General features: G+C 32.3%; 11 protein-coding genes across 11 annotated transcripts in view; 5 read left to right on the top strand and 6 right to left on the bottom strand.

Moving 5' to 3' along the window:
- Positions 1–12,343, bottom strand: part of LOC132748457 (tyrosine-protein kinase HTK16-like) — a 20,317-nt gene extending 7,974 nt beyond the window's left edge. Inside the window, exons 1-12 of the mRNA XM_060738082.1 lie at positions 12,033–12,343; positions 9,876–10,043; positions 8,800–8,943; positions 8,166–8,237; positions 7,220–7,335; positions 6,711–6,851; positions 5,427–5,532; positions 4,534–4,601; positions 3,474–3,611; positions 2,881–3,010; positions 1,690–1,761; positions 37–197 (exon numbers count right to left, since the gene is read on the bottom strand). Coding sequence (XP_060594065.1) covers positions 37–197; positions 1,690–1,761; positions 2,881–3,010; positions 3,474–3,611; positions 4,534–4,601; positions 5,427–5,532; positions 6,711–6,851; positions 7,220–7,335; positions 8,166–8,237; positions 8,800–8,943; positions 9,876–10,043; positions 12,033–12,246 — 1,530 coding nt within the window. The 5' untranslated portion in view covers positions 12,247–12,343. The remainder of the gene's footprint in view (positions 1–36; positions 198–1,689; positions 1,762–2,880; positions 3,011–3,473; positions 3,612–4,533; positions 4,602–5,426; positions 5,533–6,710; positions 6,852–7,219; positions 7,336–8,165; positions 8,238–8,799; positions 8,944–9,875; positions 10,044–12,032) is intronic.
- Positions 12,344–13,835: 1,492 nt separating this feature from the next.
- LOC132748402 (uncharacterized) lies at positions 13,836–18,390 on the top strand. Its single transcript, XM_060738009.1, has 3 exons — positions 13,836–15,123; positions 17,527–18,033; positions 18,284–18,390. The coding sequence occupies exons 1-3, from the start codon at positions 14,058–14,060 to the stop codon at positions 18,388–18,390; spliced, it is 1,680 nt and encodes a 559-aa protein (XP_060593992.1). The 5' UTR covers positions 13,836–14,057.
- Positions 18,391–22,128: 3,738 nt separating this feature from the next.
- Positions 22,129–25,398, top strand: LOC132748363 (uncharacterized). The gene is made up of 4 exons (XM_060737955.1): positions 22,129–22,494; positions 23,378–23,560; positions 24,400–24,714; positions 25,268–25,398. Exons 1-4 carry the CDS (start codon positions 22,164–22,166, stop codon positions 25,291–25,293), a joined length of 855 nt encoding a protein of 284 aa, XP_060593938.1. The 5' UTR covers positions 22,129–22,163; the 3' UTR covers positions 25,294–25,398.
- A 9,522-nt stretch (positions 25,399–34,920) lies between these two features.
- On the bottom strand, positions 34,921–36,859 carry LOC132748353 (uncharacterized). Its single transcript, XM_060737944.1, has 3 exons — positions 36,334–36,859; positions 35,958–36,023; positions 34,921–35,349 (listed from the first exon to the last, which is right to left on the bottom strand). Exons 1-3 carry the CDS (start codon positions 36,779–36,781, stop codon positions 34,961–34,963), a joined length of 903 nt encoding a protein of 300 aa, XP_060593927.1. The 5' UTR covers positions 36,782–36,859; the 3' UTR covers positions 34,921–34,960.
- A 2,293-nt stretch (positions 36,860–39,152) lies between these two features.
- On the bottom strand, positions 39,153–39,878 carry LOC132748394 (complement C1q-like protein 4). The gene is made up of 2 exons (XM_060738000.1): positions 39,869–39,878; positions 39,153–39,541 (listed from the first exon to the last, which is right to left on the bottom strand). Exons 1-2 carry the CDS (start codon positions 39,876–39,878, stop codon positions 39,153–39,155), a joined length of 399 nt encoding a protein of 132 aa, XP_060593983.1.
- A 220-nt stretch (positions 39,879–40,098) lies between these two features.
- LOC132748346 (nucleoprotein TPR-like) lies at positions 40,099–41,645 on the bottom strand. The gene is made up of 2 exons (XM_060737934.1): positions 40,707–41,645; positions 40,099–40,175 (listed from the first exon to the last, which is right to left on the bottom strand). Exons 1-2 carry the CDS (start codon positions 41,569–41,571, stop codon positions 40,099–40,101), a joined length of 942 nt encoding a protein of 313 aa, XP_060593917.1. The 5' UTR covers positions 41,572–41,645.
- An 11,169-nt stretch (positions 41,646–52,814) lies between these two features.
- On the bottom strand, positions 52,815–56,582 carry LOC132748451 (putative leucine-rich repeat-containing protein DDB_G0290503). Its single transcript, XM_060738071.1, has 3 exons — positions 55,712–56,582; positions 55,110–55,175; positions 52,815–54,538 (listed from the first exon to the last, which is right to left on the bottom strand). Exons 1-3 carry the CDS (start codon positions 56,499–56,501, stop codon positions 54,150–54,152), a joined length of 1,245 nt encoding a protein of 414 aa, XP_060594054.1. The 5' UTR covers positions 56,502–56,582; the 3' UTR covers positions 52,815–54,149.
- An 18,812-nt stretch (positions 56,583–75,394) lies between these two features.
- LOC132748392 (CUB and sushi domain-containing protein 2-like) lies at positions 75,395–79,098 on the top strand. Its single transcript, XM_060737986.1, has 3 exons — positions 75,395–76,047; positions 76,783–77,193; positions 78,734–79,098. Exons 1-3 carry the CDS (start codon positions 75,558–75,560, stop codon positions 79,096–79,098), a joined length of 1,266 nt encoding a protein of 421 aa, XP_060593969.1. The 5' UTR covers positions 75,395–75,557.
- A 4,770-nt stretch (positions 79,099–83,868) lies between these two features.
- LOC132748442 (uncharacterized) lies at positions 83,869–104,622 on the top strand. The gene is made up of 5 exons (XM_060738059.1): positions 83,869–84,022; positions 84,239–84,565; positions 84,974–85,309; positions 86,507–87,283; positions 100,091–104,622. The coding sequence occupies exons 1-4, from the start codon at positions 83,932–83,934 to the stop codon at positions 86,671–86,673; spliced, it is 921 nt and encodes a 306-aa protein (XP_060594042.1). The 5' UTR covers positions 83,869–83,931; the 3' UTR covers positions 86,674–87,283; positions 100,091–104,622.
- A 2,655-nt stretch (positions 104,623–107,277) lies between these two features.
- LOC132748383 (uncharacterized) lies at positions 107,278–110,458 on the bottom strand. The gene is made up of 3 exons (XM_060737971.1): positions 110,335–110,458; positions 108,223–108,408; positions 107,278–107,597 (listed from the first exon to the last, which is right to left on the bottom strand). The coding sequence occupies exons 1-3, from the start codon at positions 110,456–110,458 to the stop codon at positions 107,278–107,280; spliced, it is 630 nt and encodes a 209-aa protein (XP_060593954.1).
- An 18,939-nt stretch (positions 110,459–129,397) lies between these two features.
- Positions 129,398–139,474, top strand: LOC132748433 (uncharacterized). The gene is made up of 8 exons (XM_060738047.1): positions 129,398–130,160; positions 130,685–130,835; positions 132,833–133,231; positions 133,478–133,840; positions 134,378–134,546; positions 134,892–135,130; positions 135,374–135,559; positions 136,626–139,474. The coding sequence occupies exons 1-8, from the start codon at positions 129,519–129,521 to the stop codon at positions 136,949–136,951; spliced, it is 2,475 nt and encodes an 824-aa protein (XP_060594030.1). The 5' UTR covers positions 129,398–129,518; the 3' UTR covers positions 136,952–139,474.
- Positions 139,475–144,179: the final 4,705 nt, after the last annotated feature.

Genomic DNA, 144,179 nt, shown 5'->3' with positions numbered 1-144,179 from the left:
AAACATAGAACCTTACTTATGTACTTATATACATACATGGTTTGGTGGTGGCGGAGGACTAGACATGGGTGGTGTTGGAGACGGGGGCATTGGTGGGGCATGTTGATGGGCGTTGTTTGACACAGGGCCCGAGGCACTTTCCGTGTACGTCATGTCTAAAGACTCGGGTCGTGGTGGCAATGCTGGTGATACGTTTGCTGTAAAAGAAATCAACAGCAAATAAAGTAACATATGAGTTATCCTCAGATTAAAATTATTATTCTAAAATACAGACAAAAATGCAATAATTAGATAAGAATTCAGGTTTCTCTGAATATACATAGAAAAATAAAAAATTAAAGCTTTTAAAAAGATATCATTAGCAATTTTATAAAGCAAAATTTTTTTCAAGTACTATTAAAACTTAAGTGCTCTTTCTTACAATATTGCATATAAAATAAATTGTTATTAATTAACATTTTTACACACCCTCAACATTATTTCCTTATTACACAGTCATTCCGATGACTTATAACTTGGTAATGCATAAAATGAGGAAAGGAATGTTTTTCATGCCCTATGATGTCAGATGCATGTCAATAAGCCATAACGCATCAGGAAAATTTATCTCTGTGCACAATGTAGTCATACATAATCTATGATCAATTTCTTTTTCTATTACCATGTTAGCATGGATATAGATTCCAATTTCCTATTATATATTATGGTTTATCATTCAAATTCATTGCAATTATTCACTCATTCCTAAATGCCTCTGTGATTACACTTAACTGCCTTTCATAACTTAGACCATGCATTATTTATCATCTTTTTTTCTTTTTGGTTGGGTTTTATGTCGCATTAATGGAGGAAGAACTCAAGTGCATTATTTTATGAGTAAAACCACATATGTTATGTAAACTAGCTGGATAGCTCTCTCTCATGAAATAATCCAAAGTCCCTGGCGGGATTCGAACCTACAGCAGTGAAGGGCAAGTGGTTTGAAAACAACAACCTTAACAACTTGGCCACAGATGCCGCATTAATCTTCAAATATGCATTATTCCTCAAATATGCACTCAGAATTAATGTCTATTGCTTGATTATAAATTCAAGCGTTACATATACTTCAATGATATAAATTTCAATTTTAGCTCATAATTCTTAAAGATTTAACAAAGCACAACAAAGTCAACTAAGATTTGCTAAAACAAACAAATAACCTTAACTTTGCTGGGACTAAAAATCTTTGCTGCCAAGTTTTGTTTGTTTGTTTGATTGGGTTTTATGTCCCACAGTATAGGTCATATGGCGTCCTTCCAGCTTTAATGGTGGAGGAAGACTTCAGGTGCCCCTCCTTGCATTTTTTCAGGCACAAACGGGCACCTGAGTAGAATCACTGACATTCCGTTAGCTGGCTGGATAGCTTCTTCACATGAAAGAATCCAAAGTCCCTGTCAGGATTCGAGCCCACAGCGTTGAGGGGCAAGTGGTTTAACCACTAAGCCTCAGATGCCCCTTGCCGCCAAGTATAATTATAGCAAGGCCAGCCTGCGCATCCTTGCAGTCTATCTAGGTTCTATCCAGTTAGCAGCTCAATTTTATATTCGGACATTAAAAGCCCTAAAGCTTAGAATGGACTGTTCCATAATTAAAGCATGATGAATCCATTATACAAATTCAGGAGGTTAAGAGTTAAGACAGACTTACTTGGGTATCTGTTTGAAGTGTCTACCAAGTTGAAGTATTCATCGTCTTTTGATATTTGTACCAGTTCTCTAGCTGTAATCACAAACCAGACAAACAATTACACAAAGTTTCAAATATACACATAGTTTCAAATATACACATAGTAACAAATATACACATATTAACAAACACACACATATTAATAAATACCCGATGAAGTTCTGAGATACTATTTAGACATTTGGATAACAAATACAATCTATATTTAGTAACACAAGTTAGATTGTTCCGTTGGTTTTAAAGTCACACCATTACAGTAAAGGTTTCATGGTGAATTTCCATGAATGTGAATTTGTAGGACATGACATCATAAAAATCATTTCATTACATTGCTTGTTTTCGAAGTATTATAATCATCATTTATTTCCTTATATTGTATGTGTTATACTCATATAATATGTATATAGAAAAGCACTGGTAAAATATCTAAAAATTTCAATGTATTTAGTCATGTGATAAAAAAATTAATCTCACATTCATTGTCATATAAAATAATATTCTATTTAACATTTCCATGATAATGTTCTAAAGCTCACCAAAGACTTGCTTTGCAACAATTTTTTGAACTTGTTTAATAACTTTTTTTATTATATGGTAACTCATTTGAGATGCTATATATCTGATATTCTTTTTTTTTCTTTTCTATTTGTTTCAATGTTTATAATGGGAACAAAATTTCTTCTATATCTCACTCAGTTTCAAATGATGTGATATGACTTATATCTCATTGATATCATTCTATATCTCGGATCACAAAAGTAATCCACATTGAATTTACCAGAGCACAGTTCAGCCACCATATCGTTCCTGGACAAGCTGTCAAGCAGTTTACCAGTATTAGTGTAGCATCCACTTTGGCAAGGAACTGAAACTTCAGTACATGCCAGAGCAGAGGTACAGTGCGATTTCGTTATCAATCACAATGAAAATGACCTGCACAATCCGGGAATCGAACCCGGGTTACCTGATTCACAGTCTAACACTTTACCTATTGAGCTAACCCGACGGCTCATATCACATTGAAAACCATATCGAGGGTTGACTGCAAGACTGTTGTTAGCCCTTCTTTATTTCATATAATTTACTGCAATTTTGTGGTCAACCCTCCATATAATAAATACTAATATGGCACTTCAACTCCTCTATACTTACTTGTATTTACGGATACTGTTAAGGCACATGGCAGACCGTTGGCATGGTAACTATAGTACTGTATAAGATGTTCTAAACTTTTATAAAATGGTCCATCATCTATAAAGAACATGTGCCGATCTCTGTAATTCTGTAATATGTAAAAAAAAAACACATTTAAACACTAGTTTTCCATTTGTTTTTTCTGTTGTTTTTTTTAAAGGTGATTTAAACGCATTTTTTGGTCCGATCCCGGTGGTCGATTCACCAAACTCACTTTCCTGGATAACATATCAGTAATTCTACATCAGTTTATTATCAGTAGAGAGAGTCAAATGACTACAGACTCCATGCCGAAAGATGAATTGTCATGAAGAAATTAATCATCACCATTAAATAATTCTACCCATGTGACCAGTACCAACCCAGATCAGATCAGTACATCAGTGTTGTCTGATAATGTGTGCACTATTCACTATTCGGTCAGTACATATTTGGGATATTTCTCCTGAAAAATGATCAATAGTTTTGTCCAGACTGCAAAATGAACAAGTCCATTTAGACTACTACATAATGTGTGCACTGTTCACTATTAAAAGTGAAAGATAGCTTACCTTTGTTTTGATTTCATAGTTGAACACTTTTTGGTCATGGCATAACGTAAGCACATACCAATCTAGGTTTTTCTTGCTACCTCTTACAAGAAACAGCCCTTCTCTCAGACCTTTTAACTCTAACAACTTTTGGGCTCCCTGAAAATCACAGAAAAAAAACACCCTTTACACACCAGAAAAAAAAAATGTTTTAGAACAAATGATATTTTTGTTTCTTTTTCAAGGGAATGGCAACTTTATCCTTAAAGTAACATTATGTCCAGCCAAGAGTAAATGGTGGGTGCACAAGTCAAAATAACTTCAAATTTCGCCATAATTGTTTTCGATTTTATAGTCTAATTCATGTGCATAATCAATAATCCTCATAACACACAGGAAATTCTATAAATGAGCCGCGTCACGACAAAACCAACATAGTGCGTTTTCGACCAGCATGGATCCATACCAGCCTGCACATCCGCCCAGTCTGATCAGGATCCATGCTGTTCGCTATCAGTTTCTCTTCCTGTAAAAGAGTTGGTGAGCAAACAGCATGGATCCTGATCAGACTACTTGGATGCGCAGGCTGGTCTGGATTCATGCTGGTCGCAAACGCACTATGTTGGTTTTGTCATGACGCTGCTCAAATATTCTTTCAGAATGCATCCTTTCAGAATGTATAATAAATGTTCAATTGATAAAAAGAGTGGGACAGTCTTTATATTTTGGGCAGTTGTTATATTTTATTCTTAATATTTTTAATTATCAATAATTAGTAAATGACCATTTTAATAGTAAATCTTTTTAAACACGTATATATTCAATTCAGCTTGACTTGGGAACAATACAATGAGTATAATGTCACTTTAGGCTAGTATTTCAAACTTTATTTGATCATTTCAATCAAGTTTTGAAATACTATTATCAGCATACAAAACCAAAGAAATTGTAAATATGATGTTATTAGGATTACAGAAATAAAGGTCTGAAACTAAAACATTACTTTTTCAAACCTTTCACTGGAACTAATATTTGTCTAAGCCTAAAATTTAGCCAAGTATAAATAAATTAGAGATATTACCGGTCTATCTATCTCAGGATGAAACCAATCATACTTGTGGGTGATCACTTTTGGTTGTTCAAATTGATCTAAAAAGCAAATAACACAGAAATATAAGTCATTGTGGGTGATCACTTTTGATTAGTCAAATAGTTCCATTATATACACAGCAACTTAATTTAAGAAGAAATCTCTTTTTTTTTTTAAAAAAAAAAGGAAGTTTGCTGTATTATAAATTTGTTATAAATATTCCCGACATGTTATATGGCTGTATATAAATAGTTGTTTGCAATGTAAGCCTTGCCTAGCAGCTCTGGTTATATTTCCAAACAACCATTTATATAGGGTCATATAACCTGTAAAAAAATCGTTATAACTAATAATTTAACTACATCAGTGCAGTTCAACAATTCTGGTTTGTAGCTCATTTTTGTACTTTGATATTGAAATCCCTTAACATCAGAATGGACTGTTCCAAATTCAAAGCAGGGCTAATCCATTATAGAAATTCAGCAGGTTTTAGGGTTTAAGCTTGCATGCCTCCAGATGAGCCAAAATATTTCAATAAAATCAAACATGAGAAAAATGTGCTAAGATTTTAGGAAAAGTAAAATATTAAAGCTTCAAGTAATTATTGTCATGTTATGTGTGTTAAATAACTGGTTTTTCAGTATTTATATCTATATTTTTCTACTGCGTTACTATCACAGTAAGTGCTATTTTTTCCATATTTTGACCTCTTTTTGGTAATTAACGTGGGATGTAATTGCCATTGATAATGTGCAAAATGCTTCCTTATGGTTACTTCACAATTTTACACTTTAAAATCAATTTTCAAATTTTTCATGAAAATCAGCAAGCATTTGGAGACATGCTGCTTTAAATGTCATATTGAATCTAAAACAGTGTTATACCTATTTCTGTTACACAGTCGGAGTGTTCGTAGTTTTCAGCAAGATCGAGTGGCGTGGTATCGTCATCTGCTCGAGGCAGGTATGGAGAATGGTAATCTAGTAATATCTGAAATATACGCTCAAATGTAGGGCGATAACAAACCCAATAAATTTTAAGCCTTTTTACAAGGCAAGTTAATGAATGAAAAAATTATTAGGCTAATATGAAAAATATATCGTTACTAAAAGCGACGATTTGCACATGTATAATATGAAAGTAGGTGCTCCCTATGACACGGAAAGCCCCTTTAATTTCATAACAAGCACAAGCCCGCCCAGCTTACTAAGGACTTTTTTCAAACATGGTAGACTGACACATATATTTTTTATATTGATTTTAATGTGATTCTGATTAAGCCATACACGCCATACATGCTATCTTATAGAGCTACGGTCCTCGCAGAGTCTGTCACTGACTTTCCACATATTAACAAATACTCACAATAAATAAGTATTTTTAATACCAGATATTGACTTTGAAAATTATCTATGATCCCAAGATGACTTTAAATCTAAATGTTTCATCCTAATTTCAAAAAAACTGATAAAATGTGATAACGTTGATCAAGTAAGCTTTGTACAAGTTTATATTCTGTATAGATATATATACTTTTAGGACACACCAACACAGCTTAAGGTTATATTGAGTCTTTCCAACTTTACTTATGAGAGATCACAAATTGATATGATAATAAGATACTAAAAGTAAACTGGCTGGATAATTAATGTCATAAATAACCCAACCTAACAGACGCTATTAGTAAACTGGCTGGATAATTAATGTCATAAGTAAGCTTACTGGATAAATAACACCATAAGTTACCTAGAATAGAAAGGATATATGACATCATAAATTACATAGAAATATATATGACATCATGAGTTACCTAGGAGTGACATATGACATCATAAGTTACCTTGAATGATATATGGCATCATAAGTTATCTTGAGGGATATTTGACATCATAAGTTACCTATGAAGGATATATGACATCTTAAGTTACTTTGAAAGATATATGACATCATAAGTTACCTAGAAGGATTTACGACACCATAAGTTACCTAGGAATGATATATGACTTCATAAGTTACCTAGGAAGGATATATGACACCCTCATTTACCTTGAAGGATATATGTCATCATAAGTTACCTAGAAAGGTTAAATGACACCATAAGTTACCTTGAAGGATATATGTCATCTTAAGTTACCTAGGAAGGATATATGATATCATAAGTAAAATACCTTGATACAGTCTAGGTATCCTTTGAAGGCAGCCTGATGTATTGGTATCCAACCACTCTTTGGGTTCCTCTCATTCACATTGGCATTTCCTTCTTGTATCAGTATAGATATAATACCAGCCTTGTTACCTGTGCAACATCTCTGATATATAAAATAAAGGGAGATAATTTGATAAGTGTAGCAAGTACAATATTTCTAAACAAGTAAAATAAAGGGAGATAATTTAATAAGTGTGGCAAGTATAACATCTCTGAAACATGAAATTTAAAGGGAGATAATTTAATAAGTGTGGCACATACAACATCTTGAAACATAAAAATAAAGGGAGCTAATTTAATAAGTATTGCAAGTATAACCTCTCTGAAACATATTACATAAAGGGAGATAATTTAAGTGTTGCACATAATAACATCTCTGAAACGTATACGAAAATAACGGGAGATAATTTAATAGTTAAGAAGATAATTTAGGAAGATTGGGTCAAAGTTAAAAGAAAAAAATCTACGTACATGTAGAGGCGTTTGACCATCTTTATCAAAGCAATTAACATTGGCCCCATGTCGTATAAGTAAATCAGCTATATCTTCAAAACCATAGTAACAAGCATCATGTAACGCAGTCATACCTACAATGTACATTATAAGTTATTAAGCACTTTTACAGTTAAAGACATCATTTAAGAAGATCTGCTATATTTTTCTTACATTTATTATATAAGACAGCATACACTTCCTCTCAACAAATTTTTGTATGAAAATAATTTTAAGGAAAGTCATACAAATAATAATATTGCTAATAATCCAACATGTTCAAACTGATATTAAGGAAACAAAGTGATTTTTCTGTTCCTTTTCCCTATTATTCAGTCAAGTTTTTATTGTTGTTATTTCCTTGTAAAAAGAATGTGCACTGCTTTACATAACACAACAAATATTATAGGTTTTTTGGCTTGTTTGTGTGTTTTATGTTGCGATGACACAGTAGAGTCCTATGGCTACTTTCAAGCTCTGATGGTGGAGGAAGACATCAGATGCCCCTCAGGCACGAAAGGGCACCTGAAGAACATCCCATTAGCTACCTGGAAAGCTTCCTCACATAAAAGAATCCATTTTCCCTGGCAGGATTCGAGCCAACAGTGGTTTGATGTCAACAACCTTTACCATATTATGTAGTACAGACATACTTATGGTAGGGCCGGCAAAATCAATTGTCCCTATCACCCAGGTTGTCGGCAGCCTGTATGGACAAGTGAAAATTTTCAAGAATTAACTACCGGTATGTAAATAACATATGGACAAGTTTAATAATGCTTCACATGAAAACAGACAAGCAGGTCAAAATCAGATTTTGAGCAGATCCGCAGGCTGGTCTGGATTTATGCTGGTCACAAACGCACTATGTTGCTTTTGTCATGGCGCAGCTCAAATTTAACGGTATACAATGTTTGGTACTTACCCCATTCAGATTTGGCATTCACTGATGGACAGTATTTGCTATCTAAAATTTGCTTCACTACGTCCGGAATATCTGATATGAAACAAAGATTTTATGAAAATAATTATGATGATCTTAAATTTGCCTAATGTGTATTATAAAACGCATGAACATACATATTCTGTCATTTAAAAATACGATTTTAAGAGTCATTTTGTGTATGGGCAATTGAATTTCAATAAAATATACAAATAAATTTCTTTCACGTATTTTGGAATTATACCTTTTCGAAATTCAAATTATAATTTTATAAATTACTTGCAGCAGATATATAATCTGATAATACCAATCAATAAATCCAATAGGGGCTCATTGTTATACATCAGTTTTACACATATATATTAGATGAATCAAGATGATTTATTTTCTAGAACAGGTTTAAATCAAATATGTTCATCTAAATCCAATTGATCGATCAATCAATTGATCAATCAATCAATCAATCAAATGCAGATCATTCTTATATATCAGTTTTACATTAAAATCAAATATGTATGTCCAATTAAATCCAGCTGATCAATAAATCAATCAATCAATCAAGTACAGCTCATCTTTAAACATCAGTTTTACATTTATATGTAAGACAATGACTTACTTTCTAGAACCGCCCTGTGTAGAAGGTTGGTAAAGCCACTGTATCTCTGTTCGTCTGGCGGAGGCTTACATTTACAGAACTGTGTCAAATGTGTTGGTAGCCCTTGTGCTTGTTCTTGATAATTTTGTATCAACCTATCAAGTCCTATAAATATATATGAGCCGCGTTTTGACAAAACCAACATAATGGGTTTGCGACCAGCATGGATCCAGACCAGCCTGCGCATCCGCGCAGTCTGATCAGGATCCATGCTGTTTGCTATCAGTTTCTCTACTTGTAATAGGGTTTGTAAGCGAACAGCATGGATCCTGATCAGACTGAGCGGATGCTGGTCGCCAACCTAATATGTTGGTTTTGTCGTGACGCGGCTCATTTATGTGTCATAGAATGAACATTTAAACTTCATACTGAAATCAGAAAGAAATGATAATTTTTTTTTATCTTTATAGATTTCTATTTAATACTTTAATCATGTCATTGATTAGTAGGGTAGTCATGGATAGAAAATTTTGTATTGACATATCAAAAGCCAAATATTAATGACATACTGAATTTAATACATGTAGCTGGTACACTGGAAAACAGTGAGAGTATGTGTTGTTAACTGTCATCATCATGTCATGCATGCTTGTTTAGTTCATTACAAATACAGCATACCATGACAGAGAAAGTATGTTTCCTCGTTCATATTTCTAACTGACGTCTAAAAATTTAATTTACAGTTCAAGCTAACTCAGAAAAAGGGAGGAAAGTGAAAAAGAGAGATGTATGAGCAAAACAGGAAGAAATAAGTTTTCACATCACATTAATTTTCTAAACTATTAACTGATATTGAATAGGATACTGTTGAATATCAATGATGATAAAATATACTAATCCAAATGTACATACTAGATTTTAATGTTACAATTTGGTAAATATATCAATAACAACATGTTATTTATCAGACTAAATTGAACATGAATAATTCAATTGATATCTTAATTTACTTACGAAGAGCATGGCAAGTGAAAAGAAATTCAGAAAAACGTAAAAAACATTACACTAGTTATATGATTTTATCATTTACATCTTACCATGAACTGTGGGACCTTGATCAATGCTGAAGTGCGCTGATTTGACCTCATTAATTTGGAAGTGGAAGAAAATGCCTTTACTATATAAAGACAGCACAAAACTTGAGGAAGAGAAGGAGCTTTCTCGCACCAAAAACAAACCATCAAGATGTCCATGTTTTAAAAGTCCTGAAAATATATATTAGTATAATAACTAGTAGTTTGACGAAACTGTGTTGGGAAGAAACCTTAGTACAGTGGAACATGTCTAGTCCAAACTTGTTCGAACCAGATGAAAAGTTTGGGTTAAAGAGGTTTCCGGATTAGATGGTTTTTTGCATACATTGCATTTGTATATTTGAAGGGCAGAAAAGTTTAAGGAAAGAAAACGGAAATTCTTATGAAATTGCAACATAAATATCAATTTTTTTCAAACTTACACTCTTACCGTTCATTTTAATACACATGAATACAAAAAAAAATGTTATGTCCTTAAGGGTAAGTTCTACCTAACAATGTTAAGAAGGAGGCTGAGACATGATTAAATATTCGTACCGGCATGGTTGTTTTCTCACCTGATTCGGCAGTTATCTGAATTCACTGACAGTTTCTCTTAAGTGCCATTATTTAATCTCATGTCATTAAATTTATTACAAAAGATTAAAAGTTATGCGTATGCATAATAATATCAACATAACTACTGGATGTGCCGAAAATCAATCAATGAGGCAATTATAGTCATTATCAAAACAAGCTAAGGGTAATTTCACACATTTGCAAATCATATGTTTCACCCACTTATCAAGTGGCATTACTCTCATCAGTTTGATATGATTATGTTTACACGTGCAAGATGTGCGATATTTTCATTTTGAATGAAAGTAAAGGCTGTAGGTGTGACAATAGGCAAACAGTGTTCAGAATCGTTTCCAGGAGGTTAATTTTAGAGGAAAACAAGTACAAAATTTTAAAAAATCATATTGAATTCGGAGTAAACAGGTTCCAGATCTTAAAGGTATTTTACAGTTTTTACTATTTTAAATATAATGAATAAAATCGGGACTGGACATTTTGTTCGGGAAAGGAAGGATTCCGCATTAGAAGGGTTCGGATTAGCGAGGCTCCACTGTGTTTTGCTTTGGGTAAGAAACATCACTTAAATTGATCATTTCGAGAGTGAGTCAGGGCTCGAATTTAACTTTTTTGGCCACTAGCAATTTTTTGCTAGTGGATAAATTTTTAACTAGCAAAAACTGAATTCAACTAGCAGTTTTTATGACAATGATTTTTTAATTCCAAAATTGTTTGATTATTTGATGTGCTGAAAGACAAAGTTGTTGCTGGATATAGAGAATAAGAAAATTAAAATTGTAATGTTTTTGGACGAGTTCAAACTGCCCGGGGTACGAATCAGCAATGTAACTTTCTACTCAAAAACTTAATTTAGGGGACAGGGATTCTTATCAAATGTCAATCTACATGTAAAAAATAATAATGCAATAATGTCGCCAAACCGACGATGTCTGGTCTGGATTATGTGCACAACAATCGGCGCAAAATATTTTGGCAACATTTCCATCGTCATCGAGTTCGTACGTAAGACTGACGTGCAGTTCTTTCTCCCATTTTTTAACCGTTTTAACTGAAGGTCTGATTGTCGTTCTTTTGATAGACTGTGAATCATCTTCTGTACTCAAAGTATTGTTATCGGAAGACACATTTGCTTCAGTTAGAGGGAAGAAGTACGTTATTTTTCGTTTAGACATTTTATTCGGATCACACTTGATTTACACGGACAAAATGACATTTGGACTGGTTTAAATTTGTGTACTTTTTTAAGCAAGGTTAAGGTATGGAAAATGTAAACCAGACAGCAAGTGCGCGCATATATAGTTTATAACTCGGCTACCTGCGAATATTATGCTGCATTATATTACGGACGAGCGTATTCTGTTTGTTCTTCAACTCGCAAAAAATTGCGAGTAGTCATAAATCTAACTCGCAAAATCATTTTTCAACTAGCATTTTGCGAGTGTTAAATTCGAGCCCGGTGAGTTTGAAGTATTGCATGACTTTAAATAGTCTTTTTAGAATTTTTTTATGATTTAGGAAGAGGCCAAAACAAAACAAATAAAATAAATAAATAAAATGTTCCACAACTTATATACACATGTTTACCTTTTTTCAAAATTTCCTCTGCAACGTCTCGGGCTATTCGTCCATGATACCACTGTTTCTCTTTTTCCTTCTCTTTTATGTTATCACGATCTTCCTTGAGAAGCTCTTCAAGTGATTTTGATTTCAATAACTCCTGAACATTTAGCAGCTCTGATGTCAAGTCATTTGCGTATATGGAATCACCATGCTCATCGTCATCATAATAGTCACTCATTCTGAAGTTTCGAGCAAGTAGGAAGTAAAAACTCGACCAAGTTACTTTTACTTCCTTGTTTATTCGTCCATTTTGTGAACCGTAATATTTTGTGGCTCGTGAGTTTTAGAATAATTTTAGGTCGCAGAATACTATATTTGTGTCGTTATAAGGTTTTACACGGCAATTGTATTTTGTCACAGGGTCACCCTATTTTTCACTATTTAGAAGTAGTTTCGATTACAATAAAGGCCTCAACAGACGGTAGGGTTTTGAAGTACAACACCAATTAAAACTAAGATGTACAGACAAATCTTAATGTGTGAAGGCTACTATTTCTTGATTTCGGAAACCTTATGTCGAGATTTAAGGGATAGGACATGCATGTTCTATTTTGAAAATCTTGTCGTACCGATTTTTACAGACCTCCTACAATGACAAGTAACAGATAAGCAAATTATCTCCTGATAATGGATGTAATGAATGAAATTCCAGAACAATTAGGGCTAAAAGGTAAACAAAGTAGTAAGATGGGGTGAAAATGATGTTGAAAAACTCTTCAGGAGACCCAAAGTTGTGTTGTGTTCGAATCCCAAATTATTCCGAAAATGATTATGTCACGGTATTGAGTTGTTCTCTAATTACATGAATTTTGGGAGGGGAGGTATAGTTTGTAGGCGGCCATTAAATACAATCACTGGAAATCGGACGACAAGATAAAGAGAAAAAAACAATCACTGCTTGGGATATATTATTTCGATTCTAACATCACCAAATAAGTGCTTCCGTACCTGATATTAAGCTAAATTGTGCGTGACTTGTTTCCGTATTTATTTTCAGCGCGTCGAATCATTAATGGTAACATCAATTTCTAAAAATATATCGCCAATTCAGTGATTTAATTGCATATATATATTAACAAATACAATTTCGGATGCTCCATTTTCAATATGGAAAAATGCGGGTAGTGTTAGAATTAGGAAATATAATTATATCTATTTTGAGTCCATTGCTGTAAGATAATGCACTGTTCGAGTTAAAATGGAATAGAATCACGAAGGCCGATCACGAAGGCCGTCTTTTTAAGAGTTACCAATAAATTTTCATTTTATAATTTATAAATTCGTTTCACAAGTTGCTAACTGGATAAACGACAGAATATAATCATGTTGATCATATTTATATCATTCAAACTATATTCTCTCGTATATTTCACCTGCAACTAGTATTACTTAAAACAGAAACTGAACACGTTGTTAGCAAAAATATACGAAATTATCTGATATTTGTATTTCCATTGCTTAAATTCATAGGTCTTAAAAATAAACTTGTCATTCCTTCGCGGACTTCTTTATGTCGGAGTCATTTTTTACCCTCATTTGGTGTAAGTAATGCGTCGTAAGACAAAGGTCGATATTTGAGAGACCGGTGTGTATACAATGTTGCTTCAAATTTCATTAACTGATCAGTTTTGTGGGTTTACATTGTAGTGAGTATTAAGTTTCATAAACTCCCAGATATATATCAATAGAACATATTTTAAACGACATGCCCGTGATTGACCGTGACTGCATAACTTTATGTAAAAAAAGAAGAATTAAAAGGAAATTATACACTTGGTGATTTTCAAAAGACCATTAAAATTGTATGTATTGATTATTCCGTTTACATTAAAAAAAGATTGACAATAAGATTTTACTTACAGTCTCGATCAGTTGTTAAATTATAAAAAAAAGATAAATATCAAGTTATTCACTTTAAATAATCTGGATTTATATATAGAGTAGGAAGTTTTGATTTATAAATTGTCCCGCTTACTATAAAAAAAGATCATGGATACCCATGGACTTGGAAAAAAAGCTGAAACTAACCGTTCCACCGAATATGACAATCGGGTTAATATCCATGACAGTGGACAGGAACTCATAGTCACAGAAGGGTACATTCAACTTGAATTATTATCACAAGAATCTCCGTATTCATACGCAAAGGAATCAGATGTGAGTAACGGAACTGTTTCAAGTTATGTCGATGGTCGTGTAGGAGTTTTAAATAGTCATGATAGCAATAAAACAGTAGACCAAGATGCCAATACTGATTATAACCATACCTCTACGGAAACTGTGGCCAGTAATAAGCGTGCAGAAAACCATACATGTACGAAAACTGTGGATCAGAATGCGCGTGCAGAAAACCATACAAGTACGGGAAATGTGACCAGAAATAAACGTGCAGAAAACTATAACAGAACGGGAACAGTGGATAGAAATGCGCTTGCAGAAAAGCATACCAGATCGGGAACTGTGGACCGTAATGCGCTTGCAGAAAAGCATACCAGATCGGGAACTGTGGACCGTAATGCGCATGCAGAAAACAAAACCAGAGCGGGAACTGTGGACCGTAATGCGCATGCAGAAAACAAAACCAGAACGGGACCTGTGGACCGTAATGCGCATGCAGAAAACAAAACCAGAGCGGGAACTGTTGACCGTAATGCGCACACAGAAAGCCATATCAGATTAAAAACAGTAGACCGTGATGTACGAGAAATAAATAAAGTTATACGTGAAAGAGATGTGCGGACTGAAGAACGTACAGCCAGTTGCCTAGTTCCTATAGTTTCTTATCATTTACAAAGTGGAAGTCAACAAGTGAGCTTAGGACAAGATCCAGTCAATCTTAGTGATTCAACCAGAAGTTCAAGCACAACATACGATAAGATTTTAGATTCAAACGTAATTACACATGTACAAAATTCACGAAATAGTACTAGTACAAAGAAGAATGATATATGCTCGCCACAAAGATGTATTATTGCAACGATCTTTGTACTTATAATTCTGATAGCTGCAGGCGTTATTATTTATTTTGTGTTTGTCAAAGATGATCCACCTAACCGTATGTATATACTTTTACTTTGATATGTCCTTAGTGTTCCCGAAATGATTTTATTCTTATTTCATTTTTCCCGCTAATTTTTGTTGTCCTGCTATATTTGCAAAATATTTAAAGGCACATTATGCCACGGAAAGAAATGAGTAACTTTTTGAATACTATAAAAGTACACATAAAAAAGAGAAACAAGAGCCATGTTAACATGGCCATCCCCCGCCGAATGTGTTTACTCATTAGAAGAATGTATATGTAGTAGGGCAGAATAATTCAATTTCAAGAGGTATTTTGGTAATGAAAACTGATGGCTGAAATGAGTACAGATTTGAAACCTATATGAATACTGATGACTGAAAATAACAAAAGGCAATAACTGAAAAAATATGCAGGGTAGGTTATCATTCTTGTGTGCTGCCCTCCTCCTTAATGAGATCTATCCACCTATGAAGTAACTTTGTTTCAAGTTGATACCTCTAACATTTTTTGAGATAAGCTCCGGACAAATTGTATGAAAAATAACAAAGGGCAATAACTCAAAAATGATAAAGGGTAGAGTTATAATTCAGCATTCCTCCTCAATAAGATCTATCCACCTATGAAGTTTCATGTTGACATCTCAAAGACTTTTTGAGTTAATATGCTCCACTCAGGTGAAAAATTAAGTATGAAAAATAACAAAGGGCAATAACTCAAAAATTTTGAAGGGTAGAGTTATCACTCTTGTGCACTGCACACTTCCTGAGTAAGATCTATCCACCTATGAAGTTTCACGTTGATATCTCACAGGCTTTTTGAGTTATGTTCTGGACAAAAGGGAAATTTGACAAATAACAAAGGGCAATAACTGAAAAATTATGCAGGTAGAGTTTTCATTCTTGTGCACTGCACTCCTACTCAATATGATCTATCCACCTATGAAGTTTCAAGTTTATACCTCAAATACTTTTTGAGATATGCTCGGGCCAAAAATGTCGGACGGACGGACGGACGGACGGACGGAAGAACGGAGACTATTTCTATATCCCTCGGGGGATAATAAAAATAAAAGCATTTCCAAGGCATAATGGGCCTTCAACACCGGCCAATTAACTGAACCAAATTTTGCTTATGTTGATTTTTGAAAAATAGTATAGTATTTTGCATGGAAATCAAAATACTACTTTCTTTACATTTGCAACTTTTTATGGCGATATATTGTATACATTCATTGTTACTTTCTGCATGCCATAAGCATCTAACATGCTCTAAACATATATAAAATCATATTTGTCCTAAATAAATAAGGATTTTTTTTTGATTTTTTTACTGAGGCATAATGTGCTATTATAGTTATAACAAATGACAAAATAATATTATTTCTTATTTCTTAAGCATACAGTTAGTTATTTCAAATTTTCATCTTGCTATCCTCCAAAGTTATAATATAATTGGTAGTACTAGAAGTGGAAGCTTGACAAGTGCATTTCAGAAATGCGGCAGTTTAAAGGCACAGTATGTTTCAAAACGAATAGATTTTCTTCTTTAGATTGGTTTAAACATATTTATTGAAGCTCGATTGCGAAACAAGTTCTTGCAACTTGAGTCCGCTTCCTGGAACCAACCAGCACTGGTGTCATTTGAAGAAACATGGCCGTCACCCGATTAGGGCTCGATTAGGACCCGAACCCATGATATCTGGGTTGAAAGGGAGACACCTTAACCACTTTGCCACCGCTGCCCTTTTCCTTTAGAAAGGGCAAACATGAGTTATATAAGGTTTAAATGATGCTTTTAGAGCATATAAGATACTTTTTAACTGAGGTAGGTAGCTCTGAGTACGATTGTATGAAGCTATTTGTCATAAAAGTAGCAAAATGTAAACAAAGTAATATTTTGACTCTTAAGTGTACTGTAATTGCCAGAAGACAACAGAAACAAAGGCGGCAATGAGTTATTGTTTGGAAACTATAGCAGGGCACAAAAAATAAAAAAAGCTGTCAGAAATACAAAATGATAATGTTTCTGAGGCATAATAGACCTTTAAGTTCAAAATGTCATGCTGATTAACACAGTAAAATCGTCATGTGGGCAAAGATAGTTTACATGGTTGTCTTATTGCATAATTCCGAGTTTGTTGGTTACTTTAGCACGTTTTAATGATCATTGATAATAATTGTCATGACAACAGTTTTGTGAATTTTACAAACGTTGCCCAGAATTGTTTTTGGCTAAATTTTATTGAAAATAATTGGTTTTAAGACACTATCTCTATGAAATAAGTATGATGAAATAGTTTTTGAAATAATGATTAAAGGCAATAAACAACAAACATCCGATGACGCTAAAAGATATAATTTTTATTCATATTGTAATGAAGCGTTTTAGCAAATTTACTTCTTTATTAATTTCAAGTGAAAAAATCTTTTGTAGCTTGTGAAAGGTTACCCGAAGTAAAACACGCAGTGTTTAAGAGTCATGCATCAGGTCAAGCAGAAGTGACCTGTGACCGAGGGTTTGTACTGAACGGCAGCAGTACTATAACTTGCCAAAATGATGTCTGGAGCAAACTCCCATCTTGCAAGCCGATAGTATGTGGACCGTATCCGCAGATAGATAATGGCGTCGTAAATGGTTCTGGAAAATCGTTCGGGTTTAAAGCAAATATCATCTGCAATCCCGGCTTTTACGTGGTTGATAGCGTAACTACGGTAGCATGTTTCGCAGATGGAAACTGGACCCCTGCATCTGAATGTCGCGAACATCCTTGTGGAAACTACACACTGTTAGACGACATGGTGACCAATGACGAGCTGATGTATACAACCACGACGTTATGCTTGCAATGTAAAGCTGGTTTAGAATTTGTCCAAAATAGCGATAGATGTGTAACGTGCCAGAATGGAAGGTGGCAGGGGAGTCCAGAATGTGAAATACCAGGTTCAATTCTTTAATTATTTTGATATTGTTTCTTAAGTCTGTCATTCAACATCACATTGAGTTTTCCTTTCCAGTGTTTCAATGATTTACTTTTATGGCACCAGTTGACTTCAACTTTGCCTAACTATTTTAACCACTTTGCCTGTATCGGCTCGTACATGTAATGTTTGCGCTGTGAATGTATATATAATTTGCTATAAGCGAACATGTAACACGAATATCACAATGTCGATTTTTCTTTTCATTTTAGGAACCATTGACTTTGATCCTGTCGAGCCAATTTATAATGTTTCTGATCCGGTCTCTCTTAGATGTGTTGTACATAATTCATCAGAGTGGCAATCCACTACTTTCTAGCCAGGTCAGGTTTCCCAAAGTACATCCATTGAGCCATTGTTTGAAGTCACAAACAAGAAGGTAATAATTCAAGTCAATAACTTCAGCAAATCAAGTACTTTTACCGCGAGACCCGAGCGCTTGGACGATGGTGTTGCAATCGTTTTCGAGGTTGACAAAGTTCGTTGCAATGATTCAGGCGTCTATATTTGTGGAAACATCCTTGGGAATTATACATCGGCCTGTTAAAGTCAAAAGTACGAATTACGTCCGTGTATATAACAGGTTTGTATAAAGTTCATCTTCTTTGTTCTTTATTACTTCTTTACAAATACTTTTTTATACGCAATATTTCTTATTTCAATGTTGGGAGTTCTGCTTGAAACCGATGAGTTTTTGGGCATAGACGGGCACATTGAATTTTTACCATGACCGCCTATTTAACAGCGTCTAACCGAGTCTTGCAATATTTTTTTTTTTTTTTGCAGTGTTGGGACGCCAGCATCATTTCCATTTTGACCCAATTTGTAACCATTTTTACCATCCGTTGCCAAAGATCTTTAAAAACAGGGAAGGGCCCACGATAATGCTGTAAAACCTTTTGGCCCAACCCTTTTGTTAAGTGTGTAATTTTTGATGTAAATGAATTGATGTTTATCTTTATATGCTATAAAATATTATTAAACTAACCTTATCACTGTTAACCAAGACTTCCACGTACTATTTTATCTTATTAATATCTAACACATTACGATTGCTTCTGTATTGCTTTTAATTGCAAGATGAATTGACATTTGTTTACCATATTTGTTTTAAGATACCAAATCCAGTGTTCCCAATATAACCGTACCGGAAACATGTATGCCATATGGAAAATATTGAAAAACGGCTATAACATGTACTGGTGAACTTGGTAAAAGTGATAATGACACGGCACTTGGTGCTTGGTGATACAGATTAGATAAAGGTATATTATTTGTATGATACATTTAACTGAAAGGTTGAATTATAGTGTAAACCGGTGCAGGGGAGGGGGTCTGTGAAGGATGGTTTACAATTATGATTTTCCTATTCTGAATAATTTATTAACAAAGTTGTCCTGACCTATTTGGCGTCTGTTCATAGTTTGTTGCTGGTTCTCCTGTTTTGGGGTGCGTTTCATCGAATGCCACCCTTCCTTGTCGCCCTTGCTTATCAAGTTTTACAGTAACCATAGCCTGTACGGTTAAACGATATGCAACCTTTATGATTTTACTGTGTCAGGGCATTATTTAAGATTAACATATTAGCCATTTTTTTTCTAATACTTGTACATTTCAATTAAAAATGTTATTAGAGTTTTATTGGGCATAACGTTGATTGCATTGTACCCATATATAGATTCAGTGCCATGAAATTGATTTAGAATAGGTTATACAATTTCATGTCAGAAATGAGCATAATTGAACTAAACATATTAAATTAAGAATGTTTGAAAAAGTATTAATAAGTATATTTACATTATTTAGTTAAGAAAACTTTAAAAAAAGGTGTAAATAGTTTCAATTCCTTTGTTAAGAGTTACAAACTGTAAAATTGGTTTTAAACTGGCAAATTGTTTTAATTTTGAAATGTTTCAACATAACATTGCCTGTGGCAATTTTTTTATCTTTGGCCTTCTTGACGTCTTTTCTGTGATATGAAGGCTTCATAACCTCTGACCCCCTTTCAAAATTCCATTTTATTTAGTTTCGCTAATTGTTTTCTCGTTCAAGGCAAACGCTTTCTATTATTTGGGGATCTTACGCTGCTTTTCATGGAATGGCACCATGATAACCGTCGTATGGACACATATGCGGAAGGTTTATATTCAAAATTTTAACATTTCTATGTTGAATTCTTCTAAAGCCGGTGCTAGGGGTCGTTGACGGTAGTTTGCACTTGACAATGCCGTCCATGAAAATCGAGCCTACAACATTTTCAATATTGCAGTTTTGGATTTCTTTAGGAATTCTTATTTTCCATATTTTACAGGATGCCGCATCTTTTACCATCCTCCCGTCGATTAAAAATTACTCACTTGTTGAAAATTGTCGGATAAAAGAAAGTATCGTGTCATTAGTGATACCAGATATTTCCATGCAAGAGGCATTTTTACGATGTGTTATTCTCATGCATGATGAAACAGAAATATCTTCACCAGAGGAACAACTAAATATCGTGTCACCAATAGGTATATTGATTTATTTAGCTGTGAAAAAAATGACAATTATTTTTTGTACACATTGAGTTGAAAGATAAACTGTAGAAATAGGGATTGCATGAAATATCAACATTGTTTCTGAATTTGTATTTTGATTTAATTTCAAGATGGACAGTTCTAAAACGTTTTTTTAAACAGATATTTTTTATAATATTTTAAGAAATAGAGGACAAAAGAAAGATATTTATATATGCTTGTTTCTTCCGGAATCAGAGCTGAGAAGTTGGACTTTTTCTATTCTTTTATTACAGTCAGCATATCAACATTATCTTCCGCTTTTGATATCGGGAGAAACTGCCGCCATATCAGTTACACTGGATTTAATTACTGGCTGGAATTTGATAGAGGTTCGCAGAATGTGCAGAGATGGTGGCGAAGTTATTGCTGGAATCGACATAGATACACCTGATGAACATTTCTTTGTTGGTGAACATGTCCGTGTGATGCCAATACACATACAAACTACCTCAGTTAGTTTTGACCTGACATTTGAACCGGTGAACTGCAGCGACGCTTGTGTAGTGTTGGCGAAGTAGAATATATAGTTGCTGTGCGGATAAATAACGACACGTGGATACAGAATTCTTACTGACATCATGTTCCAGAGTAAGTTTCTTTCAAAACACAAACCTTCAAATGATAAGATATGCTGGCAAAAAGCTTGATATTAATGTAAATCATTCCAATTATTATTCAAGGGTGTTTGAATTTAATTTAGCATGTCATGAAATTCATGCTAATTTTTCGTGAAACATTAGAAAAATGTATCTGAAAGCTCGATGTAGATAAGTGAACACTTAAAGTAACACTTGCACTTACAATCCACGTAAATTACCAAAAAGAGACATTTTTGCGTTAATAATGCAGCCGAAATATAAAATGACAAATACTCGAAAAACAGTTTAATAAATCGCATAACAAAATTAATGTAAATTATTACTTTGATCTTCAACATGTTTGATTTACTTGATATATTGTAAGCTGATATGGAGGCATGCAGCTTTAAGAAAAGATCAAGATAAAATATGGCGAGTTTTGTATGCGGGAAATAACTAAATTTCGCTCATCTTTTGTTTCTAAATATTACTAATATACATTTTGTTTTGTTTTCTTACCAATTGTTAAATAATGTAGAGGCATTTATATATTATTGAATAGATTAATGACATATCTTAACATTGTAAAACAAAAACAGCCTTTCCTTATATAACACAAAAAAAGTAACGTGTATCTGTCAAAGGTTCCTCGTACGCTCCAGAGCTTAAGAAGAGTTTCCGAATGTACCTAACGGAACAGGCGTTACTTTAATAATATATTCACCTGTACAGCTTGTTTTCTAATATATACTTGATAGGCGTACTCTATAATACGTAAAATTTTCATAAGGGGTAAATAAGCAAGAAAAAGAAAAAAATCTCTCCCCCCCCCCAAAAAAAAAAACAATCTACAACGACAACAACAACACTGTGTCCAGGTATGATAAATATATACCATATTTCTTTATCTTGTAGGACAGCCTGGGATCCCAACACTGGAGATCATATATAATGGTATGAACGGATATGTTGCAAACTTCAAATGCACTGGAGAAATAGGAGCACCGAAAGGTTATCTTGAAATTGAAAGTAACTTCGAGGGCTCAAACTTTACAGTGTTTCTATCACAGAAAGACAATGAATATGACAAGAACGAAATTGGTTCAATAACAAGTATCACAGAAAACAATGGACAATGTAGTACTAGGAGAGTCATTGAATTTCGAATAAACACTGCGACGGCCAAATATCACAACAAACTTTTGAAATGTATATCTAAACCGTCACAAGCTCTGATGGATGGTAAGGCAGCCGAGTCTTCTAATCAAGTCATAGAGGTTATCCCAGGTTTGAACATTTAATATTTTTCCCTATTAAACATTTAAAAGTTAATTGTTTGGTTGTTTGGAATATATTTCCAAGTGATTATAGTTTATGGATAGATGCATGATAGCATGATAGCCCTGATCTAAAAAATATGTTAAAGATGCATTATACTCATCCCTGAGTAAACTATATGAATCACAGAAATTTATTGAAATCTATAAATGAATATGTCTAATTTGTTTAAAAAAAATAAATAAAATATGTATGGGTTGTTCCTTTACCTAAAATATGTTAAACAAGGAAAGGCGGCGTTCAATGAACGTAACTTCCATAGACACAGCAACATTTTTAATGACACTATATATTTATATTGTGACCACCAATAGTGTGTAGGATTTTAAACAAAATGTTATACTTTATGTGAAGTCTAAATAATTATGTTACTTGTTTATGTACAAAGAGACTGTGCAACAATTATCCATATTTTGTAATATCAAATTTGAGTATAGTATATTTTTAAGAAGAAAGATGCTGTAATAAGGGCTTAAACTTTGAGTTCTGCTTATGCCGGTGCTAGGGGGCGTGGATGGTAACTTGCACTTTCCAGTACCGTCTGTGAACAGGCTTATTCAAACCGAACCTGCAACATTTTCAATTTTGTCATGTTGCACTTTCTTTAGAGATTCTGTTTTTCTTAATTTTAACTTATTATGATATTTATATTATTTTTATTTTACATCTGTCCATTTATGCCCTTTCGTTGCCCAATTCCTTTTGCAGTGCCCCGCCGTGTGTCGTTACGCTGTGCCTTAGTAATTTGATGTTCTGTTAGGGTGTTGATATTGCATTTATTTAATGTTGATTCCCTTTGTTTATATTTACCTGTATATTAAATTTTCTTTAGAAAACTATTGCACTCAAAACCAGGTCTATACTGGAGTCCTAAGACACCCCTATCATTGTAATATGTTTGTCGGGTGCCACAGCGGGGATGTGTCGGGTGTGCCGGCAGGTTGTGGGCAAGGTAATTGCTTTCATGAGACGACGTGTTATCCTTGTAAAACGATAGGCGGATGTTCCGTGACAGGTAATTCTAGGAATTTAAAGACTTATATAATATGTGGCTTCAGTTTTCGTATAAAAAATTGATCATGTATATTTAAAGGATTATGTTACAAATTTATACAAAAGCTTCTTAAATGGACTCCACTGAGGTTTAAAAGCCTAAAAACATAACATTTGAATTTCTTACATAAATGAACTGGGGCACTTTAAACAGAAATATATGCAAAAATAGTTAAGAAATATACTAAGAAATAAATTGAAAATCGTATTTTTACGGTTTTGAGTGAAAAGTATTTAAACGCTTTTCATTTTGGGTCATTTTTTACAAGTTGAATAATTATCCTGGAAAAAACGAACTGCGCGAATGATCTGAAATTTTGCACAAAGGTTTGTGGTCTAAACCTGCAACAAATGGTAGAATTATCTGGAATAATATTTTCAGTCCCATCATGTCAAAAAACCTCAGTGGAGTCCCTTTAATACATTGAAGAGGTTAGTTATATAAGTGTTTTTATAACATTATCAAAGAAATATTGAAAAAGCAAGTTTATAATAATTGAATAAATTTTAACTGCAAACTTGAATTGTCCCAAACAGTAATCAAATTATTTTTTAAACTTTATTACTTGACACGTAATCACCATAATTATATAGTTGAAACAATTTATTTAAGTTGCGTATATACATGTACATGGGCGGCTTTCTTTGGGCGCGTCTTTACTTTTGTGGAATTTTACTCTCATTGTGATTATCTGTAAGAAGGTAGGTAATTTTATTTATAATTATTATTCGATTGAATAAGTACACGAAAATAAAGAGTTCAATCAGCACTAGGTGTCATTTTCTGAAATATATTTCCAGACATATACATTGACAACTTTGTTGATCAAATACAGATAGGAGATTCTGTAACCCTAATCTGTAAAGTTAAAGACTTTGATGGTTTGACAGATATCGTCATTTACAAGGATAACAGTACCATAATATCGAGCTTCCTGAACGGAGAGACTAACACCGGATTTAATAGAATAACGGAATTAAGCTATATTACCGGAAACAGTGGTCAACTGATGCTAGTTTTAGCATCAACGCAATGTGACAACGCCGGCACTTACCGCTGTGTTCCAGATGGCGCTGGTAAACATTCTGCAGATGAAACTAGTTTAGTCTTAAAAGGTATGGTGTGTCATTTCCTCTGATACAAGTCGAATTCCTCATTGAATTAATTACGGATATTTAATGTAGGTTTGTTTGTTTTATATTTGCATCTAAACTTTTTACGTTTTGGTGTTTGAAAAAAGAAATCATGAAATATTTGTTGATGAACCACAGCCATTTTTAGATAAGAACATACGTGTAGATCTGCGAAATTGATTTTGACATAAACATGTCCTTTTCTTCCTCTGATTATACTTTTCTATTATCAAGCAATCAAGACAATCGAACTCATTCTCCGTAGCAATGAATGACCAAGTTTATTAAAATATATCTACCTTTACTACTGGTATGACCAAGTGGTTATTTATAAAGAAAAACAAATTGTCCTTGCTACAAAGAAATATATTTTATGATTTTAACACTCTAGAACCCCGCATATGAACAAAACTCTAAGATTATCCCCAATTTAATTATCAAATCTATGTACATCTTTTTTGAAATGTTAGTTTTATTTATTTATCTCTGTTGAACATTTAAATTAAGCATTAATGTTAACTCCATTTTATTTCAGATGCGACTGGTAACACTATTTGCTGATTTGATACTAAAGCACATATTGGAGTGAGAAAAAAACTTGCAACGATATATATTTACGTTTCTGAGTAATGTTAACGACTATACAATTAAATCACAAATAATATATTTCTTACATTTTTTGTTTTGGCAATTTCAAAATAAAATGGTTTCTTGATTTGCTGACCTGAAGTTTCTTGGGCTCTTGGTCCAGTTCGGGGCAGGAGTTAGGAAGAAGTGATTAATTTTTATATGAAAGTCAACATATCACTTTATTTACATTTTGGTATACTTTTCTTTTGTGTTCTTCAAATTCAAAGCTATTTGTTTCTTTTGATAATCTTCTCACATGTTCTAGATCCTTTATTTTAACATTATAAAAGACATATTTGGCCTTTCTACAGAGAGAAATGAATGTTTATTTCTTAGGCATAATGTGTCAGCATTATTTATTATGACTATGAGGTTTTTATTGCCTAGCTACTTCAGTGTTCTTAGCTTGAGGAAGACTTCTTGTGACATCAGCGTCATGCCATAGTGAGTCAATTTTCGTTTTGGCTACATAAGCGTGTTTAAATAGCAGTTACCGACCTTGACATAACATTTGAATGATTGCAATATGCATGCAATCTATATTATGGGGAGCAGTACCATAGTGGTTAAGTTGTCTGCTTCTCAACCCAGGAATCATAGGTTCGAGCCTTAATCGGGTCACAACCATGTTTCTTCATAGGACACCAGTACTGGTTGGTTCCAGGACGCGGACTGGAAAGTGATTAATATAAGTTTCAAGAACTGACATTTTGAAATCAACGAAAAGTATACTTAGAAATATAAACTCAAGGGTAAACATTAAATTGATCCAGATGATTATATTATCACAATTGATAAAAAAATTAAATCTTCAAATTTGGTGGGAAATTCTAAATATTTTATTGCCATGAAATCTGATTAGACATGACTTTGTGCAATTTTCGTGCAAAATTTTGTGCAATTTTCGTTGTCTGTTATAGAATAAAATTGAATATACATTGCTCCATTTCGGTGCAGTCATAATTAAACATAATCAATATTCACATATTGTTTTACATTAAAACAAAGAAGAAAAAAAACACCACCACAATTTACATTGCAAATGGTTTCACTCAGTTGACAGATTTATAACAACTGAACAATATCTGAGACTTTTAGGGGCGTCCGTGACCGAGTGGTTAAGGTCGTTGACTTCAAATCACTTGCCCCTCACCGCTGTGGGTTCGAATCCCGACAGGGACATGGATTCTTTCATGTGAGGAAGCTATCCAGCTAGCTTACGGAACTTCGGTGGTTCTACTCAGGTGCCCGTTCGTGCCTGAAATAATGCACGGAAGGGCACCTGAGGTCTTCCTCCACCAGTAAAGCTGGAACGTCGCGATATGACCTATACTGTGTCGATGTGACGTAAAACCCAAAACAAACAAACTGAGACTTTTCTGTGCCAAATCAAATATTGTATCATGAACTATGTTGTCATATTGTAAAATTGCCATATGGCAGAAATCGTGTATGGTACTTCTTATTTGACATCATTACTTCAGACAATCAATATAAATGTTGTCCTGTAAGACCATATGTAATAAAAAATAAAGCAATCTCTTTACCCAAACCTTTTCACATATCCTAATATAACATATCCCTGAGTTTCAAACAATAATGTCGTAATCTTTTCTTGCAATAGCTCGAGTTGTGATACAACAATCTATCATTAATGACACCGGACTTTACTTGAACCTGCTGCTTCAAAATATAAACAAGTAAATTCCTAATTTTGGCGCTGTAAATATCACCGACGTATCATCTACCGTAACTATATAATATTATAACTTCATCAAACGCTATTTCTTTCGTTCTTTTACAATAGCTTTGTTTAGCTGAGAATGCAACCTTCTTTCTGAAATAAAAATGTTAATTTTGAATTATTAGACCAATGACAGGAAAAAAGAGAACATTTGATATTATAATACTTTGAAAAACAAATAACAACAAAACTACTTAAAAATTATATTTTACGACACGTACAAGTTATTATAATTATACATAGATGTCAACTTAATGTACTTAAATCAAGGCTAAGAACGTGTCTCTAAAAATGCGAAGATAAAATCAAGCAACGAATATTATGGTATAATTGGACTTTTAAAAAATACATCATGAGAAGCTTACGATTGTGCAAAGACTTCAAGATACATCCATCCTTGCCAACACAGGCTATTTACATGTTCTCAATCGGAACTAAATGTAGTGTATACGGAATGTTACAACGGCGCATGCACACACATCTTATAAATAATCATTCATTAAAAAATATTTTAAATACTTTTTTCGGATTATTAAGCGACAACGGTCCACATAAGTGGCATGTGTCGCTAGTCATGTATCCAAGTACGCACCGCTGCATGTCTATAAGTGCTGAAGTTAATGCATTATATTTCTTGAAAACTGATTAATTTTCTTTAAACTGGGCTGTCAAGGTTAATCTACGAAGTGCAAGCACTTATTTCCAGTAGGATCCTTACCTCAGCAAAATTCTGAGATAGCTATGAGATACAAGGTTGTCCGGGAAAAAGTCCCTAGCTCTTATTAAATAGACAACATGGTTCTTTTACATGTACCTATCTCTGTATACCATTGATACATGCGAGGATTACCTAGGTTTCTTAACAGTATACCTCTAGGTAGGTGGGAAACACTGAACAAATCCCAAAGATGTTACCCAGGATCGAAGCCGGAATCCCAGGAGTGACAGTCAGTTGTATAACCCCTTGAGCTATCGCGACAGTAGCCATAGTCAGACAGATTTGATTTATCTAGACATGGACTGCCAATGCTTATACATAATCATGTTATGTTATGTTATGTTAAAATATCGATACAAATTAAAGGATCGTTTCCGTTTTGCGATTTGAAAACAAATAAATACACTTGTAAAATAACAATTCCCTTCCGAACTTACCTTTTTTGTCTTCAATCCTTCTGTCTAGAGCACTGATCTAATCAATGAATAGAATTATCTTTCTATTTATACGCTTTATATCTATTACTACTACATTATAATATCACACATATCATACTCTTTTTATTATACAGTCATAGCACAACTTTCCAAATAAGAATTTCATTGAAATTTTGGTTAAAATGTCTACATAGGTGATGTTTTGTCTTTTGGAATGAACTTTTGTTTTTTTGTTATGTTAGTGTAAAATGGAGTGTGAAAAACAGAAGATATTTTCAAGTGTAAATAAACATCGGCGTTGAGTGATACACACGAGTACCATGGCTTTATCACAAAGTAATGCATGCAGAAGAAGAATATTTGATGTGAAGTTATTCAATGACTAACGGACACTGAGGATTTTTAACATTAAGGAATGAAAGCATCGTCCGGGATTTTATACCGTTTGATGTAGTCTGCAATTTTTCATGTAATTTTGTAGTGATAAATGCTTCCGAGGGATCACTTTGTTTCCAGATGTCTACACCAAAAGCTTGTGTACAAAATTTGTTCACTCTGATTATTTTTAAAAGTATTGTGTAAAATTACCCTATAATGAAAAAAAAAAAAACAACAAAAAAACGCAAACAAACAAACCATTTAAATACTGCAAAATATCGCACTTATTATTGATATTGTAAATCTAATTCAAAGTATTTTTTTTATTTATTTTTGTTCATATTTTCCCGTTTTAAATGTCCATGTTAATGTATTTACTAAAGTCCGTCTCTGTCACTCTTATTTGACAAAACCATGAAAATAAAAATACAATGAATGAATGACCCAAGTGGAATGACCCATGCGGTGTTTGTATCTTATACAAATTGTTCTGATCGCCACGAATAAATATATAGTGTACCTGAGTGACAATTAATGAACGTTTAATAATATTTTATTGCTCTTTGAATACAATTTAAGCGCATTATTTTCACAAAACAACATTTTAACAAAGCGCAAAAGTGTTGAACAACAAGTTCAAGCAATATTAGTAACTGTCATTCCCTTAACTATAATAAGATATAGAAACGAAAACATATTTAAACACTATACACTTGAGCAATTACAAATGTTAAGATGGATACAAAAGTAAAGTAGCAAAAAAAATTAGACATTAAATTTAAAAGAAAAAGCATTTGCAAATCAATTTTTTAAATATTAAAAAAAAATCATTTTCCTGCACTTGCAGTATGTGATGGTTTGTATGGCTGTCAAAATATGTCATTTAAAAGGGGAATTAGAAGAATTCAAATTTGAACAACGATTGATAATTTTACATGTAATTATTTGTTATTATTTAAATCTATGTGTATTTTGAACATAAACGTGATTTGTTATTTAAAACCATTCTTAGATCTTATGCTGTGGTATCTTTAGTTGTGTTACAAATTCGCTAAATGATGAACATATTTATTCTAACGTGGACGTTTTTCTGCATTGGTTAGTTAAGGCACGATATGAAGTAATGTGGTTTTCTTACGAACCTGAAAGAAGTTCTAAATTGGTGAAACTACATGGCTGAAGTTGAAATCAAATAGGTAGATATTAACATTATTTCTTGAAAACAATATCCAGTGTTGATACGTTTTTCTTATACATTACGATACGTAATAGATATATGGTTACTTACATTTGATTGGTTGGAAAAGACCTCAAGTCATCTCAGTAAAACGATACTGAGCGTGTGAGTTAAGCAGCCGTAAACTTTCTAGATTACCTCATCACGTTGCAGAATTCAAAGTCTTTGTAGGATTTTAAATTGAATATTCAAACCAACATTATTGTAGTGCTCACCGAGTGACTCATCCGCTATTCTATGAAAAAGTCTCCTCGAAATTATGCTTTCATGTTTCTTAGTATAGGTGTTCGTATTTGCTTTTATAGAGAACCAAAAATATTTCATACAAAAAAGGAATTTCCCTTGCTAAATGTCTCACTATATTCATTTCCTGTAATTTTCATTCGAATATACCATATCATCGCGTGTTTAACGGGCAAGTGTTCTTGGGGATGCGTTCATTGAATCTCGCCCCTCCTTAATTATATTGCTTTTCATAGTGTACTCTGAAACGTTGCTCTTTAAAAATGTCGAAAATTTGAAATCAGGCATTCACAACTGCTACAAAACTTTGAATATTTTCAGAACTCTCAATAATTGTACGTTGGTTAAATATTCTTTTTTAGAAAAATAAAGCGGCCTTCGGGATCACTTTTTTCCAGATATTTATATATTCCCAGTGTGATTTTTGTTTGATGGGAACATATACAATTTTCTTCCAGATTCATTTTATAGGACCAGTTAATGCAAAAATACTTTCATCAACGTCCGTCCTTTAATACTTGTGTAAAAGTATTGGTTCCAAATATTTAGAATTGACTTATCAACCCTCCCTCCTCGGTTTCCAGCCACACAAACACCAAAAATATAATACATGTATTTGTATATACCATGGACCAAAAGTGGTACTATAGATTTGATAATAACTTTACACGTTTTATCATTTGATGCTGATAAAAATGGAAATAATTTGGGGGATATTGACAACACAGACTCAGAAAATTGATCTCGTACAAGCTAATAGAAACACAGTTAAGTGTCTGAATGCAATATATAACCTCCAAATACTCAAGAACGTATGTTTTACTTTTATTATGCAAACCTTAAAGGAGGAGCTCTCCGATACTGAACAATGTCAGGGAAGACCCCCTATCCTACCTACCCTCACTCACAGCAACGCAGTTCCTGACTTCACTTTCTCTTAAACGGAAATCTTGGATCAGCCTCTAAAGTTTACCTTCATTGTAAATACTTATTTAAAGGTTATTTATATGTATAATGAAAATGAAAAGTGTAAACTGCTCTAGGTGTAATATTTCTTAAATTTCATATAAAATAGATATTCACAGACATTGAAAACATTTTGTGATACATATAATTAAGTTAAAGTCATGATTTAACATATAATCTATATACAAGAACAGCAATGCCATAATAATCGGTTATCCTAAATACTTTGATATTATTATGGCAAGAGCTAGTGGGGATTGATACTCTTATATTATCATGGCACCATCTAGTGATGGCTGATACTCAAATATTATTATGACAGGAGCTAGTGATGATTGATAAAAAATAAATAGTGCAAGCTGCAAAGTTGAAAATATACATCTTAACTTGTCAAAACTTCACATACGAGAAAAAACTCTTAAGTATTTTTCATGTCTTAATTATTGTTCCTTCGATAATTACAGTTTGATAAGTCAATTTTTGAAAAGTTTGTTTTATTGTCATATTTTTTCTGTAAAATATTCATTTTAATTTAATGTATAATCAATTTCATAAAGAAACATCAGTCTGATTTATACGTTTATGCGTAAATGTTAACATTTCGTTAATGCCAACTATACTAATAATTTAGTTCAAGTGACTTTAAAGATTTGAATAAATACTTTTTGCAGATGTGAATGGTTACATTATTTGCAGATAAGACAATACATTGGATATCGATAAAAATTCTTCATTTACTGCAGTATATATTCTTCATGAAATAAAAGGCGAAAACAAATAGAGTGACATTTAACATTTGAGTTCGTGAATTTCAACATTTTTATCATTTTTGTGATTAAGATAATTTCTTTCTAATTGGTGTAGCATTTTCGCGGTAGCCTAACAATCAGCACCCCCCAAACAATTAACAACAACAAAACGCACGAACACACGCACGAGCGCACATGCATTTACACAAACGCGCGCGCGTACGCGCGCACACACACAAAACGACAATTAAAACAAAACAATACATAACATAACCCAAAACAACAACAACAGTTAAACACGTTTTGTTTTATTTTTGTTAAACATGAAAAGAACAATAACCGATAGGGTCGTGTGGAACAAACCATGACAATGGTTCTTTCCCCTGATCAGAACAGTAAAGCATGCTTCGTGAGCCGGCATGTGATGTTGACTTGTTACACAATACTCTTTTATAAATTATATCAAATTACATCGAAATAGCTTCTTTAAGGCCGAAAATAAAAAACTATTAATTGACACGATTTTCATAACATTATATAAATAACACATGGGTTTGTTGGTAACAGTAAAAATATCATCCCGAGGAAAATACTGTTACCCGAGGCGTAGACGACGGTAACAGTATTTTTACGAGGGATGATATTTTTACTGTTACTCACAAACCCATGTGTTATTTATTTTATTACCCCGAACAAAAATACTGAGATGATCTGAAATTGTCAAATAAATCTAACTGTAACAAAAATAAACCAAGAGTAACAATAACAAAACTGTCCTTACCTTTTAAGTTTTAAGTGTACTTTACTGTAGGCCTACTTGAGAAGTTTTCTTTTTCTTTTATTCTTTAAGCAAGTGATGATATCTACAAATCATAAGCATACAATAAGCTAGGTTTTATTTAGGAAACAAAACACTAACCCATTTACACGGTTATGATCTGTGAAATATGTACCTTCTGTTTCCAGAATATTCTTAGCATGGTTTTTGACAAAATAACGTTGATATCCTATGTCCACCATATCTGTAACGTTTCACTGATTAAATTTGATAAATAATCCTTTGTTGCATGCTTAAATCGTCTGCATGTTCCAGTTTGACACATAATTATTTACTTTGCAATTACTTCCGTTGAAAACGGATGTTCACTTTTTGACTATTCAGCAAAAAGATATTTTATACGCGAAAAGCACACCAGGGTGCAAACAACTAAATTTTATGAGTGTCATAGGGACTCCAGAGGAGAAATTGATGTCCTATTGGGGTTTAACGTTGAAAATAAGAATGAATCGAGAACAAAATGGCGGCCATTTTATTTTATTTTATTTAGAAAATAGACCACGTGACCTCTTAAAAAATACTGTTACCTATGTAACAGTACAAAATTCTTAGTCACGTGGTACACTTGCATTAACAGTAAAAATAACTCCCAGAGGCCTATAGGAAATTAGCATTACGAAAAATGTGAGGGGTAATAAATACGAATAACAACAGTGTGTGCATTTTGCTTATTTTTAAAGCTCATTTACCACAGCGGGTCAAAGAGTTATAAAGCAATGACACATTACTGTAAAGCATTTTTTATTTATCATTTATCAAACAAAGACAATAAACTAAATGTCTAACGGAAGATCGGAGTGGAACATCTGACGCCATTGGGTATCAATAATTATTTGTTAAAAAATGGCCGGCGTCTGTGAAATAAGTGCACTATAAATCTACATGTGTTTTTATGGCGTCTACGCTAATTCGCCAGCCAGTGCTGGTATACGATTTTACAGATTATAACTCTCTGACGTCACATAAGGATATCACGTGAGGTATAATGCTACCTACCATATGAATATACCTCTTTCAAGAAAAGTCATCAATATTATAATGATGTCATTTTTGGTGGAGTTTATTTCATATAGAAGCTATGCAAATGAAAACAAAGACAAAATGTATGTGAAAATGTCATATTTTACTTAAATGTAGCTAAAATAATGCAAATCGAATTATAAAAAAGCATACACAATAGAGATAGATAGATACTTTTATTCTTCCAAAGATGAAAAGCGTAACAGTATTTACAGAGTAACAATACAAGTATAATACAATTTAAATATTATGCAATAACATAATATATTAGCAAAAATATATGATTACAGAAAATAGTGGAATCTCAATTGCTTGTTTGATATATAATTGATATGATTAAGTTTTTCATTCTATGGTAAAAATTAATTCACACATGCCCTTTTATGGATCTATCTTTTATCTAACAACAAAAAAGTAAAAGGAAAAATTACAACTACTAATATATCCTTAAAATGATTGTTAGCATTTACCCTTTATTTTAGCTTTATCAAAATCAAACAAATTTTAAAGTAGGAAAACTTTTAATTTCTTTAATAAAATTTAAAGGGGGATTTGGGGAAATTTGTGCTGAATTTTGGTCACTTTCTGAACAAAAAGATATAGTTGACATAAACCTTTAAATATAAATATTTGTTTCATTTATACAAAAAAGAAAAATTCATGAAAGGAAAAACCGATTTTATACAGTTTTGAATAATGCAAAACTTTATAAAATAATTCATGAGAATAATAATTGTATGAACTCGACAATATATTTGACTAATTATTTACAATATCCTGGATATGAATCTTTAAGCAGTGCGAGTATGGCGTATTTAACGGGATAGTGTCCAGTGACAAGTTCGTGCTGTTAAAATGAATAAGATGTATTAGAATTTGGTAATATGGAAAGATTTCATTGGACAAATATAATTTTAACCACTAATGTTAATTAAATCTGCGTGAAACATTACTTATAAGAGTAAGAATTACTTTACTCACATTCAAGACGGCCAAAACTGATATTTGTATGTTTTTTATTACATCTAAATATAACAACAAATTGGTTTTCAAAGGGTTTAACTTGAACAAAAATCATATAATTAAACAATGACCGAGACTTTGCAGTGTGAATTCAAATCTATAATAACAATGTAATTAAAAATCAGCTCCCGCTATGCTTGAAATAAAACAAAAGAGGATAAGAAAGTAAGTCAGAAGGAAATTAAAATCATTTTACGTTTGATCATGCTGTATAATGCTTATATGGCAATTCATGGTACTTTATTTTAGTCAATCAAGATACCATTAAAGGTTGTCCTGTAAGGCCAGATGTAATACTTATCCTCAATGTTAGAAGTCTGTAACCAAACCTTTTCACCTTTCCAAACATAACCAATCCCTACGTTTCCGCCAGTATGATATCTGCCTTTTTCTACCAAAGCTCGAGTTGTCATAGTACCATCTATGATTAAAATCACGTGGGCTACACCTAAATGTGATGATTGTATATTATACGTAAACAAATAAGTTCCTGACTTTGGCGCTGTAAATATCCCCGTTGAGGAGCTGTATCCTCCGCCGTAACTATATATAACTTCATCAAACACTATTCTTTCGCTTTTGCCATAATAGCTTTGTTTCTTCGTGAGTCTAGCTGAAAATGCAACCTTTCTGGCTGAAATAGAATCAAATAATTCTTATTGAGCAAGGAGAGAAATAGTAATATTTGGTTTTGATATTATATAATTTATATTCAAAAAGTATAAAATGTTTGTTAATAGTGATTGTTTTTTTTTCTTGTAATTAAATCATTAGATAGAATCAAGTAATACTAATGTAGTAATAATGTGTAACTGCAAAAAACAAATCAGCCCATTTTACCGTTGTGTGAAGCACGGTTCTTCTCTTTTATGATAAGATTATAATATAAAAGTTTGGATGTTAAAATATATCGTTTTAGATGTCTAAGAATATATATATATATATTTGTTCAGTGTTGAAACAAAAAACTTTAATAACTTTACCCCACTTCATTCAGCTTCTAAGTCTTGAAATTAGAAAATATTTCTCAAATTTTTATATTGTTTTTTCTACGCATGAACAAGCATATTTGGGATCGATTTGGTGAACTTTGGCTTTTTTTATTAAAACATATGTACGATGTTATGCACTTATAGACACTTAAAGACCACTTATTCGTGAAGATGTCAAGTTTGAATATAAACTTCTATAAAAAGCATATTGCCATTTAAAAACATACACACTTGTGTTCATAGGACTTACCTTCTTCCACAGAGATTCGTCTGCTTAAAGCACTGATTTGATTAAAAAATGTGTCTTCCTGTCTGTCTGTAATGATTATGAATATCAATATATATTTACATGTTTCTTATATATTACTACCAGGTGTATATCAAGCTCATTGATAGGTTGTTAGGTAATTGTCAAGTCAGTAAACATGAAATATGGCAAAAATAATTTTTGAGAAATAACAGGATGTTACGCTGATTCCAAAACAGAACAAAACACAACATAAATCCAGTTGACATATTGCATTCAGCAAACCAACACTTATGCAGAAGTTTATTTTTGTAAAAAATAATTGGCACCAAATTGTATTTAAGTATAAAAAAGAATTAAGTATAAAAATAAACTTTACCTTGCTTTGTCGATACTGAACGAAGTTTGTTCTCAACTGCCTGTAGCATTGTGATTACTGCCATACATGTATTTGTTCGGAAATTGATTTTTTCTAATTTGCCAACAGTTGTTTGTATTGAGATATTCATTGCATTTAAATCATTTAAGAGTTCCAATTGGAAGCTATTGAATTTTTGTTCACATGCCATTCTTGTTTCTTTCATATGTGCATTCTCATCATCTAGCATTTTCCGCAATAATTTTGCTTCTGTCTTTATTTGCTTTTGAAGATCTGCTTTAGTTTCCTTAAGCTCAGATTTTAGATTATTGTTTTCACGAATAACATTGTCTATTCGCGTTGACAATAGTTCATATACTACGTTAGCACTTAATTCCGCCTCCACACTTCTTATCTGACAAAACCATGATAATAAAAGACCAATACTTATACTAAAAAAAATAGACATCTTCTGAATACTGCACGTTTTTTGATATTTAAACTTCTATAATTTAACCCAAACTAGTTTTAACCAGTGACAAGCTCGTTTATATAAAACATATTCTCATGACTACCAAGTTCAAATATGGTGTACCTTTGGGACAAGAACAGTTTCGCGACATAATAACAAGTTAAACACATAATTAACGAATAATTTAAGTTGTTATATAAAAGCAGATATATGCCACAATCATTCATTAATGAAACTTCTACAATAAAGTATCACGCAAAAGATTTTTAAAAACTTTTATGAAAATGAATAAAATAATATGGTGGCATATATTTGCCACAAGATAATCACTTAATTTCACCTGATGATTATGTGGTTAGATAGTTCAGTATTAAACTATTTAGTCACTTATTTTAACGCGTCATAAAACTAGGTTATATTTTTGGAATTACATATTAAACATTTAAACTTGAAAAGATACATTACAATGCCCTTAAGTAAGTAATTTACCGGTTACAAATTAGTTAATCACATATTTATCGGAAAAATTAAGTGTTATCTGGCGGAGAATGAATATTTAACGTATTTAAGGAATATGTCATTAAAAAAATACAAATACATGTTAGAAAACCCGAAATTCGTACGTACGCACGCTCGCAAAGACACGCAAATACCTACGTAACAATGGAGGTGAGTTTGAAACCTACGAAGCGGGGATTTTTTCCTTTTTAATTGCTACAGCCTCTATATTACAGGTGACATATTTACATTCACTGTCACGATAGCATATTCATGTTTTGCGCTAATGGTGTAGAAGACATTTTTTTACAAACAAGCTTGGGAACAATTGTGTGAACGAACGAACAGGAGAACCTGTGTAACAACCGGACTGCGAAATATGGTATTAAGAGTAAGAGCAAATCAGGGAGCCGGTGTGTATTGTATGAACAAACTTTATTGGCGTCTACGCTAATTCGCCAGCCAGTGCTGGTATACACGATTTTACAGATTTAATAACTCTCTGACGTCACATAAGGATATCACGTGAGGTATAATGCTACCTTCCATATGAATATACCTCTTTCAAGAAAAGTCATCAATATTATAATGATGTCATTTTTGGTGGAGTTTATTTTATATAGCAGCCTTGCAAATGAAAACAAAGACAAAATGTATGTGAAAATGTCATATTTTACTTAAATGTAGCTAAAATAATGCAAATCGAAATAATATAAAAGCATACACAATAGAGATAGATAGATACCTTTATTCCTCCAAAGATGAAAAGCATAACAGTATTTACAGAGTAACAATATAAGTATAATAAAATTTAAGTATTATGCAATAACATAGCAAAAATATATGATAACAGAAACATAAATCATATATAGTGGAATCTCAATTGCTTGTTTGATATATAATTGATATGATTAAGTTTTTCATTCTATGGTAAAAAATAAATTCACACATGTCCTTTCATTGATCTATCTTTTATCTAACAACAAAAAATGAAAAGTAAAAATTACAACTACTAGTATATCCTTAAAATGATTGTTAGCATTTATCCTTAATATAGCTTTATCGAAATCGAAACTAAAGCTTTTAAAGTAGGAAACACATTTTATTGATTTCTTAAAAATAATGAAGAATGGATGGCAAATTATGCTGAAAATAAGTCGCATCTTCTTAACAGAAGATATAATTAATATAAAGCTGCCAATATTTATTTAAATAATTGCTTCATTTAGATCTATACCAAAAGAGAAAAATTCATGAAAGGAAAAACCGATTTTATACAGTTTTGAATAATGCAAAACTTTAATAAATAATTAATGAGAATAATAATTGTATGAACTCGGCAATATATTTGACTAATTATTTACAATATCCTGGCAAAGTATAGATTAATATTTGAATCTTTAAGCAGTGCGAGTATGGCGCATTAACGGGATAGTGTCCAGTGACAAGTTTGTGCTGTTAAAATAAATTAGATATATTAGAATTTGGTAATATGGAAAGATTTCATTGGACAAATATAATCTTAACTTATTTAAATTAAATCTGCGTGAAACATTACTTATAAGAATAAGAATTACTTTGCTCACATTCAAGACGGCCAAAACTAATATTTGTATGTTTTTTTACTTCTAAATATAACAACAAATTGGTTTTCAAAGGGTTTAACTTGAACAAAAATCATATAATTAAACAATGACCGAGACTTTGCAGTGTGAATTCAAATCTATAATAACAATGTGATTAAAATCAGCTCCCGCTATGCTTGAAATAAAACAAAAGAGGATAAGAACTTTAGTCAGAAGCAATCTATAATCATTTTACGTTTGATAATGCTGTATAATGCTTATATGGCAATTCATGATACTTTATTTTAGTCAATCAAGATACCATTAAAGGTTGTCCTGTAAGGCCAGATGTAATACTTATCCTGTAAATCAGCAGTCTCTATCCATACCTTACCACCTTTCCGAATATAAGCTATCGCAGAGTTTCCACCATTATTATCTGGACCTTTCCCTACCAAAGCTTGAGTTTTCATACTACCGTCTATCATTAAACACACATGGGCTTTACCTTTACTTGATGATTCTATATTATAAGTAAACAAATAAGTTCCTGATTTTGGCGCTGTAAATATCCCCGTCGAGAAGCTATATCCTCCGCCGTAACTATATTTAACATCATTAAACTTTAATCTTTCGTCCTTGACATAATAACTATCTGCCTTACTCATCCTAGCTGAAAATGCAACCTTTCTTCCTGAAATGGAATCAAATAATTTTATTGAGCAAAGACTTATAAAAGAATATTTGGTTTTGATATCATATAATTTAGATTGAAAAAGTATCAAATGTTTATAAATAGTGAATGAAATTTTTGTTGTAATTATATCATTAGATAGAATCCAGTATAATGTTTAACTACTAATAAAGAAAGCGACCCATTTTACCGTTGTGTGAAGCACGGTTCTTCTATTTTATGATAGGACTATAATACAAAAGTTTGAATGTTAAAATATATCGTTTTTGATATCTGAGAATATATATTTGCTCAATGTTAAAACAAAAATACTTTAATAACTCTAACCCCACCTCATTAATATTTTAAGCCTTTAAAATAGAAAATATTTCACAAAACTTAATATTGTTGTATTTTCTACGCTTGAACAAGCCTATTCGGTTTGACTTTTTTATAAAAACATATGTACGATGTAAGGCATTTTGAAATATGGACCGCTTATACATGAAGATGTCATGTTAAAGTATATATTTTTTAAGAACGCATAGTGCCATTTAAAAACATACGCACTTGTGTTCCTAAGACTTACCTTCTTCTTCAGAGATTCGTCTGCTTAAAGCACTAATTTGACCAGAAAATGTGTTTTCCTGTCTGTCTGTAATGATAATGATCAATTTTATATATTTACATGTTTCTTATATATTACTATTTGTATATCAAACTCATCAGATACTAAGTAGCTACTTAATAATTGTCAGATATTTTTTTTTTACAGAAATACAAGCAATATTGATTAATCTAATTTGAATTTCGTTGAAAACTTGCGTGGAATGTAATTTCTTTTTTTCATTTAGGAGATGGTAGATAATTTTATGCCAGTAGAAATGAAATATGACAAAAAGTTTTTGATGTATCATCAGCAACATTGAACAAGACACGAGTATTATCTGTCTCATAATGTAATGTCATGAAGCTGAAATATCAGAATTGTTTGAAGGTAAACAATGTTGCGCTAATGCCGAAAACAGAACGAACAACAACAACAACAACAAAATATTAGTTAACAGATTGCATTTAGCAAATCAACACTTATGCAGAAGTTCTGTTGGGTGAAATTTAATATAAAATTGCTTGCTTGCGCTTCTAATTGTATGAAAGTATAACATACATTGAGAATTGTTTTTACCTTGCAGTGAAGAGACTGATCGAAGTTTACTCTCAGCGCTATTGAGCCGGCTGTTTAAACCACTGTATGTACTTTGCAAACTTGACGAGACTGACTCAGCGCTATACAGCCGGTTGTTTAGACCACTGTATGTACTTTGCAAATTCGTCTTTGCAGCGGTTAGACGCTGGTCAACTTCATTTATATTCTCAGATAATTTTATGTTCCCTTCTTCTATTCTAGCGTCCGATTCTGTTAGTTTATGCTGGAAGTCTTCATTCATTTCTTGTATGAGAAGGTCTGTTTCATTTAGTTGACTTTGAAGTTTATCCTCAATTGACACTAGTCTAGTAATTGTTGTTATGTTATGTTCGTAAATTGTTTTTTCTAAATTGTCAACAGTGGTTTCTATTGAGGTATTCATTTCATTTAAATTATTTACGAGATCCGACTGAAAGCTGTTAAACTTTTGTTCAAATGCCATCAATTTATCTTTCATGTGTGACTTCTCGTTAACTAGCATTTTCCGCAATAAAATTGCTTCTGTCTTAAATTGCTTTTGAAGTCGAGTCGCAGATAAATCTTCAAAAGCCTGGATCTTTTCATTTAATAAAGTTGTTGAATTTTCTTCCTCATAACTTGTCACTCTACTTGCTGTAAATGAAATGTTTGCTTCCATTCTCTCGATTTTATTCTCGAGTTTATAAACAACTGCCTTGGTTTCCTTCAGCTCAGATTTTAGATTATTGTTTTCACGAACAACATTGTCTATTCTTAATGACAACAGTTCATACACTACTTTAGCACTTAATTCCGACTCTGCACATCTTACCTGACAAATCCATGAAAATAAAAGTCCAATACTTAAACTAAGAAATTTAGACATTTTCTTAGTATTGCGCCTTTTGTTACACTAAGTTCTTTCATTTACCCAAACTTGTTTCAATACCATGGACAAGCACTTTATATATAAAGCAGACTCTTAAGACTACCAAAGTCAAATATATGGTGTACCTTGGGGGACAAAAATGTTTTGCGACATTATTTGATATTTAACATAAGTTCTTGCTTTAAATCGTCTTACACTGGCTAAATTCTCATTTTTCATATTCGGTAAAAGCACAATATGACATACTATGGTTTTCTTGTAAGGCTGGTAAAAGCTATGAATTGACGGCGACATTGCAATACATATTTAAGATATCAAACCAAAAAGGGACAAGAGATTGGAACATTTACCATAAGATCGATCATTGCGGAATTCTCTGCTATGGTATGTTATAGCATAGAAATAAAGTCATTATTTTGATTATGCCTAAATGAATCTTGTTTTACATATAAACTTAAAAAGATTTGCGTTGTAGGTAATGTAAACTTGTAATGTGAATGTTGGCCACATTTGCTTCCATAAAGAAAAATCATTTCACACAATAAGGAACCTCGTACTATAATCATGCGCCTTTTCCTTTTGTATTTTCCTTACGCATACCATAACGTGTTTAACAGGTTAAGTACTGCTCCTAAACTATAAGTGTTATAAATGATACTTTAAGGAAAAACTTAACAGTTATGAAGTATTACATACTTGTCAAGAGAAACATATTTATAGTCTACTTACTTCGTAGACGATTGACAAAATGAGAAAAAGTTTTAGTCCATTTATTGTAAAAAAACCTTGTAAGTCAGCGTTAATATTGTCTAAATGGTTATTGACGAATAAAATGAAGATCAGAGATGAGCTCAGATATGAAATACTTGCTAAAAGAATTACACCTCGTTGTGAAACAAACATTTCTTGAACTTAAAGAATATGTCCTTTAAAAAATACGAAAACTTACACATGTATTACAATACATAAAAAGATAAATGTGTATAAAATTCAAGTCTTAATTCAAATGACTGAAAAATGACAAATCAGTACAAAAATATTATATAGAGTAGCAATATCTTTCTTTAATGTTTCAAGAATACAAAATATATACATGTATAATATAACTTTATTTTGAATGAATTAAATGAACAATCTAAAAATCAATTATAATGACATTAATACTGGTTATCTGAATAACTAACTAGTTTTACCTAGTTTCTCCGCAGTTAACCAACTACTAATTCCACAGATGTCTTAATTAGCGGTTAGAGACAAATGATTATTTATATCAACGCCCGAGATCAGTTTTCACGAACAAATTTTGCCTAAAAGATAATATAATATATATTCAAGTGGTCTGGTAAAAGCATGTCATGCTATAACCACCAATTTTGCATGCATTGAACTGGACACCTTTTATTTTGAATCTTCAATATATTTTTGTCAAATTCCTAGCGCTTTTCAAAGAAAATAGGGCGTCTTAGAACGTCTTATATTAACTACCAACGTCATCAAGGTTACAACTAACATAACAACATTAAAAGGAAAAACAGCGAAAAAGGAAGAAAAATACAAATGGACATGAAAATAAGTAAAACGCAATAAGCCTATAGCAACATCTGGACACTTATCATTTTACAAGTGGACACGTGGTACTTGATGTGAGTTCTTCTCTTGACTCACTAACGCCCAGATTATACAAGTGCTCACTTTTTAACAAGTTGGTATCCTTCAATTTTTAAGGACCGTGAAGTGCGATCCAAAATTCTAGGTCACTTATTTGCTCAGACGTTTAGTGAACAATGAATAGAATCCTTATACATTAAAATAGCATCATTAAAAAAGGACATCTTTGTAATGAGAAATACATTATAGACTTTCATTTGACCTTTCTCAAAAACACTCCATTAGATTTATGGTGAAAAAATAAAGTCAAATTGCCATAAAATGTTAATATTTAAGAAATAGAGCACAACACTAACTTCTGCTAGTAATATAGTAAATGGTCAGTCTGGTCACAAATATTAAACATACTGAGCTGAAGACTGAATTAGAGTTAAAGACCGAGGTACTATGTAATACGTACTATATCATACTGGACTTCCTGAAACTAAATGTAATGAATCATTCAGGAAATTAAGAATATTACTTATACAGCCATGTCTTTAGTAAAATATATTATAGAAGGAAGTGGGGAGGGATTCTTAAAATTTATTAGTTTAATATAGAATTTCCAAATTCATTGTACGAAAGACATTGCCATAAAAGCGAATTGCACTTGCATTGAAATCATCACTAAACGTCCAAAAACCCTACCATATGTGTGTTTTAGAGAAAATCTATGTGAAAATTTTGTTCTCAAGAATTGAGCTTGAAGTTATCGAAATATTATAATTTTATTGCTGAAAAATTCTATAAAGATATTTCAAAAGATATAGTTTTATTTGGTATGGTGGCTGATTTGGAACACTTTTTGTGCGTTTTGTTGTCGCTAGCGACAGCACGACAAAGCGCAAAACGGCACGTTGTTGGACTTTCGTCTTGTCGTCCTGTCGCTAACGGTGCGCGCCAAACTGGCACGTTGTCGTGGGACGTGTTGTCACGATGTCACATTGGCGCTCGGCTCAAATTGGCGCTAGCGACAAGACGACAAGACGAAAATGCGATAACGATATAGGTTGTGTTGTCGCTATCGACAATGCATCGCGCAAAGTGTACCGAATCAGCCACTATATGTTACTGATTTTTTTTCATTTAACGCCCACGTTATGGTTAAGACTGAACACTATTATGTAGGAAGTAAAATAATATAATATGTTACGATACGATTTATTATATGTGATATAATTTTATATAAAGCTATACAGTGTATAATATACCGAACATGCATCTACAAAAGTGAATCATGTTATAGAAGTTCCCTTCAGATCGAAATAATTAACAATGATTATAAAATTCTACTGGAGATCTCTCATGAAATATCTTTTTTCACGTAAAAGGTATATATATCGGTCAGAATATTATTTCCTTAAGTCAAGCCAACGGACGGTTGATTCCAATTAACGTGCTCCACAATAAATTTAAGTACATGAGTAAAACCAGAATATAGTAAAGGTTAAGATTGTTCTTATCTTATTGCTTGCCGGTGCAACCCAGTGCCAGAAATGGTTAAAGTACTCGGGTGATTCTGAATGAGAAAAACTTAACATTTTATTGACATGTCAATTATGAATACATTATATCACTCATTTAACTATTCGATACCACTTTTGTTCTGTCTGTGCAGTTTACGAGAATTAATTTTGAGTAAATAACTTAAGTTTTAAAAAGTCACATTATCTTGATGTATAGGCAATCCTCACGTCCGTGAAAAGAACACTCGGTTAAGTGACTGCCTAATAAAAGAGAAGTCTGTTGATCGATCTCTAATGTTGCCATTGTTCTAGACCTACTCTTTCTTTATTTTTTTTTCAGAATATTTTATAGGAATAGTGCTTGCAAAATTATCTCCCATGGATATGATGCAACTTAGGAAGACTGTCTTGTCTGGATTTGTATGTTTTTACGACATTTTTACGACATTTAAATAACATTCATAAATCTTAATCCGAATGAATTTTACATATTAATTCTTTAACAATGAAATTTAAAAAAGATCATAGACTTTACCAAAAATAATGCAAAACATATTAAAACAAAACGACCAACATAATAAACAAGCTTAGCTTCAAAATGTTTGAAATATAAACAAGAAAAATTATTACCCTCGCGGTCTCTCTCTTTCTCTCTCCCTCTCTCTCTCTTAAAACACGCAGGTCATTTAGACATTATAAACCCGTAATTTGCCATATTGCGCAAAACTATTTCATTGACACACAATAAATTAAGCCTTACCATGAACATCTCACGAAACTTACCCAAAATGTATTGAAAATTAATGTATTGTATGCATTGACCATACAATCAGTATGTAATTGACAGGTAAATAAAATCAAACAATACCTATAAAACCAAAAAACTAAATTAGGAAAATATAACTCTGAACTTAAAACTTTTGAAAATGCAAAGTTTTCATTAGTTTTCAGACATTAAAACGTCACACGATAAGGTAATACATTACTGGTGAAGGAAGGCATATGGTTCTCCAACAATGTCAAGACGGAAACCTGAGTAGAACCACCGATCCTCCGTTAGCTAGCTGGATAGCTTCATAACATGAAATAATCCGTAGTCCATGGCGGGATTCGAATATTAAAACATTTTGTAAAAACGAATTATTATTCGTAAAAACGAATTAATATTTCGTAAAAACGAATTATTATTTCGTAAAAAGTACTAAAAACGAATTATTATTTCGTAAAAACGAATTAATTTTCGTAAAAACGAATTTTTATTTCGTAAAAACGAATTAATTTTCGTAATTACGAAATAATATTTTGAAATAACGAATTTAATAGTTCGTAAGTACGAAATAATATTTTGAAATAATGAATTAAATCCCGGGAAAAAAGTGTGGAAAATGTCACCTTAGAGGCTCCGTATAGATGCATACTATATTTGAATCAATAGTATTTTACATTTAATCGCGAACGAAAAGGACATTTAAAGTGAAATGGTCTATGATGGAAAGCATGCATAACCATAGATATTTATGTTGATAATATTAATTACAGTGCATGATAATAAACCATGAAAGAATTATATGTTGATGTTGATGATAAATTGTACTAGGATCCAAATATTAGTAATTCATCATATAAATGTCATATTACATCATATAGAATAAACATTTTTGTTTAAAGATATACTTGGTAAGAACATCAAAATGATAGGTTTCTTTCTTTTATCAATGTTTGAAATATTTCCATTATAGAACAATACACTTTAAAAAAAGCAATTTTCATCTTTTAACGGCAGCTAGATCGGGACATTTGTTTTGTCCCAAAGTTACTAAATAATTTATACATTTAATCAATGTTTATTGTAAATAAATACCACTAGCTAGCTTAATTTTATCATCAATATACATCTTGCGACATTAAAAGATAGTATTGCGACATTTGACGACAAGGGATAAAATCGTGCGACATCATTAATAACATTAAGCGGTAGTTGCGACATTTATCGGCAATGGTGCGACATTAAACGGCATATGCGACATTTATCGGCGTTGCAACATATAACAGCAACACACACACATTTTGGGGTTCAGAGTTTACAAAATAAATTCAAATTTCAATGTTTTTTTTTTAAATAATCAGTAGCAGAAAACCCGATCCACGAGTAATTTGATTTAAGGTTTACCATGTAAAATTACTTTTCGCGTATGGATATTAATAATGGGAGGTAATCATGTTACGATCACATGCAATGATATGAAGAGTTATCCTTAAAATAATTCAAATACAAGTAGTTCTAACAAGGTATACTTTTAAACAAATATCAATGTTCTACATATATTATAAAAATATTTCTGTAGATGGTCTTACTAAGATATTATAACTGAACTAAGATCTTCACAGTTAACGTTGTAAAATTCTGTTTAAATATCGTAGAATCCATTTACTTACGAAATTTCATTAGCTGAATAATTGATTATAATATGTATAACTTTGAAGACTGAAGTCTACCTATGAAAATCATTACATCATGGGGCTGTTGCATGTGCTGTCTTCTAAAGGTCAGGTCTACCTTACAGATAACACAAGCTTGTCATTTCTTCTAAGATATGTCATTGGTCAGCAACCTTTTGTTTAATTCTATTTATTGTCTTAGTGTTTCTTTTCTATGAACCAAAGACTTAGTCTAAGGATTTTCACTACTCGAGATTAATTCCAAAATGCAGGTCTTATTTATTACGCGTTTGTTGGCATTACGTTTTACAGTTATTTGCCACCACATTAAACGTTTTGATATATTTGTTTCCCAATTTAAATGGTTTATTATATGCTTTTATCTAAGGATCAAAGTGCTTCAAGTCTTTGGATTTATTACATTAAAAAATCGAGTGTTTCAAAGAGGCAGTTCTGTTAACTATGCCTTCACGATATCGTGTTATACACGCTTGAAACGAGAGATAATCAATCAAGGATTACTTCAAGCTATTTGAATCTGTTATTTACAGTTCTTCATGTTATAACGGACAATGAGTTATTTACAATGATATTTGATATACAATACAAAATAATTATTTTTAATACCGACATACCGAATAAAAAGAAATTTTCAATGTCTAATATTGTTCTATTAACATTGCTTATGGGACACTTCTTGATAACTTCTCGTTTAATTCAATACCTACGTATGTTAAAAACTGTTTGTATATCGTAAAACAACTTCTTCTGAATATGGTAATATTTTTTGTTGATTCGGAATTTATTGATTTAAATATTTACAGTTATTATTTGATTAAACACTATAAAAGCTGCTTATTGCGCCTAACATGTGTCAAATGTTACAATATATCCAAAAGCTGTCATAGTCGTCTACTTGGATGATGCCAAAAGGTCTTTGTTCAGAAAGAAGATATTACAATCAAATCAGGATTTTCAGGTTTATAGTTCAATTTTATAGAGTTCATCATTCGTTAACTACTGTGCCGCCATTTAAAATCCTGAATTTGTATTTGCATTTTGGGACCAACGGCAACATGTCTCTAATCAATAATATAATATATTTACAATTTTATGCTCTTTTTCGTTTGGATTAGAGTTCCTTTTGCAATGTCATGCTTTTGTCGCCATAGAAAAACTGGTTAAATCATATAGCATTTAACATTGATCCTCACAAAGAAGTAATTATTATAGAAAAAGTCTTTTAACCATATAATTTAAAAGAAAATATTAAAAGAATAGATAATTATGCTCTTAATGATGAAACTTTTTATTCCTTGCTTTGTTGAGATTGACCGAATCTTATTCTTGGTTGTTAAGATTCGTCTTGGCAGCGGTCAGACACAGACCAATGTCCTTTATTATTCAGCTAATTCCACGTCGCCTTGTGTCATTCTTGCGTTCCAATCAGTTAATTCATTTTCGAAATCTATATTCATTTTTTGCATATGTACATTGCATACTTTTCAATAACTGATCAGAAAAATTGATTTCATTTGATATATTTAAGTTCCGATTGGAAGACTTTTACTTTGTTCGAATATCCGATTGTTTCCTTCATGAGTGACTTCTCATTAAAATTTTCTGCAATAACATTTTTCTGCCTTACATTTCTTTTGAAGTCGAGACGCAAATAAAACTTCAATGGCTTAGAATCTTTCATTTAAAAGAGACCTTGAAATTTTGTTATCATATGTTGCTGTTTTACTCCTTATTCTTGAAACATTAACATCAGTAATATCGATTGTTTTTCTCGAGTTTATCAATAACTGCCCAATTTTCTGTTTACTTAGATCTCAGAATTTAATGTTCATGAACCACATTGTATATATTCGGATTGACAACAGTTCTTACACTAATTTAGCACTAAACTCCGTCTTTGTCCCTCTAGTTTTACAAATCCATGATAATCAAAATACAATGCATTGCCCAAGTTGAGGCATTTTCTTTAACGTAATTTTTTTCTTATAAAATTACGTTTTGAATGGTACAACAAAGTTTTTGTCAATACGAGTGCCATGTGCATTTATATATTATACGTACTGTTCTGGTTGCCACTATTAACTCAAGGACAATAGAAGTGCGAATCTTTATAGCCGCGAATATGTCACTTATAACAAATCCGCGAACATTTCTAGCTTCAACCAAATATATCATAAAAAGTGCAGAATATATATTATAATCTACTTACACAAAACAACATATAAACACAGGTGTTATAGAAATGTGTAAAGAATTATTTATGTATGTTATTTATACTAGTTTGCACGTTGAAAAAGAAAAAAATCAATTATTAGTAATTAACATGATTATTGGCGTTATTTGCTAGTCACGGCGTTTGACAACGCATTTACAGTTTGCGAACATTGAATGACTTGGATTTTATTTGCTTGGAGTAGGTGTAATCCTTTGTTAAAAAAGTACAATAGCGATCAAGGGCTACATTGATAAACAGTTGTTATAATGGAAAGCTATATCGTCCGTAATGTGTGAAAAAATGTGTAAAAAATACGTATCGACATTTTGAAGATAAAGTCAGTTATGATTCAAATGAGAATCAAAGCTAACGGGATCTGACTAAATCATAACTTAATAACATAATGAAAAAGGTTATGGAAATTGAATTTGTTCACGGAACAACGACCTTGTCGATAGTCAATAGATGAACAATGTATCGAGTAACGTTGCGCTTTAGGCCGCGACTTGTCTAAGAAAAAAATTAATTAAAAGCACCCAACAGGCAAGGTCATGCATAAAAAACGTAGCCTCCAAAAACTGTAATTTAGGCCGTAGCGACTAAACATTCGCGGAATTCGCGGTTACTACATTTCCGCGAAAGTTTGTCTCCGCGAAAATGCCGACGTTGGTAAAAACGCGAAATATTGTATCCGCGAACATTTCTAGGAATACAGTAATCTGTTTTCTTGCTTTAAATCATTCATAACTGGTTAAGATCTTATGCTATCATATCTTTACGAATTCAATAAATGTTTAACACTTCTTTGCTAACGTTTTCTGTATCAGTTAGGGGTACGACATCAATAAATACGGGTTGCTTTCGAACCTGATAGAAGCTATAAATAGGTGAAATTACACAACTATACTTCATAATAAAATACATATGGTTTGATTTATTTTTGGTTCTTAACTTACATTGATACATGGACGATATATGGTTACTTTCAAGCATTTTATTGGTTGGGAAAGACCTCAGGTCCTTATCAGTCTAACAAGAGTAAGCGTGCGAGTTAAGCTGTTAAACAGATTTTTTCTAAAACTGGCTAAATAGCTTCCTCAAAGTTAGCTTTTTGGAATTGAATATTTAAACCAAAAGCAATGAAGTTATTCCGACTCACCTTCATTAACAATATAGCCATGGACTCATGCTCTCACTAAATTCATTTCGTGTAGTTTTCATCCGGACATTTTATTACAGTAAAACGGGAAAGTGCTGTTTCTATATGATGCATTCATTTAATGCCGCACTTACGTTGGGATCTTGCTTTTCATAGTTTACTCGAAACTCAAGCTTTGTTGGCATTGTTCCTTGAATTCACTTAAGATATTTTACCGAAAAATGAGCTTAAATACAATTAAAAAAATCAAAGTTTTCTGATCTCTTCGATCTCAAAAGCTGATAAACGTTTCCCTTGATAAGCTTTAGACAGATAAATGTATTTGCGTTTACCCTAGGCCGAAAGAGGCACAGACTAATTTACATTAATTTGACATGTTTTATTGATCATTTGATGCTAAGTATGTTCAGCTAATAGAGACACACATGAAAGTGTTTGACTGCAACGTAAAGTCCCCAAATGCATTGGAATGCACAATAGTTCGCTATCAGTTTCTCTACTTGTAATAGGGTTTGTAAGCGAACAGCATGGATCCTGATCAGACTGCGCGGATGCGCAGGCTGGTCTGGATCCATGCTGGTCGCAAACGCATTACGTTGGTTTTGTCATGACGCGGCTCATATGGTTACTTTCAAACATTCGATTGGTTGGAAAAGACCTTAAGTCTATCTCATTCTAACGATACTGAGTGTGTGAGTTAAGCTGTTAAAATGATTAGCCGTAGACTTGCTGGATTGCCTCTACACTTTGCAGAATTCAAAGCTGTGTGGGATTTTAAATTGGATACTCAAAACAACATTGATGAAGTGCACGTAATTCCAAATCACCGAGTAACCCAACCGCTAGACTATGAAGAAGCCTCGAAAATATGTGTTCACGGTTCTCAGTAAAGGTGTACCGTAAATCTTGGTTGTATTTGCTTTTATAGATAAAATAAAATCATACAAAAAGGATTTCCCCTTGCTAAATGCTCTTACTAACTTGATTTCCTGTAATTTTCATTCGAACATTTCGGAACCATATCGTCGCGTGTTTAACGGGCAAGTGCTCTTTTAGATTGGAGATGCATTCATTGAACGTCGCCCTTCTTAAGTGATCTTGCTTTTCATAGTGTACTCGAAACTGATAGGTGGCACGCACACTGTTTGGATTGTATATACTGCTTGATGGTGACCTTAAAATGAGATTTCAGTCAAAACCTTATAATATGTATATAAACATAGACAAGGGGCATTACTCGATAAATAGAGAACCAATGAAAGGTCTCAATACACCGGTTTTATCACGTGACCAGAGTTTCCAAAATGTCTTCGCCGAAGCAGATTTCTGCACTGATTTGAAGAATTCGTTCGACACAGACGAATGTAGAGCGTTTCACGACTATTTGCGCAGGTATGTAATAGAAACTATGTTGCGGTATTGTTTGTATGCGTTTATTTGTACCTCCATCTTTTAAAATTGACATTTTATCCGTAGATTTGGTGTTGCGACATCCAATTTTGTGACAGAAGTTAACGGTTTGAAATAATTTTCTTAAAGTGGGCTAAGGGAATCAGAATAGAGTTAGTGTTTATCAATTGTGGATTGAATAAGCTATGCAATGCAGTATAGTTTCAGGAATGTTTTTAATTTATTAGAGGGAAATCTCGCATGAATTTGTGGGTGATCGAAAATTCTCTATTTACCGAGTAATGCCCCTTGTTTACAACTGCTACAAAACTTTGAATGTATTTTGTAGAAAAAAAGTTTAATTTGTGACCGGCACAAACTTAATGGTTATTTTAAGCACTGTCAATAATTGTTCGTTGTTGAAATATCCTTTTCTAGTGAAATAAAGCGGCCTTCGGGATCATTGACTCAAGCACTTTCAAGTGTTGAAAATTGAGTACCAGGGCTAGGGCGGCGTAAGGGTTGTTGCACTTTTTCATTATCTCTCATGTACAGACTCAATCAAAGCGAGTCAGCAATTTCCTGTTTTAAATGCTTCCGAGGGATCACTTTTCTAGATATTTATATATTCCGAGTGTGATTGTTTGACGGATGGGAACATAATCTTATACAATTTTTTTCCAGATTCATTTTTATAGGACCAGTTAATGCAAACTGCTACTTTCTTCAACGTCCAGCCTTTAGTACTTGTGTAAAAGTATTAGTAATTGGTAAAAGTAATAAGTGTACTTTATCCTTAAGTCAACACTCTCTGACGTCACATAAGAATATATCATAAATAAATCACGTGAGGTATATTGCTACCTACCATATAAATAAGCAAATGAAAACAAAGACAAGGTATGTGAAAATGTCAAATTTTAATTAAATGTAGCGCTAAAAAAATGCAAATCAATAAAAGCATACAAAACGCATGAACAATAGTTGTACATAAATAGAGATAGATATATACTTTTATTCCCTCCAAAGATGACGGTATTTACAGAGTAACAATACAATTGTAATACAATTTAAATATTATGCAATAACATAGACAAATATATGATAACAGAAACAAAAATCATATAAAGTGGAATCTAAATTGATCGATTTCCTTGGATAATCATATATATGTAATTGATATGATTAAATTTTTCATTCTATGGTAAAGAATTAATTCACACATGTCCTTTTATTTATCTATCTTTTATCTACAAAAAGTAAAAGAAAAAATGACAACTACTTGTATATCCTTACAATGATTATAAGCATTCCTCCTTTACAAAGCTTTAACGAAATCGAAACTAATGCTTTTAAAGTAGGTACATACATGTTATTGATTTCTTAAAAATATGAAGGGGAGTTGGCAAATTGTGCTGAATATAAGTCACACCTTCTTAACAGAAGATATAGTTAATATAAAGCTGCCAAGATTTATTTAAATATTTTCGTCATTTATACAACAAAAAGAAAAATTCATGAAAGGAACAACCGATTTTTATTTGAATAATACAAAACTTTAATAAACAATTAATTAGAATAATAATTGTATGAACTCGGCAATATATTTGACTTATTTTTTATTTACAATATTCTGGATAAGTATAGATTAGTGTTTCTAAGTCAACATTAATGAGAAAAAACTGGCGTGATGCAGTCGTGCAACAGATAAATGGAATTAAAGTTGGTTTTACAAACACTTACCATAGTGGTTAAAATTAAGTTTTAAATCTTTAAACGGTGCGAGTATGGCTAATTAATGGGGACATTATAAAATGACAAGTTCATGCTGATAAAATGAATGAGATGTATTAGAATTTTGAGGAATTGATCGATTTCCTTTGATAAATGTAATTTCATCCCCTAATTTAAATTAAATCTGCGTGAACCAATACTTATAAGAATATGAATTACTTTGCTAACACGAAAGACGGCCGAAACTAATATTTGTATGTTTATTTGCATCTAAATGGAACAACAATTTGGTTTTCAAAGGGATTAACATCAAATCAAATAAAATCAAATAATTAAACAATTTCCGAGACGGCATTGCAAATCTATCATAACAATGTGATTAAAATCAGCTCCTGCTATGCTTAAAATAAAACAAAAGAGGAAATGAACTTTAGTCAGAAGGAATATATAATCATATTACATTTGATCATGCTTTTTATATGGCAATTCATGGTACTTTATTTTAATCAATCAAGATGCCATTAAAGGTTGTCCTGTAAGGCGAAATAAAAAACACACTATCTGAGCTAGCAGTCGCTAGCCAAACCTTTTCACCTTTCCGAACGTAACCTATCCCTGAGTTTCCGCTATTATTATCTGCACCTTTGTCTACAACGACGCTAGTTCTGGTCAACCAATTCACTTTCAAAACAACATGTGCGTCGCCTAAAACTGATGATTGTATATTATAAGTAAACAAATACGTTCCTGATTTTGGCGCTGTAAATATCCCCGTTGAGGAGCTGTATCCTCCGCCGTGATTATAAAAAACTTCATCAAACACTATTCTTTCGTTTTTGACATAATAGCTTTGTTTCTTCGTAAGTCTAGCTGAAAATGCAACCTTTCTGGCTGAGAAATAATAAAATAATTTTTTATTGAGCATGAAGAGAAAAAGGAAAAGTTGGTTTAGTTATTATATAATTATATACAAAAAGTATAAAATGTTTTTAAATAATGAATGATTTTTTCTTGTAATTATATTATTAGATATAATCAAGTATAATGTGTAACTGCAAATAAACAAAGCAGCCCACTTTACCGCTGTGTGGAGCACGTTTTTTTTCGTTTATGCTAGAACTATAATATAAAAGTTTAGATGTCAAAATCCATTGTTTTAAATGTCTAAGAATATATATTTGTTCAATGTTAAACAAATAAAAAAAAATAACTTTAACCCGACCTCAAAATTTAAAATAGAACATATTTCATAAAATTTAATATTGCAGTATTTCCTATGCTTGAACAAGCATATTCGGATTCAAATTAGTGAAATTTGTCTTTTGTATTAAAACATATGTACGATGTAAGGCATATTTAAATATGGACCGCTTATACATGAAGATGTCATGTTAAAATAAAGACTTCAAAAGAACGCATAATGCCATTTAAAAACATAAACACTTGTGTTCCTAGGACTTACCTTCTTCTACAGAGATTCGGCTGCTTAAAGTACTGATTTGATTAGAAAATGTGTCTTCCTGTCTGTCTGTAATAATTACAATAATCAATAAAAGTATATATTTACATGTTTCTTATATATTACTACCACATGTATATCAAACTCATCGGTATATCAAACTTATCAGCTTATTAGTATTATCATTCTCAGATATCTTTTACAGGAATACGAGCAATCTTAATTTATTTTATACGCATTTCGTTGAAAACTTGTGTAGAATATATTTTCTTTTTTTCAATTTTGAGTTTGTAGGTAATTTTCATGTCAGTAAAAAATAAATAGGACAAAAAAATTTTTTTTGAGGAAGCATCAACAGCATTGACTTATACAACAGTGTTATTTCATAATGTAATGTATGAAGCTGAAATATCAGAATTGTTTAATGGTTAACACTGTTACTCTGGTTACAAACAGAACTAATGACAAATAATACTAGTAGACATACAACATTCAGTTAACCAACACTTATGCAGAAGATATGTTTCGCGAAAATTTAATTCGAAATTACTTTATTGGCACCAAATAGTATGTAAGTATAAAAAAGAAATGTATTCTTCCTTTACCTTGCATTGACGAGACTGATTGAAGTTGACTCTCTGCGCTATTAAGCCGGTTGTTTAGACCATTGTATGTACTTTGCAAATTTGACTTGGCAGCGATTAGACGCTGGTCAACTTCATTGATATTTTCAGCTAATTTCATGTTCCTGTCTTTCATTCTAGCGTCCGATTCTATTAGTCTATTCTCTAAATCTTTATTCATTTCTTGCATGAGAAGGTCTGTTTCATTTAATTGACTTTGGAGTTTGTTTTCTACTGCTACTAGCATAGTGATCGCTGCTATGTTTTGTTCGGAAATTGAATTTTCTAAACTGTCAACTGTGGTATTTACTATAGTTATATCATCTACTAGTTCCGATTGGAAACTTTTGAACTTTTGTTCAAATGCCATTAATTTGTCTTTCATTTGTGACTTCTCGCTAACTAGCATTTTCCGCAAAACTATTGCTTCTGTCTTAAATTTCTTTTGAAGTCGAGACGCAGATAATTGTTCCAAAGCATGGATCTTTTCACTTAACAGAGTTTTTGAATTTTCGTCTTCAATTCTTGCCGCTTTACTTGCCATAAGTGAGATATTCACTTCCATACTTTCGATTTTGTTCTCGAGTCTACCAACATCTGCCTTAGTTTCCTTAAGTTCAGACTTTAAATTATTGTTTTCACGAACAACATTGTCTATTCGCATTGACAGCAGTTGATACACTACTTTTGCACTTAATTCCGGCTCTGCACATGTTACCTGACAAAATAATGATAATAAAAGTCCAATACTTAAACTAAGAAATTGAGACATTTTCTTAGTTCATTTTGCGCTTTTTTTGTAACACCAAGTTCTATAATTTATCCCAAACTGATTTAACCACTGACATACACGTTTATATATAACATATACTCTAATGTCTATCAAGTTCTACTATATGGTGTACCTGGGGGAAAAGAACAGATTTGCGACATAACGCGAATTATAAATGTTGTTTCTTACAATTTTCTTACAATGGCTTAATTATAACCTTTTCTTATCCAGTAAAATTTAAATATGACATTCACCTTTTTGCAATGCTAAACTGACCGGATGTAGCATTTTCTCTCGCATGCTCGATTTGTGTATAGAAGTATTGTAGTAGTCGTTCATAGGCAATACCGCGTTTGTCGAAGATACTAAGTTTCAAAATATGTTCAATAGCACACTGGAAAAAATGAAAAAAAATCAATAAAATAATAAAAATAAAAAAGATCTATGCAGTTCTTGAAATTAAAGGGGAAGCGTTACTACACAAAAGTTCCATTAGGGAACTTTTGGTATTTTTGGAAGTTAGATTCTTATTTGTTATTTATCTATCTAACAGAAAATGTATTTAGTTAGTCTGATATATATGTTAGTCAGACAGTTAACGCGATAATTATATGGTTTACTGTTGGCAGAAATATGCCACCGTATATATGTAATAGCGAATTCGAAGCGAGCATAACGGTAACACAAGTTTCTTCAAAAACGAAAAAATGATGGTTTGAATATTTTTTTGAAGTACAGCAAAATTATGGGTAATAAATTTGTCGGCTCTTCATTGGAGATTATTTAGGCTCAATTCTATTGTCTTTAAGCACACCGGGAATCAGTAAGATCAGATTCCCTTAGACTGGTCATCTGCGCACTTAAGTACGACAGGAAACCTCCAGTGAATTCAGTTTTTTCATTTGTTAATCGATATATGTAAAGAAATATGGCTGCCGGTGGCTGAAGAGCATACAGAAAATAAGTAATATTTCTGTTATTTTACTTTTTCGAGAGGTTATATTTGCGAAAATTATTTTCAAAACCGTAATATGTTAAATTAGTAAAGGCATAATAATGCATACATGAGAGGACTGTTTGTTTTAGCATATGTTGGGAATAATTCAACGATATCAAAGCACAGGCGCTAGTCACATAATCAAATATTTTTCATAATCGGTCTATATATGTATTAGGATATAAGGCCCCCGACGCTTGGATTGATCCTGTCGAATGTCGACCAAAAAGAGATATACGTCATCTGGTCGTTTCTTGCAGCAGTGTTCTTGTTTGTTCAGCATGATATTTTTGTTCTGTTGGAGGTCTTATATCTTATTATAGTATATAGCCCATATAAAACTTTAAAAAGTTTGTTTCAAGCACCTGTGTATCAAAGCCATTGATTAAGATCCATCCCATTAACGATTTTACCCATATAATTCAAAGATAATATGAAATAAGATTATATTTCAAAATGGTTTAAATTTATAAAACATCAAGAAATCAGTTTTTTTTCCTTTTTTACATCCATATATAGCACAAAACTCCAGGGACAGTTTCCTGCAGGGAAATTTCATTTTACATTTTTTCTTTCCCTTATCAAAATTTAAATGTTATTTCCTATGGTTTTCAGTCATCATGAAAATAGCGCAGAGAGTCAACTTCAATCAGTCTCGTCAATGCAAGGTAAAGGAAGAATACATATACGTTACTTATAGGCAAGAAGTCTGCTTTCTTGAACCAACCATTACTTGTGTCATAATGAAGAAATATGGTTGTAACCTAGTCCATATATTTAGACCTAACCACGGATTTGAAGCTATTTTTAACATTGGTCAAATCCGCTTTAAAGCAATTCCCGATAAATGTAAAATTGTAAAAAATGAAAGTAAATGCGATGTCTTCCAATGAAGAACTATGTTGTGACCCGATTAGTGCTCGAATCCATGATCCATAGGTTGAAAGGTAGATACCTTAACACCAGGCCACTGCTCCACTTAATTTTAAGAGGTAGTAAGTAAGGTAGTAAACAAATACCAGCCAAAAATACTTTAATTATATCTATTTTATCATGTTAATATTGTTTCTGTAAATTTTAAGAAACATTAATAGTTTTCTATAAACATTGTGGCTCCTATAGTTTAAAAAGTCCATTAACATATGGCTTTGAAACTTTGCACACTTGTTCACCAGCATGTCCAAAACCTGTAGACAGAAGGAGATAACTGTATCAAGTATTTTGACAGAATTATGCCCCTTTTTCGACTTAGAATTTACGTTAAAGGTTTTGTATTACCTCAACACCTCTGGTTTATTGATAACTCATGCAATCTAAGAGGAGTCTGAGTTCAAATCTCAGTAGGAGCAAGAATATCGGCTATAAAATCAAATCTGTAAAATGATTAAATAGAATAATAAATGCAACATTTTCAATTTACCTTTAGACCAATGTTTTAATGAACTTCAGAAATAATTGCTCGTAAACTTTCGGTAGAATGGCCATGTGAAATACCATATTTGGAATATTTATTTATTGTTTTTTGTACATGTTCATAGTGTTAAAGAGCTTAAAATATAGATTAAGAATGTGGAGTAAGTAATAGGGAATTGATGGTCTACAGAATTTTTTTTAAACGGGGAAGTCAAAGGCCTTTGGGCTTTCTAAATTCCATTTTATTTAGTTCCGCCCATTGTTTTCTCGTTTAGGGCACACGCTTTTTATTACTTGGGGACCATACGCCGCTTTTCATGGAATGGCACGGAAGTGGCACATTGAAGGTTCCATGATCACCGCCGTATGAACACATCTTTGGATGTTTCTAAATTCAAAATTTTACTATTTCATGTTTAAATGTTGAATTCTGCTTAAGCCGGTGCTAGGGGGCGTGGACGGTAACTTGCACTTTCCAATACCGTCCATGAACAGGCTCAATCAAACCGAGCCTGCAACATTTTCAATTTTGCCGTGTTGGGCTTTCTTAGGGATTCTGTATTTATCTATTTTGGCTTGTCCAGCTATAGACTACACATGTATATTTAAAAGGAAATCAAATAAAAAACAATTAAAAAATATATAGAATTCTCTTTTACTGTCAATAAAATTTTCAATTTCAGTTTTAATAGGGTGCCACTATATTAAATGTAACTCAATGATAATAGGCCGATATTCCGATAATGGAACAATCGCAACTTTCGGATCAATAACAACATCGAGTATTCCGAGTGAAAACGGAAGTGGTGCATGAAATACCAAATGGGAAAATGAACAATTTTAATAGACTTCCCCGTCCATAGGCTTTGCCTTATTTCATATTAAATAAGTCAAATCAAGCTTCCTTAGAAATAATGCTTTTTTTTATAATTCCAAACTTTTTTCATGGTTTCCTTGCCATTGAAATTCTACAAGTTGACCTGTGCTTTTCTTACATCTAAATGATTTTTAAACAACTTATTTTTTTAAAATTTTCATGCCTTTTCAGATTTTAAACATATGTATGATCATATGATCTGTCACCTCTTTTAAGAAACAAGTCCAAACAGTTCAATTTTTCTAGAGGTGTTGAAACAGATTTTTTTGGTTGCTATTTGAATTCTTTCCTCTGAAATTTGGAAATAGAGGCTATTATACCAGGCAATGGTGAAAAATGTTTTGGGGGGGGGGGGGGTGTCGTGGTAGAATCAACCATCTCTAATGAGGTGTAAAACATTGAAGCTACATTGTACATGTATATCTATGATTGTGACATTGTGTATACATTACTTCCTGTTTGGTTTTATTCCGTCACTGACAGTGATATTTATGGCAAATTAATAATTTTTCACAATTTGTGTATCATAACTATGACATAAAGTATTACTTTAGTCAAAGAAATTCAAACATTTTTCTCTGAATCGAGGGAAAAAACTTGTTCCATTATTGTTGTTGTTGTGGCGTTCTATTTTTACCGTGGAAACCCAGACGGGGTTTCATTGGCTGCTTTAAGCTAGGACATTTTCTGATTCGATAAGGCTAACAGGTGCTCGACTGGTTCTAATTTTGTGTTCATTATTTCGTTGTTTGGAATATTTTATTAACGACGCATTCCACTGGACAGAAATCTGTCCAAATCGCTTTGGGGTTTCCTAATTCCATTATGGGCAGCCATCTTGGATGGGAACCATAATTATGACAGGGAACCAGATTACAGACTCCCTGTACTTGTTTTGAAGATCAGCGCTATCTGCTTCGTTCCTATGCAAATTGACAGTTGGAAAACTTTGCCGATTGCCCTTGAATCTCGATTGCATCTTCACGGCCCTTCCCGAAGGTTCTCGAACACAATAGTAAGAGTGCAGAAAACGGAGACGGTGTTCCAGTCTAACTTGCGCTAAAAAACATGTAAATAAATAGTAAATTTCATACTAGGTGTTGTGGACTACTTTATTCCAAAATGTCGAGTAAAAGTCTAAATAAATTTAGTAAATTAACAGACATAAAAGTAAACAGTAATTTAACTATATACTTATTATTATGGTTGAAGGAGGCGAAAGATTAAAATGTTCACAGATTAACATTTATTCGTATTTGTTAATTATTATACAGCAGCAGGTATTTTTTTAATAGATTATGATTATCTGACATATTTTCAATGTCAAATAAAATAATACATTATTATACATTCGAAGCATACACTGCTTACATCTAAAACCACGTCGAGAATTACTTTCAAATCATGACTCTTAGCGCGGTCACGATAATTTATTAAATACCATTGACAAATACGTTACCGTGACAGATTCATGTTTACTTAACACTATTTGATAAATTAATTTTATATACAAAATAATTATCTTTTTATACAACTTTTTCGGCTGCAAGTGATTTAATGCGAATGACACGAATTATTTTGCGAGATGTCAATAAAAATTAAAATACATGAAACATTCACATACATCAACTTTACACTTCAGGACCTATTTCAAATTTCTTACTTTTGCAAAACATTTAAATAGAGTTTAATTCAAATAGAAAGACAATGTTCCTAATCGCCGTATACAAATAATGAACTTACAATTGTCTGATTTAATGCAATAAGTACGGTGGCATAGAGGTGACATTTGCAGTATTGTTTTATCTCGTGGCCAAGACTTTTTAACTTGTGACTACCGTTTATCGTCTTGTGGCCTCAAGATATTATCTCGTGGAGTTATGTGAGTGGTTCCCCTTCTTGTGCCGTACTTGTATACAACATAGCTAAATATTTTGTAAACCGTTCCTCAATATATGATTGCATATTAAAACGACCTAGTCACAAGTCTTGGTCATAAAGCTTATTTTCCGCTATTGACAACGTTTATAAACCTCCCTTAAATATCATAGTTTTGAAACATGTACGGCACACAAACCCTGTCAGTAGCTCACAACCGAGAGTGGTTTATGGTCCTATATATTGGAAATTTTCCTATATGTAAATTCACCACATTTAGTTTTGCATATATCAGTATTATGACGTTCTACCAATGTCTTCACATTACTTTCCCCTCCTAGAAGTCTCGTTCCGAGGCTTGGCCTTGTAAATATGTGGGTACGGCAACTTCTGTCTGGCAGGTTACTTTCCCCTCCTAGAAGTCTCGTTCCGAGGCTTGGCCTTGTAAATATGTGGGTACGGCAACTTCTGTCTGGCAGTTGTCTACATCCCACCGCTGCTATCAATTATAACATGTACGTCAGTGAAAAGCTTACTGACAGTGGATTATGCCCTTATATATATGATACTTATAACTATGTAGTAATTCTTAACCGATTGCTCGTTATCAGTATTATGACAATCTACCAAAGTGGTTACATTTTTATAAAGGTTGCGCTTTCATTTCATGCCGAAATTCGGCGATAATTCTCTAAAACACGTTAATGCCTTTATATCTATTACTTATTTAATTGTAATGATAAAAAAATCATCACAGAAAAAATGTAACTGACGTCGCGTGAAGGGTCATTACATATTGACGACAAAAGAGAATGACTTAGAAATTAATACTTTTTTAACAGTAACATTATGTGTAATAATGTTATTTTAAGTAAATTATGACATAACATTTTATGATTTCTTTCTCAATATTATACTTGACAGGGTCATTCATCACGATTCATGAAGCTGCAATTTTACTTTCACTGAAATTAACCCATTTAGTAAAAATCACATTTTTTTACTCAGTATTGAACCTGAATATCATCTATTTCCGTTTCGTATAACAACTTTAGATGTCATACACTCAGAGCCACTTGTGACCAAATCTGGCTTTACAATAAACGAATTTACACCAATAAAAAACAAGACAACATATTTCGGTTTATTAACTCTTTTTTCTTCGTACTTTTATACGAAGAAGGGCGGAATTTCAACAACTTCAAGCATCTTACGCACACAACCACTACAGAGAAAAATGGTCTTTTAATTATATACTCTCATTATAAGTGTCCGTAATATTAAGCAATGATATCCACATGATGTGATATCTTCCTTATTATATTAACATTTAAGTGTTTCCTGTTACAAGGTCAGTATATCAAGTGTCGTTTAATTAAATGACATTGGATTTGTCAATCCTCATAATTCTCTTTCTTATATGGTAGATCTATACCTCATATAATTTGGAAAAAATATGATTGAGCAAGGGTTCCCGAAATTTTTATTTAATCTTAACGCTACAAAAATGAGTCATTTCTATCCATATCTTTAAACTGCGGACATCTGTTATCATTTCGGTGATTCTTTTTATCATTTTAGTGCAGTAGTTGTATTTGAATAGAAAATTTGCTTAAAAGAAGAGATATACAATATTTCTTAACGGAAATTTACGGAATCATAAATTAATACTTAAGCGGCAAACATTCGGCAAAGCTTTGTTAACAGCACTATGAGTGACTGATAATCTCTGAGTGATATATTTTTTGTCTTTCAAATACAAAACCTATACTTGCAAAAATTATGTCTGTTTACATATTTTACATGTAAAGACTTAGAAAATGCTTGTTACTTTATTGTTTGAAAAGAAAAAAGTTCTAAAATTAACCGTTCAAAAATGAATTTTATTATTATTTTTTTTCACAGTATATATTAATTTAGAGACCTATATATCTTCAAAAAAATTTAAAATGATAACTTTTTAAGTTCTCAAGTTAATCCCCCGAGAAAGTTCAAAGTGTAAAATGAACAAAGAGCTATAACTCTAAAATAAGGGAAGACAGAATAACGGTTCTTTTGCACTGCTCATCTATCCAATGAGATATATATACCTACAAAGTTTCTTGTTAATACCCCTTGTAACACCGCACTTTGTGGTCAAACGCACTTTGGGGTCCGATCCCAAAGTGCGGTAAACTTCACAAGCAATTTGGTGTCAAGCGCATTTTGGGGCCAAAATCGATAATTTGACCCAAAGTGCATTGATATGCTATATATCAACGCACTTTGGGTTTCAGAGTTCTGAAAGTGTCAACTGACTTCTGCTTTAATACTGAGTACCGACTTATTTTCGATCTGCGACAGTGAAAAATTTCGAGATGAAGGTCGATACTTATCTACATCAATATTTCTAAGTTTCATTTAAGTGCTGATGTATCAGTAATAAAAATATGTGTTTGATGTTTATTAATTCTACCACTTGAAATATCTAAAATTTGTGGTTGTATAAGAAACTACTTAAATTTTGATGTATTCCTACAAATTCGAAAAATATCCTGTTCTGTAGATACATGTAACATTTGGTGCAATCATGATGCCATATTAAATATGATGGGGTGTTACTTGCAAATAATGCCATTTCAGTGCATTTTAATATCTATCTAAATGACTTGTAACAAAGTAAGTTAGAAATAAAATTGATCATAAAATTTGGATAAAGTTACGTGACGATTACATAAATCCTTTTTCAGATCAGTTAATGCCTTATAGGAAATTTTGGTTTTCATCTCGTAAATCCTCATGATTTGTACGTATGTCAGGTACCAGTCATGTTATTTTATTATTTTATAAAAAAACTGCTACTTTAAGTAAATTTAAACTTTTCTTAAATATACATTATTATTATATAATCTATAAATAGCTTAGAAATGCCTTTCCCTGATTGGCTAACAAACAACTTTTTGTAAAAAATAACAGGTCAATATCAGAGTATATTCACTGTTTTTTCCCCTAAAAATAGATTTTCAGAGTATATTCACCAGTTTTTCTTCTAAAAATAGATTTTCTGGAAATTCCCCGAAAGACGCGAGACTATGACGTGACGTCACGCCAAGTTTTTAAATAAGAGTCAAATTAGTCTATTTTAGTTACCGTCTTTACATTTTAGAGCTTGCTAATGCACTCATTTAAAAGATAGGGCTAATTTATTTAAAAATTAACAAGCTGAAAAATGTCGATTTCCGTCGTAGGCAATAGCAGTTTTAATAAGCCATATAAAAGCTATTTATAGATTATATAATAAAACAGATATGTACTTTTTAGCTGGTGAATATGATGTGATATGTACTGAAAAATTAATATTAACCTCGGCTATCGCCTCGGTCAATATTATTTTTTTCAGTACATATCACATCATATTCACAAGCTAAAAAGTCCATATTTGTATAATATTTACGCAACGATTTTTTTTTAAAAAACTGACGCCGTCATGAGACTGAAATATAAACTGAAAGGACTAAAATTTGATTTGAAAATAAATTTACAGCACGGGACAATTTACACTAATATATTTTTTGGTCATACTTCAGGTTTTGAAAAACGTATCTGTTTGATGTAACACTAAAACGAAATGAGACGAGATATCTTTTTCCGAAAATTACAAAATATACATGATAGAAAATAATTCCTGCCATAATATTGGACGTGAATTTCATTTGAATAATCATACACTTATGATCATGTTAAGCATGTTGAAGTTTTATAGTATGTCATCTATCTTGAAAGCCATCTTTCCAGTATTGACAGATTGGCACAGCCTGAAATCCTATTCAATGCAAGTCTTTTCTACAACATTCAGCATAGAAAAAATTATAATTAATCAATTCAGAATTACTGCCGTTTAACATAACTAGAAATAGGATAAATCAAGATTTTTAATTGGGTCCTGAACAGAACTGGATTTTAATTAGATGGTGACATGCAATCTATACAATTATCGGCACATAACACTAGTGCATGAATATTATATGTAACGTAATATTCATACAAAACATATCATAATTGTCAATATATCTTATTACTTTAAGGCTGATATCCAATGACGCAAATATTTGAATATAAAACATAATTGTTATAAATTGCAGCCATAAGATATAACAAATTGAAATAATCAATGGTCTGCTATTGTAAGCAAACTAAAGACTCATCTCGCCTATCTCGGTTTACAATTATATATATCAACCACAAGACAACAATTCGTTCATATTGATTTGAATTTTATGACCACAAAGTGCGGTCATTTGTGAAAAAAATGCATATGTAATTGTGCGCTGCACTTTTGGGCCAAATTTTGATAACAAAGTGCGTATCGCACTTTTGGATTGGACCCCAAAGTTCGTTATGCACTTTGTGGTTGGACATCAAAGTGCGTTTGACCCCAGAGTGCGGTGTTACAACCCCTTGTCGTTTAAGAGTTAGGTCCCTGACAAAGCTCAAAGTGTTAACTAAACAAAGGGCAATAACTCCAAATTAGGCAAGGCAGAGATACTGTTCTTTTGCACGCTACTATTTCTATCCAATGAGATCTATTTACCTACAAAGTTTCTTGTGATAACATCTTGTCAAAGTGTAAAATAAACAAAGGGAAATAACTCCAAACCAAGAGAAAAGCAGAGTTACGGTTTTCTTTTGCACACACCACTTCCCTACCTAATGAGATATATCAAACCTAAAAAGTTTTTTGTTAATTTAACCCTGTCGTTTTGAATTATGTCCCGGAACAAAATAAAAAGGAAACACTCCAAAATTAAAGATAAGGCACAGTTACGGGTTTTTTTGCACTGTACTTCTATTTAAATGAGATCCATCAAACCTACACAGTTTGAAGCTGATATCTTTGGGTACATTCTGAGTTTATTCATGCGACAAAAATCTGCAACAGACGGTCCGACCGACAGCCTGACAGACCAACAGCTGACTCCAGTATACCCCGTCGGGAGTATAATTTATGTAAAAATTTTTTTAAAAAAAAAAAAAAAAAAAAAAAAAAAATTTGATTTAATACCCTGTAATACAAAATGTAATTTAACGTGGACGATATCCCAAATTTTTTTTTATTTTTATATTTAAAAAAATTTTTTTGGTTCTGGTTAATCAAAATCATGTTAATCACATAATTTACAATTAAATTAAGTCGTTATGAGGTGGCAGAAATATGTGGCCATAATTAATTAATGAAACTTCACTTATTTATATATTTATTTTTATAGTCTTGATTCTGTGCACAATTGATAACATTTCCCAAATAAAGATAAACATTTTAATTGTAACATAGCCCATACTTTGAGGATAGAGTTATTTAAGTAGACTTGAGATATTTTAACCATATTTTACAATTAAAAAAAACTATAGGTCTGTTATTGCTAACGGGTATTTGATATGGTATTTTATAAAAAATTCATACAAAATATATATGCAAAAAAAAATTTACCACATTAAAATTGCCCAATATTAAAACATTACATGATTATCAATTGTAAAATCTGCTAACAACAAAAACTTAAATACAAGCCTCACTATTAAAAGGTAAAAAATATAAGTGGCATATTTATGTTTGGTCCGGGCCTGGCGCTCCTAGCCGCTTGTTCTTGTTGCTGGGTCGTGTGGGGGGTTGCCGGTTCAATTGAAACCCCCCCGCCTTTATTCTTTTGATCCCTTTATAGTATTATTTGTCTAGAGGCCTTACTTTGATTATTAAGTGGACTAATTTAGCAGAATTTTCCCTTGTTAATACAGAATGCAAAACATCCGACTTTCACAGAAGGTAAAAATAGTTAAAGGTTATCAAAAATACTTACTTAAATTTTTGAACTTAAAACATACCAATAATTTTAAGTCTTATATTGTGTTTACATTCAACTATACAGAGTGAAATGTTATTTTCGAAGTTTCAATATATAACAGCAGGTTTGCTTATGTACGTATCATTTCTGGGGTGGGTAAACATTGAAAACTTATCAATATCATAAGGTTATCCAAAGTTTGTATTTAACAAAAAGTAAATTCCTATTAACAGACTTAGTTTGACATTTCAATAACACATGTATTTTGTTTTCAACAGCGTCTTTGTAAAATGGACAAACTCTTTTAGATTCAGGTAATCTTTCATAACGCCTAGTTTCTAGTCGAAGTGGCGCTACGCCACATCTAAATTTTGCTAATGCAGATCTATGTACATATGGTTATTGTAATTTGCAATATTTTTCAACTGATAATTAGTTTTTAAAAGTTTGTATGCCCTTAATTCATTACGACCTGTGCCACAAACACTTGAAACTCGATCAATTTCGGTTCAACATTGCCAAATATGAGTATCAATAAGAGCATTTGTCATATCAGACACTAGATTTTTACAATGAAAATGTAGTTGAATATATGACGCTAAATTATATGAAAAATTTATATTAAAATGAAATCTGAATGTTGAATGGAATTTGGTCTAAAATGCACAACATTACTTTTAGAAGCATTCACAAATATTCCATTTGCAATACACCAATCATTTAAAAAGGAAAACATATTTTGTAATTCGGCTTCATTTTCTGCAAGTAACACAATATCATCTGCATATAAAAGTATACAAATGCGTTCATTTTCAATAACTATTCCATGGTTCAAATTTTTAACACCCGCTGTAAAATCGTTAATAAATATGTTGAATGATACTGAAGACAAAGAACATCCTTGACGTGATCCCGTGTTAACATCAAACCAGTCTGTAAAATATTCATTTATACGTACATAAGATGATACATTTTGATAACAGTTAACATTTTTGTTGACAAACCAAATCAATGAACTTCTGCCAAAATAAAATTCTGTTAATGGAATCGAAAGCTTTTCTGAAGTCTATGAAAGCTGAAAATGTGGATTATTTGTTTTTCTTACGAGTATCTATAATGTTTGTAAGGCTGGATAAATGGTCAATTGTGCTACGTTTTTTTTCGAAAACCATTCTGCTCATCAACAATAATTTTTTTGACATCTGTCTATTTAACAATACGTTCATTCAAACTACTTGTATACATATTATACATTGTTGAACCTAATGAAATACCTCTATATAACATAGGATGTCTAAGATCATTTAAATTAGATTTTGGCATTGGGTTTCTGTGGCCACAATGACGGAATTTCGGGTTTGCCAATTTTAGCATTTTGCATAGCTTTACCTACTTTATTATATCTTTGTCAAATGCCTTTAATAGACAAAGAATATTTATGCTCGAGCTCCCTTTTGTGGGTTTTATTTAAACATTTGAGACAGCTACGCTCGGTAATGTGGATACTATTCCATATTTCCGCGAGTTTCTGACTCCAGAAACGAGTTATAACTAGTTTTTCTGAAATTAACCGCCAGCCCATCCCACGTGATTCCTGTATAAGCAGTTAGAGACAAATGCTCATTTATATCAACCTCCGAGATCAGCTGTCATAAACAAATTTTGCCTAAAAGATATATCATATATCCTTATATAAGATAAAGTGGTCAGGTAAAAGAATGTCATGCTATAACCACCAATTTTACCTGTATTGAACTGGACATCTTTTCTCTTGAGTCATGTATATATTTTATCAACTTCCTTTATGAAAATAAAATGTGTATTTGTCATATATATTTAAGAAGTCTTAATTCTAATGTTCATAATTATTATCTTCCAAGGTAATCGAGTAAAAATTTAGATTAAATACACATAACAAGATAAGACAAAATGTAGAAAGAAAAATATCCCCATCCACTTATAAACAAAACAAAAAAGATTACCAAACAGGGTTTGAATAATGCGAAAGAATATGTTTATAATAAAATATCGCAATAAGCCTTATAGCAAATCTTGGGACACTTATCATTTTTGCAAGTGGATATGGAAATTTAAAGTCTGTTTTTTCTTTATTTTCATTAAAACCCAGATTTAAAAGTGGGTCGCCATTTTTTTAACCAAATTTGATATCCTTTAAAAATTTAAGAACTGTGAAGGTGCCTTCAAAATCTAGGGCAGTTTTGCTCCCCGTTTATTAAAAAATGTTACAAAAGGGCCTTTATACCCTTAAAATTTGCATTTTATTTAAAAAAAGGGAAATCTTTGTAATGGGAAAAATTTTTGAAATTTTATTTTTTATTTTTCTCGAAAACAATCCATTTGTTCCATTAAAGGAAAAAAGAAATTTTTAATATAAGAAATAGAGCAAAAAACAAATTTTTTCAGTATTATTTTGGGGACCCCGGGTAATCTTTCCAAAAAGACCCTTTTTCGACTGTTTCTGAAGGGGTTTACGTCTTGTATCGGGACGGCACTTTCCCGGAACTCGAAATTTAATGAAATATAAAAAAAATTTAAGATTATAAACGTAATGAATTATTAAAAAAGTAAGACTATACTTATTCAGCAACGTCTTAAGTAAAATAAATTGTAAAAGAAGGAAGCGGGAAGGGGTTCTTTAAAGTGTATAAAGCTAAATATGTGCTGCAAAATTTATTATTTTAATATAAAATTTCAAAGTTTATTTTAAGAAAGACATTGCCATAAAAGCGAATTGTGCTTGCATTGAAATCATCGCTAAAGGGCCAAAAATCCTACCGTATGTGTGTTTAAGAGAAACTCAATGTTACAACTTTTATTCAAGAATTGACCTTGAAGTTATCGAAATACAAATGTATTATAATTTATTGCCTTGAAAAGTTTCTATTTAAAGATATTTTTCAAAAGGATATAGGGTTCTAATTTGGTAAGATGGGCTTTGATTTGGAACACTTTTGGCGTTTTGTTTGTTGTTCGGCTAGCGACAGCAAAGAACAAGCGTAAAACGGCAACGTTGTCGGGACTTTTCTTGTCGTCCTGAAGCTAATGATGTACGCCAAACTAGCACGATGTCGTAGGGCGTGTTGTCACGATGTCACATTGTCGTTCGCTTCAAATCGAAGAATTGGCTATATTCAAGCCAAGCGACGGGGCGACAATATCGACAACGCACCGCACGACAACGTGCCAGTTTTGGCGTGCCGCGCTTAGCGACAAGACGACAAGACGAAAAATGCTTATAACGATATAGATTGTGTTGTCGCATCGCGCAAAGTGTACCAAATCAGCCACCATATGTTAACTGATTTTTTCATTTAAAACGCCCACGTTATGGTTAAGATCTGAACACTTTTATGGTAAGAAGTAAAATGATATTTAATAAATGTTTACGATTTACGATTTATGATATATTGTGATATTAATTTTGATATAAAGCAATGCAGTGTATTTATATCCGAACATACAAAAGTATATCATGTTCTAGAAGTTCCCCTTCAGACCCGGAAATATTAACAAATGATTATAAAATTTCTAACTGGAGAATCGCCTCATCAAATATTCATCTTTTTCACGTAAAAGGTATATATATATATATATATCTGTCAGAATATCATTTCCTTAAGTCAAGCCAACGGACGGTTTTGAAATTCCCATTAACTTGCTCCACAATGAATTTAAGCTACATGTCGTACCAGAATATAGTAGATGGTTTAATTGTTCTTTATTCTTTTGCAGCCACTGCAACCCAGTGCCAGAAAATGGTTAAAGTACAAGGTGATTCGGAATGAGAAAAACTTTAAACACATTTTTATTAACATGGGTCAGTTATGAATTACTTTGAAATCACTCATTTTAAATCTTCGATACCACTTTTGTTCTGGTCTTGCAGTTTACAAGAATTAAAATTGAGTACATAACTTCAGTTTTAAAAAAGTCACATCATCTTGATTATAGGCCATCCTCACATCCGTGAAAAGAACAGTCGGTTAAGTGACTGCCTAAAAAAAGAGAGGTCTGTAGTTCGATCCTACTGTTGCCATTGTTTTAGACCTACTCTTTCTTTATTTTGCTTTTTTTGGAAATGGCCTAGTGCTTGCACAAATTACTTCCATGGATATGAAGCAACTTTGGAAAACTGTCTTGTCTGGATTTTCATGCGTCTTATGACATTGAAATGACATTCATTGATTTAAATCCGAATGAATTTTACATATTAATTCTTCAACAATGTTATTTAAAAAAGACAAATGACTTTACCAAGAAATAGTGCAAAACATATTAAAACAACATAAAAAACAAACTTAGCGCAAAAATGTGTTGAAAAAAAATGTTGAGAAAAAAATTTCCTACGCGGTCTCTCTATCTTTTACAACACTCAGGACATTTAAAACTTGTAAACTCGTAATTTGCCGTATTGCGCATAACTATTTCATAGACACACAATAAATTAAATTAAATTAATTCTTACCGTGAACAACTCACGGAACTTACCCAAAATCTATTGAAAATTAATATATTGTATGCATTGACCATATAATCAGTATGTAATTGACAGGTTAATAAAATCAAACAATACATATAAAACAAACAATACAAATTATAAAAAATACAACTCTGAACGAATGTCAAAAAGTTCACAACATTGCACGGGTGAACTTTACATCCTACATTATTGGTATCACTGACACAATACCAAAATACACAATAAAATGATTATGTTGGCTGATTTGTGTCATTCGTGTTTTTGCCCCGCGCCCCTGCCATTTCAACGTGTTGATTCTAGACTTTTCGCTTGGCGGGGTCGCCGGGCGAAAACACGCTAATTAGCGGGGCGCGGGGCGAAGTTTTTTTTATGAAACTTCGCCCCGCGTCCCCGCCGTTTTATTTCTTAAATTTCGCTCCGCGCCCCCGCGGGGTAAAGTTTAATTTGTTAAACTCCCCCCGCGCCTAAGCGTGTTTTTCGCTCCGATCGTCCGCCATTTTAACTTGGTGGGGTCGCGGGTCGAAAACACGAATGGCACTAATCAGCCACTTTTATATAAATTACGTTTTAATAAACATATCCGAACAACGTACGTCATCGACGTCATCGTTCTCACAAAACTATGGATAGTCACTACTGTCATTAATACCTAATTTTAATCTTTGACAAACATCTTAATAAAGAGTTTTTAAAGCCTATTTTCGAGAAATAGAATATTATTAGGAGTTGAAAATAAAATCTTAATTAGGACTAATGAAGACCCCAAAAGCCTGCGTATAGAATAAAAACCTGATTTGAACCTTTTAACTTCTTGATAGGTTTTTATAAAGAGAAAATAAGAAATGAATTTATCATAATTAGGTTTAAGATCTTTTAATTGAAAATGCAAGTTTTTAGTAGTTTTCAGTTATTAAAACGTCACACCAACACGGTTGGGTTATACTTTACTTGTGAAGGAAAGCTTCTAGTGCCCCATCCGTGCCCAAACAGGAACCTGAGTAGAACAACCGATGCTTCGTTAGCTAGCTGGATAGCTTCTTCACATGAAATAATCCCAAGTCCCTGGCGGGATTCGAACCCACATCGATAGATGGAAACTAGTCTAGTTATAAATTTGGAAAACTACGCAAAACAATATACATGTACTTAAAAGATGAGTACCATATGCACCTTACATGTAGCGTAATTGCATACTATATTTTAATCAAGAACAAAAAGGATATTTAAAGTGAAACGGTCTATATGGAAAGTATGCAATACCATAGATATTTATGTTGATAATATCAACTATCGTGTGTGATAGAATTATATGTGGATGTTGATGATAAATTGTTGTAGAACAAAATATTAGTAATTCATCATATAAATGTCATATTACATCATACAGAATAAACATTTTTGTTCAAAGAAATATTTTGTAAGAACATTAAAATGACATGTTTCTTTTGTTTTTATCAATGTTTGAAATATTCCCATTATCGAACAACCCGCTTTAAAAAGCAATTTTCATCTTTTATAAGCAGATGGATCGGGACAATCGTTTATGTCCCAATGTTACTAAATAATTCATACTTTTACTCAATGTTTATTGTCATTTAATACCACTAGCTAGCTAAATTTTATCATAATTATACATTTTGCTACATTAAAAGGTAGTGTTGCGACATTTGACGGCAAGGGGGAAATCGTGCGACCCAAGCGGCGGTTGCGACATTTATCGGCAATGGTGTGACATTTAACGTCATAAGCGACATTTAGAGACGTTGAAACATATAACAGCAACACACACACAGTTTGTGGTTCAAAGTTTACAAAGCAATTTCACAGTTCTTTTTAAAAAAATCAGTAGCAGAAAACCCGGTTTGAATTAATTAATTTAATAATTACCTTTGGCGTATGGATATTTAATGGGAGGTAATCATGTTAGTATCAAATGAAAAGGTTGGAAGAGTTATCCTTAAAATAATTCAAATACAAGTGGTTCTAACAGGATATACATATAGCAAAGATCAACATTCTACATACACTATTAAATCAATATTTTCGTAGAAGTCCTTACTTTAATATTTTCACTGAACAAATATATACACAGTTGACGTTGTAAAAACTGTTTAAATATCGTAGAATTCGTTTACTTACGAAATTTCATTAGCTGAATCATTGATTGTAATATTTATAACTTTGACGATTAAACTCTTCCTATAAAAAGCATTACATCATGGGGCTGTTGCATGTGCTGTCTTCTAAAGGTCAGGTCTACCTTATTAAAGATAACACAAGCTTGTCATTTCTTCTAAAATATGTCATTGGTCAGCAACCTTTTGTTTAAGTCTATTTATAATCTAAGCGTTTTTTCTTCGAACCAAAGTCTTAGTGTAAGGATATTCATTACTCGAGATTAATTCCAAAAGGCAGGACTTATTCATTACGCGTGTGTTGTACATTTCGCATAACAGTTATTTGCCATCACACATTAAATAACATTTTAATAAGAACAAGAATTTATCTTTGAATTTAATTGGTTTATTATATGAAGAATAATTATACTCCAAGTCCTGGGGTACATTTTACTGAAGACTCGCTTTGAGTGCTTCAAAGAGGCAGTTCTGTTAACTATGTCTTCACGATATGATATTATACACTGAATGTCTTTATTCCGTTAAAATATTTAAAACGGGAGATAACCAATCAAGGATTAATTAAAATACTTGAAACTGTCATTAACATACAATTTTTAATGATTCAGAATTCATTGATATAATATTTACAATCTTTTAACGATTGAACACCAGAGAATACATCTCGATTGATCACACGCTGTCTTGTATTAGGGAATATCTTCAAGATAATTTATTGAACTCGTTGAATAAAATAATATAATGCTCGCCAGAGGCTCGCATAATATGATCTTATTCAACTCGTTCAATAAATTTAATATTAAACTACACTCATTCAATATTGTCTTTTCATTTCAGATATTGATAGAAACAACATAACTATATAATGAGAATATTCTTATTATGAAATGCTGCTTGCCAAGCAAGCACGCACGCACGCACACACTCACCAACGCACACACACACGCACACACACACGCACACACACACACACACACGCACACGCACACACACGCACGCACACTCACTCATGCACGCACGCATGTACAGCAAATTCAGAACTCTTCATTTCTTATAAACCAATCGTTTGTGCATACCCGAAAATAAAAATGATTTTATTAAAATCTAATTCGTTGCTGAAATATGCAGCATAGCATTTTATTACACGCTGAACATATTGAATAAATTTGTAAAAAATTTAAGCAATCGTCTGGAATATACTTACGTATAACACTATAGATTATTATTGGCACAGGTGCCCGTATAAATGTTACAACCAATGATATTATTTCTAGCGCAATAAGGAAGTACCCATTTCATTTAATTTCTGCATGAATTAAGCTATTCATGTGCTACTTTGATACCCTTAGATCTAAGGCTAATATTTTATTTAACATAAATACCTTAAATTTCTTAAAACTTTCGAAAAAGGCTAGTATATATTTAAAGAAAGCATGGAATCCAAGCAAAATATTAGAAACAATCTTTTAAAGCAAAACATTGATCGGGAAAGAAATTCAAACATCGTCGGCGAAAATAAACGCAACGAATCTGATTATTCTTATGGCAGGGATCCGGATATGTTACAACAAGATGAAGAAAAAAGCAAAACTAGACAAAAAGCCGATTCTGCGGATTCTGATGGAAAAGATTATGAAAATGCATTTGAAAGTGGATCACGTTTGAATAATTCTAAAAATCTATGGATACCAGGCAGCAACAATCGACTTGATATCCGAAAGGAATGGCAAGATAAAGATATAACCAGTTCCGGAAGAACAAATCATTCGTACGCAGTTATTAATGAACTTCCAATACCAAACACTACGAAGCCCCGAAAGCAATCTAATAGGTGCAGAATAATTCAAGTTGTTGGTGTCGTGCTTGTCCTAACTGTGCTTGGAGTAATAACATTTTTTATTGTGCGGAATTTTTTACCAAAAGGTAATCAAGTTTGACTTTTGTTTTATTATACACCTATGCATTCTTATTATTTGTAGATTCTGTGTTACAAAACATCATAGCCATATTTAGTAGTTTTTTGGTCTATATGGCGATTTGATGAAATGACAAAAACGACACACCTATTTTCAAATTTTATATTGATTAAAATTCTGTTTTCCCCAATACTCAATGCTGCTAACGCTAGGGTATGGACAGTGCCCTTACTTGTGTTGGCGTTCCTCCCGTGTTCCCTGCCTAGTTTAGTGTCCTGCTGGGCTCCTTGCCGATGGATGCGTTCGTTGAATGCCGCCCTTCCTTGTTGTCCTTTTATCATATCTTTACCACTGTGGTCCATGCAATTCTTCCGATCCTGCAAGAATTTTTTTCTTTAACAATAATAAATGGTTAAATTTTCACTATTGTCACAGGAAAAGATAAATTTAAAGGAATGATTATGCCTAGTTTCAATTTTTTTAATAATAATTATTTGTTTCATAAAATGTTCGTTTGCTCGGGATATATTTCTTTTCAATTCTTATTAAGTAATTAGTATTCTAACAAAACTGTCGATAAAATTAAGATGGTGAATTACGTTGCTGTCCATAAAATATCCGGAAAAATGTGATCCCTTGGTAGCATAAATCTCGTTATCCATATTTGTTATGTATGCTTTTAATAAATCCCAATTCATTTAAAATATTTAAAACTTAAACATTGTACATGATTTAATGTCAGCGGAAGTTGTATGCGGTTTGAACGAAATGAAGGATCCATCCGGATCATGCAAACCTGTGGTGTGTGAGGACAATCCTGTAGTTCAAAACGGACTGGTAAATGTATTAAAAAAAGCGATCAACTCAACGGCAAAGTTACAGTGCAACCCTGGATTCATGGCAAATACAAATGTCAATTTTCAATGCATGTCAAACGGGTCTTGGGTGAGTGATTCCGAAACAGCGTGCTTTGTGCATCCATGCGGACCATACTCACTATCTGATCATGTCATAGTAAGTGAGGATCTAAGCTATATCAACATGTCAATTACAGTGCAATGTGCGGAGGGCTTTGAATTTAAAAACAAAAGTGAAAACCAAAGTCAATGTGTAAACAATACATGGAAAAGTTCACCTGAATGTGAAATACCAGGTATATCAATTTAGCTTTGGCATTGAAATACAGTATGTAGCATGCAATAACAATTAATTCAGCAAATATAAGTGCTCAATGTGTTTTATGATCGAGATTCATTACAGAGTTGGCAAATATGTTCTTAATAGAAATTATAAGAATCAAAACAATTTTTTAGCCGGGTTGCACATGTGCAAACCCGGATTATAGAATGTTGAATGATGGGCGGCGGGCGGGCGGCGGTCGGGTGCGGAAAATTTTTCGTAACAGTTTTCTCAGCATCTACTTATCACAGCCTCTTGATATTTAGCATACAGCATTGACACATAGTCTCATACTGTGGGATTCAATTTAAGGTCTGTCGCTCATCCACTTCCTGTTTACTGACTTAGTTTAATTTTCAACATTAATGGTGAATGGTAAGAAATTTTCGTAACAGTTTCCTCAGCATCTACTTATCACAGCCTCTTGATATTTGGCATACAGCATTGACACATGGTCCCATACTGTGGGATTCAATTTCAGATCTGTCGCTTATCCACTTCCTGTTTACCAACTTAGTTAAATTTTCAACATTATGGTGAATGGTAGGAAATTTTCGTAACAGTTTCCTCAGCAACTACTTATTACAGCCTCTTGATATTTAGCATACAGCATTGACACATAGTCTCATACTGTGGGATTCAATTTCAAGTCTGTCGCTCATCCACTTCCTGTTTACCGACTTATTTAAATTTTCAACATTAATGATGAATGGTAGGACATTTTCGTAACAGTTTTCTCAGCAACTACTTATCACAACCTCTTGATATTGCGCATACAGCATTAACACATGGTCCCATACTGTGGGATTCGAGTTCAGGTCTATTGCTCATCCACTTCCTGTTTACCTACTTAGTAAGATTTTGGACAATTGTTAATGATAGGGATTTTTCGTAACAGTTTTCTCAGCAACTACTTATCACAGCCTCTTGATATTTGGCATATAGCATTAACACAAAGTCCCATTCTGTGGGATTCGATTTCAGATCTGTCACTTATCCACTTCCTGTTTACCGACTTAGTTAAATTTTGGACATTAATTATTAATGATTGGAATATTTCGTAACAGTTTTCTCAGCAACTACTTATCACAGCCTCTTGATATTTGGCATACAGCATTAACACTTGGTCCCATACTGTGGGATTCAATTTCAAGTATGTTGCTCATCCATTTCCTGATTACGGACTAAGTTAAATTTTTAACATTAATGGTCAATGGTAAACATTTTGTAAAAAAGTACAATTATTCCCACATGAGATATGAGGCATACATGTATAAATGAGTATACATTTAAGCTGTAATGTGTGTGTATATCTATAAAACTGTCTATCTATATTCTTATACATGTTCAAATTTGTTGTTTACTACATGATATGTTGTTATATTTACAAACATTTTTATTGGACCTAGGTTCCAGTCAAAATCTTCGTTACTAATAAAACGTATGTTAATAAACAAACGTAATGCATACGGCTAACCACTGGCATGCATTTGTTTCTATAATGTGATTTACAGGTATATTAACAACGGAGTCAACAAGTTCTCCAGTAAACGTCGGGGATTCGTTTGATATTTTATGTCGCCTCAGAGAATCATCTATTTGGCAAACAGTCATGGTATCTCGATCTGACCACTCAAATGATTCTGTTTCAAACCAATTATTCAGCATCACTTACAACCATACCAGTGGTATACGGTATAATGCAACCACTTTCCGGGAAAAAGTGTCAAATTTGAGTGATGGTGTCCACCTTCAGTTAACGTTTGATACAGCTAACTGTGATGACACAGGGGTTTACACATGTGCCGTGATTGTAGGTGATATACAAGATCCTACAGACATAAAAAAATACGTCGACAGAAATCAAAATGATAGGTAACATCTCTTTACTATCAAGTACTTACCATATTCATTTTATATTTATATTATTGATACCGGTAGTTCCTAATCTTTACAACCACTGACGTATATCATTTTTTGAAATAAGGTAAATCATGCTATTTTTAAGCATAGAAACTAATTTATCTGTCAAAATTGATCAAATACTGGATAAATAAGGAATAATGTCTGACAAATGATGCTTTGGATCGTATGATTGAACATTTTTGTTTCAGAAACGGCTTCAAAAATGAAGGAAATTATTGCTTCAGCATCCTATGTTCAAGGAGAACATGCCAATGTTGTGTGCAAGGGACTCATTGGTAAAGATGAAAACGAGAAAAAACTCGGAGAAATATTTGTGAGAATATATTGGGTATGATCGTCAATTTTGTATTTCAAAGAGAAGGAAATGTATTTTAAGATTTTATAACATATGGACGTTGTAACGTTGTTTGAAGTTAATTTGCTTTATAACACCGTGTTGTGAAATATTCAGTTTTGTTGTAATTGTATTTACACACTTACTTCGAACCCATTTAGAAATTTAATAGATTCCATATAGAGTAGCTTTGTAACTCTTTCATAGACACGTTCTGTACATGTATTCATTTTACACCTTAGCATATGTAACTAATGCACTTCGAGCATTTTGTATCACGTGATGTAAATATATAAATCATTATAGGGTTTATTGAGTCAAAACCGAACAAATAAAAGTTAATATACTTTGTAGATCACATAGGCTCCACCGTCACAAATGCATATTTTGCGTCGTAGACTTCTTTAGGCGACTCAATTATTTTACTTTTTGGAGTCTAGTGCCATTGATAAAGCAATATTCCGTTGTTGTAGGATCATCCAGATATTTCTTTTACAATATGTAAGATACCATTATACGGAATATCGAAGTCTTAAGTCTCATGAAAGACATGATTGTAATTTTAGTTTGTGTAGTGGGGTATAAATCTCCAGACCCTCACATTTGTAATTAGACAGTGGTATCATAAAACCACAGCGCCCACTTATTTTTTTACATGACAAAACATTTAAGATCTTTCATACATCTGTAGTGTCTTCTTTGATGCTGTCAGATACAACGGGGATTTTCACAATATTTAAAATGTTGCAGTTTCGGTTTCATTGGTTCTTTGCATGGACCTTAATGGAAAGTGCATATTACCGTCCACTCCCCCTAGCGCTTGTAATTATCTCACTTTTAACACAGACTTAACAGATTCGTTGAATAACAGTCAGTATTAAAGGCCACTTATTACAAAAAAACTCTAAAAGGAACAACCCGTAAATATTGTAGTTTTTATGGGTATCCATTAGAATGCTACAGGTGAACTATTTTTGTATCTATGACTAATGTGACTTAGACGTAACATCCCCTAATCCGTACATGTGAAAATAGCCAGAATTACTTTCATCAGAACGATTAATTCTGAAACAACATTTACCTAATATAATTTACTTTTTTGTTTTATAATTCTATATCAAATACAAATTCAATCTCATTACAAATATACTTTAGTGTATTTTGTGCTAGGCCCTGCTTATTGTGACACTTAATAATAAATACTTATTTGCTGGTTGTTGATTGTTTGGAATATGATGCCATAATTTTACAAAGTAACTTAAGAAGACACCGTATAACAAAACATATTTTATAGCTGATATTTTCAGATTTCACAATCACGTTTGCAGCTCTGTCCTTGATATTATATTAAAAATGTATTATTTTTGCCATTTGTTTCGGTTAGGTGGTTTCCTGCTTACATTTATTAGTGCATGATGGAACGGGAAACCAGTCTACGTTTCCGCTGCAATCGTGACAATTCGGGCGATTCCCTCATACTGCGGAATCAGACTAAGTAATATTACGGAAATCTAAGCTATTTAAAGTAACTTCGGTAATCCCAGTTTGTTTATATAAATGGGATTTCTATGTTTACTTGATTTATCGGAAGAAGGAAGAAATAAATTGTAAACAAAATTGTTCCGTTTCAATTCGTTTTCAAGACGCAAAAGTTAGTTTCTTTGATGATTGATTTTTGTCTTTATTAGTGTTATACAATAGAGAATGACTACTGTAGTATAATCCGTCTCCAAAGGACGGTCCTATTTACCAAAAGATCGTGACCGAATCACAAAGAGAAATAGTGCGAACAAGTTAAAATTGCATAGCTCTGCGATCGAGTTTTATTTAGATCTGTGTCTTATACTTTTAAAAACGCAATTCTAACATGGAGTTAAAACTACAGTATAACGTCATTAAAACGCCCATGCATATTATTAACCTTACCACGTGCTGATCTATAGATAGCGCATCCTGTGTTGTCGGTATATCTGTGATCAATAGACATGTGACATAGATATTTTAGGTGTTACATAGTTGATACATGCATATTAATTTGTACCATGTAATGAAGTCTTTAAGTGCATTGACTTGTCTATAAAGCTGCTATTAAAATAAAATTAGCAACTGCCAAAACAAATGACTCTCTCTCTAGAAATGAAATGTGAACACTTGTTTCCAGATAGATACTTTTATTTCCTCCACGTGGGAGAGCCAATGTTAGTATTTTTACGAATGATTAGTTTCTTTATTAATTTTATACAATAGAGAATAGATTTCAAATCGTTTTTGACAAAAACATATTCGTTTTTACAAAAAAAGTTATTTTTGTTATCGTCAGCATGTTCCGGATCAGTTATAATCAGTGGACTTCTGGTCCTTCTTTTGTACAATTTGCATGCATATCACTGGTGGCACAAATGGGCACAGGTGCTCGTCCAGTCTTGGGGTTACCTTACCTACCCCTTTAAAAGTGAAACTTTTTTTTCTAAAAAACAAAACAAAAAAAGAACTAAATAAACCCTTTATGTTAAACAAATAATTAAAAAAATAATGATAATAAATTGACCCTCCTTACCTGTAAAACATAGGTACATTGTTTTTTACTGGTATATAAGGTCAATTTATTATTATTATTTATAATTATTTCTTTATCATAAAGAGTTGATTTAGGAGGTTTTTGAAAAAGGAATCATTTTAAAGGGATGGGATGATGGCACAACTGGGCAAGCGTTTCCTTTTAAAAGGAAACTTTATTACTTTTATATAGGACGAGGAAACAAGCAAGGATATTAACTCTGTCATTGATGCAACACATTCTTCCGGCTGCCAAGTTGATGAACTTGTTAATGCTTCATTCGTTGTAACAAATGATATGCATGGAGCTGAGTTACAGTGTATTGCTCGTGGTGATGATGGTAGTCGCGATAAAAAGAGTATTCTCTTGAATGTGACAACAACAAAAAGTAAGTGAACATTTAAAATCGTTTGAAAGAATATACCCTTTACAATCGCAATACTACCCTGTTTTTTTCTGTTTGATTACATGGTTTATATGATTTCTTATATAGAGGTATTGTTCGTAAAATTATCAAATTAATGCATTTATTAAGTGACCGTACAGTTCATGTGTTATTATTTATTTTATTTTTTTTTCATATCTTTAGCTTATCGATTAGCTATTTCAATTGTTTATAACATATGTTTTTCAATTTTCTTGAGGTTCTATTTAATATCATTATCATGGAAGCTCTTTTTCTTTCGAAATAAAACATAATGTGGAATATTGTATCCTGTAAAACTGGAAAATGTCTAACATTTAGTGAATAGACAGAGAGTGTGGAAATCGTGACCCATTTCCAGATTAATCTTTTGATTAATATCAATCACTCAATCATGTAAAAAAAACTGGGGTAAAATTCACCCGATCGATTAATTTGCTTATCTTAAAGCCAACTCTAAAAATATATATAGATTTGTTTTTGAACACGTGCTTCTACAATTTTAGTACAGATATCTTCCTTAGGGTCAACAGTTGACATAGGCGAATACTTAAAGATCTCAACACAGCTAACTTATATTCGAGGATGGAGTACACTAGAACTGAGAAAAAACTGTAGCGGCACAGAGATCGCTATTGTCTCTATACAGAAGAATAATACGCTCTCCAAACCGACCATAGAAGAACACATTGACCTGATAGATAGTGATATAAAGAATACGACAGCAAGACTGACTTTTCAATTCGGAAACTTAACATGTAGCGATGCATGTTGGAAAGGCGGTGAAATAGAATACATAAGTACTGTAAAAATTGGTGACAGCTGGGTGATGGAGTCGGAAAGCATAGAATTTAAAAGTATGTTTAATTACCGTGCACTTAAAAATGAATGTAATATCTTGCATTTTGTTTTGTTTTAGTTTAATTTTTTACACGAAATATTTATATATTTTGTAATGGTTCTTGTGTTCTACGCTTTTCAGATAAAGATAAGCTGGAGTTATGGTTCTTGTAAACATGTATATATTTAACATTTGCATTTGACTTTTACAATTCGAAACCTTATATAAAAACTAACATTTAGTCTGAATGAAAAAGTTCAAAATCCGTAGAATGTTTCCCACTCTTAGCCTATAATCGCATACAACTAACACATAAGCTGTAAAAGTTTTTGTTTTTTACGAGTTGAATGAATGAAATAGTATCTTTATGTCAAGAAGGAAAAGTAGTTTCATTATTTTCCAGAGATTCCATCCGTGCCTGTTCTTACGCTAGGACAAGATAAGTTCTACAAGGGACAAGAGGCGATTTTGAAATGTACAGGAAACATTGGTATACCCACACATATAATGAGCATCACAGAAGATAGTGTCGTTCAAAAATTGCCTCCATCAAGTTCAGAACTTTAACTGAATCCGGAAACATGTGAAAATGTTGAAACAATTACGAACAAATTTGAAGTCAAAAACGAAATGGAAGGTCGTAGATATCAATGTGTTACCAGTTTTACGAATGGAACTAAACTGTCGTCGAATGTAGAGATTTTGAATGTTACTGATCCAAGTAAAGTATTTGTTGAAGTAATGATCTATTTAATATATAAAAATAATTTCATGTTACGAATTCTAAAAACATGATAATCAAATATGATCAAAAGTGAAATGAACACAATTGTTTTCTATATACCATAATGGATGACTTACACAGTGATTTTAGTTAAATTTTAGCCTTGGTATATTGTTATCTGTAAAGAATTTCTAAATAAATCTTACATTTCAGTTTTATATTTCACCGAGGAAAGCAAAACGGGAACTGTAGGAATCACTGAATCAATTCAATGTATCCTCACTGAAACAGCAAATCTAAGCTACGTTGTTGTCAGTAGGTTTTCTACCGAAGAAATACTATGTGAAGTAAACGCAACAGGCGAAGGAGCATGTAGAAATGAAGCAGAGTTTTCTGTGGATGGAACACTGTCTGAAAACAGTACAGTTTTCACCACGACGCTGACCATACATAACATATCGTGCATCAATGAAGTCATGTATTCATGCAAAGCTATAGGAATCAACACTTTGAAAACATCAATGGATTTCAAAGTCATAGGTCAGCAAGTTATCTTATTTATTGTATTGTCAAACCTCTTCTTGCATTCTTAAAGCTACTTACTGTTTTCTTTATTTCTAATCGGTTGCCTGTGTTTTGGAAGCTGAAATAATTCTTATTTTTCAGGGATGGGCTCGAATCTCCTCTTTAAATTGATTTGTTTGTTATATCCCAACAAATAAACGTCATGGACTTATTTTGGTACTCAATTGTTTGTACCTTCTGCAATTACATTTTTTATGTCTTTATATTATGAAGGTTTGGAGTATCGCTTCAACTGTCCTCTTAGCTGTTTACGATGACATTGATTTCCTAGGCAATATAAATTGTAAAATGAGTCTAAACAAAAAGTGAACATCGTTTTCTGCCTGTTTTTTAAATGAGTCATTATTACATTTTTGTTTTAAGCTGTACCTACTATCCCTAAATTACGCCTCCCAACAACAATAGTAGCAGAACAAATGTCGGAATGGGAGGATCTTTTAAAGTGTGATGCATTCCTTGGTTATCCTGCAAATAATAGGAAGTTGAAGATTGAAAATAAAACTAAAGGATCGGATTCTTTCGAAGATTACATCACAAAAATTTATGAACATGGAGATTGCGATCGAGCTTCCTCTATTGAAATAAGGCAGCACAAGTGTCCGGTTACCATGAATGACTCGACTATTAGATGTGTGGTTGCAGATGAAAAAAATAATGTTATTATATCTAGTGCCGAGAAAGAACTTCGAATTCTGAAAAGTAAGTTTACCCTTTGGTAGAAAATTAACAGACAGATTTTGCTTTAATAGTAGGTTTGCCAAGAACTATTAGTTACTATTAGTTTTTATCAGCCTATTGCAGTACTTTTCCATAATGCAATAATCGTCAGTTGGCGATTGAGATGAGTAAAGGATTAGATAAAAGTTTCATTTGATTTCGTACAACCCAGTCGTGCCTTACATTGTATGATTTGATTTATCAGTACAACATAGTGTATCATACAGTAAAGTTTGATGTAACAAATTTAAATGAAATCATTCAGAAAAGAAAACACTCACGAAGATGCTACGAATGTAGTATAATCTTAAGTGAATTTTCACAACAAATGTTTTACTTTATTTTGCAAAAAACCCTCTTGCAATCTATATGACAACATTTTAACAATCACGATCAGAGTCAGTGTAATTGTTCTTTTACTTTCTCTTTTATAAACACTTCTAAATATGTTGTAAACATAAGGTTTATAACTGATATTTTCCATGAAAACCTCCCTTGTGTTATTCGGAACAAATAACAGAAACGTGTTCTATACGTTGGATTTTAAATTTTTTTTTATAAAATAAGCTATATAAAACTTTATTAATCACCAACCCATTATAATGTTATTTTTAAACAATGCTATCATTCTTGTATTTATTGGTACTTCATAAAATTTGCGAAGGCATTAGAGTGTTGTATACCTTAAGATTTGGAGTTTTAGGGATTTGAGGTTTTTTTTTATGCTGATACGCAAGTCAATACTTAGCTGTTAGTAATAGTCTTTGAAACGGTTAACAAACATTTCTGTATGGTTTCAAAAGGGTTTTCACTTAATTAAGGAATAAATGTATTCTTATTATTCAGATTCATGATAGGTATCTTGTGCTTAACTCATTTTTTTACTGCATGTTTATATTTTCAGCATACTTACATATGTATGAAAGTTGTTTCTTTAACACCTAACTTGATCGAATCAAAACATATACCCCTATCCAAGTAACCCAAATCTGGTCACACTGGCTTAATATGATTGCAAGCTCATAAATTATATTTTGAAATCGTAGACTGTAAATCTTAAAAATACTGTTCAGAATTAAAAGCACAAAAAACGTCACACAAAATCATCTTCAGATTAAGGTTTAATTTTGACTTTGATCAATGACTTTTGTTTCAACACTTTTTCTTATATGTTTTCAGATGTTTGTCTCTTTAACAAACCGGGCGAATTTTACCATCATCCCTATAATTGCAGACGATTCATTAGATGCGTAGACTATCGTTTATATGATTTAGAGTGTGCTCCAGGGTCGTGTTCTCTGTGGGACTCAAACCAAACATGTAACAGTAATTGTTCATCTTGTTGACCTAGTTATATGTGAAGTTTCCATCGAAAATAATTAATGAGTGTTGGAAAGATATTTACATAGACAAGAAAACTACACTTTTTATGAAATTAATGTTTTCAATTTTCTTAACCAAACTTATTGACGTGGTTCTCACAATTGATTGGTAATGGTGTATTTGTATTTGTCAATCTTCAAAATCGTGATATTTGGCGAATAACATAGTCATGATGATTCTGACTGTATACAGATTTTTTCTAGGAATTTAAAAGATTATTAACAAGTCTTCTTTTGAAGATCAAACTTGAGGATATATATCAATGGTTTAAAGAGTTTAAGTCAACAATTAGCACATTATTATTTCAAGTATTAATACAAACAATAGACATGTATCATACTGATATTCCTATGAATTGTTTGATAGAATTCCAGAGTGATGTAGTATGAACATATATTTGATATGATACAATTATTATTATATGTAATAATATATGATAGAATATCATTGTGGGGAATAATAATTTGCTCTGATACGTGTGTATATGATATGCCATCAAATAATGCATCTAACATTTATTAACAAGATCCATATATAGTTTCTCGTGGTTTGTTTTAACGTATGAAACTTAAAGTTATATTCCTGGTCAAATTCATCAAAACAGATTGTCAAATTAACGCCTTATTGTTATCAAATGCATTATTTAACTAGTATTGACAAAGTTTTCCAACTTAGAAACGCTCTCCGTAACATTTCTGACCATTCTAAAAAATGCATTTTCTTATTTGACTGGGTTAGTCAAATAAGATTTATATTTTGGCGGGAAGCCCTTCGATTATTTCCGTAAATGTTCGGATCTGAGTCACGTGATATGACTTACCAAAATAATGGCGGACAATACGAAAGGTGTGTCACGTATACGAGAAATAAATTTTGAGATTGGAAAAGGAAAAAGCGAAAAGTGGGAAGAAAGTGTGATTTAATTCTATCAAGGATATACTCTGGTAGTGATTCAAAGCGATGAAAAGTTCTAAAAAGGGTAATTAAAACCAAAAGCGACCGTGAAGTTGTTATCTGATTGACAGGTGAGGTGATCATCGTTTTTGTTTGCATTTAATTTTTTCTTGGTCTAAGATCTACTTATAGAAAAAATTCACCTACGAATATATAAACACAGATATTGTGTTATAGTTTTTACGATGGTTTTGACTTATGATAAAGAAATTAAGCTTGCCAATCCACGTCTGTGTATCAAGTTTTCGTTCACTGTAATTTTCGTACCAATAATAAATTGTTAACAAAAACAGGTTAAATAAATGATCGGCTGAGCCTAATCCTTTACATTTTTATGGCGTATGTTCATTGTAACCATTGTAATATCGTTTAAGATGACCAATCACTATCTTTTAAGAATCATTTAAGACACAACAAAATTATATTTAGAATAAATTTTATTTTCCAATCACATTATTGTTTTTTACTGTAAGCTGTAGTAACTACAATGCTGTGAAATAGATTAGCCACATGTGTCTCAAAAAGGGTTAGAACTATTGACTAGCAGAACAGGCATTTCTTCAAAGCATGTTCAACTATCAAGGGTAGTCCTTAAATGTGACGTCCTTTGATTTTGAGATATTTTTGCTTTTGGGCAACCTTGACCGACATTTAACTTTTAAGCAATAACAAGCCCGTAAGTATGATATATTGATCTACTATCCAGGGTTGTTGAATCTTCAAAGAAATAAAGTAGAAAAAATAAAATGTTGTCTGGAAAATCGCACGAAAATCAATATTTTTGTCTCATTTGAATCATTTTTGCAGTAAAATTTCAGCATTTCACAATTTGAAAAATAATCATGGACAATAACCATAATTGTGCTGGAAACGTTAGATAATTCTTATTGACAACCCTTCTTCCTTATAAGCAGTGCAGCAATTCATGTATTGTAATTGGTTTGAATAGTCAAGATTTTAGGCCATGGTACTAGTATGCTATATTTTCAATTACAGAAATAAGTCAATTTCATCATCATCATGTGTTGCAATACCACTACCAAGGACATCAAAGATGACCTGGACTTCAGTGCATATGCAGAGGAGAGGAAGTACACCATTTTTGTCGAAAGTGACAGGTTATAATAATACCTTTCAAAATTGCTATATAACTATATACTTGCATTTATAACTAATTTACTTATATAATTCATATAAAAACTGATTAATCTTATATTTTGTTTGTTTTGGGTTTTACGTCACATCAACACAGTATAGGTCATATCGCGACATTCCAGCTTTACTGGTGGAGGAAGACCTCAGATGCCCTTCCGTGCATTATTTCAGGCACGAACGGGCACCTGAGTAGAACCACCGACGTTCCGTAAGCTAGCTGGATAGCTTCCTCACATGAAAGAATCCAAAGTCCCTGTTGGGATTCGAACCCACAGCGGTGAGGGGCAAGTGGTTTGAAGTCAACGACCTTAACCACTCGGCCACGGAATCTTATATACGGCTGAATTCATGTTTTTTTATTAGTTTATTGAACCAATTAATGGATATATACATGTCAACATGTGATCCATATATATCATGATCAGATATTCATATGATTTAAATATTAAACAATTATGACATTTTTTAAGTGGCATATAATACTGTATTAGAAGAAGAAAAAAAACATGCATTACATGGTTAATTTTGGTCCAATTGAAAGATTTTGGTGTCATCTTAAATGATGAGTTTGATATTTGTATGACTCCATATATTATTATAGGTAATTGTTCACTGAGGTGAAAAAATAATAGAGGGTCATTATACTGTAGGTCTTAAATCCACTTGTGAAAAAATATATATGAGCCGCGTCATGACAAAACCAACATAATGGTTTTGCAACCAGCATGGATCCAGACCAGGCTGCGCATCTGCGCAGTCTGATCAGGATCCATGTTGTTCGCTTACAAACCCTATAACAAGTAGAGAAACTGATAGCGAACAGCATGGATCCTGATCAGACTGCGCGGATGCGCAGGCTGGTCTGGATCCATGCTGGTCGCAAACGCACTATGTTGGTTTTGTCGTGACGCGGCTCATATATGGTTTTTGGAAAGGATTCTGTGATATACATGTAGTCAATTCTCAGACCATACAACAAAATAGTTACAGATTCCTCAAAAGTGGAGTATACTTTCTTAGTTACAATCAAACATCATAAATTACTAATTTCTAGCTTTTTTTCAAAGCTATTACATTCTATGTCAGATTGCTATGTTGGCATACAATTGCATTATTTAAATATTTTGAAATGTATCATCATGAAACTTGAAAGACTTGCTCATCAGGACAAATTGAAATTGTTAAACAGGGGAGCATACATGTTCTTATGAAAGCAGTCATTGAATATAGCACTGGCCTGGTGGCCCATGGCCGGTGAAAATTAGTTTGGGCCAGTGTAAATTTTAAGAAAATGTAGTTAAATATATAGTAGAATAAATTCAAAACGGGAATTGGGGCCAGTGAACTCAAAATCTTAAATTCAATGACTGTGAAAGCAATATTTTTTTAAGTTATATCCCTTTTAAACTAAGAATTTTTAATAGACTGGTGTTATCACTGCATGCAATACTGCTGTATTTGTTGTTAATAACAAGGGCAGATTCATGTCCTATAGTAAATGTTGGTGAAGACTGAATATATACAATTCTTATGTAGAATATTTTTCGCTAAAATGAAAAGGAATTCCACAATTGATTTTTTTTCTTCTAAATCTTAAGCAAGTTATGGTTTAATCTTCAGGTAGCACTAAAGAAAGCCAATAAAATCCTTTTGGAGTTGAATTGAGACACAACCATTCATTTCTGGTTTAGTTATAAAACTGCTACAGACTATAAACTATTCATGGTAAGTAAACAATTATTATATATTTGATTTTGTTTGAATGTTTGATATTTTATATGATTATTCTGTTGCTCAAGAAATATTTAGATAAAATTCTAGATAGCAATACATAATTGTCATTTGTTGCAAGAAAATTAATGCATGCAAGATGTTTTGATGCATAATGTGGAATACTTCATAGGTTTATGGTAAGCATTTTATATGTAAAATAAATGTGAAATGCTTAGTAATGTTTCATGAAACTTGTTGAAGGCTGCAGGGCCAAAAAACCCTTCTTTGTAGAGGCCGAATATAGGCTACTTCCCCAACCAAACTAGCCTCTTTTTTTCCCCAGTTTGGTCCTCAAAATTCCCCAGTCTTTTGAAATTTCTCATAGAATTTAGAATAAAGTTAAATGATGGTGTTGAATTAAGGTCTTTTACTGCCTTATTTGTATTTCTCAGTGCTTTTTGCTTTTCTATTTTGAAGACCTTGTTAAAAGTTTGTGTTAAATTTGAGACCCCTTTTCCCAAAGTATGCCAAAATCACGCATATTTTCCCCAAGAAAAAGGCTGAGGCCCCTTCCCCAAAAATGGTGTTTTGGCCCTGGGCTGACTTCTTTGCCATTTTTTAATGCATGCTTATTTGTCTTGATATTTTATTTCAGGGAATAATATATTTTAGTGTCTGCATCAATCTTATAGTTATTGAGCATGAATGGATTCTGTTTTCAGATGATGGAATACACCAATGCCTAGTACAATCATGGCCCATTAGAAACCAGAACAAACCATGGCTGCAAAGGAAATAAGATGCACATAGTCTGAAAGATCTGGCTGGTGTTCTGAATAAGATGACATAATATCTCAACTGCAGGTATGTTCTCATCAGGTACAATAAAAGAAATTTATATTGACAGGGTTCCCCCTGGAGCAATTTTAGTTTGCACCACCAGATTGGCCAATCAAAAAAGTTGAAGCCAATGGCTCCAATGTTGGAACCATTAATTCTGCAAAGGAGATATGTCTATCTTTGTAAAGATATGCTAGCAGTTTGGAGTGAAATTTTTAAAAGGATTTATTTTCCTAACTGGAAAGGAGTATATGTCCTGATTAATACAAAGCTCATATGTCTATTGATTATAGAATTTCAATGTTTACAACACCTTTATATGTTAACGCAAATGGACCTACAACCATTATGTATAAATTAATTGGCACCTTTATTGCACTTATCAATTGAAGGATAGAGCTGTGTAAAATCTTTTCAAAGATAATTATTTACATACATATATATCTAGCATATGAATATGTTAATGTTAAAGGATTTTTCCTTACTAAAATCATTTAAATGAAAATATCTTTCCATTATTTGTATTCATTTTTAGAAGTACAGCTGGCATGGAGGGGTTTCATCAGCACATCTTGATGTATTGTATCAAAAGATTTGATTTGCTTACACACCACCTGTTTATAGGATGCACAATCTTCTAGCAGCCATAGATTATAATATACATGCAAATAGACCATACATCACCAACAAGGGGGATCTGTTAGGTATGCTACTTACAAAACTCCAACATGTAATGTTTCACAATTTTACAGAATGAAAGAAAACAGTGTCCAGTTTGTGTTAATAAAGTGAATTGTTTGGAACTATAATAATGTTCAATATAGATGTACTCTGTACTGAGTCTAATATGGATGTAGCATGTTTCTTTGTTTATTTCAATAGAAAGATTTCAGTTCTTCAAACATATAAAGAGGCAAAACCTCAATAAAAATGTTGTGCTTTATCTTCTTTGGGCATATAGATTTCTCAACATTTGTTTTTTCATTTTTGCATATGAATATAAATGCTGCATATCTTAGTATTAAATGTTCCTGCCTCTATGAATTATAAGATATTTTTATTGAAAGTGTGATCACTATGCATTTATATTGCCTATATAATATTAATTTCAATCAAAAGAGATTTTGCAGTCTCTGAATAACCTGACTAATAAATTTTGAGGACATAATTACATGTAATGCATTTTGAGAATTGTATACACTTATGATTTTTGTTATAACAGGCTTGTTAATTTCTCATTTCAGACTTCAGCGAGTCTGGATGAATTAAAGAAGAAGAAAAAGTATTATTATACCATTTTTCATGATGCTATAACTCTGAGAATTAGTGACATGGAGGGGATATATAAAATAGAAAGTTAGAGGAAGATGACCCCCACAGACTTTCAAAATATTTGGCCCAAGTTAGCCCGAAGCCTACCCGAGCCATTCATGAGGAACATAAATCAAGATATGATTGACTTTTTATGGAAAAGAATGACAAATAGTGTGTTACACTGATTGCCCAACTATTCAAACATATTTAAGCTGACATTGAACACCTGGTATTCATGATAGTTTTATGAAATATCTTTTTAGATATGGCACTGTATCTATCTTGTTTCGAAAAAAATTCTCTTTTTTCATTTGTCATGACTCAAGGTCTGTTTTTAATATTTTGTCAGAAAAATGACTACTTTTTATACAAGTGCAAAATATTATCCAATCTATTAAACTATAAGTGCTGCTTTGAGCTTTAATGTAGTAACAAAGTTAAAAGTATTATTCAATTTTATCTTTTGATATACATGTACTATGTCATTCACTTTAGCTCAGCTTTTCTTTTTTTTTTTTTTTTTTTGAAAAAATAAATAGAGGTTGCTGCCGTTGCCTTCTGCAAACTTGAACCTTGTTCATAACTTTAAAGTTCTTGGTGTATTGTCTAACCTTGGCCTTCATTCATAATTGACCTTGACCTTCAAGGTTAAATGTCTAAATTTTGGCTTTGCTTGTTATTTGCTATTAGTGGCTTTAACTTTATTGCCCTGTGTTAATTTTCATATTTTATTTTTGTCTTGGCCATTTCTCCTAAACTATATTGTTTAACAAGGCAACACATCAGACTCGCGGAGATCTAGTTGTTATTAGTCCATGAATTGTTTGTAGTCCAATCTAGTTTATTAGACCAATGACATAGGGGCATTTTATATAAAATCCTTGTTCAATCAAACAAGGCAAGCCTTAAAATTATCTTTGTATTTACTCCCTCATCCCATTCCAGTTTAGATAGGTTAGGTGGGCTGATAAAATATTTATTTTTGTGCCCCCACTTTATTGGCGGGCATTTAAATTTACCCTTGTCCGTCCCTCCGTATTTCACCTAGAGTCATGAAACTTTACTGTAATGTTGATCAGCAAGTGTAGTTGTTCACCTTGGTATTTTCATCTGGATATTTTTAGTATTTTCAGAGTTACTGCCATTGAATTTTTGCAATTTTCAACTTGTGTCGCATGCTTCTCAGGAAGTATTTGACCTAGAGCAATGAAACTTTACAGGAATGTTGAGCATTATGTGTAGTTGTGCACCTGGGTATTTTCGTCTGGATTTAGTATTTTGAGAGCTATGGCCCTTGACTTAGTAAAATTTTGCAATTTTTAACTTGTGTCGCATGTAACTCAAAAAGTATTTGACTTAGAGTCATGAAACTTTACAGGAATGTTGATCAGCATGTGTAGTTTGCACCTGGGGTTTGGCTTGTGGATTTATCCAGTATTTGTAGAGTTATTTCCCTTGACTTAGTAAAAAACGTTTCATTATGTTGTTATTTGTTCCTTGAGTGCTTGAGTGAGAATCAACCAACTTTACAGGAATAATGATCAACATCACTTAATTACAGGAATAATGATTTACATCACTGTGAAGCTATGAACCTGGGACTTTTATGTGGATTTTTTTCAGTTTTGTTAGAGTTATTGCCCTTGACTTACAGTAGTATAAATTTACAATTTTTAACTTGTTCATGCATAGCTAAAAAATATTTATGTTTTCTTTCATTTCATTCAGCCAAACATAAATAATTTATAATTTAACTCCATAATTAATATCCTACAGGGATAAAATATAAATAAGAAAGACAATATAGGAGTGGCTACTACAGGTTCACTTTAATTTATCGAATAATTTACAATTTTCAACTTGTTCATGCATAGCTCAAAAAGTATATCACTTGTAGGCCTGAATGTTTACAAGAATGTTGGTCAGCATGTGTACTTATGCGCCTTGGGGTTTACTTGTGAATTTATTCAGTATTTGTAAAGTTCTTGCCCTTTACTTAGTAAAAGATTTTTTAGTTTTCAAAAAAATATTGACCTAGAGTCATAAGATTGACAGAACAGTGGCGCGTAGGGGGGGACCCGTGTCCTATCAACACATTCCTAGTTATTCAAAATGTTTGTCTTGTTTTATTTTTCATTAAAATTATATGTAGTTCAAACAAATTGTGAATGCATGAAAGCATCTGTTTTACTTGAAAATTTAGAACCATATTTTCAGTTTCAATCAACAAATATCCCAACATTTGTATATTTACAACTAAAAAATCACGAGACAGTTAAAGAGATGTCATTCTCATTGACACTCTGATTTCATTTTAGTAAACAAATCCTGGGCAATGAGATATTTTAGGTAGCTGTGCTATTTGTGGGTAGGTCGCGGGAGTGGGGAACAAACAATATTTTACATTCAGGGGTAAGCCTAAGTTTTTAGGCTTGGAAGGAACATTGCCCTTCCCCAGATAATGGCACCAACTGATTTTGAGGTAATTAGATTTAAAGCTCAAGATGGCATAAAGTTTAACTTCCTTTAAATATGTGTAACATTGTAAGGTATAGTTTATGTAACTCAGAAGGAAAAATTCTGATTGCCATTAGTTTTAAGATTGGTCCATTTGATTATACGTTCAAGGTCTCAGTGACATGTAAACTCATTGTCCCAAGGTTTGAAACATTTCCAGGGACATTGCTTAGATTAGTAATTAAACATTAGTTTGGAGTTAATAAGGTCTAAGGTCACAATGGCTTAAGCATAATATCCTTCATCACCAGAAACCCATAAGGGGTTAGCTCAAGTTCATACAATTTGGTTGGAATTAAGATATTATTTATTTCCTTCTACAATATTGGCCATCTTCACACTTTCCCTTCCTGTTAAGACAGCATGGATTGAATAAAAAATAAAACTATAACTGTAAAGAAGTCACTGGTGTACAATTTTAAGAGTAAGAAAAAGAAGATATGCTGTTCATTTGAAAATATTTTATTGTTGTTTTACTGCCAATGTTCAAATACATGTTTCAATTTATCTGTGTTTTTGTTATTTTAACAACATTCCAAAATGTGTCCTGAAACGTGCTAAAAGAAGTGTAGTGTAAATTAACATTGAAAGGTATTTGTAAAACATTGTTACAATCTGTGACCTTATTTGAATTTTAAAAAAGTACATTTGACATCAGAAAATAGAGAAATAAAGAAAGCCCAAAATGACAAAATTGAAACTGTTGCAGGCTCTATTTGGTGAGCCTGTTGGAAAGTGCAAGTTACCTTCCATGCCCCCCTAGCACCAGCTTTAGCAGAATTCAACATTTGAACATAAAGTGGTGAAATTTATGGTTTTATGCCATACCGGTGTACATAATCCAGAGATTAGGATTTAATTCTTGGCAATCTTATTTTCAGTGGAATGCAACTGTTCAGTGTTAACAGAATAATATTTACACAGGTTGCACTGTGTTTGTATTGGAATAAAATTCTCATTAGTACATTATTTTCCATAATGTGCACTTTTACAAAAGGCTAACATAAAAATCAGGTCTTGAGTGATCATTTTCAAAATTATAGGCATCAGAACTTTAACTTGGTCCTTTTTCCATTCTTGTTTGCTTATAAATGAAGTATAATTATACATTATCATATGTCAAGCGGTTGAGTCTGTAGATGTTAAATATGTATTGGCTTTTGCATGCAGTTGACTGGTTATTTAATCTGGTAACACCCTATACAGGTTATTACACCAGATTGCCAAATTATATTTCTTTTCATTATAATTTCCTAACACAGACACTTTGGTTTGGAGCTCAAAACGCCTTTAAAATCCACAAAAAAAAAACAACTTAATATAAGCCGTTTTGAGAAAAAAAATCATATTTCAACATCTATAATATAATACAGATTGAGCACCAAAGCCCAAGTGTCTGTGTTTCATAATATTTACATAACGCACACTACTGTATGCCATATTACTACGATGGAAGCTTGGCAATAGGTACGTATTATTTCTGGTACGAACCGATCATAAAGAACGGCTAATTTACCGATTTCAAATAACCACAGCAACCGTACGACATAGACATGACCAACGCTCCATCTTCTTGTTTACTGTAGATCTAGTGAGAGTCTCAGACTTTGTTCTTTTTCCGATTGTTTTGTAACGCGTTACGAGGATATAAGCTACATTCCTTAGCTAATAAATAGCTTTTCATATCGTTTATTAATTACAAAATATAAAATAAAATTGCATCCGTCATTTGTATTATATCTCCTAATATCGGGGGTCGCAAGTTTGTTGACGTTTCTAATTATAGCGTTTCCGAACTTGTTTCTAATTATTGTTCATTTAAAATTTAAAAGAGAAAAACCAAGACAGAAATATCAATAATAATATTTAATTAGGTTAATAAATGATCACGAATTATCACTAGATAACTGCAAAATTGGTCAACACTAATAAACTATAGAATGATATATTAATCAATCCACAAAGAATTACTAATCATTATAAATATTTACCAAAACGCAGTACTAAAATAACTAAATGCAATAAAAACTTAATGCTAAACCAAAAGGGCTAGGGTGGGTGGGCAAAAAAGACTAGAACGTGATCTCGACTACAAAATAAGAAACAGAATGGCGAGCAAAAGCAAAATAACCTATATATAGGTAATTAAACAACCTATCAAATTCAATAACAGAAATTTGAAATAATCCAATCAGCAATCTAAAAAATAAACCGTTGACCAACGAGATAAGCTGATATAACCAGAGGTCAACTCGATTCAAATAAAAACTTTATCATTCACAAGAATTAATCGATTTTAACAGGTGTATTAAAATACGCTAAATTATTGTTCATTTAAAATTTAAAAGAGAAAAACCAAGACAGAAATATCAATAATAATATTTAATTAGGTTAATAAATGATCACGAATTATCACTAGATAACTGCAAAATTGGTCAACACTAATAAACTATAGAATGATATATTAATCAATCCACAAAGAATTACTAATCATTATAAATATTTACCAAAACGCCAACCCACAGGCCAAAAACATAATTGCAAAAAAAAAATTATATGCATATATATAATTATACTATACAACAATAAATATGATTATTCAAAATAATCATACAAAACACTAAAAGTTCACGAAATAAACTACTGAAAGCAGTCAATTGTCTTACGATGATTTATCCATAAATCTCGAATACACATTCAATTTGAGAAAAAAACAGTGTTCATTCGAGTTTACACACAATTCACTGAATACTGTTCTGTTTCTAGGAAAACGTCAGATACCATTTTCTCTAGAAATAACACAGAAATCACTCATTGTCCATATTCTAGGAAAACGTCAAATACCATTTTCTCTAGAATGAATTACTCCAAAGTATGAAATATTACTTTGTAAAGTATACAGCTGAATTCATAAATTCATAAAAAAGAAACAATAGGTAGCAAATACAAATATATGAAATCTCAATCATTCATAGAAAGAACAAAACTTTTCTAGGAAAACGTGAAATACCATTTTCTCCAGAAATATTTTCTTCAAGGTATTAATTTTTACCTTGTAAAGAAAGATAGCTAACTTGATAAGAATCTTATTCAAGATAAGCACCCTTAAACAAAATTCAAATATTAATGCCCACACTATCCTTAGTATAATCAATCTACAGCTTGTACAGATAATATAATACAAAACGAAATGAATATATGGATACGAATAATCCATAAGCTCCTCTCTTAAATGGGAGCGAAAGGCACAACCTTAATAATTACATGTGAGCAACAGTATTGATAAAAAATTGTCTTAACCGTCTTGTGCCCTCTAAGTTCAAATGTAAGCCACCATCTTTAATAGCAAACAACTCTCTCTTAGGGAGGTTGGCTTTCATGAAAGGACGAAAAGACTTCAAAAATTTGATTTTCCTATCTTTACAAATTGATTCTAGAGTCAAATTAACCTGTTTGACCTTCGCACCAGTACTAACAAAGTCAACTGGACGAGGCAAAATAGAAGACATATAAATAGTATCAAATTGATCAGTAAAGTTTTTAACAACTGAAATTAAATTTGAATACAAAGAAGAAATTTCTCCAGCAGATGAACTATTAATGTCATTTGTACCCACATGAATAATGATATTATCATAATTCAAGTTAACTGCTCCTTTGGCTAACTTTGAAGTCAACTTTGAAATAGTGATTCCAGGGAAAGCACGAATATCAGTGTCCCAAATGTCAGAAACATGTTTGGCAATAGAATCGGAAATGATGATACATTTCTTGATTTTAGGATTTCTTAGACGATTTAAACGGGAAACTGAAGAAAAAAGAAAAGAAAAGAACTTAAACACAAGTACAATAAAGTGAATACCAAACAAAGAGAGCACAAGGATTAACACACATATTTGTTTCACTTAAACATTAGCTTATCACTAACAGAATTTAAAATACTAATTTTATCTTGTACGGAAAGGGATATATAACGTTTGTAGACATCTGAATGCCAATCACCCAAAATCTGAATTTCATCAGCAGCAATGTTAGAAGCAAAGGCAAATGTAGCAAACCCACGACGAAAGGAATGTGACGAAAATTTAGAAGAATCATAACCCAATTCAGAGAGAAGAGATCTTAATCTCTTTTGAAACATGTAATAAGTAACTGCTTTATCATTATTTAACACAAATAAAGGTTGATCTACACTTTTAGTAGGAATAACCTTAAGCATATGATTATATGCAGTAACAGGACATAAAATAGAAGGATACAATTTAATAATAGGAGTTTGTAACAAACGTTGGCCAAATTGTATAGTTTTAGACCATCTAAAAGTAACACAAAGATTTTCCCCAATGGTAGACACATCACCACGTAATAAAAAAGACTAGAACGTGATCTCGACTACAAAATAAGAAACAGAATGGCGAGCAAAAGCAAAATAACCTATATATAGGTAATTAAACAACCTATCAAATTCAATAACAGAAATTTGAAATAATCCAATCAGCAATCTAAAAAATAAACCGTTGACCAACGAGATAAGCTGATATAACCAGAGGTCAACTCGATTCAAATAAAAACTTTATCATTCACAAGAATTAATCGATTTTAACAGGTGTATTAAAATACGCTAAATTATAGCATTTCCGAACTTTTCCGTATGCAAATGAGTTAATTCCGAATGAAACCGATCGGGCCCGAGAGCTTTTACAAATGGCGGGGATTTCAAAAACTGGCGATATTATATCCAGTTGCATCCGAGTGTTTCGGCGAAATAAGATTAAAATTGTATAGCAGTTCATCATTAATGAGGATATACTTATGATTTAGGTGATAATTTCTGAAAACTAAGTTGTAGGGTAAAATATCATCGTTGAACGGTATTATAACTTTAAGACGAGCTATGAACATAATAAATGTTGTATAACAGATCTTTCATTACGATCCAAATCACTATAATACTGTAAAAAAAATAATTAAAATATTCGTTAAACTTAAAGAATAAATTTATTAATATTCAAAACCCCGAAAAGATAATTTATGGGGAATTTAAAATTTGACAGTATGGACTATTTCTATCACCACATTTTCACGTTCTTACTGACAGCTGGAATTTGTGGATATTGAAAACTCGAGTCAATTCCAATTTCATTTTCGCGCACCATACAACTTTCATAAAGCATTGATATGTGTCGAAATTTATAGGTTAAAATGGTGTAACAAAGGTAATTATTGTTGATTTTTTTCTTTAGTTACCAAACACGATATCACGAATGCAGAATATTATTATGGAGTTTTATACTAAATTGCAAGTATCTATTGTTAAAAGGATAAAAGGATTAAATATTTCATATAAAAATGATTATGTTAAAAAGGAAATTGAAACTTTTTATGCTTCTTGTAAAGATTCAAAAGGCATAGAGCTTAGATATTTTGCATAAGGCATTGTCTGGTAGACCTCTTCCAAGATTGTTGAAATTATAGCCCTGGGGTCAAAATCGGCCCCGCCCCGGGGGTCATTGATTTTCACTATATGTACATATAGTAAAAACTTAAAATACCTTCTTGTAAAGACCCAAAAGGTCTAGTGCTTAGATATTTTGCATAAGGCATTGTCTAGTAGACCCTTACCAAGATTGTTCAAATTATAGCCCTGGGGTCAAAATCGGCCCCACCCGGGGGTCATTGATTTTCACTACATGTACATATAGTAAAAACTTAAAATACCTTCTTGTAAAGACCCAAAAGGCATAGAGCTAAGATATTTTGCATAAGGCATTGTCTGGTAGACCTCTACCCAGATTTTTCAAATTATAGCCCTGGGTCAAAATCGGCTCGCCCCGGGGGTCATTGGTTTTCCTGATATGTATATACGTATCGTAGTAAAAACTTATAGTAAAAACTTTAAAAAAATTCTTCTAGCAACTGACAAATGCTAGAGGTGTGATATTTTGCATGAAACATTGTGAATTAAACATCAAGCAAAATTGTTCAAACTGAAGCCCTGGGGTCAAAATTGCCCCCGCTCCGGGGGTCATTGATTTTCATATTGTACATACGAATAGTAAAAAAATAAAAAAGTATGTTTGTCTGAAGGTACAAGGCATAGAGCTTTGATGTTTGCTTTATAATATTATCTACAGGTCCTCCACCAAAGTTGTTCAAATTTTTCCTCTGGTGTCAAAATTGGCCCTGCCCGGGGGCAGTGACTCTCATTATGTACACATAGTAAAAACAGAAAATTAAACAAATGTTTTTTGAATGGGAGAAAGCTACAGCTTAGATATTTAACTTGAAATGTTGTTTGGTGGACATGTATCAAATTAAACCCTTTGGTCAAAATTTTGCCTTACCCAAGGGGACAGTGACCTACTTTCTTGTCCTTTGATGTACTGCAATGAAATTTTGACCATGTACACAGTTTTAGTTGTAAAATTGAACTTTGATATCAGGTGACCTAGATTTTGATGATGTGACCTACTTCCTTGTCCTTTGATGTACAGCTATGAAATTTGAACCATGTGCAAAGATTAATATATAAAGTGAACTTTGATATCAGCTGACCTAGATTTTGACAAAGTATCTTACTGTGTTGTCCTTTGATGTAGTCATGAAATTTAGGCTGTGTGAAATATGACCTTCACCACTACATTCAGTAGACTCAAGTGCATTGATATATTCCTACTCTGATCTTTTATTGAGTTAACAATAGATTCAACCACTAATCTGCAAGTATCTATTGTTAAAAGGATAAAAGGATAAAATATTTCATATAAAAATGATTTTGTTAAAAGGAAATTGGAACTTTTTTATCGGTAAAAGTAGGACGAATAGTTAAATTATAAAGGTAAACTGTCCAAACATTCATTTATCTTCAAAAAGTAATTTTCTTTGAAATACGCAACATAAGTATCTAAGTGTATCTTGAATTGTCAATGTGGATTGCCTTCCTCTGTTTCAGGTTTTGACTAAATAGTATCTCTTCTTTTGTGCACATTGTATTTGTCTTCAATATTGTAGTTCGTTTCAATTTGAATTAAGGTTTTATGTGTTACGATTTTTGTTTGTTTAAAGAAGTTTCCGGCAGCTTAAAACTCATTTTTAGGGAAAAATAAATAAAAAGTAGGATGGTTGTCCTAAGTTTTTTTTTAAACATTTGGTCATCTCAGAATATTCTTTAATCGCCAACGTTTCAATCGAAACTACATCCAAAATTTTTTCAAGTCTATTAATAAATCAAATTATATTACATGTATATGATACGATTCTTTTTGGGGCTGAAAATTTACTGTTTTTTGATAGCTATGCTAATACAACTTATTCATGCTTGTTTTAATAAAATACATTTACAATCAATATCCAGTTGTTCTTTTTTTATGATATAGTTAGAAATTATCATTATGCCATGACAATGTTTCAACTAAACGGAAAAAAGATAAAGTCAGTGCGCCATTTTTACTGTAAATTTATAGAAAGAAAGAAAGAACGAAAGAAAGAAAGAAAGAAAGAAAGAAAAGAAAGAAAGAAAAACGAAATAACTAAAGAATACTCAGAAAAATTGAAACTGTTGCAGGCTCAGTTTGATTGAGTTTGTTCATAGACGGTACTAAAGAGCCTTAAAAATAAAAAGTTAATTTTTAACACAGATAAACTGGACAACGTAAAACGGATATACTCAGAAATTAATTGAAAATCATATTTGGAGCTATTTTAGCCTGATCTGAATAAAATCGTTGCAATGCTTTTAAATTTCAAACAAATACAACTATAAATATTAATCTAGGAAAAGGCAATAAGCGAACCATAAATTTCAAAAATATATATCGGATTCAAAGGTGTGGTGTCGAAAAATCATAGTGAAATACCGTTAACTTGCTTACTGACTTACAAGAAAATTTATACATATTTGATTACTTTACAGTCTAAATTATAAATTCAATATCACATTTTCCATGACTTTCTTTTGAAAAACAGTTTTCTCACTCATGATTATGCCCCACGCGAGAACACGGATTTTGAAAATCAACAAATAGAATTAAATTTCATCTCACACAAAAAGCCCAAATAAATACCCTTTACATAATAATCGAAAAGCCTTGCAAAAATCTTTTTGGTCTTATCCCGAGACATATCTATTATTTCATTAAAGTAGATGCCCGAGCGGACGTAAACTCAATGTTGATATTTAATAGTATTAGAATAAATTCAAAATATGATTCGTAAATATGTATTCTTTGAATAATCCATGCATTCTTTGAAAGAAAAAGGAAGCAAGATGAATTGTATTTAAAATGGTATGACAAAACTCTTTAGATAACAATTTGTCAAAAGAATGATTAATTGCATCTTGAATGCAGTCATTATATATCAATGAATAATTGCGTTTTTAGGTTCAGATAATCATATTCTTCATCTTTCCTCTTTAAATGCCAACCAATTATTCAACACATTTCAACCACTTGCTTTTCAGATGATTAGAATTACAGCAGAGTATCAAGTATTTTGAATGCATCCAAATTTCAATGAGAGGACAAAAATAGAACTTAAAATTAACATTTTCTTTATGAAAAGGCATAAAAGAAATCTAAATAACGTTCTCAAACAAAGCGGCTTTTGAGAGATATATACAATGTTTATAGAATAAATTAGAATGCAATAAAACATAGAAATAAACGAGGCCCGGGTTTTCAGAAATACAAGGAGGAATTTTGACAATACAATATACAGACACTTAAATAAAAATAAAATCATACTAAATACATTTCATATGATTAAACAGCAGATATACGATAATTTTCCTGATCAAGGCAACAACCATAATTGTATTAAATATCTGATTTTTTACATACTTTTTCAGTATTCATGAAATAAAGATATGAGGAAACAAGTCATTATGCATGCAGATAAGTTGCTTTCAAAACTGTAGTATAAAATCATGATAAAGACGTTCAAGTTTGGTTGATATCAAAATGTTTGTTTTCGTCTATATCAACATTTATGACTTTAAAATATGAAATATTATCTTATTTAAACATGTATCTGATGTGCACATTTAAACTGTTGTAACTGCATAAATATTGCGAAGGACATCAAACTAGCTGTCAATATTTGACTACAATTGAAGTGTGTCATGAAATATTTCAAAACACCTTTTTGTTCTAAAAAAACACACTGATATTTATCTAAAACTAGACAAAATGTGTTTAATAATTTAATTTTGTAAATAACATGGTATGTCTATTTGTCTCTCTCTTACATTCAGATGTCTGTTCAAATGTATGAATAACACCTTTTATATTTAAAGTGACATTATGTTCATCAAAACGTAACTGGTGAGATTCTTTTTGGAATTTATGGTTATGGGTGTCATATTTCTTTTTGTTGAGTTTATGAAATGTTCGTTGTATGTTAATATATTTATGCTAATGGAATGTTGAATAAAACTTTATAAATGAATACTGAGCTTTTTCCTCAACATGATTGTTGTACCGGTACATTGAAATATAAAGGAAAACCATAAAGTTTATAAATTGTTGCTGGTACAATTTTTTTTTAAGTTAAAGTGACATTATGCCCATAAAAGTGTATATAGTAAATGAACAGATGAAATTCAAATTATGTTTTCATTTTGCTTTCCTTTCAAGTATAACAGACGGTTTCAATACATTCGTTTTTTACAAGGCTATCCTTTGGTGTATATGTAAAAACCAGAAGGTTTATCATTCAATTAGAGGCCAACCAGAAATCAATAGCACGTGCGTTATAGACTGGCTTAAAAATTCTCTTGAAGACGGTGGGGGGGGGTTGTGATATAACAGTGATACTGAAGGTAGTTTAATTTTAAGCACACAGTTTTGTTAAATTCTTTTTTCTCTAAAACATTCGCATAATCATACATGTTGTTTACCATTTCTGTTTTTACTAAGATACAACGCATCGTTTATTATTATTAAGGTGTTACGGATTTATTTTATTTCCTTTACTGTCCTTCTGATTATCTTGTCTAGGACCATTTTAGCTTCTGGTTTCTAATTATTTCAAATAGAAGAACCTATTATGTAGTTTCCGTTTTCCTTGCATCCGTATATTTCCTGTAAGGAACAAGGTTGAGCAAGCGAGCTAATTACTTCTACTGATAATGCCCTCAAGAAGGTCCCAGGATAATGCCCCAAAAAGCCACTGTAAATTGTATATACCTCACGCAGAGTGGATTATTTTGTAATTTTAATACATTAATATCGAAGGTCACTTCCTTGTCATTACTCATATTAATTGTCACTGGTCTTTCATAGTTATATTTCAGCAGAGTCACGCTGCCTTTTAGTGTTTGCAAAAAAGAGACCCAACAAACATGATATAACATAATAACCGAAACCTTTAATACTGATAGAAATCTGAGATAAACTGCGATGCATTTTACAAAATATGTAATAGCAAGTTGTCTTTGCAATTTAGCTTGAAAACATAGAAATATAATTATTGCTGCCCGCTTAATCGTAGGTTATACCAGTCATACTTAAAGGGAGATGAAAACAATAAGTAATTGATGAGTATCATAATAACTTAGACAATTCTTTCTTTATTTGTTTAATAAATGTATATTAGAAAATTAAGGTAAATCTATTTTGAGAGATTATTAAACAATTTGATTTAATATAAAATGTGCACAGCGAATAAAAATGAAATACATTAAACTTTATATAGACAACAACAAAAAAGCAGTAACAAAAACAACAATTATTATGATATTAATAATCATTACAACAGATAAATGAATGAAATGTTGATGATAATGTTGACAAAGACAACAATGATGATGGTGGTGATTATAATGACGATGACTAATGACAATGCTGCTGCAGCTGATGTTGATGATGATGGTGGTGAATATGACTGATGACGATGCTGCTGCAGCTGCTGCTTCTATTGCTGATACTGTTGCTGTTGCTGCTGCTGCTGCTGCTGCTGATGATGATGATAATGATGATGAAGATGATAAGGCAAGTCTTAAAGAAGACCATGAAAAACGCACCTTAAGGAATCAGTTTGTAAAAAAATCTGATTTTCCAAAAGACATGTCGTTTTAAGTTAAATATCTTTGAGACTCTTCACGTGCTACTCACATTACGGCTGCCAATGACAAAAGTCCATCTAGTAATATATATTCATTATATATAATTATTAAATATTATATATAATATTATACAGTTTTCACTGAACTAAACTTCTGATAAAATACTACAAGTATGTAACGACTAAATTCGCATTACTTTAAATCTGAAACCATCTGTATTATATCGTTTGTAATAACCCATAGAAATGTCATTCTATATAAACTAGTAATATGATCCAGGGTGAATCCCATTTTATAGACACAAATAAGTTATTGCATTTATGATACAATTATTTAACTATTCATACACAATCTATACAATATGTTGAATGCTTGTGAAAAAATGGTACGGTTGGGGACATTCCCTCAAAATCTCTGCACGTCATCTGGTTTTCTGAGATTTTTGAGTAACTGCATCAATGTGTCAAGTAATAAATGTGGTATAATTTCGAAACCGAGAATGATATAACAAAAAATGAAAATTTCACTGTATTTTCTTAAACAAATCGCCACAGATCCTTATTTTCTACCATAACAAATGTTTAATTCTAAATTACGCAAGTTCATTAAGAATAATCTTCAAATGATCAAATCATTAAGAAGACAATAATGGTTATTAGAAACTAAGAGGGAACTAAACAGGTTAAAACTCAATGAACCAGCTGAATAACAAGATTAATCTCGTTCCGCAAGATACATGTTGATGATATTTTTTTTTCGAATCATTTCTTCACTTTTTTGAGCTGGGAAAGAACCTGCGACCATATCATTACTAAACTTGTGCGTTAGTTCAGCTTCGATATAGTGGAATGGCCAATGATAATGTTGTAAACACTTTTGGCCAAACCCTTTTGTATATTGTGAAATTTGTTGATGTAAAAACATTAATGTGTATTTATGTATGCAATAAATATTATTCAATTAAGGTAATGTAGTATGTTGTCATGCAAAATGTTTAATATATTCATTTTCAAAAATTATAGTCAAGGTTTATTTCGTTTTCTGACTGTACATCTCCAGTTCCTTCTGGACTACAGAGATATGTCGTTTTATCATGGCACTGAAGGAATACTACATGTATTGTGAGCATTCCATGCGTTTCATTCACATAGGTCGCATTCGATATTGTGTTGAAATCCGGAATATTATCTCCTGATTTGATTGACGATACAGACTCTTCATTAGTCCCTGTGATCTTAATGTCAGTAAGCCCTTTAAAGTCTTCCACGATACAGACAATGTCAAGTTGTCCCCCAATAGTAGTTGAATGTCTGTCACTGAAGAAAATGTCTGAAATTCAAAAGACTTGGTTTATAAGATAGGATTAATTTAATGTCATGTAAGCACAAAAATCAAGAAAAGTCTACTCGTGTCAAACTTTCAGCCGGTGACGCTGTCGTTGACGATAATTTGCGTATATCGTTACCTGTCATGAATAAGCTGAAATAAACTGCGTCTGCGAAATTTTCATTTTTACCGTTTTTGCGTTGTTTTATACTTTTTGTACTTGATTTTACAAAACCAATAGACGCTGAAATGTAATGTCCGCAACGTCGCAGACTGATTTCTCAACATGCACATTAATTCTGCGATTTTTTTACAAATATCGGATGTCTCAAGACTGTCGTAAGACAATTATATGGCAGACGTACGATTTCTAGAGGTTCTCGTTTAGGGTTTGTATTTCGAGGACCGCAGGTTTGCCACACGAGCATCTCGCGACTTCTGCAATCCGAAATCATATAATGTCAATAGACAGATTTATAGATCTGTCTAGATAGACTGCGAAATTGCCTGAGACTTTTCTACGGCACATATTTCTCATATTTCTCTACAAATCGTGCGAACCAAATTTCGTGCGGCTGATGTGATTGAGACTTAATTAGTTAAAGTGTGACCGAGTTATCACTATTACCTGTTATTGGACAACCTCTTGATGGCGAACACGGACTGCATGTTTCAGATTGGTCGTCATAGCATGCATTGTTGTCACATGCTCTCACTTCCTTAACTGAATTGAAGTGATTCTTTTTATCACAAACGATGATATGTTCGCAGTCATACGGGTACAGTATCACACGTTTAGAATTGCATAAAGTATCTATAAAATAAGAAGTCAGCGATAAGAAAAAGTGTCTGACATACAATATAATTATGTAAAATTAGTAATGTACCAAAACAAAAGTGCCAGACTTACCATTGTTGAAATGTTCTGTCAAATAAGAATTGAACAATTCGAATAAGCAAATAAAGGTTTCTTATCATGTTTGAAAAGATTTTAACACACACATTGTAATTTTACATATGTGCAGAAGAAAGTAAAACAAAAACAACAACAAAGGTCAAAATCATACATATAGCCACCTTACGCCACTATCAGATGTGAACACTGTTTGGTCAGTTGCTTCTTCTAACGGTTTTGCAGTGCATCTGATATGTTTCCTGTGCTATTCCTTTTACACATTTTTTAGGCCAAATGTCACTTTTGTCTTATGGTATCAATCCACGCTGCATTTGTATTGCTTACACCGTTTGAAGAGGCCCAAAACATACGGCTACTCACTTGAAAAAGATAATCTGGCTTTTTACCATAAATTAATAAGATTAAGTTCTTAGTAGCTCATTGATAGTAGGATATTTATTAATTTCATTTGCATCAATAAATTATATAACATGTAACTAAATCTACAGAATTGGCACTTTTTCATTATCTCTCTGTAAAGACTTATTCATACAGAGTTTGCAATTTTTATGTAATTTTGTTGTGATCAATGCTTTTGAAGGATCACTCTTTTTCCAGATTTTAATTATGTCATGTAAATAAGACGAAGAGGGCACATAGATATTGATTTTATAACAAACAACATCGGAATGATTGGGTTTGCAGTTTAATGAATTAAGGTAGACCATGGGTAATGGGAACCATAAGGAACTGTAAAATTGACAACATATGACAGTTATATGTCTTCAAGGTCACCTGTATGCAAAATTTAAATAAAATTTACCGTGTGGTTTATGAGTTATGGATATATTTCTTAACTAAGACTTTGCCATTAGAAGGGCCAATTTTCAGAAATGAGGAAACTCTAAATAATCTGTTATATAATCATTATAAAAATGTTTTTCTATTGCCCATTGTTAAGAAACAAATAATAACATTCAGGTAACAAATAACACAAGCAAAATGTTTGTTTCTAAACAAAATGTTCTTAATATGTATAAAAATGTTACCCTACCCCACCCACTTTAAGCACTAATTTTACCATTTCCCAATCTAAAATGCCTTATTCAAAATAGTCCTAAAATTTACCATGATGAGGGGCTGTTTTCAAAGTTTGCCTAAATTTCCTTAAAGGTATATTGGTTGATCATGCGAAATATAAAATACTTTTACCGTGTAGTTTTTATTTTATTAAACTTTGAAAATATCTGGTATCATATTTGCTATAATTTTGGCATTATTTAGCAAATAAATACCTACAAAAATTAAATAATTTAAATCAAACCCTTATTTCTTCAATTTTTCTTCCATAAGGAATCAGAGAGATTCATAAATAATGTTAAAAAGAAAAAAAGAAAGAAAAAAAAGATACCCCTTCTGGGATTTGAACCCACGCCCCTCAATTTCAATGTAGTTTGCAAGAGATTTTAGCCTATTTGAATACTCTTCAAAGTGGAGGTAATGCATTACCCATGGTCTACCTTAATGAAAATAATCATATTTCATCATATAAATAAATAAATATACATGTATAAATAAATAAATAGTGATTTCAAAAATCATGTAGTGATTTACTAATCTTGTCTGATTTATGTGATTACTAATTGATCAATATTAATGATTATTGATAATGTTAATTACCCAATGTTTGACGAAGACAGCAGAGTTGTAAAGGAACCATCATTGTCAGTGTCAATGGTCACGCGAACGTTCGGTTCCGAAAACAACTTTTCACAATGGAAATGTGTGGATTTGATATAATACTATGTTGTGTAAGATTAAAAGAAGTTCTGTATCAAATATTACCTTGTATTCGAACAATTTTCACATCACGAAATGTGTTCACGGTATCACTTGTTTCAATATCACAGGTTATGTTTATAACACCGGGTTCTTCGAAAGCATCGGAGCATTTGACGGTCTCAATCATCACTTTAAATGTACCCGATTCATGCGATAATGGTTTTTTGTGTGTTTAAATGTTACATTCTGCTTAATCCAGTGCTAGGGGGGCGTGGACGGTAACATGCACTTTCCAGTACAACATGAACAGGCTCAATCAAACCGAGTCTGCAATATTCTCAATTTTCTTAAGGGATTCTGTTTTCCTATTTTTTTGAATCGGTTTGTCTAAAAAGCGAGCATGTGGTTTACTTTAATTTCAAAGTATTTACCTTGTTATCAAGTCAGAAAAAAATAGGTGACGTGGTAGTATAAATAATGAATTTTCTTTTGAAAAGTTTTATATTTTCTTAAGTGATTTAGTATATGAATACTTTGATAAGTATTATTATATCAATATATAAATATATTTCATATCACAAAAAAAGACCGACAACATCCATACAAAATTAAAACATACATAAAAAAGGCAATGCCTTTAAGCAAAAAAAAAAAATACATAATAAATAAATAAATAAATAAATAAATAATACTTAAAAATACCAAGCGCAAATTTAACTTAATAGCGAAACGAGGTCATCTTGCTAATTGTTTAGTTATTTTTAATTGTCAATAAATAGGAAGTCTAGTTGCCAATGGACAGATCAGAACATAATTTTATTACTTGGTTTAAAAGAAGTCCATCACCATATTACATATACAACATACAATATATAATTGACACATCACATTAATATGTATTACTGAAAAATGATGGTTAATGAAATGTGAAAAAGCGATCGGAAATTACTTGATTGCTTTAAAGGCATTTGAATACATATGGAGACATAATTGAAGATATTCCTATGCATAGCCTCTAAAAGAATATAAACATCTACAGACGAAATAAAAGAAAATCTTGAATGTCGGCTAGCACAGTGAAATTGACAATCATTCAGGCTTGGTACGATTTAGCCTGGTCATGGTATGCAGCATGATAATTTGAAAATGATGCAATGTCATCCGAAGATGTCAATAACCTATACCTTAAATACGACAAAAGGAAGTAAAGGTAGGTTAAAAATAAATAGTAAAATAGTGAAAGTAATAAGTAAAAGGAAGTGTGATGGTCTTGTATGAGCAAAGATATTTTTTAAATAAGGCCTACTTCACTTTTGAAATTAACATGGCTCTAAAGATGGCTTCCTGAAAAACTTTGCTTGCATCCACATTTGCACTTTTTTCTGAATTCCCACGCCAATATGAGGAACACCAAAAGCGCATTATGGTAAAAAATACACTTTTACTGTAAACATAATAACCAGAGACATTACGTGTATTGTCTGAGATAAAGGACGACTACAGCCGCACATTGCATCAAAACAGTACACTTTTACTGTAAATATAATCAAATAAATGGTTGCATTTATTTATAGTTTAAAATGTATCTTGTTGTATTTGTATTGCAATTATCATTAAGGTGATGAATGGTACGTGTTTAAAATTACCTTTTAAATCACCAATAGAGGCAGAACCAGAATTACACCAGTAATTATTTTCGATTTACTACATATTTTCTTCTCCTTTATATTTGGTGCAGAGCCTCGTATTTTATCACTTTTAATCAACTCGTTTAATAAATTCAATATGAAAAGACACGAGTGTAAGATTATTTTTATCACATAAACCGAATAAGCCTTTTAATATGCCAAGAGTAGACTCAGTTCCCCTTTAACAGATAATGGGGTCAGTGAGTAATAAGGTTATTCATAAGTGGGCAAATAAAATAGTGCAACAATTTGTATTTCAATAACTTTTAATTTTTATTGTCTAAATATTAAAACAGTGTGATGCTTTCTAAATATGTAAATATGTATCATGAATAAGTATTTCATGTCATCATTATATAATGAAAATTAACTCTGACACAATTATGCATTAACATGTGATGTCACTATGCATGTCGTCATCATAGTGGGAACGACATAAAATTTGAAGTGTACATGTCGACCTTCTGTGAATCGCTATCGCTTTCAATGATTCTTCTACGTTTTATGTGTGGAAAAGATGGGGATACATTATTTGCGCGATTAATGTAAACATTGAAAGATCCACCATGGATTGGACCAGCAAAAATGCTATGGAATTCACCAGTGTGATTTATATTTGAAGTGGAATTTGTTGAATTTAATTTCTGGGAGTGCGAGGTCAATGACGGCGTGTTGTTTTAAGGATATGCTGTGTAGTTTGGATAACATAAAGTGTCATTATTTGCAAGTGCAATGTCATGTGGCGCATACAAAATTTTAGATTTTTCTCTGTGTTGACTGTAGTTATTAATTGTGGATATATTCTTGTGACCTGAAATTTGCATGATCAGGGCTGGGAATCAAAACTGCGTCGTATCCTACAAAATGTAAACAAACGCCGCCATCTCGGAACGAAAACTGTATGTTTTTGTTTATAACTCTTTTAGTTGGAAATGACTGAAAACCAGATATATGTATTAACACGCTACACTATCCGCTTCGTTCGGTATATGTTCAGGGCTGGGAATCAAAACTGCGTCGTATCCTACAAAATGTAAACAAACGCCGCCATCTTGGAACGAAAAATGTATGTTTTTGTTTATTACTCTTTTTTGTTAGAAATGACTGAAAACCAGATATATGTATTAACACGCTACACTATTTTCCGCTTCGTTCGGTATATGTTGCTTACACAACTATTTTGTAAAACAAAAGTTATAGCGAACTTGCAACTCGAAGCGGGGCAGAATTTTTATTAAAATGTGTGGATACGACGCAGTTCATATTGCTTTATCTATCGTTTTTTTCCTTCAAATCAATTATATATTCGTTTCCGAGTTCACCATAAACTTTGAAATATAATTTTGCATCATTTACTTAAATTTCATTAAAAAGAGATTTTTATTTCTAAGAAAATAATGATTTTTACGAAATGATACGACGCAGTTGAAAATAAAATATGATACGACGCAGTTGTATTTTTGGCAGTCGTTTCAACAGGGATAATTTTGGCAATATATTTCTATTTTATGGAATTATCACTTGCGCTAGATAAAAAAAACCCAGATTATTTGCGGTGTATAGCAATGTTCTGTTGCTTTTGATTATTAAGAATACATTGTGTCATGTCCAGTATAACATATAATTTGAAAGTTTACATTGCGGAAGCTACTTTTCAGTTAAACATAAACATGTTACCTAATTGATCATAATATCTGAAATAAGTTTTTATATTTTCCTTTATGTTCAATATTATCCCTAATTTTTTTGCAAAAAAAAATGTAGAAATCTATTAACTTGAATTCGTTGTGGCTAGCTACGCTCTAAGTTAACTGTGGTTCTGCATGTTCTGGGTAATGACTTCTTTTCAAACTTTCACTCTACACATTAGCGCCTTTGAGCATTATTTCAGGCAAAATGCTGCACCTGCAGAGAACTATCGACATTTTAAAACTAGCTTGATAGGTTTTCCACATGAAAGAATAAAAAGTTTCGGTGGTTTTCGAATTCATAGCAGTTCAGTCCAAGTGATTTGAATTCAGTAAACATAAACAGCTCGGCCTCGGTCGGACAAACCTGTCTGAATTGTTTTTTCAACAAAATTTGTTAACGTCAGCTGTACAAATAAGCAGGTTTTTTATTAACTTCTGGCGTGAAGTTTTAAGATTATAAATATTTGAATTAATTATAAAGAGAATAACATTTAAATTTCTTATTTCGGTATGACTAACAGAGAAATTTTCAATGTAAACAGGGGGTAATCCTCTGTGAAGTCGTTTTCAGGCAATTCATTATCAAATAAAAATCACACTTTAGTATGAAGGTATGTTAAGATGTCATGTCTCTAGTCTGTTGAAAATTCGGTGCGATAATCTGACCTAAATTTTCTGTTTAATATTGTGAAAACTTCTTCAATACTGTTGAAAAATCATGTCTGCCTATATTTGTATCAAATTTATCGGTGCACAGCGTAAAAATACCTTTGCAAAACGGACACTTTCTTTACAAAATAATTTGTAGTTGTATCATAATATTATGTAACTCGATTTTGAAAATTTAAAGGTGTTTTTTATGGAGAAGAATGATACTTAAGTGCAAATATAAAAAATACATTCCGTAGACCTTTCCCAACGGCGATAAAGTAATGCAATAAGACAAAACCAGCGGTAAAGTTCTCGGCGCTGAACATAAAATGACTAAACGGAACGCATAACCTACTTGCAAAAATATATTGTAGCTTAACCATTTATAATTTAATTTTAAAAATTTAATGTTCAGTTTCAAATAATAAAGCTCATCTGTTATTATGAAAATGAATACAATAAAATCGGCACGTAAAAGACATAAGTAATAACGGAATAGACAGAAATTATTGCTAATTACAAGTAACAAAGATAGGCATGCAATTTGCGCATAGCTCTCTCCCGATAGCGAGAGACCTTTTCAAAATTTGTAATTCTTTCTCTTTTTTATATAAAAAAGTAATTCCTGATAAATACAGGGTCCAGGAGAGGTTACACTGGAATATTGAATGTTGTATCAAAAATAGTAATCACTCCCATTTCGAACTCGTGGGAACAAGTTTATAAGCATGCTAAGGCAACACTAGAACACGTTGTCATATGGGTGTGCGATCACGTGTTTCAATGTATATTGCATTTGGCACAGCTTCTCGGAATTTGTAGATGCTTATGATAGGTACTAAAATGCGACCGAAAAATGCAGCCTTAATAGAATTGTATTACATTTCCATTTTTATGAAACCAATGAGTGACCTCTGCTTTTGACTTTGAAGTCTTAAACAAGAAATGTTGTTGGACGTTATTAGCATACCTAGCACATAATTTAAATAGTTTAACCAATATGCAGCATGCAATGAAAATAAAACTGCGTCGTATCATATTTAATTTTCAACTGCGTCGTATCATTTCGTAAAAATCATTATTTTCTTAGAAAATAAACATCTCTTTTTAATGAAAGTTTAGTAAATGATGCAAAATTATGTTTTGAAGTTTATGGTGAACTCTGAAAACGAGTATATAATTGATTTGAAGGAAAAAACGATAGATAAAGCAATATGAACTGCGTCGTATCCACACATTTTAATAAAAATTCTGCCCCGCTTCGAGTTGCAAGTTCGCTATAACTTTTGTTTTACAAAATAGTTGTGCAAGCAACATATACCGAACAAAGCGGAAAATAGTGTAGCGTGTTTAACTTAATACATATATCTAGTTTTCAGTCATTTCCAACAAAATGAGTTATAAACAAAAACATACATTTTTCGCTCCAAGATGGCGGCGTTTGTTTACATTTTGTAGGATACGACGCAGCTTTGATTCCCAGCCCTGATGTTGCTTGCACAACTATTTTGTAAAACAAAAGTTATAGCGAACTTGAAACTCGAAGCGGAGCAGAATTTTTATGAAATTGTGTGGATACGACGCAGTTCAAATTGCTTTATCTATCGTTTTTTCCTTCAAATCAATTATATACTCGTTTTCAGAGTTCACCATAAACTTCTAAACATAATTTTCCATCATTTACTAAACTTTCATTAAAAGGAGATGTTTATTTTCCAAGAAAATAATGCTTTTTACGAAATGATACGACGCATTTGAAAATAAAATATGATACGACGCAGTTGTATTTTCATTGCAGGCTGCATATTGGTTAAACTATTTAAATTATGTGCTAGATATGCTAATAACGTCCAACAACATTTCTTGTTTACAACTTAACTCATTGGTTCCATAAAAATGGAAATGTAATACAATTCTATTAAGGCTGCATTTTTCGGTCGCATTTTAGTACCTATCATAATAATTTACAAATTCCGAAAAGCTGTATCAAATGCAACATACATTGAAACACGTGACCGCACAACCATATTACAACTTGTTTTAGTGTTGCCTTAGCATGCTTCTAAAATTGTTCCCGTGAGTTCGAAATGGGAGTGATTACTATTTTTGATACAAAATTCAATTTTGCAGTGTAACCTCTCCTGGACCCTGTATTAATCAGGAATGACCTTTAAAAAAAAAAGAAAAAAGAAAGAATTACAAATTTTTAAAAGGTCTTTTGCTACCGGAAGAGAGCTATGCGCAAACTGCATGCCTACCTTTGTTACTTGTAATTAGCAATAATTTCTGTCAATTCCGTTATTACTTATGTCTTATACGTGCCGATTTTATTGTATTCATTTTCTTAATAATCGGTTAGAACAGATAAGCTTTATTATTTGAAACTGAACATTAAATTTTTAAAATTATATTATAAATGGTTAAGCTACAATATATTTTTGCAATTAGGTTATGCGTTCCATTAAGTCATTTTATGTTCAGCGCCGCAGAACTTTACCGCTGATTTTGTCGTATTGCATTTCTTTATCGCCAATGAGGAAAGGTCTACGGAATGTATTTTCTATAATTGCACTTAAGTATCATTCTTCTCCATTAAAAAACTTTAAATGTTCAAAATCGAGTGACATATGATACAACTACAAATTATTATTTTGCAAAGGTATTTTACGCTGTATTAATATACAGATATAGGCAGTCATGATCTTTCAACAGTATTGAAGAAGTTTTCACAATATTGAACAGAAAATTTAGGTCAGATTATCACATCGAATTTTCAACAGACTAGAAACATGGCATCTAAACATACCTTCATACTAAAGTGTGATTTTTATTTAATAATGAATTGCCTGAAAACTTAAACAAAAAAATTCAGAAAATGACTTCACAGAGGATTACCCCCTGTTTACATTGAATATTTGTCTGCTAGTCATATCGAAATAAGAAATTTAAATATTATTCTCTTTATAATTAATTCAAATATTTATAATCTTAAAACTTCACGCCAGAAGTTAATAAAAAGGCTGCTTATTTGTACAGCTGACGTTAACAAATTTTGTTGAAAAAATCAGGTGTGTCCGACCGAGGCCGAGCTGTTTATGTTTACTGAATTCAAATCACTTGTGGAAAACCTATCAAGCTAGTTTCAAAATGTCGATGGTTCTCTGCAGGTGCAACATTTTGCCTGAAATAATGCACAAAGGCGCGTCTGAGGTCCTCGCCCCTAATAAAGCTTATGTGTAGAGTGAAAGTTTAAAAACAACCCCCCAAAAAAACAGTCATTACCCAGAACATGCAGAACCACAGTTAACTTAGACCGTAGCTAGCCAAAATGAATTCAAGTCAATAGATTTCTACATTTTTTTTGCGAAAAAAAATTTGGGATAATATTGAACATACAGGAAAATATAAAAAAAATATTTCAGATATTATGATCAATTAGGTAATATGAGGGTTGTCCCAAAAGTCCGTGACAAATTTTATAGCCGGTTCATTTTTAACGCCAACAGAAAATAATTCACACATATAACCGTTAAGTTTATTATTTAACATTACAACAAATCATTTACAAAAAATTTACCCTAGTTACTTAGAAATTTTCAGTATTAACGACATTGGTTTGAGTTGCCGGCGCACGTCAAATAATTTACATTTTGTTATGAATAGGCTGAAATTAATTACGTATATTTCAAATATCTGATGATGTGTCTGCACAATGTCACGTTGACTTCCTCTGCTGCTATGTTTAAATCATCTCTGAAAATTTTAGTTAAATAACTTAAAAAACGAAAAAGATACGAATAAATGAAAATATCTCGTATAAAATAGGAAGGTTAAAATGGCGACGTTCGAAGAATTTGCGGCGCAGTGAACAGGTCACTCAGGTTTCATGACTATTTCGAGATGACACATGTAACGATTTTCAACAAATATACCAAATATAACAGTTAAGCAACATATTCTGAGCATTTGTGTACAAAAGGCATGAACGGAACCAGAGTTTTGCGCTACAAAAAGCGAAAATAAGCAAAACACGGATAGGAAGACCGATCTTCGTCGCCTATTTCCTACAGCTAAAAACAGGAGTAACGAGACCGGAAGTTCGCGTATAGCAAAAATTAATGTATGCCATCCAAACATTCAACATACATTAACAACCACATGATTTAAGTCAGAAATTGACGATTTATGGGTACCATTATTGCGTTGAAAGCCATTAAGAGTATTTGAGAAAGGCGCCTTATATAGATTTAACGCTGTCTTTGACGTTGGACGTGCGCCGCGATTCAGTTAGTTGCCATGGTGTTTATTGCATATTTTTGTTGTTTGTTTATATTTATCTATGAAAATTTGTGAAAATGTTTAAATTATATGGGTTTATAACTTATTAAAATATCAAATTCGTACCCCTTTTATTTAGCTTTTAATCAATCTTGTCACAGAATATTGGGACAACCCTCGTATGTTCATGTTTAACTGAAAAGAAGCTTCCGCAATGTAAACTTTCAAATTAAATGTTATATTGGACATGACACAATGTATTATAAATAATCAAAAGCAACAGAACATTGCTATTGTAACACCGCAAATGATCATGGGTTTTTTTATCTAGCGCAAGGGATTATTCCATAAAATAGAAATATATTGCCAAAATTATCCCTGTTGAAAAGACTGCCCAAAAGACAACTGCGTCGTATCATATTTTATTTTCAACTGCGTCGTATCATTTCGTAAAAAGCATTATTTTCTTGGAAATAAACATCTCTTTTTAATGAAAGTTTAGTAAATGATGCAAAATTATATTTCGAAGTTTATGGTGAACTCTGAAACAAATATATAATTGATTTGAAGGAAAAAACGATAGATAAAGCAATATGAACTGCGTCGTATCCACATATTTTCATAAAAATTCTGCTCCGCTTCGAGTTGCAAGTTCGCTATAACTTTTGATTTACAAAATAGTTGTGCAAGCAACATATACCGAACGAAGCGGAAAATAGTGAATCGTGTTAATACATATATCTGGTTTTCAGTCATTTCCAACAAAAAAAGTTATAAACAAAAACATACATATTTCGTTCCAACATGGCGGCGTTTGTTTACATTTTGTAGGATACGACGCAGTTTTGATTCCCAGCCCTGATGATGTGATTTGCTGGTACATTGTTGTCGTTTAATTTCTGGACAAGGTATTTGCGCGCACTATGATTTGACAACTTTTTAGTTTGGATTATTCCTGAACCTTTGACCATTAGCTTCATCATGGATTGGATTTTATTTAGACCAACAGGATTGCGTTTTAACTATGTTTCATCGTAACCAGGTAAGGGTTTTGTTGTTGAAACTATATAATAAGGATGAGTGGGCTCAGAGTAACAACTGGGGCGTTTTTTGCATATGTTTGTAGATTTCAACAGGACATTTATAAGGATTTTTTATGTTAGACCAACTTTTAGGTTTTACTGCACGTACATCTCTTGGATTTTCACCAATCCTCGTTTTAGTTTGTCTTTCTGTAAATTCAAGATACTCTTGGCCATTTTCATCTGTGTTCAAATTAACACCACCCCAGCACATCCCCTCAGACCAAAGTGATCGGTATTGTAAAACCAAAGAGTTTGTAAAATGCTGTCAGTTGTACTTGATCCCATTTGATTGGTTTCCCACATAGATATTATTTCAGCATCAGAGATTGGCTCACTCTTTTGAGGTTTGTTACCTTTACCATCTCGTTTTGAACAACTGCTTCTGCTTGCTTTTAGGAGCCTCTCGCACTTGAGAAAACCCAGGTCCAGTTGCAATATATTTTCCATAATTATGTCTGAAAGAAAAGAACAAAAAAGTTTATTTTTCTCTTCATGTTTTTTTTTATTTATTTTTTTGTTGTTGCAAATATTGAATATTATAAACCTAAGGATCTACTCTAGCAGAAAATTGTTGGAAATATTAAAAAAAATATCTTGCTTTGAATACATTGCTCTATAAATAATAAGAATGTGACTTATAATTAAGCGGGTGTGCATGTAGTACGGAATAGGTCTACTACTTTTTCATAGGTTGGTTGGGAGGATGGGGGTTCAAATCATAAATTGATGTGATATTTAGTATTTACGTGCCTGCGTAATTGCCTGTCAAAACTTGAAAGCATTCCCATGAGACTTGAATGTTCATAATCCTCTCCATTTGACTTCTTCACACTAAGGAAAAAGCGGCTCAAAAGTGGAGCAAGTTCTGCAACTGGGATTTCGTGGAGATTCCTCGTTTCTCTGACGGCAGATTCTTCGAAAAAACACTTTAGAAGTTTAAGATCATACATAGTTTTGCTTAAAGTGTTTCTGTTTGATTGTTCAATCAATTCAGCTATGTTTTCTTTATCTACATGATGGAACCTGGTAGTGTTTGTTTTAAAATGATCTGTCGTCTGCACTGTTGTTGTCGGTGTTGGTTCGGTCGATGTTGAAATCGTTGCTAATTTTAATCTTTCTGCTTCTATTTCAAATTCAAACTCGGTATTCGTTAACTTTACCGTAAAAAATGTCCCAAAACCTCTCACAACTTTTTGTTATTGTGCCACAACCTTTGCCATCAGTCTGTACAGTATCGCCGACGATATACGCACGGTCCGCCATGTTTGTTTATTTTTTTGACAGCGCGTATGAGTACGTAAAATATGAAAAACAAGATCAACAAGGAAAGGCGGCATTCAATGAGTGATCAGACATTTAATTTGCATAGTTATTACACTAGACGTGTAATATCGTTTTTATTAAATGGCTTTATTACACTCCTGCACCGTGATTTATGTGATAAAATGTTTTATAATACTTTAAATTCATATTTCAAATACAGCTAATATAGGAACTTTAAGTTTTCCATAAAAAATTATATTGTGACAATAATTCTCATTTCTAATATTAACATCAACAGCATTACATCCAAAACACTTTATATCTTTAAAATTTAAAATGAAAAACACAGATCAAAGTGCAAAATCTGATAAAATGAAGAATGAGAAAAACTTCTCCAGTCATAAACCTTTTCATTTTACTATTAAGTATAAATCCAGATATCTTATTTATAAAAAGTTGCTTACCTTTAACAAATATAAAGCTATCAAATTGAATGTGCCATTTACTACTTAATGCCTTGTACATGTACTAATGCTCTGTATTACAGCAATTTACTGCTTATGTTTCTAAAATTATGAACTCAAGAAGCAGATTATGTATCTAGTTAAACTCTTCTTGGATATCTTGTTGTCCCTGTCCTGTCCTGTTGTTCTCTGTGGCCACTTCATCAGCAAGTGCTGAAACTACATATACAATATAGATAAATATAGGAAAAGAAACACCCAACATATTGTGTACATTAATATTCATTTTACTAACAGTGTTTAATATGAAATTTAATATCTTTAAAACATATGCAGCTAATATGTTAGCCTAAAAGATCCTGTGTATTAATTGAGTTTGTATACGTGTATGTATGTTGTTAATGCTTAATGAGGGTCCATCCGCCCGTAAGGGCACAAAAAGCAGCTTTCGCTGTCGAGTACGGACCCCGGACATGTCACCAGTCATGCCCTTAAAGTATGTTATAATTCTAAAATGGTGACCTATTTGATTGGAATTAAGTAATTCACTGAATGAGCCCAAATAAAATGTTATTGTTTTTAGATTTATTAATGAAATAATACACGAGAGGCCAATGAGACCATTGTGTGCATTATGTTGTTTGGTAAAAGAATGTGTTGCTGCCTAAAATAAAGGATCAAGAAGCGGACGGGTAAGGTTTTCCTGACATATAGACGCACGGACAAGCAATGGTGCTTCGGACCGGTGTTTTTTGTTCGGTGCCACAGACAAGCAAAACGGACATACAAGTTCACTCCTTCCAGTTTTCAGCTCCGCCATGGACCATGGACTGCTTCCCTCATCTGATGGGTCTAGAAGAACTCTTCCACGTCTTCGGTCTTCGAAGATGTCTTCTTTGACCTCCCCCCTTAATGCCTACTTTGAGAGTGCGACATTTTTGGGGCTTGGTCATGGACTTCTCATCCCCTCAGAGTGGTCTTCTTCATCCCGTCATGTAGTTCTTACAGATGTCTCAGATATATCGAGACAACCGGCTCATATGTTACCATCACTCGTATATCGATCCGACTGCAGGTAAGCCACAGACAATTTAGTAATTTATAAAATATGAAATGATTTCCGAAAGATAAATTCTGCCTATATCGGTCCAATTTTGAATTTTGTTTTGTTAAAATATGGAAAGCCACAGACGCATTTTATTGTTTTAATTAAATTTACTAAGAAATTTATTTTCAGTCAGTGAAGTGTTGTTGCTAAGGCCGTCACAAAGCACTAGCAGCTTAACGGTGCCACAGACTTTGGTTGCCACGGTCAATTTTGAATTTTGAAAAAAATGCCTAAATGATAAGGTAGCCTTTTTCAGTCCAATTTTGATATTTAATAAATGTTATATAAAATTTGTGTACTTGATCTTTTGTTCATCAACGGCCCACTCTTAGAGCAAATTTTTATTAGCGATTTGCCTTTATTTCCAAAATAAAAATATATAAAAGTTTACAAAAAATGCATTTAAACAAAGAACGTGAGACTCAGCAAATGATATAGAACAGAACAACCTAAAATGTGTGCCGTTTAATTGATGGGCTGCTTTATTTTTGTTTGGACCTGTTCCCTTCTATATCATTCTTCACATATAACCTGAGATTAGCTCATATAGCTGTATGTTTCTTTACGGGGTCTGAGTATGTCCATATTGTATGGCTCATATAGGGTTGTATAGAGGGATCTAGTATTTATCATTATTGGCCTTAATTTGTCCAACATTGTGTTGGCTCATATGGGACAGGTAATTATAAAACAAGGCACATCTAATTGGGCTTCATAATGTCCAATCTTAGGTTATTTGCTAGCATCATCTCACAAAAAGTAATATATGTACAAAAAGATAAAACATTACAAATGATACTTAAATTGATTGACTTTGTTTTTATCTAAATAGAGTCTTATTGCTTTGTTTTTAGAAAATTGTACCTACCTGGTTTGACTCATATTCAAGTTATATAAGTTATATTAATTTAAAGTTGATTAACAAAGTCCCGAATCTGAGTCAAACCCTACTTCAGAATAACTGCCAGCTCATAATCAGGGCATAGACTGCTATTGTTGTTTTGTGGCCTGGACGTGTTAAGGACCTTTATTTAGTTTCAAGACCTGTCTGACAGCCATTCTGATGTAGTGTAGCTACTAGTGTTATTTAATAAATACATACTTTATCAAAATAGTGCTACATTGAATAAATAATCCCTTTATTTCTATTTGATGTGAAATTAAAATGTTCATAAGCATTTACTATATTGAGCTTGAATTCAAAATCGGATAGTAAATGTACCAATAACTACATGGGAGACAAGTGCTCTCGGCTAATCAGAGAGCCGCTTATATATTCTGTGTTCGGCATGAAAACCAACTAAATGATATTTTTGGTAGTTTTTTCGTCTTATTTTCTGAATATTAAATGAAAAACCACACGTTATCTCAATCCGTATTGATATATACATTACAACTATAGATAATTCCGTCATTAAAATGTCTATATTTATTAAGTAAAAACAGCGATGTTTCTGTCGAACCTTGGTAAGAGTTCAGATTTTTCATGAAAATTTAAGTTAAAAAATATTTTCTATATATATCCCATAAATATTACACGGAAAGTTTGTACTATACGTTGATTTAAAAACCAAATCAAAAGAAAACATGTATAGTGGTTAAAAAAGATTGCATTTGAGAAAAATGCTATGCCACCACATTAATACAACACTAAATAGTAGTGTAGGAACAGATTTTTTTTGTTTCTATACAATTGAAGATTGTCATAATGCATAGATCCCTGACCTATCTAATTCTTATTATCAGATTAGTGGTTAAATCTATTGTTAACTCAATAAAAGATCAGAGTAGGAATATGATTATCAATGCACTTGAGTCTAGTGAATTTGGTGGTGAAGGTCATATTTCACACAGCCTGAATTTCATGACTACATCAAAGGACAACACAGTTAGACACTTTGTCAAAATCTAGGTCAGCTGATATCAAAGTTCACTTTACATCTTAATCTGTGCACATGGTTCAAATTTCATAGCTGTACATCAAAGGACAAGAAAGTAAGTCACATCATCAAAATCTAGGTCACCTGATATCAAAGTTCAATTTTACAACTAAAACTGTGCACATGGTCAAAATTTCATTGCTGTACATCAAAGGACAAGAAAGTCCCCTTGGGCAAGGCAAAATTTTGACCCAAGGGTTTAATTCAAAACAATCTTGATACAGGTCCACCAAACAACATTTCATGTCAAATATCTAAGCTGTAGCTTTCTCCCATTCAGAAAACATTTGTTTTATTTTCTGTTTTTACTATGTGTACATAATGAGAATCCCTGCCCCGGGCAGGGCCAATTTTGACACCAGGGGAAAAATTTAAACAACTTTGGTAGAGGACCTATCGATGATATTATATAGCAAACATCAAAGCTCTATGCCTTGTACCTTCAGACAATAAGATTTTTTTATTTTTTACTATATGTTTATATTGAAAATCAATGACCCCCGGGGCGGGGGCAATTTTGACCCCAGGGCTATAATTTGAACAATCTTGCTAGAGGTTCACTTCACAATGTTACATGCAAAATATCTAACCTCTAGCATTTGTCAATTGCTAGAAGTTTTTACTATAAGTTGTTACTAAATACATATAAGGAAAACCAATGACCCCCGGGGCGGGGCCGATTTTGACCCCAGGGCTATACTATATGTACATATAGTGAAAATCAGTGACCCCGGGGCGGGGCCAATTTTGACCCCGGGGCTATAATTGGAACAATCTTGGAAGAGGTCTACCAGACAATGCCTTATGCAAAATATCTAAGCTCTAGGCCTTTTGGGTCTTTACAAGAAGATTTTTTAAATTTATTCTTATAATTCCTTTTGGTTGCCATGGCAACCAGATTTCTGCACGGAATGAAATTCTTTGAACAACTTTGGAAGCCCTTCACCCAAGGTTCAATCCTGCCAAGTTTGGTTGAAATTGGACTAGTGGTTTTTCACAAGAGAATTTTTTTAAGTTCACTATATAATCTATATAACACACACACACAAACAAACACACACACAGGTGAATCGCTATATGCCACCGCATCGCAGATGCTGCGGTGGCATAAAAAGATAAAAATAACATTTTTCAAATTTTCTGATTTCAGGTATCTCCGGTACAAAAGGAAGAAATTGGAGTATCAGATCTAGCAATATGGATAAGGTCCAATATCCCGGAATGTTTTTTCCTTTACTAGAGATGACTAGTATATTACAGAGAATAAATGATTCGTAATTTCAACTTCATAGTCAAAATTTACTGGATATATATAATGATGTTTCCTATATGTTGACTGGTTTCACTTTCTATCCCTCACGAAAAGAAGAAAATGGGGTATCAGATTTTATGGCAGAAAGATTTGGACAAAACAAAAGAAATACAATGTAACTGATGAAAATTGTGCATGTTGAAAAGGTGTTATTTCCTTGATTAAATAGTGCTGTTTATGGTACCTTTTTGATGGTTTAACATCACATTGTATTTTGTATATAGGTTAGTGTTTGCAGGGTCTTGCAAATAGAATTCCCCTGGTGCCTAGTAGTAAGCATTTACAAAATAACAGCACACTGCGCGACCGTTGATAAAAATAGTTTCAAACACTCAATCAATTTACATGTCTGGATGATATTTTTATACATGTATATTTATTATATATTTTATATATAATAGCGATTTTCAAAAGTAAAGTGTTATTAAAATACTGCCTTTCTATATTACAAAAAAAAAATTCAAACAAAAATATTCAATAAGAACTTTTTCCATCTATGAATCCTAATTTAAGATATTTAAGAGGTCAGTACAATTTGAATTTTATTTAAAAATATAATTGCCTTAAAAAATATTAAAAGCAAATGACCAATCATTTCATCTTAATAAAGATCCTATTTATAAAAATATTACCTTTATAAACTCGCCACCTTTTTAATTTACAAATCATAATTTTCATTTTCTTAATTTTAGAGCTAATGCAAAGAATATGGAAAAACAAAGATAGTAAAGTATGTAACACACCTATTTGCCAATATATTTGACAATTAATTTCATTAGACCTTTGGAAAGTAATAAGCCAATCAATTATGCAGTTTAAAAGTCATTCAAACATGTGACAGATAAAGATCTCAGTGCCAAGCCCCCAGGCAGGAGATTAGCAACTGGATGACTGCAATAAATGTTTTGATAAAGGAGTACACTACTGTACAGCCAATAAAGTTTGAAACTAACAAAATATATTTCAGCCAAGCTGGTAAACATATCTTTGGGTCGAGCTGGGGGGGGGGGGCGGCTGCAGCCCTGAAGCCCGGGCCTGAATCCGCCACCGAGTGAGTAAATAGCCCCAGCAATCACATGCATGACATTATGCCCATCTAAAGGTACATGTATTATATAGTGAGTGAACAGGTGAGGTCACCATAAATTTTCATTTTCCATAATAATTATTCCTTTTAATTTAATAATTTACTTCGCATAAACAATAAACAATCCCTGACCCAAACGAAATGTCTGTTAATATCATTTAGAATTTACCTGTAACGTTCAATTTACTGCAGTATAAAAAGAGTGGGGCAGTCTTTTTATATTTTAGCTGGGACGGAAGTGTATCTTTCTGTCCCAGATATAAGTAACATTATGCTCTCGAATATGTTCATAGTCAAGTCGAGCTGAATTGGCTTTATATTTCAAAAGACTGCCTGTTTAAATGGTGTTTGACCAACAGTTTATATTGGAAAATGTTTAGGATAAAATTTAAAATCTGCCTAAAATCTGGGACAGAAAGTTTATATATAATCAAATTAATCACATCTGGGACTTAAATAGCTTTTGTCCCAGATCAAATACTGAAATGAGACTTGTGTAACCAAGTGTCCTTTTTTACACAATTTATGCAAACTTTTTTGAGGTACCGATAATACCACATGTCAATCAATTTACCTACATTATATGTACCCTTTCAATACTCTATACTAATATATACACTCTTTCAAAGAGATAATGTTAGGTTGTCAAAATATAACTTTACGCATATTCCCTAGGAACCAAAAAAAGTTGAACAACGAATATTAAATCAGCCAGAATCATTGAAACAAATACTTGGGATTTCTTATCACATGTATTAGTTTATATTTTAGCCGTTTTCTCCCATTGATTCTCCTCTTTCTTGATTTATTATGCCCACTACAACAGGTGTGAGGTGTAATGTACTAGGTATCAAAATAGAGAAAAACAGAATCCCTAAAGAAAGTCCAACACAACAAAATTGAAAATGTTGCAGGCTCGGTTTGATTGAGCCTGTTCATGGACGGTACTGGAAAGTGCAAGTTACCGTCCACGCCCCCTAGCACCAGCTTAAGCAGAATTCAACATTTAACACGAAAATGGTCATATTTTGAATTTAGAAACATCCGCAAATCTGTTCATACGGCGGTTATCATGGAACCTTCAATGTGACACACTAGTGCCATTCCATGAAAAGCGGCGTATGGTCCCCAAGTAAAAGAATGCTTTTGCCCTAAACGTGAAAACAATGGGCGGAACTAAATAAAAGGGAATTTGAAAGGGGCTCTGAGGTTATGAAGCCTGCATATCACAGATAAGACGTCAAAAGACAAATTTAAAAAGCAGGCAACATATCCTAAGGGTGATTATACAGTATTCAAGTAGGAATACTGGAACCACCCTAGTTGAAAAAGGCCAAATAGAAGAAACTAAAAGTACCACATAACAAGGATCGAAATTATAACATCATTGATTAAATGTACGGGGAGACTTTTTACAGCCGCCACACGGCACAAATAACACGGATGTGACAATGGAATAGAGAAAAACAGAAAAACAGAATCCCTAAAGAAAGTCCAACACAACAAAATTGAAAATGTTGCAGGCTCGGTTTGATTGAGCCTGTTCATGGACGGTACTGGAAAGTGCAAGTTACCGTCCACGCCCCCTAGCACCAGCTTAAGCAAAATTCAACATTTAACACGAAAATGGTGATATTTTGAATTTCACCGTGGTTCATACATGATGAATATGTATTAACATAATTATACATGCTTTTTGTATTTTTCTTAAAATTACTATTGATTACAAATATGTTTATTGTTGACAATTCAATATTGCTCAAGCTGAGTTTGCGGGACCTTGCAGTATCTTTCATGAAAATAAACAAGAGCCGAGTTAATAGTTTTATGGTATCAAGAAAGATAACTTATTTAGTAGCATTTCAAAGAAGTAATTGTGTTACCTCCCTATAACTGTTATATCTGATTTTTATGTCCTATATCAGTCATGTGCCTCTCTGATACCAACATTCTCACCCGAGCTCTGATCTGTTTAAGTATCCACAAGTAAAAAACGATATTAGGATAAAAAATCTTGTTATCATCTATATAATTTTGTTATCATCAATATAACATAATAATTAAGTCTTTATTATCCTACGTTTTGTTGTTTTGGGGGAATAATAACTTTCAAGGACATAAAGAAATAAAATGGAATAACTGACATCTTGTATTCTTTGCATCAGACCATTAAATATATAAAAAGCATTTATATATATTCTTTTAAAAATAATTATGTCAATTATAGAGCAAATATAGTGCACTACAAACTCAGGTTGGTCGGTAAGTGGCGTGTTGGTTCGTCGCCACATTTCGTTAATGGTTGACGAAAACTTCTCTGATCAATTATATTTATTTTTTTTCACATTATATTCATAAGTGTAGTATCCCTGACGGTTCCATTGGGTTCAATCTGTTAATTGTATTGGCATTCTGCTAATTATGCATGACATGTTTAATCAGCATACAATTTCTTAATTGGTTTCAATATCGAGGTTATAAGCACAATGTACACAATTTTGTCCTGTTGATTTTAAACGTAATATCTATTTTTGGTTTATAAAACGGAAGTTTAAAAACTAAAATTAGTTACTATTTCTTCACACGTTGAATATTTACTTTGTGGTATATACCGATAAAGGATATATGAAATGCATTTTGCAAATATTTTATAAAATAAATATAGCGTATTAAAATTGAAATGGATTTATTAAAGCCACTAGAGAAAAGCTTTGTTTGTTTTGATAAGCATAACATATTCAATGATCCAAACACAGGGCAGTTAAAACACCAAAAGATTAACAACGTACAATGGAGTGCTACAAACGAACAACTACGGATGTCCGGCAATTCCGAACATTATGCAACTATTCAAGACAGAAGCGGTGAAAACACGCTTTTTACACCAAACCCTGAATACGATAATGCTACGCCTGGTAAACGTGAAAGTGCCTCGGATTTATATGTGTCTTTTAATACCGGTGATCGACTCCCTACTAGCCCAAATAAAGAAAGAACCGCTGGTTATTCGTATGCTACAAATGGCGAGATACACTTTTTGCGCGATTCAAACAACGAAAACCATCAACGCGAGCAAATCCAACAACTTGAACATAATGAGAAAAATTCTAAACACGATGCTTATATATCTAAATATCAAAGTAAGGGTACTGATGAATCAACTGACACTTATCTTGAACCGAACCCTCGACGGATTGGAGAGAGTGGTGATGATACTAATCATAGCGATATAAGGATAAGTTGGCTTAGTGAAACACATGAGTATCACGAACCTGACAATGGACTTGGGGCAACATTGACGAGTACATATGATGTGGGCAGGGTACGTGTTTATAATTTAGGTAAATTTAAGTAGTTTTAAACGTACTTCACTAAATTCCTTTATAGACTTACCATCCTTCAATTATGACGAAATCGTTTATTATCATAGTGAATATTTTCCAATGAGTACTGGATGAATAACAGACAGTGCAGTTTTTGATCAGACGTCACGAATGCGTCAACTGGTCTTTGTTTGGGTTGAATCGGTGGCTCTACCAGACACAGGGTTAAGAAGAAAAGACAAGCAGTCACGTAGGGGCTCAACTTGTTACTATATATTTGTATTCTTTACTTAATAGACACTTTCTTACAAACTGTTTCGACTGGAAATATTTTTTCAAGACTAGTGTACCATTTGATGTAAGTCACGACTTGTACGCAAAACATCAGATCATTTCTTTTCCTCCGTTTGTCCAGAATAATTATCTTTATTGTGCAAGCATTTCAAATTTTATTCTTTTAAGACTATTTGACAGTGGAACTCCTTTGACAAATTGTAATGTATGATCCACCTTGATATTGCAGGTGCCTTCAAATAAAATAGTGACAGCACCAAATAAAAAGGAGAAGAAAATATGTAGTAAATGCAAAATAATTACTGGTGTAATTCTGGTTATATTAGTTGCCGCTGCCACTGCCTCTATTGTCGCAGTTCTTATGATTGGTGATTTAAAAGGTAATTTTAAATACGTATCATTCATCAACTTAATGATAACTGCAATACAAATACAAGCAGATACAATTTTAAACTATAAATAAATGCAACTATAGATGTACGTTATGAATAAATATACCAAATACACCCCGTATTAAAATCGCCTTTAATACGTCTGTATTTGGAATACCGGTGTATGACAAATGATGTTTTCAACCTCTTGCCAGGCATGGATTTGATTTGATCATATTAACAATTTAAGTGTACCTTTTTATGTGATGTACGACTGAAGTTTTGCTTTACCTCAGACAATACACTTTATGTCTCTGATTATGTTTACAGTGAAAGTGTATGTTTTGACATAATGCTTTAAGGTGTTCCTCATATTAGCACGTGAATTGAGAAAATAGTGCAAATGAGGATACAAGCATAAATTTTTTTAGGAAATCATCTTTAGAGCCATGTAGATTTTAAAAGTGAATTGGGCCTAAAATATCTTAGCTCATTCAAAATCATATCACACTTCCTTTTACTAATTACTTTTAATTATTTACTATTTATATTTCACCTACCTTTACTTTCTTTTGTCGTATTTAAGGTATAGGTTATTGACATCTTCGGATAAATTGCATCATTTTCAAATTAACATGCTACATACCATGACAAGGCTTAATCGAACCAAGCCTGAAAGAACATAGGAATATCTTCAATTATATCTCCATATGTATTCAAATGCTTTTTAAGTAATTTTCCGTCTCATTAACCAATTTCACATGTAATAAACCATTATTTTCAGTAATTTATGTAATATATGTTCATGTGATATGTCAATTATGTATTATATTTTGTATTTGTATAATTATGTAATATAGTGATGAACTTCTTTTAAACCAAGTAATAAAATTTTGTTCTGATCTCTCCATTGGTAACTAGACTTTCTATTTATTGACAATTTAAAATTATAGCACACTTTTTTTAAAAGAAAAATTTAAGAAATAACCAAACATTCTTAAAGGCATTGCCTTTAATTTTATGTATGTTTTATGTATGGACGTTGTTGTTGACTTGCTCCTGTTTTTTATGATATGAAATACATTTATATATTAATATAATTATAATAATTATACTAATCAAGTATTCATATTAACGAACTTTGAATTAAATCACTTAAGAATTAAGAAACTATAAACCGTATCAAATTAAATTTCATTATTTATACTACCGCGTCACCTATTTTTTCTGACTTGATTACAAGTTTATTATTTTGAAATTAAAGTGAACTATATGTTCGCCTTTTAAAAACCATCTCCTAAAATGCCACAGAAAAAGAAAATTTGATCTTTTTTTTAATTTGGCTTTAATTTTTGATCCTTGATTATCGTTCAGTGCGACATTATTGTTGTGCTTGTGGTAATTTAGTTCTTTCTATTAGGCTATTTTCTTGCTGGGTTGTTCCAGTATTCCTCCCTTGAATACTGATAAATCACCCTTAAGCCTGCTTTTTAAATGTGTCTTTTGCCGTCTTATCTGTGATATGCAGGCTTCATAACCTCTGATCCCCTTTTAAATTTCCATTTTATTTAGTTCTGTCCATTATTTTCTCGTTTAGGGCACACGCATGTTTTTCTTGGGGACTATATTCCGCTTTTCTTGGAATGGCAATTACGTGCCACATTGTAAGTGCCACATTGAAGTTTCCATGATAACCGCCATATGAACACATCTGCGCATGTTCAAAATTCAAAATTGTACCAGTTCATGTTAAATATTAAATTCTGCTTAAGCCGGTGCTAAAGGGCGTGGACGGTAACTTGCACTTTTCAATACCATCCATGAACAGGCTCAATCAAATCGCGCCTGCAACATTTACAATTTTGTCTTGTAGGACTTTCTTTAAGGATTCTGTTTGACAATGTCTCTATTTTATTTTATTTTGTATACCATAATAGTAGACAACGAAAATGAATTATCGTTATTTATCAACTGAATATAAAAATCTTATTTTTCGTACATTGCAGAGGATGACAACATGTGTGACTACAAGCATGGATGTCAGACAAAGTGTCAAAAATACCCAAATTTGTCCAACGGCCATACCAATATTACTGAGGAGGTATTACCACAAGTGGCTGTTAAGATAACATGTAATAAAGGTTTTGAAGTAAAAGAAATAGATACGGCAATTTGTCTAGAAACGGGCTCTTGGAGTGAAGTAATTACATGTGAGCCAGTTGACTGCGGGATATATAAGCCACCTAACCATGTTCATACTCAACACTCTGTACATGAAACAACATTGGGGTCATCAATTAATCTTCAATGTGAGCCTGGTTTCCATTTTACAACATCTAGTGGTAGTTCCGTAATGTGTAACGAAAATGGCGTGTGGGTCGGAAATCCAAAATGTGAAAATTTAGGTAAGATATTGCAATTTTCGTCTTAAAATGGTTGTTCACTTTTGTAACATAATGATTCCTTTTAATTTTTTTATTAAATGTGATTTATATTTGCTGCAACGTCTTAAAATCAGACTCAATCAAACAAGGCCTGTATTATTCTGAAGTTTTTTTCCGTTTTGGTCGACGTTCAATGTTTCCACCTTTGGTTATTTTTACTACAGAATGTACTTTTTTCTTTGCATTTGTACTGATTGTATGTTTCAGTTGATTTATCTGTAGACACCGATAATGTCCTCATCGGTGGAATGGCAACCTTGTCTTGTGAATTCAGAAAAATACCAAACTGGAGGAATATAAAGTTCAAACGCATTAACAGAAAAAGTGAATCCGTAACAATTGCCTCTGTTGTCAATAATGTAGACTCGTACAAAGTGACTACAGACAGTGATAGAATTATTATCATTGACAAAACATTTACGCATGAATCGGGTACATTTAAAGTGATGATTGAGACAGTCAAATGCTCCGATGCTTTCGAAGAACCCGGTGAAATAAACATAACCTGTGATATTGAAACAAGTGATACTGTGAACACATTTCGTGATGAAAAAATTGTTCGAATACAAGGTTTGTTATAGAACTCCTTTTAACCTTTCGCAACATAATTAAGTAATAGGTTAGTGCACAATTGCCTTACATGTAACATGTTTGTTAGTAACAAATCTTCAAGAAAACTTCGACTGCCTTTAGCCTATTTTAGTTATTTATAATCATCCTTCTCAATTGAAAAATATATGTCTGCTTTATTGCATACAATGTACATTGATACATTTATTTAACACATTGAGCGTGGTAAGGGTTAAAGGGACTTCACTGAGGATTTTTTGACATGACGAGACTGGAAACAATGTTTTCGAGATAAATATTCTATTAGTTGAAGGTCTTGACCAGTTACTTGTATGCAAAGTTTCAGATTTTTCGATTACTTCATTTTACCATTATGATTATTCAAAATTAATGTGAAATGTATCAAAAAAATGAAATTTCAAGAGTCCTAGTTGATCTTTTTAAGAAATTCAAATCTTATGCGTTTAGACCTTCAGTTCGTTAAAAAGTAGCGTGTTCTTTGATATGATATTTTTTTTGGAAATGTTTATCCCTTAGGCAAACCGGTTAAGCCGGAGCTTTTCGTGCCAGCCCAAGTTGTCGAAGATGATATCAAGTCCACACTTTTTCATTGTGAAATGTTGTTTCCGGAACCGAACGGTCACGTCAGAATTGACACTGGCAATGATGGTTCCTTTACCACTTTGTTGTCTTCTCCAAACATTGGGTAATCACAAATATCAATAATCATTAATATTGATCAATCGGTAATAAAATTAACCAGACATGAATAATAATTCACTTTTTGACAGATCTTTTAAATCACAATTAATTCATTTATTTGTATGTCAAATATGTGTTATAATTATGATAATTTTCAATTTCTTCAGGGAAATTCAACTCCAATAATTTCAGTAATGTTTGTTATAAAATCAATATTTATGTGCTTTTCCCGTCTTATCTGCATGACATTATTACCACAAATCAAATTGATTAATATCCCTTCATTAATGAACTAATAAGAATTTAGTCATATTTTTATATGGAAAAGGCCGATAATTTTTTTTTCAAGTGAGGGGCCTTATGTTTGGTCCTCTTCAAACGGTGTAAGCAATACAAATGCGGCGTGGATTGATACCATAAGGTTTGACTTGGATAATTGCTGGTATAGGATGAAAGTTACATTTGGCCTAAAAAATGTTTCAATGGAATGGCACAGGAAACATATTAGATGCACTGCAAAACCGTCAGAAGAAGCATATGACCAAACAGTGTTCACATCTGAGAGTGGCGTCGTAAAAGTTATACAAGGTGACTATATGTTTATTTTTGACCTTTGTTGTTGTTTTTGTTTAACTTTCTTCTGCACATATTTAGAATTACAATGTATGTGTTACAATCTTTTCAAACATGATAAGAAACCTTTATTTGCTTCGAATTGTTCACTTCTTATTTTAGGATGGTAAAAGTCTGGTATTTGTTTTGGTACACTACTAATTTTACATATATTGTATGTCAGAAACTTTTTCTTATTGCTGACTTCTTATTTTATAGATACTTTATGCAATGGTAAAAGTCAGGTACGGTACCCGTATGACTGCGAACATTTCATCGTTTGTGATGACAAGAATCACTTTAATTCAGTTTTGGAAGTGAGAGCATGTGACAACAATGCATGCTATGACGATCAATCTCAAACATGCATTCCTTGTTCGCCATCAAGAGGTTGTCCAATAACAGGTAATAGTGATAACTCGATGACACTTTGAATAATTAAGTCTCTATCACACCGGCCGCACGAAACTTGGTTCGTAAGATTTGTAGAGAAGTATGTGCCGTAGAAAAGTCTCAGGCAATTTCGCAGTCTATCAAGACATCGTAAGATTTCGGTTTGCAATAGTCGTAAGATCCTAGTGCGGTAAACCTGCGGTCCTCGAAAGACAAACCCAAAACATTTTTACACGAGCACCTCTAGAAATCGTGCGTCTGCCGTATGACTGTCTTGCGTCTTAGGACATCCAAAATCTGTTACAAAATCGCAGAATTAATGTGCATGTTGAGAAATTATTGAGGCAACCTTGCGACCTTAAAGAATTTGTACAAATGTCTTGCGGCTCCCGCACGAAACACAGCGATTTTAGACAAAATCCGTTCGTACGGCTGTCGTAGGGCTGATGTGATAGAGGCCGTAGGTGATGGTTGACCAAATATCTGCAATTGTCTGGCAATAAAAGCCCATGCGCATGGTCTCCTGCATACTGTTACCTTGCAAATGTTCAGACTTAAGAATATGTTCGTTTGTTTTTCATGAACTTTATTAGCCATTTTTATTCATTAAAATACCTGAGATGTGGTACATTAGTGAGAAGTGAAAACCTGAAGTATTATATTTGGTAACTTTATGATTTTCATGAATATAAGCATAAGCATGGTTGGGTCGTCTGAAGTATGTGCTTTTAATAAGCTGTAAAAATTCTTAAAGAGCTTGCAGGACACACGTTCGTGGTTTCAGTTAATATTGCATTTCAAACTATATTGACTTGCTTATCGGCATACATTACACCGTCTATTGTTTTTGTAATATGAATTTAAAAACAAGTATAAAAGAACGCCTAAACGGTTTAAATGAAAATGTGGCTGACTTAGTTTAGCCTATTTATAAAAGGTAACGATATATGCAAGTTATCGTCCACGACGGTGCCACCGACTGATAGTTTGACACCAGTTGACTTTTTTCTTGATTTTTGTGCCTAAATAATATTATATTAATCCTTTCTTATGAACCAAGTTTCTTTTTAAATTTCAGACATTTTCTTCAGTGACAGACATTCAGCTACTATTGGGGGACAAATTGACATTGTCTGTATCGTGGAAGACTTAAAAGGGCTTACTGACATTAAGATCACAAGGGCTAATGGAGAGTTTGTATCGTCGATCAAATCAGGAGATAATATTAGAATACCGAATTTCAACATAAAATCGGATCAAACTTATGTTAATGAAACGCATGGAAAGTTCACAATACATGTAGACTTTCTTCTGTGTACTGATAAAGGAACATATCGATGTAGTCCGGAAGGAACTGGAGATGTACAGTCAGAAGACGTTATAGACCTTGACCTGAATTGTTGAAAATATATGTATTAAAACGTTTGCATAACAGCATACCACATTACCTTAGTTAAATAATATTTATTGCATATATCAATATACAACAACAAATATCACAATATAGAAAAGGATTTGGCCAAAAGTTTTTACAACAGTATTATGGGCCATTCCACTACATGTATATCGAAGCACTTAGCTGAACAAAAGTGCTAGTTCAGTAATCATAAGGTTGCAGGTTTTACCCCAGCTCCAAAAATAGTAAAGAAATGAACCGAAAAGAAGAAATATCATCAACATGTATCTTGCGGCACGAGATTAATCTTGTTAATCAGCTGGTTCATTGAGTTTTAACCTGTTTAGTTCCCTCTTAGTTTCTAAATAAAAAATACAGATCTTTGGCGATTTGTTTTAAAACACCAGAAACACAGTGAATATTTTGTTTTAACTTTTTCGGTTCCGAAATTATACCATATTTATGACTTGATACATTGATGCAGTTACTCAAATATTTCACAAAACCAGATGACATGCCGGTATTTGGAGGGAATGCACCCGATCATACCTTTTTTGCCTAATCCTTCAACATATTGTATAGATAGTATATGAATATTTTACTGAATGTATTATAAATGCAATAACTTATTTGTGTCTACGAAATGTGATATATCTGTATCATATTTCCTATTTACTTTATATTCATGTGAACATACATTCATTTTGCAGATCTAACCGCATTTTGAATCAAAACGTGTCATGCCTACAGTGTTAATATAGAATGGCATTTCTACAAATGGCATAACACAGATCGTTTCATATTTAAAGTAATACAAATTTAGTCTAAACATACTCGTGGTATATTGCCATAAGTTAAGTTCAATGTAAACTGTACACTATTATATAATTTACAATATTCTAACTGCTTATCAAATCGACCTGTTGTAAACATATTGACTTAGCTATTATAGTCGAGTATGATTATAACAGGGTGAGAAAAATGTGCAGCCTGGCCGGGACTCAAAAACAGGACCCTCGGAATATCCGGTCGCTTACACATCTCCCCTAAATAATGAACAGTTCTGAACCGTGACATGATGAAGAATGCATATATATTACTAGGTCGACTTTCTCATTTGCAGCCGTAAATAGAGTAGCACGTGGAGGTCGCTTCGAAGGTATTTTATTTACAAAGTAAATCATTTTAATCACACACTGATTCCTTACGGTGCGTTTTTTTTTCATAATGCCTTTTTAGACTTACCTTATCATTGCCATCATCATCATCATCAGCAGCTGATGTAGGAGCTTTGTCATTGTCATTATAATCACCACCATCATCATCGTTGTCTTTGTCAACATTGTCATTAACATTTTATTAATTTACCTGTAATAATTGTTGTTCTGATAATCAATGTATTACTAATTGTTGCTTTTGTTACTGCGATTTTGTTGTTTATATAATGTTTAATGTATTTTATTTTAAATTGCTGTGCAGAGCGTATATTAAATCAAAATTGTTGATGAATCTCTAAAAATAGATTTACCTTAACTTTCAAATATACATCTTTTAAACAAATAAAGAAAAAAATGTTTAAGTTCTTATGATACTCATCCATTACTTATCGTTTCCATCCCCGTTTAAGTTTGAACCATTAACCGGGTAGCAATAATTACATTATCTATGTTTTCACTACACCAGTATGTTTGGTTGCAAAGACAACTTGCTATTACATGTTTTATAAAATGCGTCGCAGTTTATCTCAGATTTTTGTCAGAATTAAAGGTTCAGTGATAATGATAGATCGTGTTTGTCGGGATTCTTTTTTCAAAATTTAGATATGATAGACCAGTGGCAATAGATTAAAGAAATGACAAGGAAGTGACATTCGATATTTTTGTATTGACACTACAATAGAATCCACTCCGCGTGAGGTAGTGACTTTGACACTGCTATTTTTTTTCTAAAATGTAATAAATTTTATTTGTTATCCCAAGTGCAATGATACCAATAAGAAGATTAAAAAGCCTATTTTTACTTTGTTATGTAGGCGAAATATGTGCATGAATTTTAATTACGAAGACGATCCTACGTTGTTTATGTTTAAAGAACTTAACTGTAAACAACTTCTTTTCAAAAGACTCAGGCAGTTTAATAATAAATAGCAAATAGAAACTACATAATAAAATAGAGAAAAACAGAGCCGAACACTGCAAAAATTGTTGCAGGCTCAGTTTGATTGAGCCTGTTCATGGACGTTACTGGAAAGTGCAACTTAGCGCTCACGCCTATATGTCTAGCTATTTGAAGTAATCAGAAACCAGAAGCTTGATTGGTCCTTGACTGATAATCAGAAGGACAGAAAAGGAAATTATATTAATATGGAACACCTTAATAATAATATACGATGCGTTCTATCTTCGTAAAAAGAAATGATAAACACTCTCAGGGCCAAATTCAAGTTTGAAACACATATGATTATGCGAATGTTTAGTAAAAATGAATTTAACAAAAATGTGTGCATAAAATTAAACTAGCTTTAAATACTGTGTTATTATCATTGTTATATCACACCCCTCTCGTCTTCAAGAGAAATTTTCCGCCAGCCTATAATGCGCGTGCTATGGATTACTGGTTGGCCTCTAATTGAATCATAAACCTTTCTGTTTTAACATATACACTACAGGATAGCCTTGTAACAAAACGCGTGTATCAATCAAAGGGCTGCAAGCTCTGTGGTATTCTGATCTGTGCAAATTGTACTGTTTATCTGTATGTATTTTCATGTATAATTTATTTTTTATATACTATAATTTATCTTACGGTGCACTGAGATGCAGCGACTGCGTTTAGAAGTTTTTCTATAACAGTTTGAGTTTAATACATACAGAATTTTGCATGACTAGAATTGCATCAAAAATCATTTATGTTCATTTTTTATGACAGCCACACTTTATCCTTGCATATCGTGGCTACTTCCTAAAAAAAGACACTAAAATAGTTGCCTCGACTGGGAAGTAAACCACCCGATATCTCACATGCAAAACGAGCGCGTTACCCCCTGCACCACGGGGAGGCTACACGACGAATGCTTGAATAAAATCATATAATTCTAAATTTAGAATTTTCAGTTCGGGTTTGTAATCATTATTTATTTCGATGTATTTTGTTCACGATAAACCTGTTGTTTAACACTGATGTAAATAATTTAGCGTAAATCTTCTCGCCAAAACAGTCCAAAATGTATATATTCCACTATTTGTTAAGTTCTTAAGTATTCGGTAATCGACATTGCTAAAATAGTATTTTCATTGATTAAAATGATATTTATCTGCGTAATTTGTGATTGTGCATTTATTGACATTTCTATAAGCCAACATACTTTTAAACTTTAAATGCGTTGTAATTTGTTGGATACTTGTAACAAAATAAAAATATTTCTTTCTTTTACATCGGTAGTTTTAAGAACTATTTGTTGTTAGGTTTGTCTTGTAATTTTGTGCCAGCGATTGAATGTCAGCATTGTATTTCCTGATCTGCGATCAGAAAATACAAAATCCGTCTGCTAAATGATGAGAAATGCACTAAACTTGAAAGGAAAGTAAAATGAAAACTTAATTTAAATTTCACCTGTTCATTCACTAAATACCCTTTTATGGACATAAAGTCACTTTAACTTAAACAATTTGTACCAGCAACAACTTATAAACTTTAAGGCTTTCTTTTATATTTACAATATACTGATACAACAACCATTTTGAAAAAAAAAGCTCAGTAGTTGTTTATCATTGCAGATTGCTTATTATTTGTTGCCTGCAATTAAGTTTAAGTTAAGAGATAATTTGAAGAAAAACACACACACACAGACATAGTTTACATCGATTTGCTTTATAACCATTATATTTGTTTAATATTTCAAAGAGGAGTAATCTGATATCTCAGCTTATTACAAAGGCGAAAAATAAACTGTGAATTGTGAAGTCCAATTGCCAAAATTTGTTGTGCCATAACCCATTAACAAACCGTTTACTTGATAGCCGTGAAATAAAATTATAAACGGTTCATTCATAGTTATTGTATGTAATCAGTGTTTTTAATCATGTTATGTATTGGCTTGAACTTTACGATGTTTCTGTTTACAACTGTCACATGGCAACTTGAAAACATACATAAGTAATTGATGACTGAAGCCTGTGATTGATTTTCTCCATAACAGAAGAGACAAAATAAATTGTACTGGCTAATTAATTTTTCACTCTTTAAAATAACATGTACAAGCACGTTCGCTTAAATTCATGATCGTCGTAAAATAAGTTAACACTACGATCTTTATCCTGATTCATTATATTCTTTGTTCAGCACCGGGTATTTTGAATACGTTCTTTGTATTCTAAAGTATTTTGTATTGAAACCATTCAAAAGAAAATAATATCAGCATGCAATCTTTATCTTGTGACAATAAACTCTATCTATCTAACGTTCACTGTTTATCCTCAATATATACACCCGGTGTCGTGTAATAATCACACGGGCGTAATATTATAATCCATGCAAAAAAAACACAATTATTCATTGGTATATAATGACTGCATTCAAGATGCAATAAATCAATTTTTTTTACAAATTGTTATCTAAAAAAAAATTGTCATACCATTTTAAATACAATTCTACTTGACTTAACTCAAATTCATCTGGCTTCTTTTTTCTTTCAAAGAAAGCATTGGATTATTCAAAGAAAACATGTTTACGAATCATGACTCAAATATTATCCATTTTAAATTTATTCAACTTCATGTACTATTAAATAACAAAATTCAGTGGACGTCCGCTCGGACATCTACTGTAATGAATAAATAGATATGACTCGGGATAAAACTTTAAAAGACTTAAAAGGTAGAGCATTGAACTGTGAATCGGGTGATATTGGTTCGAGTCTTGGATGGTGCAGTCACTTTTGTTGTGATTGATCATGAAATTGATCTATTCTATGGTCATTTACACTGTACCACTGCTTTTGCATGTACAGGAGTACCTTGCGAAAGTGATGAAAAAGCTGTCACATGAACGATGAAGTGGATAAACTGTGCTCTGGTTAACTCAATGTGGCTTACTGCCGTGATCCGGAGTGAAATATACAAACACCACCACAAGACGTTAAAACATGATCCCGTTAAAAGCCGCTTTATTGCCTGCTCGGTCCAGATCCAGATAGTTTTATTGAAATAGAGAAGCGTTGTGAAAACATGTCTAGATACATTTTGCTTCTTTACATACACGCATATGAAAACAATTCGTTTATCATTCAAAGATATGTGTAAACGTTATTGTGAAATGATAAATAACATGGTGGAAAAAGGAATAGAGGTGTTTGGGCTAAATCGTAGACTTAGTTTATAGCCATATCATTCTTTTTATACACGAAAATGATGAGAGACGAGGAAAAGTACAACATCTCCCTCACTCGCTCCTGGCAACTTGCATTAACTTCAACTGCGCATGTTACAACAGGTAAATCACTGACTAATAAAGAAAATTAAAAAATGACGTAACAATTTACATTGTTTCATCAACCAGTGGTGACTGTCGCTTAATTTAAATGTTAATCAAGAAATGTGTATTTAATCTTGCAGAATAGGCATAGCATTCTGTCAATCCAGGAAGATTACCAGCTCAGTGGTTAAGGAAGGCTTCAAACTTTATTATGTTGAGGATATATGTTTCAGATTTTTGCAAGGTTTTTCGATTATTATGTAAAGGGTATTTATTTGGGTTTTTTTGTGTGAGATGCAATCTACTATGTGTTGTTTTTCAAAATCAGAATTTTCGCGTGGGGCGTAATCACGAGTGAGTGAACTGTTCTATTTTTATTTTTTTTCAAAAAAACATTTTCAATTCTTCTGGGTATTCTTTAGTGATTTCTTTCTTTCTTTCTACTTTCTTTTTTATTTCAGTACAGTTCCTTTAAAAACATAAAATAAAAACTGTGTTTACAGTAAAAGGGGCGCACTGTATTTATCTTCGTCCGTTTAGTTGAAACATTGTTACGGTATAATGATAATTTCTCACCATATCATAGAAAAACAACAACTGGATATTGATTGAAAATGAATTTTTTTTAAACGAACATGAATGAGTTGTATGAGCATAGCTATCCAAAACAGTAAATATTCAGCCCCCCACCCACCCCCCCCCAAAAAAAAAGAACCGTATGATATACATGTAATTGAAATCGATTTATTATTAGACTTGAGCATATTTTAGAGATTGCTATGTTTGTTTGTTTTCATTCGGTTTTACGTCACACAGACACAGTATAGGTCATTTGGCGACGTTCCAGCTTTACTGGTGGAGGAAGACCTCAGGTGCCCTTCCGTGCATTATTTCAGGCACGAACGGGCACCTGAGTAAAACCACCGACGTTCCGTAAGCTAGCTGGATAGCTTCCTCACATGAAAGAATCAAAAGTCCCTGTCGGGATTCGAACCCATAGCGGTGAAGGGCAAGTGGTTTGAAGTCAACGACCTTAACCACTCGGCCATGGACGGCCCTTTTTATGTTGTTAATTTTAGTCTTTTACAATAAATGTTGATGATGATGATAATGAAGATGATGATGAAAATGATGGTTGTGATGATACTGTTTTTCATGATGGTAATGACGGTGATAAAGATGTTGATTACAGTCGTAGGTCTTAATGACAATGATGATGATGTTAATGATGATGAGAATGATGATGATGATGATGATAAACAAGATAAATAAAAGATGTAATAAATAACACCTAACGCTACAATGATTTAAAGACGGTTCCGGGAGTAGTGTTACGTTTTACAAACTTTAAGACAAACAGGAATTTTTTAAGCATGAATGGAGTACTTTTTCGAAACGTTAGCGATTAAAAATTATTATGATTGGACCAAATGTTTGAAGAAACATAAGGACAACCATCCCCCTTTTTAATTATTTGTCCCTAAAAGTGAGTTCTAACGCCGAAAACGTCTTTAAACAAACAAAAATCGTAACACACAAAATATTTATTTTAATTTGAAAACGAACTAGAATATTGAAGAAAAAAACAATGTGCACAAAAAAAAGAGTGACTATTAAGTAAAAACCTGAAACAGAGAAAGGCAATCCACATTGACAATTCAAGATACAAGATACATATGTTACGTATTTCAAAGAAAATCATTTTTGAAGATACAGGAATGTTTGAACAGTCGACCTTTCTTATTTAACTTTTCGTCCTACTTT

Source organism: Ruditapes philippinarum, unplaced genomic scaffold (assembly GCF_026571515.1).
Source record: "Ruditapes philippinarum isolate M1 unplaced genomic scaffold, ASM2657151v2 ctg1938_1_1_1_1, whole genome shotgun sequence".
In the NCBI taxonomy this organism is placed as follows: domain Eukaryota; kingdom Metazoa; phylum Mollusca; class Bivalvia; order Venerida; family Veneridae; genus Ruditapes; species Ruditapes philippinarum.
The sequence above is the reverse complement of the archived record's forward strand: the minus strand, read 5'-3'. Positions and strand labels throughout refer to the sequence as shown.

What these genes read in the sequence shown, in the direction of transcription:
- LOC132748392 (XM_060737986.1), top strand. Translation starts at nt 75,558, where the DNA reads ATGGAATCCAAGCAAAATATTAGAAACAATCTTTTAAAGCAAAACATT. An exon ending in GCGGAATTTTTTACCAAAAG is followed by an intron (nt 76,048 to 76,782) that starts GTAATCAAGTTT and finishes ATTTAATGTCAG; the next exon opens with CGGAAGTTGTATGCGGTTTG. An exon ending in ACCTGAATGTGAAATACCAG is followed by an intron (nt 77,194 to 78,733) that starts GTATATCAATTT and finishes TGTGATTTACAG; the next exon opens with GTATATTAACAACGGAGTCA.
- LOC132748353 (XM_060737944.1), bottom strand. Translation starts at nt 36,781, where the DNA reads ATGTCTATTTTTTTTAGTATAAGTATTGGTCTTTTATTATCATGGTTT. An exon ending in TTCAGTATCGACAAAGCAAG is followed by an intron (nt 36,024 to 36,333) that starts GTAAAGTTTATT and finishes TAATCATTACAG; the next exon opens with ACAGACAGGAAGACACATTT. An exon ending in ACGAATCTCTGTGGAAGAAG is followed by an intron (nt 35,350 to 35,957) that starts GTAAGTCCTATG and finishes ATTCTATTTCAG; the next exon opens with CCAGAAAGGTTGCATTTTCA.
- LOC132748451 (XM_060738071.1), bottom strand. Translation starts at nt 56,501, where the DNA reads ATGTCTCAATTTCTTAGTTTAAGTATTGGACTTTTATTATCATTATTT. An exon ending in ATCAGTCTCGTCAATGCAAG is followed by an intron (nt 55,176 to 55,711) that starts GTAAAGGAAGAA and finishes TAATTATTACAG; the next exon opens with ACAGACAGGAAGACACATTT. An exon ending in CCGAATCTCTGTAGAAGAAG is followed by an intron (nt 54,539 to 55,109) that starts GTAAGTCCTAGG and finishes ATTATTTCTCAG; the next exon opens with CCAGAAAGGTTGCATTTTCA.
- LOC132748346 (XM_060737934.1), bottom strand. Translation starts at nt 41,571, where the DNA reads ATGTCTAAATTTCTTAGTTTAAGTATTGGACTTTTATTTTCATGGATT. An exon ending in ATCAGTCTCTTCACTGCAAG is followed by an intron (nt 40,176 to 40,706) that starts GTAAAAACAATT and finishes TTATCATTACAG; the next exon opens with ACAGACAGGAAAACACATTT.
- LOC132748363 (XM_060737955.1), top strand. Translation starts at nt 22,164, where the DNA reads ATGAACGGATATGTTGCAAACTTCAAATGCACTGGAGAAATAGGAGCA. An exon ending in AGTCATAGAGGTTATCCCAG is followed by an intron (nt 22,495 to 23,377) that starts GTTTGAACATTT and finishes AATTTTCTTTAG; the next exon opens with AAAACTATTGCACTCAAAAC. An exon ending in AGGCGGATGTTCCGTGACAG is followed by an intron (nt 23,561 to 24,399) that starts GTAATTCTAGGA and finishes ATATATTTCCAG; the next exon opens with ACATATACATTGACAACTTT.
- LOC132748383 (XM_060737971.1), bottom strand. Translation starts at nt 110,458, where the DNA reads ATGATTGAGACCGTCAAATGCTCCGATGCTTTCGAAGAACCCGGTGTT. An exon ending in GAAAATTGTTCGAATACAAG is followed by an intron (nt 108,409 to 110,334) that starts GTAATATTTGAT and finishes CTTATTTTATAG; the next exon opens with ATACTTTATGCAATTCTAAA. An exon ending in AAGAGGTTGTCCAATAACAG is followed by an intron (nt 107,598 to 108,222) that starts GTAATAGTGATA and finishes TTTGAATTTCAG; the next exon opens with ACATTTTCTTCAGTGACAGA.
- LOC132748433 (XM_060738047.1), top strand. Translation starts at nt 129,519, where the DNA reads ATGGATTTATTAAAGCCACTAGAGAAAAGCTTTGTTTGTTTTGATAAG. An exon ending in TATGATTGGTGATTTAAAAG is followed by an intron (nt 130,836 to 132,832) that starts GTAATTTTAAAT and finishes CGTACATTGCAG; the next exon opens with AGGATGACAACATGTGTGAC. An exon ending in AAGAGGTTGTCCAATAACAG is followed by an intron (nt 135,560 to 136,625) that starts GTAATAGTGATA and finishes TTTAAATTTCAG; the next exon opens with ACATTTTCTTCAGTGACAGA.
- LOC132748442 (XM_060738059.1), top strand. Translation starts at nt 83,932, where the DNA reads ATGGAAGGTCGTAGATATCAATGTGTTACCAGTTTTACGAATGGAACT. An exon ending in TTTGAATGTTACTGATCCAA is followed by an intron (nt 84,023 to 84,238) that starts GTAAAGTATTTG and finishes CTTACATTTCAG; the next exon opens with TTTTATATTTCACCGAGGAA. An exon ending in AATGGATTTCAAAGTCATAG is followed by an intron (nt 84,566 to 84,973) that starts GTCAGCAAGTTA and finishes TTTTGTTTTAAG; the next exon opens with CTGTACCTACTATCCCTAAA.
- LOC132748402 (XM_060738009.1), top strand. Translation starts at nt 14,058, where the DNA reads ATGGATACCCATGGACTTGGAAAAAAAGCTGAAACTAACCGTTCCACC. An exon ending in CAAAGATGATCCACCTAACC is followed by an intron (nt 15,124 to 17,526) that starts GTATGTATATAC and finishes AATCTTTTGTAG; the next exon opens with CTTGTGAAAGGTTACCCGAA. An exon ending in TCCAGAATGTGAAATACCAG is followed by an intron (nt 18,034 to 18,283) that starts GTTCAATTCTTT and finishes TTTTCATTTTAG; the next exon opens with GAACCATTGACTTTGATCCT.